Raw genomic sequence first — 144,179 nt, forward strand, 5'->3', positions numbered from 1 at the left:
TACTTCTAATTTGTAGTAAAGTAACAGACTAAAAATCTCTCACTTCAGTTGAAGAGCAGGTTCGGACCTTTCACTCTCCAATACGATTTGGACTATACGTAGGCACATGCAGATACATGCAGGTTTCCTCACGATGCTTACCGAGCTAGTGATGAATTATAAATACAAATTAATATTTATCAAACGCTAACTAACCGAGAGTTTACTGTACTTCGAATTCGCACTTTAAAAAGGTTATGAGATAAAGTAATGGACTTAAAATATAAAAATACTATATAAAAAAATATAATTATCGTTGCAAGTAAACACTGAATCGTTGGTAGAGATTGTAATATTTTCTTTTATTGGTCCATTGCGTGATTTATCTTTGAAACGACTGACACCGGATTGTGAATGATGAGTCAAATTTTGTACACTGGCAACACTAAATAAAATCCTTATATTGAAATAGAAAATATTTTTACACAATTGAGAAAAATTACTAGGCTTAAGATTAAAAATAAACCCGACTATGCATAATGTTTTAATTTAATTTAAAATAGCTAAATTATTTGCCATATTCTATAAACTACCATTGTTAATATTAGGTTTCGTTTATTTCTTTAGATAAAATTATGAACTTGACTCTGCTGTATTGAGCTTATATCATTTCGTGTTTTTGTTTTTGTAAGCAGTGTTCATATTTAAAAACGTGTTTAGTATATGTTTGTATGTAAAATTTAAACACGTATTTTTTTCCTTCGTAGTCTGGTTTAAACAAAACTTGACTCTCACACCCAATGTGCCCTAAATACGAGATGTTATAAGATATTATAAATAATTTTAAATTGCCTTTGGGCGTCTGATATACGTCCGTGGTACTTGATCCGTCAAAATTAGAACTAAACGAACCTTGTAACCATAGGTTTGAAGTACAAGTTCGTGTTTTGACGATGCAAGTAAATCGACCATAGAACAGGAATTATATAGAAGTGGTTGAAAATAATCTTTTTTTCTGAGCTCTTGGAATTTTTTTTTTTGTTTACTCCTATTGCCACGACGCAATTGTGAAGATCCTTGCCATGTCTATTTGTAATTTATTATTTCCTAAGTAACTTAATCTATTCGCTCAATTTAATCTGCGCGTATGAAAAATATGTTTTCAAAATTATCGTTACAAACTGGACCGATTCGTAAGAATCGATTCGTGTTTTGAAATGTAATATTTTGAAAAAAAAAAAAAAAACAAAAATTGACGGAATTCATTTTCTGAAGCCATTTCTGTTAATTTCTTTTCTGTGGTCGTCATAGTTGAAGTTAGTTAAGTGCTTGAGGCGTGGTTGTTTTTGTTTTATTTAATATTTTTCTGTAATATTTTTTTTTTTTTAATTTTATTTACTGTTGAACTTTAACGCGAGGTTTCCAGACGAAATTGTTAATTAATATTACTAATGTATAATTGTTTTAGCTGTTTTGCATATTACCGCTGAATTATAATGAATATTTTGAAATAATATTGAGTTTTTTTTACGTATTTAATTGTATGGTGTTGTATTTGCGGTGTACGAAATTAAGTCTTATTGTTTTTGTAATAAAATTCAATATTATATCAAGTCGGTAAGTCGGTAAAACAGTTTAGTCATATGAATGGAGACCTCAGAATATGTTTCATCCAAAAGGAATCTTACTTAGCCAAAGATATTATTGCTAAATTGTTAAAAATCGCTGTATTATTAATATTAATAAATTAATTTATTATTTTAATATAATTGTATTTTTAATATATGGAGCGGTTTGCGAGGCTCGTCCTCACTAACTATATATGTAAAGAACGTAACAGATTTATATTATAGAATATATATTTAAATGAGTAAATTATTATTAAAATATTGGTGTATTATTTATTTTTCTAAATAACAGGTTTTACGTTGAAACCATTATGGTATTACTAGCTCACAAACACAAATTAGGTTAGGTTATTTTCTCCTTGACATTACAGTTTAACTGCGTCTTAATAATAAGTACAATTGTGAGGGAGACAGGAAACAAAACTAGGTTGCCTGGGTCTCCTAGCTCCTCATCTAGGATATCAACTATTTATTTATTTAATTTTACAGTAAATAGGAGAAAGACCAAAAATAAGAAATACATTATCAATTATTAAATAACAAATAAAATAAAAATAAATTACCGATTTCTAAAATTTATCTTAGTAATAAGGCAGGCTTTCGTACTACATATATTTTTGTCGTTTTTCTTTGGTTTATTAATCTATTTTATGTAGTTTTGAATAGAGGGAAATATTTAAATAAGTTTGGTATTTTCCTTTAACTTTTCACTTTGGTAAGATCATATGTAAGTTGATATTATGAGTTAAATTTTCCCATGCAAAGATACTGACACTGCATTAAGCATATTGGTATTCGAATTAGTTGTGTTAGCTGGTTCATACCAACCAACCTAAAGTACTTTTTCTGAGTAGGAACAATATAAATCGTCCTTTATATTGTTTATTTTCTTAATAAACAAGAATATACCGTGAAGTTAGTAAAAGTTCAAAAAACACGTTTGTCTGGTAAATAAATACCACTTCCACTAACTTCATGATTGTTTTGACGATAACCTTGGCAAGGAAATGATCCCCTCCACGTTGCCTCATTGCCGACTTTTCTCATGTCTGAATACCTCCCATTCAGTGTTTAATTTTGATAATAATAACCAAAATATAATTTGAGATGTTTCGTGTATCTCTAAGTTTCGGAAAGCGCTCTGTTAGATAATTGGCTCTAATTAGCCTATTCCAATTGAAGTAGGAAAAAATATAAACAAACTTAAGATTTACGTATTTTATAAATAACTCAGCTATATTGTGCAATACTGAGAGTTTCATTAATAAATCTTTATTTATAATACAACACTATTTATTTATTTATTTATCCTTTATTGCACCTAAACTTAAAACTAAAAATTACATTATTGCTACACAAAGTTGCATGAGGTGCAACACTATTACACTTAACTACTTATTTCCACTTTAATTTTACTTCCGAAATTCCAATAACAGTTTCGTCGACGTTAAAAACGCAATTTTTTCGCAAATCCACAGTGAATTTTTTTTAGCATTAGCAGCCTGTAAATTTTCCCACTGCTGGGCTAAAGGCCTCCTCTCCCTTTGAGGAGAAGGTTTGGAGCATATTCCACCACGCTGCTCCAATGCGGGTTGGTGGAATACACATGTGGCAGAATTTCGTTGAAATTAGACACATGCAGGTTTCCTCACGATGTTTAACCTTCACCGCCGAGCACGAGATGAATTATAAACACAAATTAAGCACATGAAAATTCAGTGGTGCCTGCCTGGGTTTGAACCCGAAATCATCGGTTAAGATGCACGCGTTCTAACCACTGGGCCATCTCGGCACAGTGAATATCACAGATGAATCAAGCTCTCGACCAATAATATCTCGTCAATTTGCTGTCAAATGTTCTTTGTTTGGCTTTTCTCTTATTATTGTTGGAATAGAGTAAAGCTTATAATTGTGGGATGTCAACGGCGCACCAACGACCACAGCACCTTTTGTCTTCCCTACTCGGTCACTATGGTAATTGTAATCTGTCAGTGTCACCAATATCAATGTGATCGCATGTAGTCCATTTAAACAGATAAAATGACCGAGAAATGTACATGAACCGAGAAGGCCGATTTTTGGATATGTTGTAGGGAGGGCTTGAAAATGTCGACCTTGATTTTCTATATGCGTTTGCCACCATCTTGAATACAAGAATCATTATGATTATATACTTTTTTATTGCTTCATTTGCCTTCTACAATTTAGGTCCTACACATTTTTAGCCTACCGTTGATGGTTATCAAGATATCGAGCACGATATTGGAAAAGGAAGACATCGTAGCTGGTTTATTGCCTTTCTCGTAGTATTCATTGAAAAGCTGTTTGTTTTGATACCTACATTTTGAAGTGATTGAACTTCTTATGGCTGGATAAACCGCATCGTTACGTAACGCGTTACGTTGTGCAGCATGTTTAATGTATATCATTAAAAAAAGCGTAGGATTTTTTAATAAAACAACCAACATAACATTATGGAATCGGAATTGTTTATTAAAATATTATTTACAAGAATTTTTTAAACTTTGATAACGCGACACTAACTACTCATGGCATTCGTAACTACTATCGATACGGACAGACGACGGACAATCTCAGTCGTGTATAAAAATAACATTACGAAAAAAAATATATTGAAATCCAGAGGGAGACCGACCGTCGCCTTCCGTATCGAGACATTACAACATTTTGTAATTACTTGATTTTTAATTTAAAAAATGAATCTTTTATCAAATAACTATAAAACATTGTACAATTTCACTTAACTATATGTACAAACTTAAACTATATTAAAATCTATAATGGAATAGTACAATAAATCTTGGAATAAATAAAATCAATTGTTTTTTATCAACATAATATACAAATACATCTGAAACATCAGAGAAAATTATATACATTACATAAAGTCAATCTGTTTTGAACCGTATCAGGACTGATTTAGGTTCAGAATACAAGATCGATACAAGTTTGAGACAAACTCGAAAGTTAAAATGAATTTAACACACCAAACGAGATGGAACGAGGCGTTTTTAAGCGCAAAGGTATGGCCGCAGCTGTATAGTAACTACATTCCAATGGCATGACTAGTAAAGATAAACAACCTTAGATTTAAATATTCCATGCGGTTCGCTAATAGCTCAGCTATATTGTACACAACAAACAGTTCTTGATTGATACGTCCTTAAGACCTCGTCCAATAATATCGCGTCAATCCAAGGTCAAAGGTCATTTTTTTATTTAATACTCCTGCCATTGGAATTAGATATAGGTGTCGATCCTTAAACATTAAGTATAGAAGAGGAATGGAACTTCGAAATTGAATTAAATGCTCAATAAAATAAAGTTCATATTAAATCACGAGACATCGCACGCAATGGCGTTATGATATGGGTTAAATATTGTTACAGTATTTGTTATTTCGCCTTACAGTCCAAATTCTAAACTGGACCCCATTTATGGTACTATTTTTATCACATTTTTAACGTCACACGACAAAGTTACATCATAAACGGTCCTATCGTTTTCCTTTGTTATTAACCAACTTCAAAAAAGAAGGATAATGTGGACGCGTTTTTTTTTTTATTGGATTATTTTGTGGTCATACTTGCAAGGAAATACATTTCCTTTTAAGCTTATTATCAGTAATCCAAACGAGAAAAGAATTGGCAAATTCTATGAAATCGTGCATTTTTTAATTCACATATAGTGATATATTTCTTTGTATCATTTGTCGTAAAATCGTCACGAAAACAGCGTCTGTCTTAGCACCGAACCGAGGCTTAGCGACCACGAAAATATGACTACGATTCTTGTCAAAAAAATTACCTTTTCCGATGCGGAAAAATTTACCGAAAAATCCATCTATACTGTTAGACTTGTGATCAATTGCTGGCAAAGTTTCCCGTATTCCCGCTGATCGCCGGATATCCGCCTCATTTTCAAGCCCTTCTTTTCCTTCGCTTTATTTTCGCAAACGACTAGTTCTATCTGAATACCGCCAGAGTATTCCAAGTTCAGGAAACCCGTTAGTGCTTCAGAATCATCCGTTTTGTCTTTCTGGTCGCCTTTTTCGATGAAAATATTTTGGGGGGGCACCCTTGTGTTTATCGTTTCTTTTAGCAACTCTACTATCCTTTGTGAATCTAATTGGGAACATACCGTTGATAGCGCGACTTCGTAGTACTCTTGAACGCATGAAACCTTTTGCGGGCTCAACAGAATCGGTATTCTTTGGTCGTCGGGTCTACAAATCTCTGATAAACGCAAATCCATCGTCGACCGCTGCAGCTTCTCAATTTCACTAGCATGCGGACTTTCTTCTTCAAATTTATCTAACGTTTTATCTCTAGGCATGTAAACATCCTCGTAATATTCTTTAACTTCTCCGAGAACTCCTTGAGCGGAGAACGAAGATCTTGGAGTCTCCCCCTTTTCTGAAAAGCTGCTTCGACCAAAGTCGCTCTTTTCGGAGAACGAGGACCGTCCGAAATCGCCTCGTTCTGAGAAACTACCCCTGTCGGAAAACGAAAACGATTCTCTATGCTCCGAGAAGCTACCCCTATTTTCGCTAAAACCTGAACTAATTGAAACTATATTCGAATAAATGGACTGAACGTTTTGTTCGCAATTCGGCGACGCGTTCGCCGAATCGTTACTCAAGGAATCGTCGCTGAAACCCAAGCTCTTATCGCTGCCCCGCCTCGCGAGCTCCTCCGTTAAGTATTTACTCGTTTCGTCCACACTCTCTTTGGGCGATGGCATTTCCGTATCCTTATCTAAATTTTCTATGTCTTTGGGCAGTTCGATGGATTCAGTTTCCTGGCTAACTTTTCTACCTATACCTTTGGTTATCGACGGTCGGTCGTCCAAGTCCGACGGCTCTGATATGACGAACTGCGGTAATGGATATTTGGAATTTTCTAGGCTGTCCACGCTGTCCTCTGACGACGACGCTACGAGTGTGATTTCTGATCCTAAACAATCTGTCAAACTTATCTGCGGATGAGTCGAAGCGTAGTTCTGGAGTTGGAAGGTCCTTTCCGGGAATTTAGCTTCACCATTCTGACTACCATTGCCTATCTCCTCCTGGATCATGTCTAGGGGCGATCCGGGGTTGGAGATCGGAGAATTGTTAAGAGATCTGTGAGCCACTACGTGTATTTGAGGATGGACCATCGGATGGAGCTGAGGGAAGGTCGTATCCATTTCTACATTACTTCTTAAATCTAAGGGTGTTGCGTTGGGTTGCGGCGTTCCTCTGGTTATGGAACCGGTGTGTAAATAACTTAAGCCTTCTGTGATTTGGTGGAGGGGGGAGCCGGGGCTAGCGGGGGAGGTGTGTCCGGACAGCAGCCCGTAGCTCCCGTACGAGTGGATGGATTTGAATACTTCTTGCGAGAGTTGTGGCGAGTATAAGGTGTTCAAATTTATGCCTAATTTTAGTGACAGGTCCTGAAAAAAAAGAAATTATCATTAAGGAAAAATAATTAAATTGATTAAAATACGAAAAAGTAATGTTTATTAAAAAAACTTTTTATTATTTTGAAAAGTACAGTTTGCAAAAAAATATACATAAAATATAAATAACGATTTTTTTCTATATTTTAATTTTTTGCCTGATTAAGTTCTTTATTATGTAATTTTTATTTATTTTGCTAATAAATATTATTTTACAAAAATATGGTGTTTTGCTCACCGTAAATAGTATTTAATAATAACAGTTATGACATATCGACTCGTCTTTGCTTAAATGAATTGCAAGCATGTTTACTTGTATATTTACCTGTGCGGGGTCGGCGCTCAGCTCCAGCGTGGGAGCGGAGGCACCGGCATGAATGGGGGACCCTTGAATTTGAGAATAAAATATTGATTCTTATTGTTAATTGATAATATACTTTACTGTACACCATAAACAAAAATATAACCAATTATTTCATGTGTTTTACAATGGTCGGACTTATGGCTAATTAGCCATCTCTTCCAGACAACCCAATCTGAGATAGATTTTTTTAAAACCCGGGTATTGCCCTCGATATAAATAAAAAATATATTAAATCAAAAATTTTTAAATAATTAATTGTAGTGCGCAGCTTCGATCGCATTTTAAAAGTTGATCGTCCGAAGCTATGTATAAAAAGTAGCCTTCTCCTTCCTTGGGGTTCATGCTTGGTTCATACCGGGTTACATTACATTTGGGTCTTTAGTTGACCGTAAAAGTGTAAAAACACCACTTACGACCTACAGAGGTAAACGTAAGGACCAGCCCGCCCATTACAAATACATTCATTTGGACTTAACGATGTACAATATAGTATTTAATACATATGTAGACTCTAGTATATACCTGGTACAGAAGTGGCGGGTGTGTGCAGACGCTCCGCGGGGGGAGACGCGCCCCCCACTCCACCCACACCCGCGCTGGCCCCACCCGAACGACGTTCCAGGCCGCGCTGAGAATACACAATACGACATATAGATATGGATTTTATAGTGACATTAAGTTTAGCGCTGCCTACAGTAATTGATTTACATATTTTTTTTTCATAGCATTGTATTTCAAATAGGAAGGTGGACTGCACATACGGGCCACCTGGTGGCAAGTGGCACTACGGTCCATAAACAGTGGCACTGTTAGAAATATTAACCTTCCCTTACATCGATAAAGTGCGCCCCTCGTAACTGAGATGCTATGTCCCTCCTGCCTGTTATTAGACTATCTCGCTCATCCTTCAAGTACAACAATACTAAGTACTACTGCTTGGCGGAAGATTGTCTGGTGAGTGGGCGGGCCCTACTCAGAGAGAATTCGCACGGAGCCGTACGGCCGACTGAACTTCTATTATTGTTTCGGTTGGTTCAATAAACAATAAACGAATTTATCGTCATCACCCAACGGCGCAACGAGCAGCCCCACCCGCGGCGCCCTACCTGCAGCTGCTGGTACTCCAGGCGGGCGGAGGCCAGGTCGTGCGCGCCGCGCGGCGGAGACACCTCCGCGCGCCGCACGGGCGAGTAGCGCTCCGCGTGCTCGCGGGCTGGGGGGGGGAGGTCAAGTTTCAATTTCGAATTCCGAATTTGAATCTTTTCATCTTTGTGAGCAACGTAACACGTGAATCTTAGCTCGAACTTTAACTAACGATTGCGAGCTCCGGGAACCCGGCTAAGCATCACTGAGTTGTCATGAACTTGATGAGGAAACCTGTAAGTATTGTATTGCAGCCGTTACGGAATAACTATGTGCTATTACTGTGAATGTGGTTTTTACTAAATAATCTTTAAAATTACTAATTTGATTCTAATTTCTCATATAGTCCACTAAAAACTCCATTCCACGAATCGAGGTCCCAAAGGGTTGAGCGCTCATTGGTTAATGCGCGTGACCTTCAGTAGACAATCTTCGCATCGACCAATGAGGTGTCAGTATTTTGTTCCTTAAGATTTCGACTCGTGATGGACTATAAGTTTAACTGATTAACTTACCTTTAACTTATTAAATTATTAAATTGTCATTGAAACGCAACTATCTACAAACAAAACGAATAAAAGCTCAACAAAAACAACATCAATTCAACACAATAAAACGTGCAAACACACAACACACACACACACTAAATCATAATAATAAAAAAGTCCCTCGTAATATCACCTTTGAGCATATTAAAACCGTAATCCTTAATCCCTTAATAATGTTTAACAAATTACCCATTTCCTGTACAGTTGCCAACATTTGCAGTTTGACACGCTGGGGGCCAGAGTACTTCCGGTGGCGACTGTATTGATTCTGATTGAACCCACTGCCACTGACCGGAGTGCCAGCGGTTATAGACCCGCTGGGTATATTCGTTGGGGTCGGACCGAAGGTTTGGTTATAGCCGAAGTTACCAAAACCGGTGCCAAAGTTCTTACTGTCCATTGGTATGCCAGACACTATTGAACCCTGGGTTTGAACTGGTGTACCGGAAACTATAGAGCCCTGACTTTGAACTGGCGTACCGGAAACTATTGAACCTGGATTTTGCAACGTGTTACCAGGACTAAAATTTTGACTTTGGATTGGGGTACCAGTTAATATTGACCCCTGGTTTTGCATAGCTGTATTGAAGTTCTGGTTTTGTAGAGGACCTTGGTTTTGGATTGGTGTACCAGACATGATCGACCCCTGATTTTGTATCGGAGTACCAGTCATGATGGAGCCTTGGTTTGGCAACGAAGGAGTTATAATTTGTTGGTTCTGGACAGAACCGGTTTCCATAGAATTCTGGTTAGATAGGGGAGTACCAGACATAATAGAGCCATGGTTGGGAGTGTTGAAAGATTGACTTTGCATGGGGGTACCAGTAACGATTGATCCCTGATTGGATATGGGAGTACCACTTATTATCGACCCAGTTTGTGAAACAACAGCCCCGTGAGTTGGTGAAAATTGAGACATAGATGGGGTATACGGCGAGACAGCCTGATTCGAACCCATTATACTGCCCTGTGGAATGGTTTCTAAGACTGGTTTCATTGAATTCTTAGCGTAATTAGGTGTTCCTGCTGTTATTGAACCCTGGGGATTTTGGGTGTTTGCCGGTGGGGGGCTCTGGTAACCGGTCTGGTTTTGGTAACTATAGCCCCCTTGAATCGACGGGGGGAGGTAGTTTCGTTTCATTCGCTTCTCGACTTCCATTACGAGCTCTGGACTAATTACTAGAGGTTGGAGAAAAAAAAAATTAGCAAAAAAAAAAACAACATGCACTAGCGTTAAAATATGAAGACTCATTTTTACTCAATATATGAGAGTGTTGTTGCTGAACAGTATATGATATATATATATATATATGACGAATAATTTATATATTTCAGAAAGCGAAGTGAACGAGCACATATGCTAACAAATATGACCACTAATGCCAATTTTATATGTTCAGATCGATCTACAAAAAAAATCATCTCGGCTATAGTTTTTAAGTTATATTCAAACCAATACACCACGCCGAGTAAATCTTGATACTTTTAACGATTATTACAAAATAGGCTGATTCGGCACGAAAGCGTCAATCGTATCACTCGGAAATTCGATCAGAACATCATCCCCCTAACAAACTATAATAAGTCTTCATACTTTAAATAAATTAAAAAAATAGCAAATAATATTTATAAACAGGCTTTAACAGATACTTTTGCTGCAAGTTATTATCTGGGTAATAATTCATCTCGTGCTCGGCGGTGAAGGAAAACATCGTGAGGAAACCTGCACGTGTTGAATTACAATGATATCCTGACACACGTGTACCAATCGACCCGCATTGAATTATTATTATTTTTTTATTAAATTACATTAGCAGCCTGTAAATTTCCCACAGCTGGGCTAAGGTCTCCTCTCCCTTTGAGGAGAAGGTTTGGACCATATTCCACCACACTGAACTAATGCGGGTTGGTGTAATACACATGTGGCAGAATTTCGTTGAAATTAGACACATGTAGGTTTCCTCGCGATGTTTTCCTTCACCGCCGAGCACGAGATGGATTATAAACACAAATTAAGCACACGAAAATTCAGTGGTTTGAACCCGTATCATCGGTTAAGATACACGCGTTCTAACCACTGGGTCATCTCGGCTCAATAGCTATAAAACCTACTTTAATTAAAGAGGCCTTACACAGGCATTAGGAGGCCACAAACAAGCTGTCAATCAAAGTTTTAGTTTGTCTACTTCGATTCTTGTGTTGTTGTAAATTTATCCTAGTGAGATTCTGGATTACTAGACTAGTCAGGATAGTACTCCAGCCCGCATCGAGTCAGCTCTAGTATCGATCACCATTTAATTTATTAATTTAATAAGTATATCAATTAAAAATGTAAGCAACATTCACAAATTCTAACACGTAAACTAATTATATATATGATACTCATGATAATAGCGTGTTAAGGTCCAGAATCTCTTACGATAAAATCAAATCGAGGCCCGTAAAAGCACTTTTGAATCGTCATGTTAGTGTTGTCAGCTTTACGTTAAACCGTAAAAAATCAAGCAGCAAAAATATCTCTTAAGTACATTGGTTTCGAAAACTTTCCACAACAATAAAATATTACATTTAAATTTATTGAATTTTATATTTAAAATTAAAAAAAGAAAAAGTTTTCGTAACCAATATTTCGACAATTAAAAAAAAAATATATTTCATTGCAAAACAAAATGTTTAAACTATTAAAATATATATCCACACATCGAATACAGACATGAAACGGATGATTATTGCAAATAACAAATAAATCTTCAGCCTTCTTCGAGGCATTAGACCTTGATCTTGAATCTATGATATTCATCATGGATTCGTGTAAAAAAAAATAAAGAATTGTGCTCAGACAGAAAGTAAAATTAAAGTGGACTAAAGTTAAGCTCAATAGTCTTATACAATAAATAAATATACATCAATCAAGAACTATGCATATGTCGCGCACAAGATAGCGGCTGTTAGCCTTTTAATTTGAGTATATAATTATTGTTATATTATTTTGTATCTGCACAGATTAATGTTATCTGCAATAGCCCGCGGGCGGGGCGCACTGACCGGGCGGGCGCTCGGTGACGGTGAGCAGGCCGCTGCGGCGCACGCGCACGCTGGCCGCCGACGCCGCGCCGCCCGGCGCCGTCTGCAACGGGCGTCACGTCACGCGTTAGCACTTACGGCCTTCGGCGACCGTGTCTCGTCTGAACCCTTGTCGCCGCCCCATCGGATTGCGAGTGCGAGGGCACAGAGAGCGCACCCGTGTTGCGCACACATCTCTGTGTGTCCAAACATAATATGCCCCGCGTTGCCTGGTCTCCCTTGTTATGTTGGGACGCCATTACAACTTTGAAATATGCGCTCGTTTAAATTTTTAATTGATTTAAACTACACAGGACCGGAACAGTTCCAAAACAAACGACTCACGTAGGCAGTTGCAGATACATGCAGGTTTCCTCACGATGCTTACCGAGTTAGAGATGAATTATAAATACAAATTAATATTTATCAAACGCTAACTAACCGAGAGTTTACTGTACTTCGAATTCGCACTTTAAAAAGGTTATGAGATAAAGTAATGGACTTAAAATATAAAAATACTATAAAAAAATATATAATTATCGTTGCAAGTAAACACTGAATCGTTGGTAGAGATTGTAATATTTTCTTTTATTGGTCCATTGCGTGATTTATCTTTGAAACGACTGACACCGGATTGTGAATGATGAGTCAAATTTTGTACACTGGCAACACTAAATAAAATCCTTATATTGAAATAGAAAATATTTTTACACAATTGAGAAAAATTACTAGGCTTAAGATTAAAAATAAACCCGACTATGCATAATGTTTTAATTTAATTTAAAATAGCTAAATTATTTGCCATATTTTATAAACTACCATTGTTAATATTAGGTTTCGTTTATTTCTTTAGATAAAATTATGAACTTGACTCTGCTGTATTGAGCTTATATCATTTCGTGTTTTTGTTTTTGTAAGCAGTGTTCATATTTAAAAACGTGTATATGTTTGTATGTAAAATTTAAACACGTATTTTTTTCCTTCGTAGTCTGGTTTAAACAAAACTTGACTCTCACACCCAATGTGCCCTAAATACGAGATGTTATAAGATATTATAAATAATTTTAAATTGCCTTTGGGCGTCTGATATACGTCCGTGGTACTTGATCCGTCAAAATTAGAACTAAACGAACCTTGTAACCATAGGTTTGAAGTACAAGTTCGTGTTTTGTCGATGCAAGTAAATCGACCATAGAACAGGAATTATACAGAAGTGGTGGAAAATATTCTTTTTTTCTGAGCTCTTGGAATTTTTTTTTTGTTTACTCCTATTGCCACGACGCAATTGTGAAGATCCTTGCCATGTCTATTTGTAATTTATTATTTCCTAAGTAACTTAATCTATTCGCTCAATTTAATCTGCGCGTATGTAAAATATGTTTTCAAAATTATCGTTACAAACTGGACCGATTCATAAGAATCGATTCGTGTTTTGAAATGTAATATTTTGAAAAAAAAAAAAACAAAAATTGACGGAATTCATTTTCTGAAGCCATTTCTGTTGATTTCTTTTCTGTGGTCGTCATAGTTGAAGTTAGTTAAGTGCTTGAGGCGTGGTTGTTTTTGTTTTATTTAATATTTTTCTGTAATATTTTTTTTTTTAATTTTATTTACTGTTGAACTTTAACGCGAGGTTTCCAGACGAAATTGTTAATTAATATTACTAATGTATAATTGTTTTAGCTGTTTTGCATATTACCGCTGAATTATAATGAATATTTTGAAATAATATTGAGTTTTTTTTACGTATTTAATTGTATGGTGTTGTATTTGCGGTGTACGAAATTAAGTCTTATTGTTTTTGTAATAAAATTCAATATTATATCAAGTCGGTAAGTCGGTAAAACAGTTTAGTCATATGAATGGAGACCTCAGAATATTTTTCATCCAAAAGGAATCTTACTTAGCCAAAGATATTATTGCTAAATTGTTAAAAATCGCTGTATTATTAATATTAATAAATTAATTTATTATTTTAATATAATTGTATTTTTAATATATGGAGCGGTTTGCGAGGCTCGTCCTCACTAACTATATATGTAAAGAACGTAACAGATTTATATTATAGAATATATATTTAAATGAGTAAATTATTATTAAAATATTGGTGTATTATTTATTTTTCTAAATAACAGGTTTTACGTTGAAACCATTATGGTATTACTAGCTCACAAACACAAATTAGGTTAGGTTATTTTCTCCTTGACATTACAGTTTAACTGCGTCTTAATAATAAGTACAATTGTGAGGGAGACAGGAAACAAAACTAGGTTGCCTGGGTCTCCTAGCTCCTCATCTAGGATATCAACTATTTATTTATTTAATTTCACAGTAAATAGGAGAAAGACCAAAAATAAGAAATATATTATCAATTATTAAATAACAAATAAAATAAAAATAAATTACCGATTTCTGAAATAAATCTTAGTAATAAGGCAGGCTTACGTGCTGCATATATTTTTGTCGTTTTTCTTTGGTTTATTAATCTATGTTATGTAGTTTTGAATAGAGGGAAATATTTCAATATGTTTGGTATTTTCCTTTAACTTTTCACTTTGGTAAGATCATATGTAAGTTGATATTATGAGTTAAATTTTCCCATGCAAAGATACTGACACTGCATTAAGCATATTGGTATTCGAATTAGTTGTGTTAGCTGGTTCATACCAACCAACCTAAAGTACTTTTTCTGAGTAGGAACAATATAAATCGTCCTTTATATTGTTTATTTTCTTAATAAACAAGAATATACCGTGAAGTTAGTAAAAGTTCAAAAAACACGTTTGTCTGGTAAATAAATACCACTTCCACTAACTTCATGATTGTTTTGACGATAACCTTGGCAAGGAAATGATCCCCTCCACGTTGCCTCATTGCCGACTTTTCTCATGTCTGAATACCTCCCATTCAGTGTTTAATTTTGATAATAATAACCAAAATATAATTTGAGATGTTTCGTGTATCTCTAAGTTTCGGAAAGCGCTCTGTTAGATAATTGGCTCTAATTAGCCTATTCCAATTGAAGTAGGAAAAAATATAAACAAACTTAAGATTTACGTATTTTATAAATAACTCAGCTATATTGTGCAATACTGAGAGTTTCATTAATAAATCTTTATTTATAATACAACACTATTTATTTATCCTTTATTGCACCTAAACTTAAAACTAAAAATTACATTATTGCTACACAAAGTTGCATGAGGTGCAACACTATTACACTTAACTACTTATTTCCACTTTAATTTTACTTCCGAAATTCCAATAACAGTTTCGTCGACGTTAAAAACGCAATTTTTTCGCAAATCCACAGTGAATTTTTTTTTAGCATTAGCAGCCTGTAAATTTTCCCACTGCTGGGCTAAAGGCCTCCTCTCCCTTTGAGGAGAAGGTTTGGAGCATATTCCACCACGCTGCTCCAATGCGGGTTGGCGGAATACACATGTGGCAGAATTTCGTTGAAATTAGACACATGCAGGTTTCCTCACGATGTTTAACCTTCACCGCCGAGCACGAGATGAATTATAAACACAAATTAAGCACATGAAAATTCAGTGGTGCCTGCCTGGGTTTGAACCCGAAATCATCGGTTAAGATGCACGCGTTCTAACCACTGGGCCATCTCGGCACAGTGAATATCACAGATGAATCAAGCTCTCGACCAATAATATCTCGTCAATTTGCTGTCAAATGTTCTTTGTTTGGCTTTTCTCTTATTATTGTTGGAATAGAGTAAAGCTTATAATTGTGGGATGTCAACGGCGCACCAACGACCACAGCACCTTTTGTCTTCCCTACTCGGTCACTATGGTAATTGTAATCTGTCAGTGTCACCAATATCAATGTGATCGCATGTAGTCCATTTAAACAGATAAAATGACCGAGAAATGTACATGAACCGAGAAGGCCGATTTTTGGATATGTTGTAGGGAGGGCTTGAAAATGTCGACCTCGATTTTCTATGTGCGTTTGCCACCATCTTGAAAAAATTTAGTTTTTTTTTTTTTTGTAAAAACTCGGCTGCGTGTCGTGATACAAGAATCATTATGATTATATACTTTTTTATTGCTTCATTTGCCTTCTACAATTTAGGTCCTACACATTTTTAGCCTACCGTTGATGGTTATCAAGATATCGAGCGCGATATTGGAAAAGGAAGACATCGTAGCTGGTTTATTGCCTTTCTCGTAGTATTCATTGAACATCTGTTTGTTTTGATACCTACATTTTGAAGTGATTGAACTTCTTATGGCTGGATAAACCGCATCGTTACGTAACGCGTTACGTTGTGCAGCATGTTTAATGTATATCATTAAAAAAAGCGTAGGATTTTTTAATAAAACAACCAACATAACATTATGGAATCGGAATTGTTTATTAAAATATTATTTACAAGAATTTTTTAAACTTTGATAACGCGACACTAACTACTCATGGCATTCGTAACTACTATCGATACGGACAGACGACGGACAATCTCAGTCGTGTATAAAAATAACATTACGAAAAAAAATATATTGAAATCCAGAGGGAGACCGACCGTCGCCTTCCCTATCGAGATATTACAACATTTTGTAATTACTTGATTTTTAATTTAAAAAATGAATCTTTTATCAAATAACTATAAAACATTGTACAATTTCACTTAACTATATGTACAAACTTAAACTATATTAAAATCTATAATGGAATAGTACAATAAATCTTGGAATAAATAAAATCAATTGTTTTTTATCAACATAATATACAAATACATCTGAAACATCAGAGAAAATTATATACATTACATAAAGACAATCTGTTTTGAACCGTATCAGGACTGATTTAGGTTCAGAATACAAGATCGATACAAGTTTGAGACAAACTCGAAAGTTAAAATGAATTTAACACACCAAACGAGATGGAACGAGGCGTTTTTAAGCGCAAAGGTATGGCCGCAGCTGTATAGTAACATTCCAATGGCATGACTAGTAAAGATAAACAACCTTAGATTTAAATATTCCATGCGGTTTACTAATAGCTCAGCTATATTGTACACAACAAACAGTTCTTGATTGATACGTCCTTAAGACCTCGTCCAATAATATCGCGTCAATCCAAGGTCAAAGGTCATTTTTTTATTTAATACTCCTGCCATTGGAATTAGATATAGGTGTCGATCCTTAAACATTAAGTATAGAAGAGGAATGGAACTTCGAAATTGAATTAAATGCTCAATAAAATAAAGTTCATATTAAATCACGAGACATCGCACGCAATGGCTTTATGATATGGGTTAAATATTGTTACAGTATTTGTTATTTCGCCTTACAGTCCAAATTCTAAACTGGACCCCATTTATGGTACTATTTTTATCACATTTTTAACGTCACACGACAAAGTTACATCATAAACGGTCCTATCGTTTTCCTTTGTTATTAACCAACTTCAAAAAAGAAGGTTAATGTGGACGCGTTTTTTTTTTTATTGGATTATTTTGTGGTCATACTTGCAAGGAAATACATTTCCTTTTAAGCTTATTATCAGTAATCAAACGAGAAAAGAATTGGCAAATTCTATGATATCGTGCATTTTTTAATTCACATATAGTGATATATTTCTTTGTATCATTTGTCGTAAAATCGTCACGAAAACAGCGTCTGTCTTAGCACCGAACCGAGGCTTAGCGACCACGAAAATATGACTACGATTCTTGTCAAAAAAATTACCTTTTCCGATGCGGAAAAATTTACCGAAAACTCCATCTATACTGTTAGACTTGTGATCAATTGCTGGCAAAGTTTCCCGTATTCCCGCTGATCGCCGGATATCCGCCTCATTTTCAAGCCCTTCTTTTCCTTCGCTTTATTTTCGCAAACGACTAGTTCTATCTGAATACCGCCAGAGTATTCCAAGTTCAGGAAACCCGTTAGTGCTTCAGAATCATCCGTTTTGTCTTTCTGGTCGCCTTTTTCGATGAAAATATTTTGGGGGGGCACCCTTGTGTTTATCGTTTCTTTTAGCAACTCTACTATCCTTTGTGAATCTAATTGGGAACATACCGTTGATAGCGCGACTTCGTAGTACTCCTGAACGCATGAAACCTTTTGCGGGCTCAACAGAATCGGTATTCTTTGGTCGTCGGGTCTACAAATCTCTGATAAACGCAAATCCATCGTCGACCGCTGCAGCTTCTCAATTTCACTAGCATGCGGACTTTCTTCTTCAAATTTATCTAACGTTTTATCTCTAGGCATGTAAACATCCTCGTAATATTCTTTAACTTCTCCGAGAACACCTTGAGCGGAGAACGAAGATCTTGGAGTCTCCCCCTTTTCTGAAAAGCTGCTTCGACCAAAGTCGCTCTTTTCGGAGAACGAGGACCGTCCGAAATCGCCTCGTTCTGAGAAACTACCCCTGTCGGAAAACGAAAACGATTCTCTATGCTCCGAGAAGCTACCCCTATTTTCGCTAAAACCTGAACTAATTGAAACTATATTCGAATAAATGGACTGAACGTTTTGTTCGCAATTCGGCGACGCGTTCGCCGAATCGTTACTCAAGGAATCGTCGCTGAAACCCAAGCTCTTATCGCTGCCCCGCCTCGCGAGCTCCTCCGTTAAGTATTTACTCGTTTCGTCCACACTCTCTTTGGGCGATGGCATTTCCGTATCCTTATCTAAATTTTCTATGTCTTTGGGCAGTTCGATGGATTCAGTTTCCTGGCTAACTTTTCTACCTATACCTTTGGTTATCGACGGTCGGTCGTCCAAGTCCGACGGCTCTGATATGACGAACTGCGGTAATGGATATTTGGAATTTTCTAGGCTGTCCACGCTGTCCTCTGACGACGACGCTACGAGTGTGATTTCTGATCCTAAACAATCTGTCAAACTTATCTGCGGATGAGTCGAAGCGTAGTTCTGGAGTTGGAAGGTCCTTTCCGGGAATTTAGCTTCACCATTCTGACTACCATTGCCTATCTCCTCCTGGATCATGTCTAGGGGCGATCCGGGGTTGGAGATCGGAGAATTGTTAAGAGATCTGTGAGCCACTACGTGTATTTGAGGATGGACCATCGGATGGAGCTGAGGGAAGGTCGTATCCATTTCTACATTACTTCTTAAATCTAAGGGTGTTGCGTTGGGTTGCGGCGTTCCTCTGGTTATGGAACCGGTGTGTAAATAACTTAAGCCTTCTGTGATTTGGTGGAGGGGGGAGCCGGGGCTAGCGGGGGAGGTGTGTCCGGACAGCAGCCCGTAGCTCCCGTACGAGTGGATGGATTTGAATACTTCTTGCGAGAGTTGTGGCGAGTATAAGGTGTTCAAATTTATGCCTAATTTTAGTGACAGGTCCTGAAAAAAAAGAAATTATCATTAAGGAAAAATAATTAAATTGATTAAAATACGAAAAAGTAATGTTTATTAAAAAAACTTTTTATTATTTTGAAAAGTACAGTTTGCAAAAAAATATACATAAAATATAAATAACGATTTTTTTCTATATTTTAATTTTTTGCCTGATTAAGTTCTTTATTATGTAATTTTTATTTATTTTGCTAATAAATATTATTTTACAAAAATATGGTGTTTTGCTCACCGTAAATAGTATTTAATAATAACAGTTATGACATATCGACTCGTCTTTGCTTAAATGAATTGCAAGCATGTTTACTTGTATATTTACCTGTGCGGGGTCAGCGCTCAGCTCCAGCGTGGGAGCGGAGGCACCGGCATGAATGGGGGACCCTTGAATTTGAGAATAAAATATTGATTCTTATTGTTAATTGATAATATACTCTATTGTACACCATAAACAAAAATATAACCAATTATTTCATGTGTTTTACAAAGGGCGGACTTATGGCTAATTAGCCATCTCTTCCAGACAACCCAATCTGAGATAGATTTTTTAAAACCCGGGTATTGCCCTTGATATAAACAAAAAATATATTAAATCAAAAATTTTTAAATAATTAATTGTAGTGCGCAGCTTCGATCGCATTTTAAGGAGTTGGTCGTCCGATGCTACGTAAAAAAAGGTAGCCTATCTCCTTCCTTAGGGTTCATGCTTGGTTCATACCGGGTTACATTACATTTGGTTCTGTAGGTAGACCATAAAAGCGTAAAAACATCACTTACGACCTACAGAGGTAAACGTAAGGACCAGCCCGCCCATTACAAATACATTTATTTGTACTTAACGATGTACAATATAGTATTTAATACATATGTAGATTCTAATACATACCTGGTACAGAAGTGGCGGGTGTGTGCAGACGCTCCGCGGGGGGAGACGCGCCCCCCACTCCACCCACACCCGCGCTGGCCCCACCCGAACGACGTTCCAGGCCGCGCTGAGAATACACAATACGACATATAGATATGGATTTTATAGTGACATTTAAGTTTAGCGCTGTCTACAGTAACTGATTTACATATTTTTACATACTTTTATTTCATAGCATTGTATTTCAAATAGGAAGGTGGGCCTGGTGGCAAGTGGCACTACCGTCCATAGACAGTGGCACTGTTAGAAATATTAACCTTCCCTTACATCGATAAAGTGCGCCCCTCGTAACTGAGATGCTACGTCCCTCCTGCCTGTTATTAGACTATCTCGCTCATCCTTCAAGTACAACAAGACTAAGTACTACTGCTTGGCGGAAGATTGTCAGATGAGTGGGCGGACCCTACTCAGAGAGAATTCGCACGGAGCCGTACGGCCGACTGAACTTCTATTATTGTTTCGGTTGGTTCAATAAACAATGAACGAATTCATCGTCAACACCCATCGGCGCAACGAGCAGCCCCACCCGCGGCGGCCTACCTGCAGCTGCTGGTACTCCAGGCGGGCGGAGGCCAGGTCGTGCGCGCCGCGCGGCGGAGACACCTCCGCGCGCCGCACGGGCGAGTAGCGCTCCGCGTGCTCGCGGGCTGGGGGGGGGGGGGAGGTCGAGTTTCAATTTGAATCTTTTCATCTTTGACATATACAACATAACACGTGAATCTTAGCTCGAACTTTAACTAACGATTGCGAGCTCCGGGAACCCGGCTAAGCATCACTGAGTTGTCATGAACTTGATGAGGAAACCTGTAAGTATTGTATTGCAGCCGTTACGGAATAACTATGTGCTATTACTGTGAATGTGGTTTTTTACTAAATAATCTTTAAAATTACTAATTTGATTCTAATTTCTCATATAGTCCACTAAAAACTCCATTTCACGAATCGAGGTCCCAAAGAGTTGAGCGCTCATTGGTTAATGCGTGTGACCTTCAGTAGATAATCTTCGCATCGACCAATGAGGTGTCAGTATTTTGTTCCTTAAGATTTCGACTCGTGATGGACTATAAGTTTAACTGATTAACTTACCTTGACTAACTTAACTTTAATTAACTTATTAAATTGTCATTGAAACGCAACTATCTACAAACAAAACGAATAAAAGCTCAACAAAAACAACATCAATTCAACACAATAAAACGTGCAAACACACAACACACACACACTAAATCATAATAATAAAAAAGTCCCTCGTAATATCACCTTTGAGCATATTAAAACCGTAATCCTTAATCCCTTATTAATGTTTAACAAATTACCCATTTCCTGTACAGTTGCCAACATTTGCAGTTTGACACGCTGAGGGCCAGAGTACTTCCGGTGGCGACTGTACTGATTCTGATTGAACCCACTGCCACTGACCGGAGTGCCAGCGGTTATAGACCCGCTGGGTATATTCGTTGGGGTCGGACCGAAGGTTTGGTTATAGCCGAAGTTACCAAAACCGGTGCCAAAGTTCTTACTGTCCATTGGTATGCCAGACACTATTGAACCCTGGGTTTGAACTGGTGTACCGGAAACTATAGAGCCCTGACTTTGAACTGGCGTACCGGAAACTATTGAACCTGGATTTTGCAACGTGTTACCAGGACTAAAATTTTGACTTTGGATTGGGGTACCAGTTAATATTGACCCCTGGTTTTGCATAGCTGTATTGAAGTTCTGGTTTTGTAGAGGACCTTGGTTTTGGATTGGTGTGCCAGACATGATCGACCCCTGGTTTTGTATCGGAGTACCAGTCATGATGGAGCCTTGGTTTGGCAACGAAGGAGTTATAATTTGTTGGTTCTGGACAGAACCGGTTTCCATAGAATTCTGGTTAGATAGGGGAGTACCAGACATAATAGAGCCATGGTTGGGAGTGTTGAAAGATTGACTTTGCATGGGGGTACCAGTAACGATTGATCCCTGATTGGATATGGGAGTACCACTTATTATCGACCCAGTTTGTGAAACAACAGCCCCGTGAGTTGGTGAAAATTGAGACATAGATGGGGTATACGGCGAGACAGCCTGATTTGAACCCATTATACTGCCCTGTGGAATAGTTTCTAAGACTGGTTTCATTGAATTCTTAGCGTAATTAGGTGTTCCTGCTGTTATTGAACCCTGGGGATTTTGGGTGTTTGCCGGTGGGGGGCTCTGGTAACCGGTCTGGTTTTGGTAACTATAGCCCCCTTGAATCGACGGGGGAAGGTAGTTTCGTTTCATTCGCTTCTCAACTTCCATTACGAGCTCTGGACTAATTACTAGAGGTTGGAGAAAAAAAAAATTAGCAAAAAAAAAAACAACATGCACTAGCGTTAAAATATGAAGACTCATTTTTACTCAATATATGAGAGTGTTGTTGCTGAACAGTATATGATATATATATATCGGAGCGTGGTTACTTTAGTTGTTGATTTGGATAATTAATGAATCGAATAGTTGGCAATAATGTTTGATGGCTGATTTACTTATAAGAGCGGGTCACCCCGAATGGAGTTGTAAGCGTCATGGCAACGCGAGTCGTGATGTTTGGACAAGCTTCTCGAATGCGATGGTTGCTTGCAAACCCATTTGCTCTTAATCGAGATGAATTATTGTAATCCTTTGATATTATTGCGGTGTACGATTATTGTATCAATTAATACAGTGATTAGACGATATTAAATACGTTTTATTTAATGAATATCTCCATTGCACGCCCACATAGTCTTACAAATGTCGGATCAATCCCCGAACCCAACTGTTCGGCATCTTGTTTCTCCGACATATATATGACGAATAATTTATATATTTCAGAAAGCTAATGCCAATTTTATATGTTCAGATCAATCTAGAAAAAAAATCATCTCGGCTATAGTTTTTAAGTTATATTCAAACCAATACACCACGCCGAGTAAATCTTGATACTTTTAACGATTATTACAAAATAGGCTGATTCGGCACGAAAGCGTCAATCGTATCACTCGGAAATTCGATTAGTACCTCATCCCCCTAACAAACTATAATAAGTCTTCATACTTTAAATAAATTAAAAAAATAGCAAATAATATTTATAAACAGGCTTTAACAGATAATTTTGCTGCAAGTTATTATCTGGGTATTAATTCATCTCATGCTCGGCGGTGAAGGAAAACACCGTGAGGAAACCTGCACGTGTTGAATTATTATTATTTTTTTATTAAATTACATTAACAGCCTGTAAATTACCCACTGCTGTGCTAAGGCCTCCTCTCCCTTTGAGGAGAAGGTTTGGACCATATTCCACCACGCTGAAACAATGCGGGTTGGTGGAATACACATGTGGCAGAATTTCGTTGAAATTAGACACATGCAGGTTTCCTCACGATGTTTTCCTTCACCGCCAAGCACGAGATGAATTATAAACACAAATCAAGCACATGAAAATTCAGTGGTTTGAACCCGTATCATCGGTTAAGATACACGCGTTACAACCATCATCTCGGGCCATCTCGGCTCAATAGCTATAAAACCTACTTTAATTAAAGAGGCCTTACACAGGCATTAGGAGGCCACAAACAAGCTGTCAATCAAAGTTTTAGTTTGTCTACTTCGATTCTTGTGTTGTTGTAAATTTATCCTAGTGAGATTCTGGAATACTAGACTAGTCAGGATAGTACTCCAGCCCGCATCGAGTCAGCTCTAGTATCGATCACCGTTTAATTTATTAATTTAATAAGTATATCAATTAAAAATGAACGCAACATTCACAAATTCTAACACGTAAACTAATGAACAACACGTAAATATATATGACACTCATGATAATAGCGTTTTAAGGTCCAGAATCTCTTACGATAAAATCAAATCGAGGCCCGTAGAAGCACTTTTGAATCGTCATGTTAGTGTTGTCAGCTTTACGTTAAACCGTAAAAAAATCAAGCAGCAAAAATATCTCTTAAGTACATTGGTTTCGAAAACTTTCCACAACAATAAAATATTACATTTAAATTTATTGAATTTTATATTTAAAATTAAAAAAAGAAAAAGTTTTCGTAACCAATATTTCGACAATTAAAAAATATATATATATTTCATTGCAAAACAAAATGTTTAAATTATTAAAATATATATCCACACATCGAATACAGACATGAAACGGATGATTATTGCAAATAACAAATAAATCTTCAGCCTTCTTCGAGGCATTAGACCTTGATCTTGAATCTATGATATTCATCATGGATTCGCGTAAAAAAAATAAAGAATCGTGCTCAGACTGTCGGAGATGTTTTTGAAAGTAAAATTAAAGGGGACTAAAGTTAAGCTCAATAGTCTTATACAATAAATAAATATACATCAATCAAGAACTATGCATATGTCGCGCACAATATAGCAGCTGTTAGCCTTTTAATTTTGAGTATATCATTATTGTTATATTTGTATGTCCACAGACTATCTATCGTATTTTTTTTTTTTTATTATTTGGTTGTGTTCGTGCACATCTTTGGGATTGAAGAGACCGATCGTTAATGTTATCTGCAATAGCCCGCGGGCGGGGCGCACTGACCGGGCGGGCGCTCGGTGACGGTGAGCAGGCCGCTGCGGCGCACGCGCACGCTGGCCGCCGACGCCGCGCCGCCCGGCGCCGTCTGCAACGGGCGTCACGTCACGCGTTAGCACTTACGGCCTTCGGCGACCGTGTCTCGTCTGAACCCTTGTCGCCGCCCCATCGGATTGCGAGTGCGAGGGCACAGAGAGCGCACCCGTGTTGCGCACACACCTGTGTGTGTCCAAACGTAATATGCCCCGCGTTGCCTGGTCTCCCTTGTTAGGTTGGGACGCCATTACTACTTTGAAATATGCGCTCGTTTAAATTTGTAATTGATTTAAACTACACAGGACCGGAACAGTTCCAGAACAAACGACTAACCATGGTGGGGGCCGCGCACGCAGAGCTGGCGGCGTCCTCCGGGGTGGCCATGGTGTGCCGCTTGCTGCTGCCGCGGTTCAGCATGTACCTGGAACCACACACAATTATATTATTATTATTTTTTAAATAATAGCAAGTCTTTGCCCTGTTTGATCGTACCCCTAGTATATATCAAAGTCAAAGTCAAAGTCAAAAATCTTTATTCAATATAGAAGTGTTTACACTTGCTTATTGATTGTCAAAAATCTACCACCGGTTCGGAATTTAGCACCTCGGACCTGAGAAGAATCGGCGAAAGAAACTCAGCGGAATATATTTTTTTTCATTTTATTTAACCATTTTCCATGTAGGTACAATGATAAGTATATTTTAGTTGTTTGAAACAGCCTGGAGGCGATCATTTCATTCCCAAGGTGTGCAGTCAACTAAAAAGTCATTAGTGTTGTAATATCCTTTAGCACACAAACGCTCTTTAACGACTCTTTTGAATTTTATAATTGAATAATTTTGAACGTTTTCTGGGATCCTGTTGTAAAAACGTATACATTGCCCCAAAAAAGACTATACTATACTAACCCTGTGTAATCGGGTACTTGGAGTAACAAGTTTATTCTTGTTCCTATAGTCTTTGGTTCTTATTTAGTTTATTTTTTTTATGTCGTGTAGGTAGGAGGACAGGCAAATGAGCCACCTGATGGTAAGTGGTCACCAATAGACAATGATACTTCCAGAAATATTAATAGTTTCTCAATGAGTCACATAAGACGTTATATCTCTTGTTCCTGTTACACTGGCTCACTAACCCTTCAAACCGGTAGAATATATATATGAGTGAGCAGTACCTACTCAGTCGAGCTTTAATTTTTTTCAGATATCACAATCTAGCTTTAAATATTACTAATCACTTTAATAAAATTGAAATTGAACTGTAATGAATATGTTGATATCACATTCATTGAATTTATGCTAAAATAGTCAGCTTACATCACACCAGAACCCGAGCACCTGGGTTCAAACCCGAGACAAAACAAAAAGTCAAATGATTAAGTCCAAATAAGGAAGTTAACAGATGCCTTAAAATAAGTCGTCAATCCTGCATATGAGTTTCTAAAACGTTTAAAAATATATGTACCTGCATAAATTATTGTTATACGTAGAATCACTGGCTTGTTCTTCCGTCTGTTCAGCATCTGATGGCCTCGTGGGTGTCCCGCTGTCTGAAACCTGAGATAAATATTGAATATATAACAAAACCGATTTTTTTTAATATAAACTTTTGAAGTGATAACTTCGTTACGTAACGCGTTACGGTGTCAGTCTGTCTATCTCCTATCCTCCTATACCTAAGCTTTTCTCGAGTGTAACAATTTCAATATTAAATAGTTCAACTTAGATTATATTAAGTTATCACGTATTTTTTTTATTAAAGCAAGTGACGAGTATTTTGAACGACTTAATCATTACATAAATATATATATAGAATAATCTTATTATCTAGTGTTTACGTGTACACGTGTGTGTGTGTGTGTGTGTGTGTGTGCGGGTACGTACGTGGTGCTTGGGCGCGGCGCACGCGTCGCTGGCGCGCACGTGCGCGCCGCCGTCCGACGCGCGCCGCCCGAACGACGACGCTGGGGGGGACATGTTAAGTACAGTATGTGGAAATAAGCATTATATACGGTGAGCACACATACATATAATCACAGGTCCAGTATCACAAAAATATGGTAGATAAATATAGTTTTAAAAGACTTCGAAGACCGACCGACTGAGAATTTTAAAACATTAAAATGTTTATAACATGTTAATATCTACCGCCAACTAGCGGCGAATAACAAAAGAATGGATAGATATAAAAATATCAAAAAATAATTTAAAAAATTAAAAAAACCGACCTTAATATCGACTTCTTTGTGGCCAGTGTGACTCGATTTCAAATATTGAAAAGTAACGACGGTTGAAATTCGCATACAACATTTCACTGCCTTTTTCGTGTAAAGCACTCATAGGTACCTCCACAGCGATGGTCTGTCCGTCCGGTACCCACCTTGCGTCTGCATGGCGACGGGCGGCTTGAGCAGGTGGTGGTCCTTGACGCTGCAGTAGCGCGGCGGGTGGTGCTGCACGGCGGGCAGCTTGGCCGCCAGGTTGGTGTTGGGCAGCAGCGACACCTCGGCCTGCGCCAGCGCCGCGGGCGCCGCCCCGCACTGCGGACACGCCACTCGTCAGCACTCACACATAGTGAAAATTTCGAGTGATTTTCGAATATCATTTGTTGTAGTTTTATTAAAAAATAGTTATTAATCTATTATTATAGATTATCCGTGTCTCCAGTTTCGAAGTACGACGTTCAGAAAATCAAGTAATCAAGGATGTTATGGATATATAATTTCGGATCTGGATATGTGAATATTTTACAAATTTCAGATAATGTTAGGGATACGAAAACACTTCGGATCGTCCGATTGTTATTTAGTATTAGGTATAAGCTCAGAAAAAAAAAACCAAATAGGTACTATCTTTGTTATACTTTTTAAAGCACTATGGAATTACAAAATTTTTTTTTAGTCACGGAAATTCATAACATCCGTGGTATATTTATTGGTTGTTTACAAACAGACAAATGCTAGTAATTTTCCCACAATTCCACACGGTCATGATTTGTACGGTAACTATTTTTAATTTTTATTATTGCATAATTAGGGCTATAATGATAATAGTTGATAAATAAATACGTGCTGTCACATTAAATTAAATAAATTTTAACATAAAAATAAGGAAACAGTTGAGTATTTCATTAAAATTTTAATGGATTATTGTTGCTTGAGCAGTTGCGATAGAGTTACTCATAGTTAGTAGATATAGTATATGCCAATCACAAGAGGACAAAAGTCAAACAAACAACAGCAAATTGACGCGATATCATTGGTCGAGAGCTTGATTAATCTATGATATTCACTATGGATTTGGAAAAAATGTCGTTTTTGAATGTCGACGAAGCTGGTATCAAAATCATGAATTATTTTTAGTGTACAAAACAGCTGAGTTATTAGCAAATCGCACGGAATACGTTAACCTAAAATTATATATCTGTGAATAAAAAAATGAATATTGAAAAAAAAATACAAGCTGAATTAATTTTCGAATAAAAGAAAACATAAAATATGGAAAAAAAATTGTAAAAAATAAAAATACAAAAACGTACTTCCCGTACCGGGAATCGAACCCGAGCCTCCTGGGTGAAAGCCAGGTATCCTAGCCACTAGACCATACGGGATACAACAGATTTGTTGAAAAACACGTTCCATTTTCAAAATAGATTATAATTTACTTAATAAATATATATTTTTAATTATATTCGCTGAGATGATATAAACCGGGGAAACATTTTAGGTATTTGTAGATAATATATAATCCCATTATTTGTGCAATTATGTCTATAAATAAAAATAAATAAATGTTCACATACACTAAAGTGTGCTGAGGCACAGTGCGGCACATTACGTCCGGATAATTCGCCTGCCTGAAATCACATAAAAAAAAAATTAAACCTTTTTTTTTAAATAAAAAATATTAAACAAAATAGTAGTAATCAAATATTAAAATAAAAAAAATTATATTCCCGTACCGGGAATCGAACCCGAGCCTCCTGGGTGAAAGCCAGGTATCCTAGCCACTAGACCATACGGGAGATACGAATAAAGTTAAAATAGTTGATCTATCTCAAAAACAGATTATCTTTTAATGATGCCATACTTAACGTGGCGTTTTAGAACTGTTTTCAATATATTTTTTTGGGTAGATATATCTACTTATGGAGATTTCATATAATTATATATTTTTGTATTATTGTTGTTTACTTTTTAGGGTTTTTAATATTAATTTTGGAATAAATATAAATTTTTTATTATTATTATTTTATAGTTTAAAGGAACGTACACTAGACAAAATAATTCAGTAATTTAATAAATTCTGTAGACGATAAGCGACCTAGCAAGGGTTGAACAGAACTCATTTTAGCTAAAAAGTAACATTAAATTAAATATTTATAAAATATGTCAATATTATAATAAGACCCAGATAGGAGAACGGGACTCCAGCTCTGAGGCGTCCACAATATATTTTTGTAGATGTGACATAAAAACAAATGAATATACTTCGTAAACGAAGTACTTTTCTTTTACGTCGACTAGCCCGCCCGGCTGGGTATCACACCTATCATGAGTTCTACCGCGAAGCAGCGACGATCAAAGCTACAGGGATACGTGCCTGGCGGCAGTCGCCGGGCCCCACGGTGTGGCGGCGCGCGGCGGGCGCGTCGTGTGCGCGCGCGCAGGCCGGCGGCGCCGCCTCGCACGCGCCCGGCGAGCCCGAGCCGAACTGCGGACAACATTTACTATGGATTCGCTTCTTGCCGGTTCGTCTCGGTAGAATCTACATTCCGAGCCGGTGGTAGCTTCACTTTAAACGGTTTGTTAAATGACTATTCAAAAGTGCTCGTAAAAGCCTCCTTGAATGAAGTATGTTTTGATTTTGAACTTGAGGTGAAATTGAAGTTCATATGAGAAGTTAACTGGAGGTGTTATGTAATATCTAGAGATATATAGACGATGAAATGTTTGTAGTTCATAGTATAGCCGAGCTGTAAGCAAATCGCATAGGATATGTCAATCTAAGGTTTGTTTAGGTATAATTCTTTGTCGATTCGAATAGTGTATAATTTATTTTTCTTATAAATTATATTCTTCCATCAATTTAACTTTAATTCAAATCTTTATTAATGTAAAAATTGATCTAGTTCTCGACCTGCAAACTAGGATAGGGTTAGCAAAAACATAATTTTTAATTAAAATTATACAAAAAATTGTTGATCAGCGGGACTCTACTGTATTCAAATCAAACCTAAAGCAATGTTTATGCAAACTCTACAGAGAAGCATCTTCAAGAAATTTTATCAAAGTATAAAAATCAAAGAATTAAACATAGTTTCTATATTTAATGTCTAAACTTACCTTCTCGAAGCTGTCTCCCTGTCCAGCAGTGAGGTACCCAGGAGCCTGCAAGCTTTCCGAACCCGAACTGATGTCCTCAGCCTCCATTTGTTCCTCTTCACCACTCTGAAATTATATAAATAATACTATTAATAAACGAATATAATTTCAATGTCAAAAATGTACTTTGGTCTTTTTAGCAGCGAGCCACAAAATTACATATGATTAACTATTTATCGCATGCGTCTTCGCTCGTGTTTTGATGTTCAAACTTCCTTCATACCAAATTTCATAAAATTCATTACAAGGGTTTGACCTTGTAAGATCAAAAAACACACAAACATTTAGATTAAATTTATAGTATTATAGTCAATAAAGATACAATTTTTAAATGACAGAACTAATTTTGGATAGTCAGTAAAAAAATATATTGCTAGTGACAGAATAAATTAATTTTAGACGGTCGGCAGAAAAATATATTTGCTACCTTCAATAGATAATAAGGATGTACTACGGGACAATTCCCGTAGTACATCCTGATAATTATACTTTCATTATATTTAAGTATGTATGTTCGTTTACCTTACAACTAGTGAGATCTAAGGGCCGACCTGTCGTGGAGTCGAGTGAATCTGAAATACAGTAAAACGATATCATATACAAAGGCGAATTTATTTCACAGCTCGTTGACAGTCGAATGTACCACCATACCACCACGTTTTTATATGAAATGTGGTCCTAATGGTAAGTGTTCACCATCGCTCGTGAAGAAACCTGCATGTGTCTATTTTCAACGATATTCTGCCACAAATGTATTCCACCAACTCGCATTGGAGCAGCGTGGTGGAATATGCTCCAAACCTCCTCAAAGGGAGAGTATGCCTAAGCCCAGCAGTGGGAAATTTACAGGCTGTTAATGTAATGTATGTAATAAATCTTAATGTCTTGAATACCTCTGTCCATGTCTGTAGCGCCGTCTTTCTGTTGCAACTTGTCCATAAGTAAATGATATATCGCTGATATGTGATCGAAACGTTCCTCTTGTACCGACTGAAATCATATTAACATAAACGTTAATACATTTAATACATACTCTATTCCAACCATTAGGAGAAAGGCCGAACAAACAACATTTGACAGCAAATTGACGCGATATCATTGGTCGAGAGCTTGTTTAATCTGTGACATTCACTGTGGATTTGCGAAACTTTTATCGGAACTTTGGAAGTAAAATCAAAGTGGATATAAGTAGTTAAGTGTAATAGTGTTGTATTATAAATAAAGATATATTCATGATAAACTCTTAGTAGTGCACAATGTAGTCGAGTTATTAGCAAATCGCATGAGATACGTGTGTCTATGGTTTGTTTATCCTTATTCCTACTTCGATCGGAATAGGTTATATATTCAGTTTGAATTGTATTAATAGACTATACTTTTATAATTGTCAAAAGTTGGACTTTCAGTGTATAATCTGGACCACATAATTAAACATTCTTATTATAAAGACCAATACTAAAAAAAATATATAAATTTACCAGTAAGTCTTAAACTATAAAATAACTCCTAAACTTATTTTTAAGCTGTGTACATAAGGTCGTCATTGTCACGTTGGTAACAAAACAGCCTTAGATCTTTTAGTCCTTCATAAACCCTAAAAAATAGTTCCAATCTACCTCTTCAGCGAACGTAAGCTAGTACAAAATACACCTCAATATTTTATGTATAGTTTTGCTGACCCTACTGGTTAATCGGTACGGGACGCTATCGTCTGTCGGGGCCTGTCTGACTACCGAGAGTCTCGTCAACGTTCAGAGTGTCTCCAGCGAGCGAGTTCCCAAGCTTAAGTACCGGAATGGAGGGGAATTGTCTCGTCTGGCGTAGGGGACGGCTCACCTGCTGCACGTGCTGCAGCGCGAGGCCGGGCAGCGCCAGCATGCGCGCCAGCACGGCGTCGTGCAGCGCGGCGTCGCCCGGCGGGCGCGGCCCGTGGCACGCGCACGCGCCGCCCGACGCGTCTGCGGGCAGCGGGGGCTCACATCGACTGCACCGGTTGGTACCAGTTTCGACTACTGGACCAGTTGAAACCAGTTTTGTCCAACCGATGAGTATAGTATTTTTTTTAATTTGTTAGTTAAAGGGGAAATTTAATGTGTTCATGTGTGTAAGTTTATTACTGCAACTTTTAAATGTGAGAACAGTTTTGGATGAGTGTGTGTTAGCATCCTTATCATCATCTCATATGTTATGACAAAAAATAATATTTTTGACATTTTCTTTAATTTTTTGGTTAAAGATTATCTTTTTGAATCATCATAGCCGCCATGACTGCTTTGATAGTATAACATTTTGTAAGTAGTAACATTTTTAAGTTCATGGCTGTTGTTAAAATATTTGTTGTAAAACAGGTATCGCTCCGAGCACCATGACTCCGTGACGGAACCGGTCGTACCGTAGCTGCCGGGCCCGGGCCCCGGCTGGTGCGCCTGCAGCCAGCGGTGGCGCGCCACCCCTCGCAGCGACAGCCGCCGCTCAGGCTCCACCACCAGCATGTGTCGAATCAGCTGCTCGCACTCTGAGGACACAAGACTCTCCAATAAAAATTTACACAAAATTAAAACTACCGCCGATTCATTTGGCAAATTTAGTAGGCCAGGAGGTGATCGTCACATTCGTGAAGTATTCTATAATCCGCTCACTGGTATATGTACGTACATGTCACCGTAAGATTACAAAAATCGTTAGATTACAAATCAGCGCGCGGGATGCATTCCGTTCTACGCCAGTTCACAATTTGCCCGCTTCTCATCGATAGATTACAATATAGCGAAAAATAATGCGTTAAATTGAAATCATATTTCACGGTTAACAATATTTCGACAGTTTACAATCAGACGAGATAGATTGTAATCTAACGATTATTGTAATCTTACGGTGACATATATAATCCAAATTGACAATATAGGGCTAGTGGCCACACAAAAATATTAATTTACATTTTTTAATTGAACCTTAGACCATTTTGATCATTCGGGTTATGATATCATCTTTATTCGGAAATGGGGTGAATAGGAATTTATTTCTCAAGAACAAATACTAGCTGTCGCCTGCTACTTCAGACGTTAGGAATAAAAATGCGTATGTCCTTCCTTGGGGTCCAAGCAAGCTTTTATCAAATTCGCTTTAGTGGTTTACCCGTGAAAACGTAACAGACAGACGGATAGACAGACATACATTCCCGTTTATAATATAAGTTTAGATGACATTTGATAATTATTCATTATTATTCATACTATACAAACATACCGCAATTAACTAAATATAATTTATACCAATAATATTACGAAGAGGTAAAATTTGTTTGTTTGTATGTTGGGGTTAATCTCCGGAACTAGTCTATTCTTATAATATTTTTCACCTTTAAAAAGCTCATCAAATCATTATGTATTTTTATGTTTATATATCATCAAACATACCTTGTGACATAAAGTACGGTATCCTAAACTTGCCGCTGAGCACCACACTCCTCAGCTCGCTGAGAGTGCTGCCGTCGAAGGGCAGAGCGCCGCAGACCAGCACGTAAAGAACAACACCGAGGGACTGGAAATCAAAAGCAATTGCTGTTTACTAAAAATTAAAAATAAATGAATAATACTGAGCTGATCTGATCCTTTTGCCATGAAATATAAGTAATGATTACTTGTATTTGGTAATGAGCCGAGATGGTCCAGTGGTTAGAACGCGTGCATCTTAACCGATTATTTCAGGTTCAAACCCAGGCAAGCACCACTTAATTATCATGTGCTTAATTTGGGCTTGCTGCTTGTGTCTAATTTCAAAGAAATTCTGTCACATGTGTATTCCACCAATCCGCATTGGAGCAGCGTGGTGGAATCTGTTCCAAACCTTCTCCTCAAAGAGAGAGGAGGCCTTCAGCCGGCCTGGTTCTTCAGGAGGCCAACGTCTTAACTCCCATTGGTGTGATGTAAGGAATGGTTAATATTTCTTAGGGTATAAGACTATATGGTGGTGACCACATACCATCAGGTGACCCAGTTACTCGTACTAACCTATTATATGAAGTAGTAATAATTTTTTACCCATATATCAGCCTTCGGTCCATCATAGTGTCGCCCCTCGAACAACTCCGGAGCGGCGTAGGGCGGACTCCCGCACCACGTGGACAGCGCAGCGCCGGCTGTGTATTCATTACTAAAACCGAAATCTGCTAACTGAAAAATATTAACACAAAAACATATAAATATCTTTAACTGTAACCTCTGCCAGAGATGATATATTACGCATATTTGCCCAACAGTGGGCGGGCGTTAACGGGCTGAGCATTTTTTGATTTAACTATAGCTGTAGACTGTGTTACTTGTAAATTATTGCTAGTTTCTGCGTGTGAGGATAGGTGGGGGGGGGATTGTTGTTATTTAATCTCAGGAGCTACTAGTCCGATTCGAAAAAATATTTCAGTGTTAGATAGACCATTTATCGAAAGGCTATCTATCTATTATATCTAAGACCTTAGAAATAAAAGGCTATATACCATCAGGCTACGACAAATAGAACTACGACGACTTTCAATGAAAAGTGTCGCAAGAAGGGGGGAAAATTATTCCTTTTGCGTGCGCTGCGTAAACCGAGTAACGCAAAAGTGTATGTATGACAGAATTGTCTCCCTTTAAAAGTTCTAAAGTTGGCTCACGAATTTTATTACTTGGTAGTAGTTATCTCATAATAAGATTAAGAACCAGTACTTTTAATTAACATTCTAAAATCTTACCGAGCGTCACGTACCTAAAACAAGCCCTTAGTGTACTTAGACTTACAAATATTTTCAACTTCTACGCGAACGTGGTCGCGGACGACAGCTATTTTAAAATACAATGGAGGAAAATACTCATGATTTGTAACCAAAAGAACTGTCGTATTAATTATGGATACGTTTAGAATGGAAGGAATAGAATTTGAAGTAAAATAAAAGTGGACATAAGTAGCTAAGTGTAATAGTGTTGTATTATAAAATATGTCCCGTTTAAGTTTATTAGTTCGCTCATGTGTCATATGGCTAATACAAGTACCACTTACCATCAGGTGGTACATTTGGAAGTTAATCTCTATGAAATATTAAAGAAAATAGCGAGGGTGAGAGCTGACCTTAATGTTCATATCTTTGTCCAGCAACAAATTCTCCGCTTTCAAGTCTCTGTGCACGACACCATTGGCGTGGCAGTAGCCGACAGCTGCCACCATCTGAGCGAACGCCCTCGCTGCCTCCGATTCCGGCATACGACCTTTCGAAACTAAGTGATCTGTCGACAAGTGGAACGTATTTTAACACAATAAAGCTCCATACGCTCTAGGATACAGAAGTCATAACTCGCACTTATCAATATGCTTTGTACAACAACAACCTTTATAGCTAAGATACTACGCCCTTTGTGCTGTAGATAATTTAGCTCATTAATTTCAAGCCGGAACACAACAGTAAGTATGGTAGTTAGACCGTTGAATATCTGATGAGAGTCTGGTAAACCTATCCAGGCTCTAATCAATTTTTAGATTGTTTTTGGCTTTAATTCTTTCAAGGACAGTAGACGGTACACTAGAAATAATTGCTATGTAATTATCTTATTAGGCGGACTGGCAACTAATCCAACAAAGCTTGGGAACTAAGATGTTAACTCTCTTGAGTCTGTAGTTACACTGGCACAATCACCATTCAAACTAGAACACAACAATTAGTATTGCTTTTTTGGCTGTATATCATGAGTGGGTAATGTACACCATGGTCTTGCACAAAGCTATACAACCTAGTGAATTCGTTAAACAATGCTGTCTTACTCTTTCTAATATAAAATCAATGATGTCAGAAAGAGATCAATCTATTGGAGTGTTAATATAAGTAAGGCTGCTGTTTTTCTAAGGGCACTTACCAAAAATTTCACCGTTAGGCGCATACTCCGTGACTAGGTATAGCGTGTGACTGCTCTCCATAACCTGAAAACCAGTTTATTTAATTATTATTAGATGATTTTGCGAAACTACTCCATAATTTATCGTTAATTTTTCTTTATATTTACAAAATGCCAATGCATATTAAATTTTTTTTTTATCAAAATCACATTATTCAAGCAGGCTTTTACAAGCACTTTTGAATCGTCATTTAACAAACTATATTAAGTGAAGCTACCACCGGATCGGAATGTATAATCTACCGAGAAGAACCGGCAGGAAACTCAGCAGTTACTCTTTTTCAACATCTAAAAATACAGTCATGTTAGTTAAGAGGACAATTGGGAGGTGACGAGACGTTAGTAAAACTTAAATTATCTTTGCAAGGAAACCTTTTATCTAAAAATAGATATGGCATTTAACATGCTCGTGTAAACACTTGTGCGCAAATGGTCAACCTAGGTAAGTAGACTCTCCTCTCCAATTCAGTTATCTTTCAATCACAATCGCAAAAAAATCGACCACAATTGCGTTTCATAGAAATGGAGCCTTAAATAAACGAAGGCATAGGCTTAAAGGTACAAGGAATTTTAGTAATTCGTAAAACGAATAGTATTTTTTGTTGCCAACGGTACAGAGTATTTTTTTTTATCTCGAACAAGGCTACCAAAGGCTACCAAGGAGGGTCGTTGCCTGCGAGCGCTCGGCTGAACACGAGACATTAAAAAATGCTAGACATCAATCATTTTAATTTATGCGAATCTTTTTAACGTTTTTAAGTCTGAAGCTTTTTTATTATTATTCTTACCATCCCTGATTTCAGTAGAATATATATTTTGAACAGGAGGTAGATTCATAATTGTTTTATGTTATATACGTAGGACTGGCAAAAAGACCATCGGATGGTCACCACTGAAGATATTAGCACTTCAATATTTATCTGCCAATTAATATGTGACCATTATTGGAAATTAAGATATTGTGTCTCTTTCTCATAGTTACGCTGACTCACTCATCCTTATAACCGGAACACAACAATACTAAGTAAAGCTGCGAAGCGGTAGAATACATGATGAGTGGGGGCTATCTACCCCTTGACTGACCTACCAACAAGTAACCCTAGCAGTGATTAAAATACCAAATCAGACCATCACCAAATGATGAATTTAATTATCATTAGTCTGTAAAAATTGATTATATAAAATCAAATATATAATTTATGTAAATAGGAGTCTACGAGCACTTTTGAATAAATGCGCCACCTTGTCTTGGGAGCTATGTTATGTCCCTTGTGTCTGTACTGACTGACTCACTCACCCTCCAAACTGGACCACAAAATACTAAGTACTGCTGTTTTGCGGTAGAATATCAAGTGATTGAGTGGCCTTCAAATATAATGAATAAAAAGTAAAACTACGACCGGTTCGGCATGTAGATTCTACAGAGAACAACCGGCAAGAAACTTTTTCAACATTTAAAATATAAAGTTGTGTTAGTTAAATACAATTATATACTTAAATATATCCTGCTTGAAAGTCAACAAGAATTCGCTCTACGCTTTTTTATCATCTGTATAAAAAAAAAAATCTTTTTTTTACAAATTATTTAAATTCTTCAATCGGCAATGTTAAAAATATCTGCGGAATTTCATTATTGAAACCAGGGCGCCGCTTTCGCTTTCATGCCATACCTGATAAAGTCTGACAATGTGCGGATGCTGTAATCTCTTCATGATGGCTATCTCCCGGAACGTCTTCTTCAAATTGTCTTCGTCCAATCGCGATTTGTCTATTATTTTGATTGCTACCTGAAATAAATAATAAATTATATTAAAATTCATAAGCGTCAATTGCGTCAAAGGCTCTGAACCTATAACAAGATGTACAGAGTCGCAGACGATTTTGACCCCTTGGATTATTGTCGTCCCCACTTCAAGCTTAATTGGAGGCTGAATTATTAGTAATTTCTCATAATAGGGCATTGCTGCTACACTTTTTGTTAAAAAAAATGTCATTTTAATTTATAAATTAATCACATGTTAATTGAACACGTTATTACAGTATGAATAAAAACAGTTTTGTTAATCGAATTTCCGGAACCACACAGTGACCTATCTCAAAAAATTTCAGGAACGGCGGTTTTTCTCAAAGGATTAGCCAAATATGCACAATATATTATCGTTGCAAGCACAAGAGCACTCTCTGAAAGTCGTGTTGGATTGGAGTCGCATCGTGTTATGAGTTAGGAAATGCGTGTACCTGTGTTCAGCGATCCGTTCCACACGAGCCGAATTTCCGCGAATTGTTCCGCGAACATCCACTAATTACGAAATTAAAAGCAGATGGATTATAGTCGGGGAGCTACTACTTGGTGGTAGGGCTTTGTGTAAGCCCGTCTGGGTATGTATCTACGCTCATCAGATATTCTGCCGTCAATACCAATACTTGGTATTGTTGTGTTCCGGTTTGAAGGGTGAGTGAGTATTACTACAGGCACAAGGCACATAACATCTTAGTTCCCAAGGTTGGTGGCGCATTGGCGAAGTAAGAGGTGGTAATATGTATTTCTACCAGCGCCAATGTCTATGGGCGGTGGTGACCAAAAAAAAAAGCTAGAGAGCTATTTCATGTTAAGATCATGGACGGGATGTTTACATCAACACAAATTGATAAGATCACTCTCCTCATGTGTTAGAACAGAAGCAAAACCGTCGGCAGACATTTTCAACCATGTCTTAGTAATACAAGTATAACAATACAATAGTATAACAAGTCCTTCTCGAATTGCACTGAATATTCTGGTATAAGTCTTACGGATACTGGTTTAACTTTTACAGTTTGGAATTTCCAAAAAAAAAACGCTCATCAATCATAAGTATATATTACAACAATTAATATTTTGTCTTGTAATTTTTAATCTAGCAATTATTTCTAAAATACAGCACTGAATTTACATATGATTTTTTTTTTTGTTATAAACATTATGCTCGGCGATGAAGGAACACGTCGTAGGGAAACCTAATTGTACCGGATGAAACTCTACCACAAGTAAATCCAACATGTATCATGGTGGTGAAAGCTTCCAAACCTCCTCAAAAGAAGAAGATATCAAAGCCCAGACATTTAGTTCTTATTCATATAGAGATAATAAAACAGTCCATAAGACCAGCTCAACACCCGTTAGTAAAATGCAGACGCTGACCCCGTGACCTCGCTAGAAGGCTACTTCTGAAGGACTCGACCTCGAGTCCGAGGTTACATTCGCCTCGACCCGATTCAACGAGAAAGAAGAAATTATTTACTACACTATTGTTACTTGAATTATTGTCTATTGTATACTTTTGTCTATTTGTTAGATATGAATAGTTTACTTATTGAATCTGATTTAAGAAATTTAGCTTGGACGGTAATTAATTTATTTAATTTAAAAAAAAAGGTTTTACTTAATCATTAAAAAAAGAAAATAAATAATATATAACGCGAAATTTAATTAATAAAATATCCACACTTTCGTAGTTATTGTGAGTATTTTTTTCAATTAAAAATAATTCATACTGGAGGGTCAAAGTTTAGCTCCTCTATTCGAATCGAAGGAATAAAGATAAACAAAAGTTCAGCTTTACATATTAAGTGCGATTTTTTTTTATGATATCGATAGGCGGACGAGCAAATGGGCCACCTGATGGTAAGTGGTCACCACCGCCCATAGACAATGGCCCTGTAAGAAATATTAACCATTCCTTACATCACCAATGCGCCACCAACCTTGGGAACTAAGATGTTACGTCCCTTGTGCCTGTAGTTTCACTGGAATACTAAGTACTGCTGTCTGACAGTAGAGATCTGATGATTAACCTTCCCGAGACACACGCCCTGCACAAAGCCCAATACTACCAAATAAAAAATCGAAACAGCATCCAATGGAGAAATTCTGCTAGCATTTTGCCGGCACAGAGCGATCACCATTCCTTATTTTATATTTAATATATATACTTATTTCATTGTAAATGTAAAATAATCATTTTAAATATTTACGCACAAGTTGTATTCACTGTAAACCAGGAAATAACAAAGAATCCTACTTCATATATTACCTTGAACTTCGAGACGGTTAAAGAAAAGTTTTCGCGCCAATTCCAGCGCCATTTTGTTTTGTTTAAAAAAAAAAGCAATTGAATTAATGAATCGTATTAAATATTAAATTTAATAAACATTTACAGGAGACAATTAAACGAAATGGCGTAATACATTTTGTTGCTGCGGTTTTCCGTTAAACTTAAAAAATAATTTTATCTGCGAACCGGTAAATGTCTTCAATAATAAAAACGCCCGCTTGATTCTGGATTAATATTAACAATTAATATTAATATTTTATATACGAGGTAGTTTTAAAATGGATAATACCTTTGGGGGTTCACGGGAGTTCTATATGTACCTATGTACCCTACTACCATTTTCTCTGGAGAACCTACTATCATTATATAATCTACCGACAAACTGTAAACAGTGTACCTACAGGCACAATGACTGGTGGTGGTGGTCCCACGGAATAACTAATATTTCTTATAGTGCAAGGGAATACATACCTCTGAACAGTGGTGACCATCCGATGGCATATTAGCCAGCTCTTCCTAAATAAATTTCCATTTTACAAGCTTACAATAAATTCAAAACCACTTACGATTCAGAATATATATCTTCCATCGTCAGGGAGTGTAAGAAAAAAAAAATCCGACGTTTAAACGTCAAAAAAAAAATCGTTTAAATTAAAGTGATCGAAATCTAGCATTTTTTAACGTGTCGTGTTCAGCCGAGCGCTCGCAGGCAACGACCCTCCTTGGACCAGCCTTGTCCGTAAAAAAAATACTCTGTACCGGTAGCAACAAAAAGTACTACTTATTTTTTTTTAATTATTTACTTAACTGTATTAAAACCTTTAAGCCTATGCCATTGTTTATTTCTATGAAACGAAATTGTGTTCAACTTGATAGCGAACGAGACTGAAAGATTACTCAAAGTTTTTTATTTAAGTCATTACCGGTTACGACCGCCTTTCTTAACGGAGACAGAAAATGATATACATACGATCAATGGCGTATTTACCAAAAGTACACGAATTCGGAGCGGCACGGCAAGTCTGGTCAGCCTAAGCTAGGTATTATTTATTTAAATACTTTATTGACCACCACAAAGTTAATAGGACAAAAGGAGGACTTAATGCCTGAAGGCATTCTCTGCCAGTCAACCTTTAGGTCAAACAGAAAACAATGATGGCGGTAATTAATAATTAATTAACAATATATGCACATACTTATATAAAACTACATATACATACATATATCTATATAGTATCTACAAAATTAATATTGATATATGCTGTCTATCGTAAAATCATATATATAATATAACAATAGTTAATTTAATAGTGCATAACAGAAGTCATAAGGGCTAGGGGCTTTCTGACAATATGCTCACGTAGACGAGTTAGTTTTAGTTGCTTACCTGCCCTTAATTAACTACGTCATACGTTTTAATATAAAGGGGGTATATTGAGACTCAAGCACAAATTCTTATAAGATTTTCGCAAATTTTAATAATAGAATTGTTATACTCCTCATAATGTCACCAAAGGTCAGTAATGGTCAACTGTATTGAAAGATCCCTCACCTAAGCGGTGTGAAGTAAATGTTTACGTGTGTCGTACGATATGATGAAGCGCGTCGGTGTTGTACGATCGAAAAACATTAGTCGCCTTAGTTCGGCATCTATTTTTATTTATTGTACACTTTTTAGATCGGAATCGAGATAGTTTGAATACCGTTGCAATGATACTAACGTGCGAAAAAACTCACAAATTAAGTTTTTTTTTAGAATATACCAATTTAGTATCGGTCAATAATCTATACTAATATTATAGAGTTAAAGTTTGTTTGTTTGAACGCGTTAATCTCAGGAACTAATGATCCAATTGGCAAAAAAAAAATCTTAGTGTTAGATAGCCCCTTCATTGAATAAGGCTATAATATACCATCACGCTACGAACAATAGGAGCGGAGTATCAATGAAAAATTGTAATCTTGTATTCCGTTGAAGTTTCGCAACAAACATGTGTGACAGAATAAGTATTATAGCCGAGCAGAGTCGGTACGAGCAGACAGACAGACAGGCAGAGTTATTAATAAGTAACTATTATAAAAGACTTGTACTGTATAACTATATTTATTGTTCTTTAAAGTTTGATATTTGACAAGAATTAAGACTTCTTTTTGTATTTGGACTAATTTTGGATTTTCCAATTATTTTTTTTAAATTTTTGTTACAGCACCACCCACCTCATATTCTATGAGCTATCCTAACCTACACATGGTTAACCTGGAAGAGATCGCTATGCGGTGGTGATGGTGGTCGCCAAAATTATACGCCTCTTATTTTGGCTTTGGATACATGTTATATTTATATATTTTCTCCGTGTGGTGTACAATAAAGATGTACATTATGATGACACCGCAATTTTTTTTGACTATTTAATTTGACTATTTTTTTTTAAGTCAACATTTTCGAAAGAGAATTCATGTGCCGAAATGTGCCCGGGATGTGCAATTACGTGCAGATTGAAAAATAAAATTCAAAAAAAATAATATCATATATAAAAAAAGTCAAAAATATTAAGTATATTTCGTAAAATAGTATGTTCGATAAAGTAAAGTAGCGGAGCCAACCGGACATAAAAAAGGACCTCATAAAAATAACATTTTTGAGTAAATTTTTTTTCAAGCGGCACATCATAGCCCATACTGTGCACATTTCAGCAGATTTTTTTTTAATAGAAATTCAAAAATGGCTGTGTCATCATAACGGACATACAATAAAGTATAAATTAAAGTATTTTGAAGACATCAACAATTGTTACATTGAATCAGATATAATCTTAATGATTTAGTTCGCAATTTTATTAAACCCATTATTTTTCTGACGCTACTCTTATATATTACCATACATATTCAATTAAAGTTTTGCTTATTTAAACACATATGCAACTAGTTGGCGCGAGCGGTTTCGGTCGCGTTTTAGTCTTTGATCGATGTTGGGTATAAAAGCCCTACTCCCCTGGGGTTCAAGTTTACGTCATACTAAATGTTATGAAATTCAGTTAAATTCATTTATAATATTAGTATAGATTAATTGATAAATCTTTGAGGTATAAATTTAAAGAAATTAAGATATTGACTGTTGCTTCTCAATATATATTCTGTAATGTTTTGTATGTACGGAAAAATATTAATGTTTTTATGAGAAAATGTGATTCTCATAACGTTGGTACAAGGAACAAACACAATCTTGTTACTCCTGTTACTCGACTGCATAGAGTCAGTAACTCTTTTGTGGGGCAATGTATACGCTTCTACAACAGGATCCCAGAAAGCGTTCAAAATGCTTCTGTTGCGAAATTTAAAAAAATTGTTAAGGAACGCTTGTATGCGAAAGGTTACTATACAATTAGTGAGTTTATGTTTGATAGCACACCTTGGGAATGAAACGATCGCCTCCTGGCTGTTTCTACTCATATATAATTATGTATATAATTAATTTGACGTAAAAAAAAAAAAAAGTCCCGCTGAGTTTCTTTCGCCGGTTCTTCTCAGGTCAGGGTGTTTTCTTTTCCGAACCGGTGGTAGTGTTTAACTTGACAATCAATAAGAAAGTGTAATACTTCTATATTGAATAAAGGAATTTGAGTTGAGTTGAGTTTGATAAAAATTTGACAATCGAAATCACCTTAACACTGTCAATAGACTTTTTTTATTATGGCAACATTGCTCTTATACATGGTGTTATCTTTTGAATTTGAACTTTCTATTTTAATTCTAACAGAGTAAATTTTAATTATTCTTAAGAATATTGTAATCATGTCGTAATGTGCTATAATTAGAAGTGCAATCTACTTTTTTTTTGGTTTTAAATGAACAAGATAACAATTGTTACGTGTGTTGGATTTGTTCTGAATAAATAAATACATAATAATGTTATTTTTACATACATAACCGTATGTTTATATGATTTTAAATACGTGAATATAAATGGTAAGTAACTATACATATAAACTTAATTTATATATTTAGGCGGAAGAGAAAATGGGCCACCTGATGGTAAGTGGTCACCACCGTGAATAGACAATGGCGCTTTTAGAAATATGAACCATTTCTTACATCGCCACTGCGAAACCACCCTTGGGAACTATATTGTTATGACCCCTGCTTACCCTTCAAACCGGAAAATACTGTGTACTGCTATTTGGAGATAGAATATATGATGGATGGTATCTACCCCAACGGGCTTGCACAAAACCCTACCACTAATTTAAAAAAAAAAATTAGGTACCTATGAAAAAAGGTCGAGGTATTTCGAGATCTATCAATACACCTTACGACCTTAACTATAACTATACTTGACCTTAAAGGGTAATCGTAAGGAAGGGTAGGTCGATACGGTATGTTTTCCGCTCCAGACGTAAAAAAAAAGTCTTTACATAGGAATTCTAAAACTAAGTCGCTTCCCGCCGTGTACGCTTTGATCTTTAAAATTTTCATCAATAAACAGATTGAGTTTAAAGGAAGTTTATATAAACTATGTGTATTATAATAAAGAAAAGTCGAGCATTTCAAATGACATAGACGAAACAAAACTAAAAAATATTACCATTTGTTTTTTAACGAGCAGGAGCCTCACCTGATGGAAAGTGATTACCACCGCCCATGGACATCTGCAATACCAGGGGGGTTACAGGTGCGTTGCCGGCCTTTAAGAAATAAGTACGCTCTTTTCTTGAAGGTTCCCAAGTCGTATCGGTTCGGAAAAACCGCCGGCGAAAGCTGGTTCCACAGAGTGGTTGTGCGAGGCAGAAAATGTCTTAATATGTTTATCTTATGTTTGGTTTTCAAACTAAAAGTGTGAACCCGGGACCCTTACACTGCTTATAATTTAACGTACTATTTTTCGTTAACTTATAATCTATCAAAGTGAATTTCAGTTGAACTGTAAAAACTCTAACCTAACAAAAAGATTATTAACCATCGAAATTTTATGTTTTATTGTAAGTCGAGTCACCTTTACAGTTGGACTGTCTACAATCTCGCTAGACAGATCATTATCAAACGGTATTTACCATTTTTAGGTGATATAGATGTTACTGTAAAAGCTCGACTTAAGGTAAATCTTAAGATTTTCCAGTAAAACCTAAGATTTACCGACATGAGGTAAATGTAATGTTTATTATAAAGGGACGAATTTTTCGGACTTTTACCATTCCAACCTAACCTAACCTACATGTAAATACTTACTTATAAAGATTTACCAAGTGAATGATGTTAAAAGTTCGAATCCCAAAGTTTTATGGACATTATATCAAAAGTTATTTTTAACTTGGTCTATTAAAAAATTTAAAGCTCAAAAAACATTTATAAATAAAGAATATTACTCGATACAAGATTATATTAAGGATAAAAAAGCGTGGAGTAATTAGTATTTGTTGATTTCTTGGCAATTGAATTGTACTTTATTGACATACTACACAATTAAAATGGTTGTAAAGAGTAACTTCTGAGCCGGTTCTTTCCGGTAGAATCTACTCTCCGAAACGATGGTAGCTATACATTCTCATCTTCGTACTTTTAGGAGCCAACTTGATAAAGAAAATAATTTTTAAAAAAATAAATTGAATCCTTAATGTCAAAAGTTTGTTGTGTTGTTTAATAAAATCTCTTTTTTACTTTAATATTTTGAATATATTAAATAACACCACAGATAATAAACGAATTTTCGTGTAGACATGCCGTGACATGACAAGACCTGTAGTAGAGTAGACGTTTATAAAAAAAAAAAACGTGTACGCCATTTAAAATCAAATATTTTTACAAATGGAATTGAACCATAAACAATATTGTATTTTTCTTATATTTGCAATAAACCTTTTTTTGTTTTCATGGTTAATTAAATGGCCGATATGGCTCAATGGTAAGAAAGAACTCAATATGTGAATACAAATCCAAGCACGACCTGATTGTCTTATACTTAACTAACGACCTGCCCCGGCTTCGCACGGATGCAATGCTGTTACTAAATATACTACAGAATGTCTTTATATACAACGTTCACAACTTTTTTGTCATTAAACAACACAAACCGCTATGTCGCTGCATTTTAAATCTGTAATATCTTCGAAAATATTCATTTAAATTACATTTTGTAAAGGGCCATATTGATCTATATTAAATGCACAATGTATTTAAGGTATTTAATTGGATAAGGATTAATACTTTATTGCTTAAATAAGCCATTATTTCTCGTACAAAGTAAAGGATAAAAAATGGTTATTGTGGGTTATCCCTAGGAGATAGACATATACCACCGCGAACTTTTTTGAAGACTTTTTTATTTTATTTCGTAGGGTTCAGCCAGCGTTTGCAATGTAAGCGCAAAAAAATGTGTTATATATATAAACTATATTGTACATGTATTATACATAAAAACCTTCCTCTTGAATCAATCTATCTATCATAAAAACCGCATAAAAATCCGTTGTGTAATTTTAAAGATCTAAGCATACACACAGACAGACAGCGGTAAGCGACTTCGTTTTATACTATGTAATGTTTTGTGTTTATAATTCATTTCGTGTTTGACGGTGGAGGAAAACATCGCGAGGTAGCCAGCACGTGTCGGTTGAACATGTGCTTCACGTGTATCTACCAACTCGCGTGGTATAGAGCACGCCTCCTCAAAAGTAATGGGAGCGTTGGCCCAGCAGTGGGATATTTACTGTGTTAGTAAGTCACTACAGGACGATCTTGATGAGATAGTGTATTCTAATATAATTATACAAGATATTTATAATTATATTAGACCTCAGAATTTATCGGAGTGCTGTGTATAATAATCAAGAATCTTATATATTAAAAGCGTAAGCCGATTTTTGTCCCAGTGACTATGGGACGATAGCTGCCCATAAAAAATCGGTTATGGCCAGATTTTGAAGAGCTCCAGCCGTAGAAAAATAAAGAGGATTCTTGAATGCAATTTACTAAATTGCTACGATTTGACAAATAATTAATTTAAGAGAACAGGAAACTTTCTGGCCGGTTATAGAGCGGTACTATGGCTGTTTTAAAAAAAAAACAAATGAAAACTTCAACTATTTGACATTAAAAAATCATTTAAAAAAGTTTTCATCATTTTGGCGCCGAATGTAGATGAGTGACTTGCAGTTTACAATGAAATGCAATCAAAACAAAACCTGGGTCATAGCATTCGTGATCCTAAATCTTTTGAATAAACGCGTAGGTTCGCGGGAAACCCACTAGTCTTGATTATATATATATGTACACAGATAGAGTGCACTTTACGCGCTGTACAATCTTGAGTATTCAAAGGAACAGTTCCTTCTAAAGATTTTTCTTTTTGATATTAAAATAGGTAATTAATTAACATAAGAATTGATAACATTAAGTGTTTAAATATATACAAACATGAATTAAAAATAGTTACTGTATAAATCACGACCGCGTGGAATGGTGGAAAGAATGCTAGCAGCATTTCCCCGTTGAATCGCAATTCCGATCCTCTGGGCTAAAAACGAACCAGCCCTCCTGTCACCAGTGGAGGCAATAAGGCGAGGTGTTATACTTTTGATGAAGCTTTTTGCACCACTACTCCAAGGGTCAAGTGTATAGACAGCTAATGGGACAAAAAAGTAATTTGACATAAGACACGAATATTTAGATCTATTTTTTTCTTTCTTTTTTCTTTCTTTTTCTAATGAATTGATCTTAAAGTTAACAAAAAGTTATTACATCAAACATCTATCTTTCATAGATAACAACTAAGATATAATTAAATCAAAAAAAAATAATAGTAACTTTATTTTACTTATAAAATAAATTGATTTGAATCGTTTTCTGAATATAAATATTGACATTTAAATTTGGAACAGTGACATTACGAGTTCTTAAAAATTAAGAAATGCTTATAAAAACCTCATCGGTTACTTACTTTATATATGTTCTTGTGTGGCCAACTGTTGGCAACTAAGTACGCGCACACTAGTAAAGGTTTGACGTTTGGTGTAGAGCGTATCTGTCACCCACACCAATATAACAAAGAGGATTCTCTTTAATTATTTTGTAGTGCGACACGCTAACTAGATACATAAAAATCACTTCGTCTTATTTATTTCAAAAGGCAGGCAGACTAGCCTAAATTTGAAATCACTAACAGACACTTTGATTTTATTTATCTGTAGTGACTTGGTGGTAGGGCTTTGTGCAAGCACCGTCCGCTAATCAGATATTCTGCCGCCAAACAGCAGTACTCAGTATTGTTGTGTTTCAGTTTGAAGGGTGAGTGAGCCAGTGTAACTACAGGCACAAGGGACATAAAATCTTAGTTCCCAAGGTTGTTGGCGCATTAGCGATGTAAGGAATGCTTACCATCGTGACCAATATGCACGTCCGCCAACATTTGCATTACACGTATAATACTACTTGTCGCCTCGCTTCGCTCGCGTTTCGGGGTCCGGTATGAAAAGCCTATATCCTTCCTTGGAAATCCAGATCGCTTTATACCGAATTTCATCAAATTCGGTTCAGTGAACTTAACCGAACGCGGGCAACTTAACCGATGATTTCGGGTTCAAACCCAGCCATGCACCACTGAATTTTCACGTGCTTAATTTGTGTTGTAATCCATCTCCTGCATGTGTCTAATTTCCAAGAGAATCCAATCCGCATTGTAGCAGCGTGTTGGAATATGCTCCAAACCTTCTCCTCAAAAGGAAGAAGCCTTAGCCTAGCAGTTGGAAAATTTAAAAGCTGTACATAATGTACGAATTTTTTTTAAACCAAAAAAAAATACTTTCTTGCCGAATCGTCAGGATCTACAAGCCGAACTTGTACCTTTGAGTTCAATTAAACATTTACTATAGTATATTTTTACGTTATATTTATAGCACATGTATTGAAAATTCCGGTTCTTTGGGTGAAATCCACATTCCGGCCCGGTAAGAGTTACACTGACCCGATAGATTTGTAAATTGACGTTTTAAAACTACTTGAGTTATAATTAATTTACGTTTCAATGCGATCGAAATCCATACATCGCGTTTCATAAATTCAAGCCATCTGTAAAGACTACATTGGTTAAGAAGGCATATTATTCGATACAAGATTATATTGATGATAAAAAAGCGTAGAGCTAATACTTGTTGACTTCCAGGCAGGATATATTACATACATATATCATTGTATTTAACTAACATGACTGTACTTTTAAATGTTGACAAAGAGTAACTACTGAGTTTCTTGCCGGTTCTTCTCCGTTGAATCTGCATTCCGACCCGATGGTAGCTTCACTTAATACAGTTTGTTAAATTACGATTCAAAAGTGAAAGCCTACTCGAATAAAGTATATTTTGTAAAACTGGAGTATTTTTCGTCATTAAGTAATTTTGACTGCCTCATCAGAGTAGAACGCGTGCCTCTTAATCAATGATTTCGGGTTCAAGCCAAGGTAAGCACCACTGAATTTTCATGTACTTAAGTTGTGTTTATAATTCATCTCATGTTCAGCGGTGAAGGAAAACATCGTGAGGAAACCTGCATGTGTCTAATTTCAACGAAATTCAGCCACATGTGTATTGCACCAACCCGCATTGGAGCAACGTGGTGAAATAGGCTCCAAACCTTCTCCTCAAAGAGATAGGAGGTCTTCCAGCAGTGGGAAATTTACAGGCTGTTAATGTAATTTTAATGACTGCCTCATTGCCAAATGTTGGTGCCGCATTGGCTTAAGAATGGTTAATATTTCTTACAGTACCAATGTCTGGGCACTGGACTTACCATCGGATGGTCATTTTACCTACCTATATGTAATATACGACTTTAACTTTGCAAATAGACTGAACGTTAAAGTTTTATTTATAACAATTGATCGTAATAACTCAACAAACATATTCAATACAACAAATGTTTGACAAATCATATTAAACGAAATGATACACCGTCGGTAAAAATACGTAAAATTATTTATTTATAGAACAGTTTGTTTGTATTGAGCTGAAATGTGATTCATAATATCGCCGAAAGCTTAAGTTACATTTCTTTAAGCGCATTTAAAGGCAAATTTTACGGCAAAAAGAAATTATGTCAAATAAAATATTGTTTATTTATATATAACTAATTGTCGCCCGCAGCTTCGCTCGTTAGGGGGTTGGTCGTCATGTGTTAGGCAAAAAAAAGGCTATGTCCTTTCTTGGAGTTCAAGTTTGCTTCGTACCGAATTTCATCGAATTCGGTTGAGATGTTTGGTAGTGTAAGAGCGACAAACAGACAGACAGAATTAATTTCACATGTATAATATTATATTACAGAAGTAAAGATTAAAAAACACGCCTTGAACCAATAGGTTAATTAATTTATACCGAGTGTCAGTCGGGACGATGCAAGGATTCTAACTATACCCCACAAAAGACGTAATACTATCGAACCACAGATCCAAATCTGTTCAGATATTTAAAAGTTATTATGGAACAAATAAACTTACATACATTCCAACCATAACAGGAAAAAAGCCAAATAAACAACATTTGACAGCAAATTGACGCGATATCTTTGGTCGAGAGCTTGATTAATCGCTATGGATTTGCGAAAAAATGGCGTTTTGAAGATCGACGAATGTGTTATCGGAATTATGGAAATAAAATTAAAGTGTATACGAGTAGTTAAGTGTAATAGTGTTGTATTATAAATAAAGATATTAACATTAACATTACATTACATTAACTGATTTTAATATGCTATATATGAACCCTGAAAACATTACACTTCGTTTTCTGTGAAGTCTAGTAAATACGTCACTAGGAAGTTTCGAAAGAGAGCTATATATAGTAGTAGTAGAAGTAGCGTAGTCTATGATATAAAAAACACAATTTTTTTTTTTAAATATATATTGGACAACATCACATACATTACTCTGATCCCAATGTAAGTAGCTAAAGCACTTGTGTTACGGATATCAGAAGTAACGACGGTACCACAAACATCCAGACCCAAGACAACATAGAAAGCTAATGAACTTTTTCTACATCGACTCGGCCGGGAATCGAACCCGGGACCTCGGAGTAGGCGTACCCATGAAAACCGGTGTACACACTGTACTCGACCACGGAGATCACACACAAGCTTTCGATTTCCTTTCATCGGTGGCAAGTTGATACCACTACCCAGACATTGGCAATGTAAGCAATAGTATATAGTACCCAACTTACCATTTACGAAATTTAAAAAGTTTATTAAGACTAAATTAATAAATAAGTCTTACTATTCATTAAAAGAGTAAAAAAAACGCCTGGATTTAAGCTCGGGTTCCTTCACAGGACACTAATTATTGTGAAAAACAGCATTGTAAATCTGTTTATTTGAAAAGAGCAACTATGCGAGTTTCGTGCCGTTTCGTCTCGCTGGAGGCTGCTTTCCGAAACGGTGGTCGTATTTTAATATCGACGATTCAAAAACGCTTCGTTGTGAAATTTACTTAAATAAAATTGATTTGATTTTAATATTAACCATTCCTTACCGAGCCGTATCAAGCTATGCTGCCATTCAGCATGGGCACCCATGAATTTGGGGCCCTTTTGGTAGATACTTACTACCATGTACAAATAATTTGCATATAGCCAGCCCTTAAGTATAGTTTCAAATAAACGGTGCGATAATTTTCGTGAATTCGTAGGAATCAAAGTCAAAGTCAAAAATCTTTATTCAATATAGAAGTGTTTGCACTTGCTTATTGATTGTCAAAAATCTACCAACGGTTCGGAATTTAGCACCTCGGACCTGAGAAGAACCGGCGAAAGAAACTCAGCGGGATATATATATTATTTTTTTCTGATTGGTTCAATCTTATGGCTATTTCATAGTATATCTATTTCTATAATGATGAGTATGTACTTCTACTTTTTATATCGACTATCGTCAATAGCCTTATTTGATAAGTTAGTTATATCATACAAATATATCACTTTCGAAAATATACATAGAAGTCAACGTGAGCATATGTTGGTTCTTCGGGGCCCTCTCAGGATGGGGGCACTGTGTAAAGACGGTAATGATTCCTTAACCAAAACGCCACCAACCTTGGGAACTACGTTGTTATATCCCTTGTGCCTGTAGTTCCACTGGCTGAATCAACCTTGAAACCGAAACACAATATAAGTATTGGTGTTTGGCGGTACAATTATTGATGAGAGGGTGGTACCCACACAGACGGGTTTGCACAGAGCCTTACTACCAATCCAATAGAAGTATCGAAGAAGTTATAACTTAATTCGCATATATAACGACGTTTACCTTATTTTTGATCAAGTGATATTTTAAATAGTAAATAATCAGTTTTGAACACAACTAGCAGTCTGTTCTGGCTTCGTCCGTGTAGAGTTGGGATTATTTCCTGTTTTTAGGGGTTCGAAAGTAAAAAAGGAACCTCTATAGGATCACTTCGTTATCTGTCTGTCTGTCAAGATCCCATTTCATCTGGAACTCATAGCGGTATAACATTGAAATGAATACCAAATACCGAACTCTGTGGTTCCTTATGGATGTGAAAAATCAAACCTCTGAGTCTACGCAGTCAAAAGACATGGCCGTTTATGTCGCACACCCCGTACATTCGCAAAGGGAATCAAAACCCTTTGACCTAGAAACATGAAACTTGCTAAATCTTGCAGGACAAGTATTGGAAACAATTCGAAAACCGTAAATTTGTTTTAACATCAGTTTGTTTCTCGGTATACAAATTAAATTTGTTTTAACATCAGTTTGTATATCGGTAAATAGCCCTCAGTGCGCGAATTCGATTCACTTGCCCGGTTTTTTTTAAGCATTTTTTCTACAACATTTTTATAGAACGAAACATTTTTTTGAATACCGGTGTACACACTACACGACCTCCGTGGTCGAGTAGTGTGTACACCGGTTTTCATGGGTACGCCACTCCGAGGTTTCGGGTTCGGGTTCATTAGTTTTCTATGTTGTTTTAAGTCTGGGTGTATGTTGTACCGTCGTTACTTCTGATTTCCATAACACAAGTGCTTTAGTTACTTACATTGGGATCAGAGTAATGTATACGATGTTGTCCAATATTTATTTATATATGATCTCTTATCGTGCTTCAACGATCGTTCGTATTCGCCAGCCTGATTTTCGTGGCGGGTTACAAACAGCCTATGTCCATTATTAAAGATTAATTTTGGAAATTGGTTAGCAGTTTGTGAGAAGAAAATATAGATAATCACTCGATTGATGACGTAGATGATTTAAAAGAAAATATTTTATTTATAAATACGGGGATAATCCCATCGAATCAGGACACATCCTGCTTATTAATCTGTGAAGTATTGCCAACATAAATAATATATCATCGTTGCCAGCACAAATATTAGTCAGTTTCGTTTTCATATGGTTAAAATAACTTTTTCGCTTCGCATTTAAATATATTCAAGACTGGTTTTCGTATCTAAATTTAAAACACAATTTCAATATTAATGTGGCATTTTTTTTTCATACTACTTTTTAAGAACAAGTTTTATTATTTTTAAATATTTAAAAATAAATAACCCACTCATTCTTTATACATAAAACATTGGTAAGAATGAGTTCGCTGTTCATCTCGTCACACATGTCGATTATGATAATTTTTTTTTTTTTTATTATTACTTGGACCGCGATTGCATTTCTACTTACTTAAAAATATGCCTACATTTTTTATGTCCATATTCTAATTCTTTTTTTTAAATATATTCGATGTTTAAATAATTTTTTAATTTAAATAAACAACACACATATTTTTTTATGATGTAGATGGCAAACGGAAAGTGACTACCATCCAGAGGCGTCTGCAACACCGGGGGCTTGTAGGTGCGTTGACGGCCTTTAAGAAATGTGTACAATTTTTTCTTGAAGGACGGCAAGTTGTGTCAGAAACTACCTTAAAAATCGCGCTGTTATAGATTTTCTGATCCAGGTGGCGCGGATAAGAAAACATAATATATATTTTTAATTCAATATATTTAAATAAAAGCGTGGAAAAATACACGAGGCGTGTTTTATGATTTCTTGGCATAACTCGGGCGAATGTTTACATGTATATCACTATATAAAAAAATATATATTACAATAATAGATAGATGCATATATAACCTGAACGACGGAGTCTATTATAAAATCCATAAATTTTTTATATATCTTACATTTTAAGGAAAAAATCATTATACTTTATGCGGATTTATGCTAAACTACTAATCCGATTCGAATGTAATTTCCATATTATGATAGTTTATAGTTTTAAGACCGAAATTTCCATCGAAAATAAAGGAGCATATATTTTATGGATATTTAGATGAACGATGTCTCGATGGAAATTCTGTAACGTGTTTCCTAGAGCACGTATTTAAGCAGCATTCTGGATAACCTCCAAATCTTTCTTCTTAATTAGCGAGGGCTTCGCCGAACAGCGGGGCGTTACTTTTATTTAAGACTAGCGACCCGCCCTGGCTTCGCACAGGTGCAATGCTGATGCTAAATATTTCACAGAATGTCCAATTTGATATGTATTAAACGCACAATGTGTTTAAGGTACTTAGTTGGATAAGGATTAATGCTGCATCGCACAATCAAAAACAAAAAATCGCATTAAAATCATTTGCGTAGTTTTAAAGATCTAAGCGTACATTGGGACAGACATACAGCGGTAAGCGACGTTGTTCAATACTATGTAGTGATAAAGAATGGAAATCTTGGTGGTAGCGCTTAGTGCAAGCCCGTCTTGTAGGTACCACCCACTGACCAAGATATTTTACGGTGTAACAGCAATCTTAGTATTACTGTGTTGCGGTTATAAGGGTGGGTGAACCAGTGTAACTACAGGGACAAGGGTCATAGCATCTTGGTCGACAAGGCTGGTGGTCCATTAGCTATGTAATGAATAGGGGCCATTCATTTATTACGCAAGACGATTTAGGGGAGAGGAGGGTCAACCATGTCTTATGTTTTCTTACAAGGGGATGGGAAGGAGTTTCGATTGTTCTTACGTAAGATCAAAAAATAAAACTATTTGAAAAAAACGTGGGAAAACGCGCGATAGCTGAGGTTCGCTCGGATCGACCCTTGGAACCTTTTTTAATTACAAATAAATACATTTCAATAATTTGTTACATTGAAAAATAAACCAAACTTGTATTCATTTTCTCTTTTAAATTCTTACGTGATAAATTTTAAACAGGGAGGGAGGGGCTCAAAAACTAGCGAAAACAGTCTTACGTAATAAATGAATGGTCCCATAGTTATCTGTTACAAGACCCAGTGTCTATGGGCAGTGACCACATAACAATACGTGGTCAGTTTGATGATCCGATTATATAGATTAACATAAATCATACAGCCTGTAAATTTCCCACAGCTGGGCTGCTGAGTGGGAAATTCCCTTTGAAGAAAAGGTTTGGAGCATATTCCACCACGCTGCTCCAACACGGGTTGGTGGACATACTTCGAGCCCCATTGGTTAATTTAATATTAACAACATTTTATTTCCCTTTTGACTTATATTCGTAACCTATATATATTTACTAATATTACAAATGCGTAACTCTGTCTGTCTGTTGCTCTTGAACAACCAAACTACTGAACCGAATTAGATGAAATTTTGGTATGAAGCAAGTTTGAACACCAAGAAAGGACATAGTTATGCCTGCCACCTGACGACCGTCAACAAACGTGAAAGCCGCGTGAAACTAATTTATATATATATATATATATATATATAATCTTCTGTACGTGTGTATGTAACTCCTAAAAGATTGGTCCGATTTCAATTTTCGATTTTTTTAGGTGTGTGTGTTTTGGTGTGTTTTTGGGTCCCTGGATAATTTAGATTAGACCTTCTAGGTTGCGGTGCGATCGGAAAATATTATTTTTGTCGCCCGGACGATATACGCCCCATTATATATGTATATGTATGTTATTTTTTAGACTATTCCAATAGCAGGACGGTTAAGGGTAAATAAATAACTTAGGTATCGAATTGACTAGGCATTGGTCGAGTTCTAGAATAATCAATGATATTCAAAATGGGTTCCTGAAAAAATAGCGTTTTCGGCGGCAAAGTCATTATCGCAACTTCGGATGTACTATTTAACACGATGCATGTAGTTGAGAGGAATAGCGTTGTATTATAAAACGATATATTAACCGAGAACTGTTTGTAGTGTACAATAGAGCTGAATTTTTAGCAAGACGCTTGGAATACGTAAATCTAAGGTTCGTTTATCTTTACTCCGTGGATTTCTGGCATCTGTACACGGACAAATGGGCCACCTGATGGTAAGTCACTAATGATTACATATAATAGGGCCGTATGAAATTTTTACGTTGTCTACCACCACCAACCTTGGGAAGTGAGATTTTACGTCCCTTGTACCCATAGTCAAACTGGTTCACTGAACCTTTTAACCAGAACACAACAATATTAAGCATTACTTCTTAGCGGTAGAATACATGATGAGGGGGAGTTACCTATCCAGACTTGGGGCAAGTAAGAATAGATATGATCATTATCACCTGTAACCAATTTCGGTCAAGGCCCATTCTTAACGGATACTACATCACAGAAGAAATTATTGTGCACAAGTATATACACAGCACAGGTATAGAAGTGTACCTGTGCGTTCTTTCATTCTCATAATCTGATGGGGCATCAATATCGTTACGGAAGAATTCGAGCTCAGGACAAAGGGCTGTGATCACGTTCAATTTTTAGACCCTAGAGTCTACCAAATCCAGAAGACTGAGAAGTCTAAATCTATATATTTGACGACCCCCGTGGTCGAGTAGTGTGTACACCGGTTTTCATGGGTGCGCCGCTCCGAGGTCCCGGGTTCGGTGTAGAAAAAGGTTCATGTTTTCTATGTTGTCTTGGGTCTGGGTGTATGTGGTACCGTCGTTACTTCTGATTTTCCATAACACAAGTGCTTTAGCTACTTACATTGGGATCAGAGTAATGTATGTGATGTTGTCCAATATTTACATTATATTTATTTATATATATAAAAGCGAAATACCATACTGATTAATCACAAAATCTCAGAAACTAAAACACTTACAAACTTGAAATTTGACAAGTAGGTTCCTTATAGGGTGTAGACATCCGATAAGAAAGGATTTAACGAAACTACCCCTAATGGGATAAAATTTCGCGCGGGTAAAGCGACAGGATAAGCTTGTATTATAAGGCTAATTAATATACAGACGATTATGTGATGATCTAATGATTTGTTAATCTTCACATATTAAGTAGAAACTACTCGTTCCGATTTCGCACGGCTGTCATTTATGCAACGACGTATAAAATTTTACAATACAAAGAGTAACTATTGAGTTTCTTCTTGTATCATCTCGGTATAATCTACGTTCCAAATAGTTGGTAACTTAGGTTTCAGTTTCTGATTCCACAGCCTCATTATTACTGACTCTGACTTCATTACATAGTATAAAACAAAGTCGCTTACCGCTGTCTGTCCCTATGTACGCTTAAATCTTTAAAATTGTAAATTACACAAAGGATTTTGATGCGGTAATTTTTAATAGACAGCTTTATTCAAGAGGAAGTTGATGTATAATACATGCACAATATAGTAGTGAAACACTGATAATTTTTGAAGTTTCTAAAGTGATGTCGTATTTTGAGTATTTTAAGCTTACATTTAAAATACAAACGCTGGCTGAATCCTACGAGATAGATCAAAATAATGTTGTGCAGTATTGTACACCTTAAAAAGGACTTCAAAAACAGTCCGCGATGGTATATGTCTATCTCTTAGGGATACCCATGTAATTTAAATGAATATATTCGAAGATATTACAGATTTAAAACTCAGAGACATAGCGGTTTGTATTGTCTGACGACAAAATAGCTGTCAACGTTGTAAGATATTCTGTAGTATATTTAGTATCAGCTATGCACCCGTGCGAAGCCGGGGCGAGTCGCTAGTTTTATAAAAAAATGCTGCAGATATTTTTAAATTTGCCGATGCATAAATCCAAATCGTTTGTGTAAAACATTAATACAAAGGCATATTATTCAACACAAGATTATTTAGATGATAAATAAGCGTTGAGCTAATACTTGTTGACTGTCAGGCAGGATATATTATTTAAATTTAACTGTATATAACTGACATATCTTTGTATTCCAAACGTTAAAGAGTAACTATACTCTATTCCGACCAGAAGAGGAGAAAAGCCAAATAAACAACATTTGACAGCAAATCGACGCGATATCATTGGTCGAGTGCTTGATTAATCTGTGATATATATTAGCTATGGATTTGCAAAAAAATGGCGCGTAACTGTTATTTTTAAGTAAAATTAAAGTGGATATAAGTAGTTAGGTATAATAGTGTTGTATTATAAATAAAGATATATTAATCATAAACTCTTATAGTTAAATCTAAGGTTTATTTTATTTTTATTCCTACTTCGATTGGAATAGGATATACTATATTAATTTGAACTGCTAAAGCATTATTAAATGAGGCACTACGTACTTTAACACTTTTTGGCAATTAAATTAAACTAAAGTTTTTGTTATTATTTTCCCAGAATTTTAACCACAAAAATAGTTACTAATTTAATGTAATAGATTGGCGGCCGGGCAAATGGGCTACCTGATGGTAAGTGGTCACCACTGCTCATAGACATTTGCGCCGTTTGAAATTTAAACCATTCCTTTCATAGCCAATCCAACTATAGACTAAAATGGTATGTCCCTTGTACCTGTATTTATACTGTGTCAATTGCCTTACCAACCGGAACACAACGATACTAAGTGTTACTGCTTGGCGTTACCCAGACGTGCAGAAAGCCCTACCACCAATTACAGTAATAAACACAAATAAAAAGACTGAATTATCTATAAAATATATGATGTCGTTGATTTCTCAGTAGACATTTTGGAGACATACAAATCTCTTCAAACAAGACTTTTGTACCCTTAGTGAAACTAAATATCATAGATGGGTTTTAAAAGTTGAAAAAGAGTAACTACCGGGTTGTTCTCGGTAGAATCCTCATTCAGAACCGGTGGTAGCTTTACTTTAAATAGTTTGTTAAATGACGATTTAAAAGTGCTTGTAAAAGCCTACTTGAATAGAGTATATTTTGATTTTGTCAGGGGTACAGAAAAGATCTCAGGGTACCTACAACTTGTCACCCATTTACCTAAAACGTGCGCTGAAACTACTCTTATAGTTTTGGCAGCGTTAGCTTCAAAACCGAGTACCTTGACCGACAATATTCTCTCCAAATTCATTACGCTATATCTCAAAATATATGAAACATAATAACATACTAGATGGCCTATGTCTTTTCTAAAACGATATACTAAAATAATGTTAAAGTTCCATATCATTCGGATTAGCAGTTTTTGCGTGAAACAAACAGACAAACAAAAATAATCTCTTAATAATATTGTTATGAGATAATTTTAGTATTTTTGTTGCCACCTTCTACATAAACAAATTAAGGACTTATGAATTAAAGCCTTGGTCTATAAATACTTTAATTTTTATAAAGCTGTATTGAATATCTTATATTTGAAGTTTTGACAGTAAATGTATAGATTATTCTAGAATATTCATCTATATTTATGTTCGAACCTTGTTATATACATGACCAAAGACAAGAAACACTGAGTTACTCTTAACATAGATTGTACTTATTCACAATTTTTTTTTCATTAAAATCAAAGATGACTAATACATAATTCTAAGCATTTTTATTGTAGTTACACATTTGGCTGTATTTCATTTCACCACTGACAGTTTTTTAAGAAAATATTTCTCCATTGTTGAGCACAATATGAATTAATATATTATTTTATCTTGATAGGCGGACAAACAATACTAAATACTACTGCTTGGCAGTAGAATATATGATGGGAGACTAGAGTGAGTACACACCCATCTGGGTAGGTAGCTCAGATGCTCTTGCACAAAATCTTACCACCGAGTAAAATGATAAAAAAAAAAGAAATATTCTCTATTCAAATAATCTCATAAAAGCACTTTACATAATGTTATGGTCACAATACAGAATTGAATTTAATCCAAATTGGTTTGGAATGTAGATTAAATGGTTAACATTTTCAATCCTTTTAATTACAGACATCAATATTTAAATACAATTCTATACATATATGTTTTGCCTTATTGATGCCTACTCTGGATTGATTCCTAGTCTTGCCAGCCACTGTTCAGTACCGGTGGTATCTGGTACAAAAACCACTGTAACTATCTATGCCTATGAATCAATATATACATATATACATACATATATAGTTTAATTGCAAAGATATTTCTTGTATATTGCGGACACATAATTCTTGAAAAAAAAAACTTTGTAAGAGTTTCCTCTTAATGTGTTTTTCATTTCCATTTCGTTGCAATAATTGATGTCATTTCAATTATTGAACTCAGGTTAAAGTTTTTATTTAAAGGTTTTAATTTGGTTTTACGTAAAAAACTTAATTGTTCGCAAAAGAAAAGTTGACCATTACAATTTGCTCGATAGCGGGGATTTATGTAATCTGAGTAGGTAAAATCCACTCATCACTCAATAAGACATATTTTACTCTCTGAGAGACCATCAACCAGCAATTCCCATTGTTGAGTTCAGTTTGAATGTTGAGTGAGCCAGTGTTCAGCCATTGAACTTCAGGCACACTTTACATTCCTTATAGTCCTAATGTCTATGGAGGTCACCACTTACCATCAGGTGACCAATTTGTCTACCTTCTTTAAACAAAAAAACATTTAATTTTAATCCACATAGATGTTAACATATATCCACAGTACATAATTTAACCACGAATACAATCTAAAAAAATTAACTGCCTATATTTTTGACTCTGTTACACTTTGTCCTGAGACAGTAAGAGCTTAATGTATTTATGTTATATAGGAGGCAATTTGTTAAACAATGCTGTCTTCTTCGTTCTAAAATCAAATCAATGTTGCCAGAAAAAGAGAAAACAATGTTTAATTTTACTCCTGCTAACCAATGTTTGTATGTAATGCCGTTTAATATAAAACCTATAGTATTTAGAGTTAAATAAATTGTACAATTTTATAAGAAAAGTACACTGTGATTTTTTTCTTATATTCAATTAATTTGGAACCAATGTATTATTTTTCTCTGCCATTATTTTTTATTTATGTTAATTGTTATTCATAAATTCAAATCATTTGTTAAAAAAACACAATAATGATTAAAGCATATTATTCAACACAAGATTATGTTGATGATAAAAAAGCATGGAGCTAATACTCGTTGACTTGTTGTCTCGTTGTTTGTTGAATAAAAGTTAATCTTTACCAACAAAGCTTTGCTTAATACAGTTCTGTAAAATGATGATTCAAATATGCTTATAAAGGTCTACTTGAATATAGTATATCTTGATTTTTGATTCAGTTACATACTTATTCAAAAAGGTACATACCCTTTCCATGTTATTATATAGAAGGTAAAGAATATCTTAAGCGAGTTAACAAATTTGATCTACATTCCGAACTGATGGTAACTTTATATAATATGATATAATCTTGTGAAAAGATCTAAAAGTGCTTGTAAGAGCTTATTTAAATAAAGTATATTTTAATTTTGACTAATTATTCATTTTTTGATCACCTCCAAACATAGAGTAATTAATTTTTACATGTTACCGAGATCATGTATTGTCAGTTTCCTCTAGCATATATTCCTACATTATTCTTCTTGTAATATAATGAAAATTCTTCTATTCTATCTCTTTATTATGTGTATGTTAGAAATAATGACATATCTTATGATATATTTCAAATTACATTACATTTTTTGTGAGTAGTTTTACTTTTAATATATATTATCAAGTATCTTGTAAATAATTATGGTGATAGTATGTAATATATGTTCCAAATATTATGTTAATAATCTTTGTATATAACTACGTATTTTTGTCAAAACATGAAATCAAAAACATAGTTTTTTTTTTGTTGCGCCCATTTGTATGCGCGGTTTTAGTACTCGTAGGTTATATTTCAACCATAAAGTTTTATCAACTTTTTAAAAATCGTTTAGTTCTTAATAAAGTTATTGAAAAGTTTAAAAACTTTCTCTAACAAAGAGAAATCTTAAAACAATAAGATTCTTATAAGAAATGAGACGTTCTCACGTATTGTGTACATGTTATTATGTTATATTGTGGAGAATTGAAGCGACTTTAATAAAGACTCGACACCATAATTGAACGAAGAACATCCAATAAACTACCCAATTGAAAATAATTGTCGTAAAAACATTTTGAAGGTCAATCGCTGCCTTTCTCGCAAAAAACTAACAAATGAATGTTGAATAAGGTAAAAAAATATTTAAAAGAAAAGTTTGCGAACAAAATTTCGCTAAAGAAAATTTCAAAGTTCGATTATTATACGACCGAGTTAAAAAGTGCATACAATATACGGTCACGTATAGTAAACAATGCACCGTGAAACAGGTCGGGTTCCAACTTTATTTTTTTACACAAAACACGTTCTGTCGTTCTCGCCCCCATCAGTCAGCCAGATACGTCTTGAGGAACGAGTTCTCGATACTACATTGCAAACCTGAGCTCTGCTTAATACACCCGTGACTCGACTACAATGGAAAAAACCGATCACAGATCACAAACACGCACTAAACACTGTGTTGACAACTCAATCCGGTAGGAACTGGTAAGGCACATAAGTAAAGACGCAAATCCATATCATAGGGAACACAAAAATCACTGAAATACGCGTCGAAACGAGATAGGTACCCACCTTACTCTTAGTTATAGAATGTGTGGCGAGTTTTACGATGGCGAAGTTGCCCGTGCCAATAGTTTTTTCCAACTCGTAGTTGCCGACGCATACTAGCTGGTCAATCGGGAAGTGTTTGGTCTTGTGCATCGGCTTAATATTACTAGCCATTGTAGAGGACGAGCGCGGTACATCCAGCTAGACCCGCGTACTTCCCGACGGATTTCTCGTTACTGAAGTTAGTTCGCTTTTTTGCCGCGGAGGCGCTCCGTGCTCACGTCATTCGATAGGGAGGTGCAACACCGCCCCGCGACATTTCATTAACAAAAACAAACGCTCAGATATCGAAATGCGAATAACAAGGCCGTATAACGCATAAAACTATAATAATGTTATCTAGCGATGTATTTCAAAAGCAACAACATTGTCGAAATGATAGCACGAGATAAAGTAATCAGTGATTTGTTATCTATCCGTAAGGTTCAAGTTGAACAACGCTAGCTAATAAAAAAAGTACTCAATTCACAAGCTTACGTTACCTGCTCTCTCTCATTCATGCCGCTTTGTCATTAATTAGTTTGAGCGAGATGCAGCTATTCTTTGGGGCCGAGTGACGTCAGAGGTGAGTTTACGTCACAGGCGGCAATTTCAAACAAGTGATAGTGTACGTCAGACGAATATATCGATTTTTCGTACTAAACCAAAAATTTAAAGCAATACAAAGTTCAAAACGAATGTATTTAGATTTAATTGTATTACAGTATTCGTATTTAATCGTTTTCAAACTAGTTAATGTACAAATATACTTTTGTGTTATAATTTTCGTAATACAATATTTTTTAAGATTTCTTTTTTTTTATTCTTTGATATGCATTGTTGTTATAATATTATAACTATAGATGTATTCAATCACGAAGGCGTGCCGTTCCACGTGAAAATAATAATTTTTGAATAAGATAAACTTACAGATATAATCTTTTTTATATTTTTTTGCTGTCTTTACTATGAGTCGTCTCACGCACACTAAGACAATGTAAGTACGTCACACACACAGCACGTTTATAAGAATTTCACGTGGAGGGGCGCGCCTTCGCGAGTTAATACAAAAACTATTATATGTAGACTAGTGCCCGACTATTGGAATTTCATACAAACTTCCAAACTCAATAAAATCCGTTCTTAGGGGATGTCTACACCATACAATGTATGTAATGTAATGTATAAGGAACCTACCTGCCAAATTTCAAGTTTTTAGTGTTATAGTTTTTAAGATTCCGTGATTGATCAGTGGGTGGTTCCGCTTTTATGTATATAAATGCTTGAGTTAAGGTACAAATATTTTTTTTTGTGTAATAATTTTCATAAGATTTTATACTTACTGTATTTTATACTAAAACTTTATAAAATTGTATATTTATATATATATATATAGCTGATATTACTCGGTATTATATGAATTGTATAGCATATAAATTGATTGGAACTCAGGTGGCCCAGTGGACAAAACACGTGAGTCAACTGAAGGTCACGCGTTGTAATCCAGACAAGCACTCAGGCTACGCTACGATTCGTCTCGTTATCGATATTCTAGATTTTTCTGGATGGATTTAAATTAAACCACACACATATTATTATTAGCGCCATTGTCTATGGGCGGTGGTGACCGCTTACCATCAGGTGGACCATGTGCTCGTCCACCGATATAATATAAAAATACACCCTGACCCGAAAAAAAGAAACGGCGAAAGAAACTCAAATGATTGTTAACATATTACAATAATGCTATTACTATGATATACAGACATCATAGTGGATCTTTACTTATAAAATCGTCTGTTTGACAATTGACAAACAATTAACGCACTGAAAAAAACTACCAAGTCTAGAAATCTGAAATTCGGGACGCATGGTTATTTTTAACCGACTTCAAAAAGATTTTTTTTTTAAGTTTGTTACCTCATAACTTGCGACTGGGTGAATCGATATTGATGATTTTTTTTTTTATTTGAAAACTAGTGCTGCCCGTGTGGTCATTTTAATTTGGTCCAGTTCTGATGATGGCATCTATAAGAAATCCATATAAGTCTTAAATTTGCATTAAGTATGCGCGTTAACCAATTTTGATGATTCGTTTTTTAGTGGAAAGGATATACTTCAAGAATAGTTTGGTTACGTTCTGATTATGGAATCCATGACAAATTAACAGAACTGTTTTATTTGTAGTCTGTTTTTTTTTTTAATTTATATAATGTAAGCGCTAAGACAAGACTTTTAAAAATCTGAACTTTGAAAATCGGCAAAGTACTATCTGTAAGAATTTAACTCGTACTTAGTTTAGAGGATTAATTGGTGATTAAATAGAAAATTAATATTCTAAAACCAAGCTTTGTTGCGATAAGTTACCTCACGATGTTTTCCTTCACGTGAGTACGATACTTTGTATAAACGAAACTTAACACTTCCAAATGTTGCCAGTGCTAATTCGTACTATTATTATTAAATAACTAAAAATATACCAATATATTTATAGATCAATAGCATGCTAAATAGTCAAAGTCACGAAAGTAGTATTAAATAAAAGAATTGTTATAAAATATTTTTTTGGTAATGGTGTTTAGTGTTGATTCGTTGAGATCCTTCGTCTTGAATCCATCCTGGATGAAGAATCTGGTATGTTATAAACATGAAACTATTTTCACACAATGGTAACGTTTACGAAAGTACCTGGGGCATAAGGGGCTAAGCTATATGGGATTCTTATCTAAATTCTTATGTAATAGCCGTTTTCGGCAGGGATCGAAATTGTATGGTTATCCGCGTTCCGTGCTGCGCTCCGCTTGACACTCGGCGTAGCTGTCCTCAGACGTAAATTATAATTACGATATAATAAACTATTTAAATTGAATGCTGTTCATTGTGAATTTTTCGAAAGTTCTCAATCTTACTAGAATCATTCTAACTAACCACGCTTCTTAACTATCTATAATTTATATCTTTATTGTACAATCAACACAAACATTATTGCGTTAACTCACTTGTACAGTATGACCATTGATCTGGCCTGTCTTTTGTTAAATTTTGCTCGTGAATTTTTAACTCCACAGTCAAAACTTACTAGCAAACGAAATACCTCTCTGCGACGGAAAATATAATTATGACAAAGTTTTTTTTTTTTTTGTTATTGCTAACAAACGTGCAAGTGAGACACCATAAGTGATAAGTCACATGAAGTGAGTCTCGCGGACTGCCGAAACAAGCAAACTGTCAAAGTTATTGGCTTTTGAGTTATATTATTATCGAACATTTAATTTGCTTTTAAATTAAGAATAGTAAAACATTTCACCTGGTGATAATCCTTTAAACTGTCAAAGGACCACGAAACCTCGGATAGCGAGACCAACCTGAATCTGACGCTAAGTATTGTTAGGCGAAAGGATATTTGATGAGTCGGTTATATCTACCCAGACGGAATACATAGCCTCGTCTAAGAATAGTAAGAGGAACTGCTAAGTTGAAATGTTGGATTAATTCAGGTGAAGATATGTAGTATTTACTTTTATAAAAATACTCTATAAATCTGAGTAACGTAGGTACGAAGGTCATTGACATATGTAATTATTAATTACGTTGTGTATTTATTATTAGAGAGCCATCCTACACATACATTGCCTTCCGGCGTATTGACAAACATTATTGATATCAATTAATCAAAGACAACGAGATCAAGTCATAGACAAATTTATTTATATTTTACTAATTAAATTAAGGTAGTGGTAACCTTTTACGTCGTTTTATGTGACATATCACGATTCAGTAGATAAAACATGAAAGCGTAAAATATAAACAAACTCATATTAGCATTAATAACTAACATTATAAAGGCATTCGGTATAAAAACTGCTTAGATATTGCCTCCACTGGTGACAGGAGGGCTGTTCACATTTGGCCCAGAGGACCGGAATTGTAATTCAACGGGGAAATGCTGCTAACATTCTTGCCACCATTCCACGCGGTTGTGATGTATACAGCAACTATTTTTTAATTTATTTTTGTATATATTTAAGGACTTAATGTTAATAATTCTTATGTAGCGACTTTATACTTAAAGTTACTCATTGTTTATAAAAAATGGAAATATTCCTTACAGAATTAGAGACACAAACTTTTAACCCAAATTCAATCATGATATAGAATCTAGTCGCTGTTTTTCTCACAGAGAAACAAAATTAATTAACATTAATACAAAATTTAAAATATTGTTTATTTAAGTAGTTTAGTATTGAATTAAAAGTAATGTTTAAAATAATTGTATATTACATAGCAACAATTTATAAGTTGTCCGATGTTGAATTTAAAAAAATGGTTACTCTACAAGCGTGACGAAGCATTCATCTGAATTATTCAAATAGATTTACGCGTCTCAGCGCGTGCGACTGTGACATACAATTGATAATATACTGACTTCCTGATAAAGATATCATAAGTGATAAGGAAAACGTTATCAATATTAATCTAGACTTAAGTTTTATCAGAATTTATTTCGTTTGCCAATTTAACTTAACTTATTTAAAATATATATATATTACTTATAACTTATTCCAATGGAAGTAGGAAAAAAGATAAAAAACCTTAAATTTACGTATTCCAAGCGATTTGCTAATAACTCGCCTATATTGTGCACTACTAAGAGTTTGTGATTAATATATCTTTATTTATAATACAACACTATTACACTTAACTACTTATTTCCACTTTAATTCTACTTTAACTAAAGAACTTTTTCTAGATCGACTTGGCCGGGAATCGAACCCGGGACCTCGAAGTAGCGTACCCATGAAAACACTACTCGACCACGGAGGTAGAGTAGTGTGTAATAATATAATATTATATACGAGTAAATTAATTATCATATCGTTCCACTTCATTTTAACGTACTACTTTATCATGTTCCATTGAATTGGTTGTAGGGCTTTGTGCAAGCCCGTCAGGGTACCGCCACCTCATCAGATATTCTACCACCAAACAGCAATAGTTAATATTGTTGTTTTCCGGTTCGATGTGAGTGAGTCTGTGTGTGTGTTGGTGGTTGTAAGTAGCGCGATGGGGCGACGGTCAGTGCGCCAAATTTGGGGGGGCGCCGAGATCGAGATAGAGTCTCCTGCCCTTCTACATACCCTCAATACCATACGCATATTGTTAGAGTCGGTCCTCGATCACACTGCAATAACGTTCGCTACGTAAGAGAAAAAAGAAAGGTCGTCCTATATTTTCGAAGGGCCGCCTTTGACCTTGTCAGTCCGACTATGGTCATATAAAAGTCCCCGAATATATGTCCAGCCAAGGTCACCAAGATGGTTAAGCTCGGTCCAGGCTGTAAGATTTCTTAAAGTATCAAAGTCCGAGTTCTACCGAATTTTCCACGGGGAGTGTTCCGAGGAATTGTTTGGATTAATCCCGGCAGCTGAATTCCATCTTCGGACATCTCGACAAAATTCTAAATTTCACCAACACCACTTAGATGTCCGTAAATCCACAACAGCGCGATTATTAAGGCATTTTCTGCCTCGCACAACCACTCTGTGGAACCAGCTTTTGCCGGCGGTGTTTCCGAACCGATACGACTTGGGAACCTTCAAGAAAAGAGCGCACCTGTAAACCCCCTGGTGTTGCAGATGTCCATGGGCGGTGGTAGTCGCTTTCCATCAGGTGAGCCTCCTGCTCGTTTGCCCCCTATGCCATAAAAAAAAAAAAAAGTCCATGAGCAGCAGTGACATCTTATCAACAGGTGGCCCACTTGTCAGTCCGAATACCTATATAATCCCAAAAATATATGGGAATGTTTTATTATCTGCTTATAGATAGTCTAAGTGAACGTGCTCTTAATATTGATGTCATGAGATGTATTGAGTATAAGAGAAATAAAGTTATTTAAACCTAAGTAAGTAAGTTATAAACTGTAGTAGTTTATAAACGTAGAGTAGATTTGGAAACGAACATACCCTGATTTGAGAAAAACGTGCGAAAGATGTATCAAGCAACAGGCAAGACAGGCAGGCACCACTGATTTCTCATGTGCTTAATTTGTGTTTATAATTCATCTCGTGCTGGGCGGTGAAGGAAATCATCGTGAGGAAGCATGTGTCTAATTTCAACGAAATTCTGCTACATGTGCAAGCCGCATTGGAGCAGCGTGATGCTCCAAACCTTTTGCTCAAAGGGAGAGAAGGCTTTAGCCCATGTGTTAATTGTTAATTCAGTGTCTGGATGTTTTTATTACCAGGTAGCATCATAATTTAAGTTTGGCCAATTGGAAGTAAACCATTGAAATCTTTTTATGGGGAGTTGTAATAGACGCTGCTGACTAACATTGTATTCTGGTCAAACAAACTCCAGAATAAATTGTCGTAGAACTCAATTAATAGAACAATTAGTATATTTAAAGGAATAAACATAGAATTTAATTTTAGAATCAGATCGAGGATTAAATATGAAATTCGTTTCTATTGGAATAGAATCTAACGGACTTTGAGAAGCATTAAAAACACTTAAACACAATTGTGCGATAAGAAAAAATCCAGACGAAACCAGTGAATACTAGTTTGAAATGACGCTAGCGAAATATGACTGACTAATGACTAGTTACTGTATTCAAGAGACGCTACGTTTTGGTTACAGATAGAAATATGATTTAAGAGGCGTAATTTGCTGGATTGTCATTTATTTGGTGTATTTGACTGCAACGAATAACGGATAGTAGGAACAATTTATATATTATTATAGATAAACGTCCAATAGATTCGCTTTTGCCTTTTTGAATAAAAAAAAACTTATTGCTTAGGATAACACTTAGTTTCTTGAGTTTTGAGAACATGCTGATGTCGAAACTGTTCGTGAAAGGGTTATCATTCTTCTTCCATGAATCGTTCAAACACTCGTCGTGATTTACCAGCATGTAAACAATATTTTTATTAGGTTTTTAGCTACTGAGGCTGTTACTAGTTAAAAATGTTTATGGGATCATCTCCTCGTCTTTGATTAAATATTATTTACAGAAAAGATAGTTTTCGTCCGCGACTTCGCTTGCTTTAAGGGTTGAACAATGCTGACCAAACCCTTAAAACTCCATAGGGCATAGAAAAACCCTTTTTAACTTTGTGTTCACGTTTTTAATCAATTGAAATTGACAATTGGGAGAGATTAGACAGGAAAAAAATAATATACACTATAATATTTTAGAATAATTGTAAATCCATCAATAGGGAAACTCGTAAAGAGGCCACTACTGACAAACACTAAAGATATTCTCCATTACAATCTCAAAATGGCGACCAGATTCGGGAAAAGCTGGCTAAAGACGATCCAGACCAGTTGACAAATCCAAAATCACACGAAAGAAACTCCGAGTCAATGAAGAAATCGTCGTCGTAGAGTTTAACGCAAACTTTTGCAAACACATCAATTTACAGTACAAAAATTGAGATTATGATGCATAGCAATAAAATACGGGTACATTAAAATGACATAATAAGCGTAAATCATTTTATATAACGGCACGGACAGACGTGGATAATTTACAATACAAAAAAAAAAAACGCATAAATTCCCTCACTAATTCCTCCACAGCTTATAAATAGCTATGCGACTCGCCGAAGTTCAAATTAACGGTCATAAAAAAAGCATTCAAATAAATATTTTGGAGTTAACTCAAAAACTAATCCGTTACGCAGATTTGTATCTTTGTTAATTAACGGCTTAACGAATTAATGCATAATATGAATGAAGTTGTTATCTAATTAAAGATTTTCTATTTTCGTATTTAATTATTTATGTCACTAATAATTACTTAATTAGTTCTTTTTTCGTTCTAGAAATCTTTTTTTTCGACTGTCATTAATCTTTATACTTTTTAATTTGTACCATTTAAAACATTTAAAACGCATAGACCAAGGCGAAACGCGCAAAGCGAGATAAATTATTTAGAAGCATCGCTCATGGCTGCGAGCGTTCGATCATTGCCGTCTAAAACGGGAAAAAAGCATTACAATATTAATAATATATTTACAACTGCTTGTAGTAAATCATCTTTGATTCAAAATTACATTTTATGAATGCCAGCCTTTAAATGAATGAGAATCCCGATTGTGTCCCATTCATCCAGATATTCTTGGGGGTCAATTCTACTAATAAATTCTCAATTTGTCAATAAAATCGAAACCTTGTCGTAGCCGCGGTCGTTCTCCTATTTTTACTTAGAATACAATCCAGTTTAGGTTCGGTCGAAGTTGGATCGGAATCGTATCGTAACTGTTACAATAGTAGGATTGGTCCCCTTTATTGTGTTACAGCAGACATCTATGTAGTACAGCGATATTGTCTGTATGAATAAATTTGAGAATGTAGTTCAATAAAATTGCAAAAGATGGCGTTGATTGCTATATTTTTTTAACTTTAAACCCGTGACCAACTATTAAAATGATAATCATCTGAAAACTTTATTTCCTATGGTTACATGAGTGAATTATGCACTTTTTTGTTCCTATTTTTCACGACTGAGATGTATAAGGAAAAGGAAGGAGATTGAAAGTTTTAAACTTCATTCAATTTAAAAATAATGAGCGTGGAAATTATTTTAACTATTCAATAAATAATTACGTAAATGTTTGAATCACAGAGCGAATAAAATACATGCTCGAGCGTGAATTTTGACCACATAAAAGTTTGTATATATTTACCATAGCACACAATATTTATAACCTGTGGAAGGAGGCGACTTGTCACAAAAGGCGGGAAAATAAAACAGCATTTCTAAAACATAGATTTTATTCGCTTATAATTACAGCTGTAAGGCATTTTAAAGGCTGGATTTTGTACTATAATAATATATTATATTATGTAATATATTACCTCGTGACGCAATCTTGCGTTGCTTGGAATGATTGAAGAAAGGATTGCGAAATGCGATCACACGATTCGATTTTAGTTGACCGACCACTATTGCTCAAAAAATAATTAAAATTTTCGAAAGACGATTTATATCGCTTTGGCTTAAACAATAATATCGAATCATGTAAACGGAGCTTAATTATAAACAAGAGAAAATTAAAATACATAACAAAAAATTTTACATGTATTTGTTGTACATTTTTCTTTAATATAAACATTTGACATATCATAAAATAACCATGAACGTAACATAAATATGTTCTTGGAACCTTCTGGAGCACACAAGGGGTCCCAGTTAACTTTAGATCGAATCTTACATCAGGCTTTTGTATTCTAGAAGCATTGCCAATTTAAAAAGATCATTTCTTCTCTATGAATATGAAAACAGACGTCATCTCCTTTATCAAGCTATGTCTATGATAAAAAAAAATAGCCAAAAATTTACAGTGTCTTAATAGAACAGTGATTATTTCGCCACGCCTTTCCTCAATCACCGAAGCACATACTAACACTATATATAATCTCAAAAAAACATTTAAATACGTGGAAAGCCGTGGTTTTATGTGATATGTTATTTATTGTTTTATGTGCATACAACTACGTTATAACAATTACACTTATACGATAAACTTTATAAGAGATTATCACAAAAATAAAATTCATTACAAAGCGATTTTATTATCTAAACATTTCAAAACATTCAATCTTGCGTCTTGTGATGTTGCCAATTGAAAAAAATTATATTAAGTACATAATATTTGAAATAGTATAACCATTGTTTCAAATTAATATTTAGTTTTATATGGCAAGGAAATTTATACAATAAAAATAACTATACATTAGTGCCGATTATTTTGTCGACAGTCTATGATTTGACAGTACTTAATGTTTTGCTAACGCTACCTCTTACTAAGAGAGTGTATACATTAAAATAATTACAATAGTAAAATTAATTCCCTTATATTATTTTTGGACCGTTCATTATCTACGTTACTTTATTCTGTTTAGCGTTGGAAGGGTGTGTTTCACCCTTACGCTTCTGATAACCTTGACCTCCCCTCTCCTCAATTGGTATTGAATCATACTTTATAGGTATAGTTTAATTAGAAAACCCAATTTAGAAAGATGTTAGGCACATTTCCGAGGCACAGGAGTGCGAAACAGACAACTTAAATATTTAAATTTTATTGTACTTTACTGACATACTCTGTAATTGTAATTCATATGATAACAAAGGGTAACTACTGAGTTTCTTGCCGGTTCTTCTCGGTAGAAACTACTTTACCTGTAGCTTTATATTTAATTTAACACTGTAAGATAACGATTCAATAGTTCTTTTACGAGCCTACTTGAATACAAAATATTTTGATTTTGATTTCTTAACAGAAAACCACAATACCTATTTTGTCGACCCTACCCTAGAATTAAACATAGATGGTCAACGAAACATCTTTATTTAGCATAATTTTCTACCCAAAACCATACCATATCCTTGGGAGTTACATAGTTAACAACTTCGATCTTTACTACCCCTAAATCTCCTACCCAGGGTCATTGTACTGTTATAAAAACTACGTAACGATATCGGAAACAGATTATACCATCAGATTTTTTGTAATACATTGAATTCGCAAAACTTGTACTGAAATTCAATGATTTTTTTTAAATTGACTATTTCAAAATAAGTCAATATTATATTTAGCCCTTCAAAGAAAAAAAAAAAAGACTTACAACTAAATTTTAATTAAACTAAACGATACTAAGTCGATTATTTACAATTATCTAAGTACTTATTCTAATACATATTTCTTCTATATACATATAGATATATAATATTATATACTATGTATTTTTCATTGGGTCATTTTGTTTATCGAATTAACATATGCAACAGATAAAAAATAATGATCACGAACTGACATTTTTCTTTCAAAGGCGTCAATGATTTATTTTATTGACGTATATATTATATATTTTCATTGTAAAGTGTTACAAAAATATTATTAAAGCGATTTATATTATGAATAAAGTTAATGGCAGTTTGAATCAATCGCTATTGGCAATGGAAATAAGAATCACACCCGACTATGGAGAAGTATGACCAAACATCTTTTGACAGAATTTACCTTTTGGTCAAAAGTCACCGAACTTTAACAAGATAAATCGTTCACCTCAACAATTTAAGTTACGTCAGGCATTCTTAAGGGAGACCACAGCGTAGATCAAGTGTAATTGCAAACACAAGTGCGAACGGAAAGAGTTCAGGAGTCGTGACTTTTTATGCGTATCGTAGTAGAAGACCAAACGAAAACTCCAATAATATCATAGAGCTAGCCTAAGGCGTATCCTATTGAATTTTATTTCTTATTATATTCGAAGAGGGGTTACTTGGCGTTTGTATCGTACAATCATAGTTTTTATACCATAGTCGGGTAATGATTATTAATATTGAGTATTTTAAATCGACTAGAAATAACGATAAAAAAGCGTCGTGTTTAAGCAGAAACTGAGTCTTATATATTTTTTAATTTGGATGGTAGTTGGTCACCAATGTCCAATGACATTGGTGCCGTGTGAAATTACATAACCAATACGCCACCAACAATGGGAGCTGAGATTATATGTCTGTGTGTGACTTTGCCACAACGATACTAAGTATTGCTGTTTTGCGGTAGAATACATGATTTGTTGGTGATACCCAACCAGATGGGCTTGGACGAAGCCCTACCACCAATATATAGGTATAACTCAAATAAGAAGTATCTTCATCGTCTACAGGAACCGTATGAATACAATTTTATTTTTTCATACATCATCATCACCAGCAATGACATGAAAACATTTCTGAGCGGTGATTGGTGATTGGACAATGAAGACGATGTGATTCGATAATCGGCTTTGAGTATCAGAACGAAAGCGATTGTGACTAAGCATATTTAAAAGTATCTTTTAAATTACTAGTGTTCGTGTACTAGTCGAAATATAGTAGAAAATTTTAGGTAAACATCAACGCTTTTTCTAATCACATTTTTTTTTGTATTGATAACACTAAAGCTCATCTATCAAACAAAACTGTTTATAAACTGATGCCAAAAATTTGAAAACCAATTCGACTCCATAAAGGTTACGATAGGTTTCCGATTCTATTTCGATCTAACTTCGATCGAACGAACTTGTTAGTAGAATTAACCCCTTGTTTTGTCTTTGCCTATAAAGTTATATATTACAGATTGCGAAACAAAATGACCCAAATCAACAAGAATCATTAAATATATTTTATTTACTGAATATTTGTTTTTTTTTTTTATTTTATTTATATTGTAAAGCATTTTTGGTCGGTCTCGTTTCATTTATTGTTTTCCAATGGAGGTAGGATATTAATTTACGAATCACAGTGACGTAGCGATGATTAATTATTATTTATAGCTTTATATGTGTACCGTCAACATAACACTTATTTTTTTAATATACCTTCCACCCTTACAACATTGTTAAGAGAAAAGTTTGTATTAATTAAAATGATTCATAGAAGTACGGTTGGCATACTCTGATTTTTTTTAGCTTACATTTAAAGTAAATTCCAATGGCAGGAGTGACAACAAATAAACCTTTGACCTTCAATCGACATGACATATTTGGTTTATCTAAATTATAAGTGCGATGGTGAGAAAGGGAAGCGTTGAAAAGGAGTAACTACTGAGTTGCTTGGCAGTTCTTCTTGGTAGAATCTACTTGCCGAAATGGTGGTAGCTTCACTTGATATAGTTTTTTAAAAGGCGATTCAAAATTGCCTGGAAAAGCCTACTTAAATAAAGTATATTTTGATTTGAATGCCAGTAAATTTGCTATGTAAGCTGTGGAGTTAAATTTAAAGTGGATATAAGTAGTTTGGAAAAGATTGTTATATTTTAAATAAGGATATATTAATCGGGGACTGTTTCTAGTATATATTATGCAGTTTAAAAAATTTGCAGGACTATTAGGAATATGAAAAACAAAGTATGTTTATCTCTACTGCTCCTGCCATTGGATAGAACGCGTAGATGACAAATCACAATATTTATCTCAAATATATTAATCAAGGTAATGAGTGTATTTACCCTGTTCGTTTTATTTTTGTAACCACTTAAGACTGAACGTGTCATCCGACTTCGAGTTATGAAATATCGTGAGATTCAATGAGTATCTATTTTGAAGTAAATGACGTCACTAGATCTAATACAGTGGCGTAGATATTGTAGGGTCAGGTAGTGCAGTGCACCGGGACCCCGGAGCTCAGGGGGCCCTCTAACCTAAGCTTTGAAAAGTGCGGGTCAGCCATCTCTCCAGCTCTTGAAGCTAGAAAACTTCGACCCTGCTCACAAGATATTTTTTCCAATCTTAAATTTTAAAGGGCAATATACGTTTAAGAGGAAGTGAGGGCCCGATTCTTTTCCTATACACCTTTGCTTACCTACGCCACTGATCGAATATGGCTGAAACGGTTGCCCTACTATCATCTAGACCGTGTTTATTTTGTTATCAATTAACAATAACAATATTTGAACATAGATAAGCGTATCCGCTACGCCACTAATATGAATTGTCTATTAAATTCAAACAAAACGTATTAATAACTTTAACAATAATACGTCAACACTTTCAGCCGTGATTATCGACCACGAGTTGAATTCCTAGAGCACAAATATTTGCACCGCATTGGTCGATGCGCGTGTATACAGACAAACGAAGACGAATTTGGTTAATGAAGGTCACGCGCATGAACCAATGACCGTTCAGGAATAACTTCCTTTGGTCGCTCGTTTCGTGGTATGGACATGCAGACATTTTGAAAATAAATATTCGATAGTGTGCATACAATAAGAGCGACCAGCAAGTACGCTTTTAGTATGAATTCTAGTTACACTTGTATTCGCGTCTTGGCGTTACCGATACACAGACTATGCGAAAAGTTTTCATATCAAAATCACCAGATTTTACGCTAATGATCAAATAATTTACTAGGTAAAACGTTTCAATTGAAAATAACATTACAAAAAAAAAAAAAAAACTAAGTGTATGTCTACGAAACTTTTTTGACCCGATCCCGCAGGAATTACGTCAGGTCCAAAAAAATAACTCCTCTCGCCGTTGGAATAGACATTTCAGTAAGTTGTAATATGTCTTAGTCATAATTATTCTGTCTTGTCTTTCTATACCAAAATTTTTTAATTAACGTTTTATTAAACGTTACGTTTATGTAACGTTTTATTAATCCGGTAAGAAAATCAGTAGTCTAAATATTATATATAGACGGATACTCTTATTTGTAATGTTGAAGAGGTACTACTTAGTTTCTTACCGGTTCTCTTCGATAGAATCTACAACGGAACCGATGGTAGTTTTTGATTATCTTGTAAAATGATTCATATATCTGATTTTGATTTTATTTTTATATATTTATCATAATATACTGAGATAAAAATCACTGTTGTATGTCTTTAGTTAATTTTTGTATTATTATTTATTGTCTAACATATATATATGTTACTGCAAAAGCTCGAAATACCTTAAATCTTAAGATTTTCCAGTAAAACCTAAGATTTACCGATTACGAATGGTAAATGTCCATAAAACTTTGTGATTCGAACTTTTACCATCGTTCACTTGGTAAATATTAGGATTTACATGTGAGGTTAGGTTGGAATGGTAAAAGTCCGAAAAAGTCGTCTCTTTATAATAAATACTTACATTCACCAATTTATGTCGGTAAATCTTAGGTTTTACTGGAAAATCTTAACATTTACCTTAGTTCGAGCTTTTACAGTAACATATATACAGCTATGATTATATATAATATTTTATAAAAGGAATTTACTAACTGGATATTATAGATTAAAGCTGCAATAGAATCTGACTAGTTTATTCATTGTTCAAGGCATTGTATTATTAGTATTATAAAAAAAAGTCCATTGATCCCACTGCTGGGCACAGACCATTCATATTGAAAACGATTCTGTGAAACACAGACAGATAATTTTATTTAACTATAGCGAATGATTCACTAAGCGATATTTGAAATTGAACCCTTTATCTCCAAATCGACACATTTTATTGACTGAGCTGTATCGAATATAATTGAGATGAAACTGCTTTATATAGATTTAGTTAAATAACTAAGAAAAAGACTAAACCAATATACATAAAACTTATACCAGTAGATGTTAGCTACATCAGTTTTGGAGGTTTTAGTATATATGTAAAATTATTATATGCGTCGCAATGTCCTCCGTTTTAAATTGAAACTACTGAGGTCACAAGCGTGAATTTCATGGTCTTTTTTCTTTAAACATACAAGCATATACGATTAATATAATATATCCAAAAACTTCACATATATAGACATATTAAAATACCAAAATGTATATTTTTATACTATGTCTTACTTGTAATGATTATGTCGGTATTGCCAATTAATAAATTTAAATCTTACTTTAAAAAAAAAACATTAATTATTAATTATATGAAAAATTAGTTTCTTGTCGGTTCTGTTCCGACCGGTTGGTTTACAAATAATCTATACTAATATTATAAATGCGAAGGTAACTCTGTCTGTTACCTCTTCACGCTTAAACCGCTGAAACGATTTAGATGAAATTTGTTATGGAGATAGTTCGAGTTCCGGGAAAGACATTGCTCTTTAATACACCCTCGATGGGGTAAAATTGGGGATGATGATTTGTGTGCTATCGATAAAGTTTTACAAAGCCGCAGATTCAACTAGTATAATATAACTTAGAAAAAATCTTGAATATTCAATAGTATATAAAAAAAATTAAGAAACTATAATTCGATTTATGCCGGTTCTGAACGAACGTACCGATAAATTAATCTCGCTCATTGGTCGGTCAATACGTCATCAGTTGCCATCGACCAATAACAATTCATTTGAATTGAATCAGTTAAGCAACGGTACACTAGAATGTCTCGAGACAAATGCCGCGGAACATTTTATAGAAAAGACGCCCGTGGCGATTAAAGGGTACATTTGTATTGGTATTTCGGAATAAAACGTGCTAATGATGAACTATTATATCTATCTATTTATTCGCTCACTCTGATACTCCGATAAGAGTTCAGGCGCAGGACCAACGGCTTTACATGCACACCGAGGCAAGGGACTGAAAATCTTTTGATAGAAAACCCTATAACTTTTTACCAGCCCGACTCATATTTTGAACCCACCCTTTCAATCTGCGACTTCATATCCAGTCAATAGACCAACGAGGCAGTCAGCCTTCAAGATAAATATTTAGAGGCAAGTTGCGTACAAAACTACACTCGGTGACGAATGAGGCGACAATGTGAGAGCATGCAACATGTATCGTGTAACTTAAAATGTTGCTGTAGCGCAGTTTGGGTGTTGCGCGCCGTGTTGCGGGACTAAACGTTCCCTAGTGCATTCGTCGCTTTAATCTAACTTTGATCAGCGGAAACTAGTTTAAACCTGTTATATGCGGACACATATATCGCGGGTATTAATATAATATATAGTTGATTACAATAGTAGGAGTAAAGATAAATAAACGCTTTCGACCTTGAATTGTGACGTCATTTGTCGAGATCTAAATAATTACATACTTAGTGGTAGGTCGTTATGTAAACTCCTCTGGGTAGTTTCATAAGTATTGTTACGTTTCGATTTGAAGGGTGAGTGAGCCAGTGTACAGAAATAAGAGACAAAACATCTTAGTTCCCGAGTTTGTTGGCGCATTGGTTATGTAAGAAATGGTTAATATTATTTACAGCACCAATGTCTATTATATATATATATATATATGATTAGAGATAAAGATACACTTTGGATGTTGACAGAGTTATTTGAACTTCGTCAGTAAAATTGAAGTTGATATAAGTATTTAAGTCAAATATTGTTGTATTATAAATAAAGATACATTAATCAAGAACTGATAGTAGTGTACAATACAGCAGAGCGATTAGCAAACCACGTGGAATATGTAAATCTAAGGTTCGTTTATCTTTACTCCTCCGACCATTGAAATGTACAATTGAAATTATTAAACATTGCTAAACTTTAAACTGAACTGGGATTTTAAACTGCACTTGAATTGAATACTAGGAATGATTAACAAAAAATTGAAATAAAACTAGTTTTTAACGGATTTAATCGCGTATATTAATTATTTTAACATCCCGACGTTTCGAGCACTTTGCAGTGTTCGTGGTCACGGGCAGACCAGATACGCGATTAAATCCGTTAAAAACTAGTTTTATTTCAATGTGTAATAATCGCGAAAATCTAAGATAACAAAAAATTGTTAGCAATTATCCGAAACGACTAAAGCGCCATCTATCGTACGTTTATGTAACTATCACAAACAAGCTATATAAATATGTCTTATATATAATAAATAAGACATTTTTATGAAACCGTGATTGACAAATTATTATAATATATATATATAATAACATATAACAAATAATATATAACACTTAAAAAATAAAATCACTTAAGCGACGTTACGCAATGCCGTTGTAACTGTCGTTCGCGTTCACGTCACTATCTATAGCTGGCAAGTTATCGATAACGGAACTTATCGTCTCAGGAACCGAACTATCGTTGATTAAATTAGACGAGTTAACCGGATTAACAGAATTAACCGTTTCAACAAACATATTATTATCGTTGTCCGAATTAAAATTATTGTCAACGTTCGTATTATCAACTATATCAACGGAGGTTATATTATTATTCGAATTATCCGAAATATCGATAACGTCAACCGTCAAGTTATCGATATTCGCATTAGAGTCGATACCGGATGCGAGGTCCTCGTAGCAGGGAGGCATTTCGACGTTGCTCCTCGCTTCGTTCTCTGTGCAGTCACTTTGACCTTGTCCGTTAATCCCCTCCCTGCTCAAATACTCGGGGGGAGGGCCGTACTTGTATCGCATCGCTTCATTGTACGGGGGGGGCCGCGAACTGTCCATGACTGGATAGTTCTCGAAGTTAGCCCCGAGCAACCTTATCGTTCTACCGTTTAGAGTGTACGTTTCGCGCGAGTGTAGTCTAACGAACTCCAGGTCGTCTATGTTTATTTCGGCCACGTTCGGCGTGTCGGGTCTAGGCTCCTCGGCCCGTCTCCCGAACCTGGGTATGCTGAGTTGGAACCTACCTAGCTGCAAGGTCAGGGGTCGCTGAACGGACAGCTGGTCCATGACCCTGTCGATCGTGTTCCGTCTGAACGTCCGTCGCCTGAGGAATTCTATCGGAGTTGCCATGTAGTTCAACTCCCGCGCCGTCAGGTCCGGATTGGTGAAGTACATGTCGGTGTCGCAGTAGGTCGGGGAGCGGTAGTCGAGGGTGCGGGTTCGGTTCGTGGGCGAGTTGGTCAGCGAGGCTGATCTGACGTTTGTCATTTCAACGTCGCAGCATTGGGTGGGTACCTGTAACACGAGACCGCTTTTGTTTAATAAGACTGGAGGGGTTCAGGTATAATGATGATGTGAGAAAATAATTACATATACGATTGATAATATTAAAACTTTGTTACAGGTAAGTTAGTCAGTAAGTTTGTTAAAATGAAGTTATTTTTGGATTGTCAGCAAGTTCATTACAAGTGAAGCTACCAAAGGTACGCAATTGGAAGTATGTATTTTCTTTTAATTCTTGTATTTAACAAGAACGTTGGGGTTTGTCACGTGCCCGCATTTTCGACGCGTGACTTCTAATTAACAAGATTGTAAATTTCGCGATCAATGTTAAACTATTAACAACAGACTATTTGACTGGATTATTATAAAATGAAAGGAGCCGAGATGGCGCAGTGGTTAGAACGCGTGCATCTTAACCGATGATTTCGGGTTCAAACCCAGGCAGGCACCACTGAATTTTCATGTGCTTAATTTGTGTTTATAATTGATCTCGTATATAATAAATTAATATGTATATATAACATTCCTGTGTATGTGTGAATGTTTATTAAACTCCGAAACAACAGGACCGATTTTGATGTTTTTTGTTTGTGTGTGTGTTCGAGTGGATCCTTGGATGGTTTAGCTTGGACCCGGCAGGTGGTGCTGCAATCGGCAGACAGGTTTTCAACAAATTCTTATATAATTTAACAGGATTACTATCAATAAAACAACTTTTCTATAGAATACGGTCTAATTATTGTACAGCTGACATTGATACTTGCCTATTGAACCAGTCACGCTGTTCATATTCAATTTTATACATTTAACACGACTCACGATCTTACCTGTCTGTACCTAGAGCAGAATATTGCAGAGAGCCGAGCGAGTCCGAAGCCCCCATTGCACGCTGGGTCATCGGTGGCCTCGATCGGTGACTGTGGTGAAGTTGGACTGCCTGCTTCCTGGAATAGAGAGAAAAAAAAACCTTGTTAAATTAACACATAGTCTAAATCTCATTCAGCTATCAGGTCTAGTGGTTAAATATTACTGATTACGAGGAACTGGGTTCCGGCCTGGGCCGATAGTGTTACTGGGTTTTCCTGTCGAAAAATTCTCAGTAACAGTAATCGTAACTTTGGAAGTGAAATTAAAGTGGATTTAGAAATAAATGTATGGATGTATTATAAATAAATATATACTTTATTCCAACCACAAGAGTACAAAAGCCAAACAAACAACATTTGACAGCAAATTGACGCGATATCATTGGTCGAGAGCTTGATTGATCTGTGATATTAGCTATGGATTTGCGGAGAAATGGCGTTTTGAATGTCGACGAAACTGTTATCGGAATTTTGGAAGTAAAATTAAAGTAGATATAATCAGTTAAGTGCAATAGTGTTGTATTATAAATAAATATATATTAATCATAAACTCTTAGTAGTGCACGATATAGCTGAGTTATTAGCGAATCGCATGAAATACATAAATCTAAGGTTTGTTTACCTTTTTTCCTACTTGCATTGGAATAGGCTAAGGCAGTACAATATAGCAGAACTCTTAGAAAAATGCATTGAATGTCTAAATGTAACGTTAAATAGTATTTTTTGGTGTCGAGAATCCATCAGACTATACAAGTATACTCACGGACGTGACTTGCGGACTCCGGACAGGGCTGGCTGAAGCCCCGGGCTCGAGCAATCTAGCTGTGGCTGCTTCGTACCGGGGAGGGTAGCGGGCCTATAAAAAAAAGTTACTACTAAAAAAAAAAGTTTTGGCTCTGTAATGTTACTAAAATATCAATGAAAACATCCAAATACAGTACCAGAAGGTATTTCATACTTACAAGAAAGCATTTAATCAGGGTTTTTTAGATTTGCAAATCTATACATATAATAAAATTGGAGTGTCTGCTTGTAATATTTAAATAACCTGCTTTTACTTAATGCATATGTATGTATACACGGTACATATACCGAAACAACATTTATTTCAATTTTTGTCTGCCCGTCTGTTCGTTCCGGCTAATCTCAGGAACGGCTGGACCGATTTTGACGGGACCTTCCCCGGCGGCTGATGTGATAGGGCCTGACTTAGGCTACGTTTATATTACTCCACTCACGGCGTAGTGGTGCGCGGTGTCGCGGTGCGCGGCGGCGTACCCGCGCAGCGCGGCGCGCTTCATGTGCATCTTGCAGAGCGCCGACACCAGCAGCACCACCGCGATCATGAAGATCAGCGCGCACGCTGCCCGCACGCACACACACACGGATATACATAAACAATCTCGCAACTACAGCCCATTCCGATCGAAGCGGGAAAAAAGGCAAACAAACCGTAGACTTGCGTATTTCATGCGATCCGCTTATAGCTCCTCTATATCGAGCACTACTGAGAGTTCATGATTAATATATCTATATTTATTATACCACACTGTATGTCATGGATTAGACAAGCTCTCGACCAATGATATCGCGTCAGTTTGTTGTCAGATGTTGTTTGTTTGACTTTTTTCCTCTTATGGTTGGAATAGAGTGTAAGTAAGCGATCAACACATTATCATAACCCAACATGTTCAGAGAGACATGGATGTCTATTTTCCAACCAATTTTTATTCAAGACTAAAAATAATGCTATCTAAAAATTCAAATATGTAACTTACCCGCAATTTATATAAAAAATATCAAAAAAAAAAAACATAAAATTACGTAAAACTAATAAAATATATCGTTCCTTATCATTCATTACCCATTCATTCAATAATTTTCTCCTCACTAGTGTAAGTCAAATGTTATGTCGATTCAAGGTCATAGTTGTTTATTTAAATTCTCTCCTATTCCCATCGGAATAAAGTATACATCAATAACTAACCGGTGACCGTGTATATAGTCGACTGAATGAACCCGTAATCGTCCGGTGCGTGTCTGTCTTCGAACAGCGGCGGAAACTCGACTTCCACGTAACCTGGAGATAAACAAAAAGTACATTAAAAAAAAAAAACAAAATATACTTCATTCAAGTAGACTTTTTTACAAACACATTTAAACTATATCAAGTAAAGCTACCACCGGTTCGGAATGTAGATTCTACTAATAAGAACCGACAAGAAACTCTTTAAATATACAAGTATAAAAAGTTTGTATAATTAATAATGTCTGACTTTGCTATGAAATGTTATACATTAATAAGGACAAAATAATATTTGTCCCAGTGATTATGGAACAATAGCTGCACATAGAAAACCGGTCATGGTCAAATTTTGAAGAGCTCCAGCCAAACCGGCCGGTTAGACGACAGTGCAACGGCTGTATAAGATTAAAAACGTAAACATAATTACAAACTAAATCGATATCGACAAACTCCAATTCTAACTTCACTAATGTATACTAATTGACATTAAAAATTTAATTTAAATAAATGTTGCATCATTTTTTTTTGTCAAACGTAGATGAGGAACTTGCGGTTTACAATGAAACGAAATCAAAACAAAACCTGTCGTAGATTTTTACATTCCTAACAAATCTTTTGAATAAACGCGAAGTTTAGTATTATTATACACCCAGTTACCGAGATGGCCCAGTGGTTAGAACGCGCGCATCTTAACCGATGATTTCGGGTCCAAACCCAGGCAGGCACCACTGAATTTTCATGTGCTTAATTTGTGTTTATAATCCATCTCGTGCTCGGCGGTGAAGGAAAACATCGCGAGGAAACCTGCATGTGTCTAATTTCAAACGAAATTCTGCTACATGTGTATTCCACCAACCCGCATTGGAGGAGCGTGGTGGAATATGCTCCAAACCTTCTCCTTCAAAGGGAGAGGAGGCCTTAGCCCAGCAGTGAGAAATTTACAGGCTGCTTATGTATGTATACACCCATACAGTCAATGAAGAAGTTGTCAGAGTTGGATGTAAACGACAATAATTCTAATTGTTATACTGCCTGTTAATAAAACGCAGACACATTGAAATTACATGATTTGATATAACAACGGCATAGACAGAACATCTATGTAGAAATAACAATACATAAAAAAAAAAATATATATATATAAGCAAAGATCCAAATCATTCATACAGATAAAAGTATGTAAAAAAAAGGCGCTAAGAATATTTTTTTCTTCGTATAAAATTGTAATATAAATTACTTGGATAAATTAACAAAGATTTTTAATATAAAGAAACTACTGGATACTCAAACAGATAACACTTGAATGTCTGCCAAGTCTGTTTTTCATCAACTCTATGGTCAAAATTTTGTCAATCAAATATAATATGATTTATATTAAAAGTAAAATTTAAATTAAAAACTATTAAATCATTATAATATAGATATAATTCACGAGAAACACGGAATAACAGAATAAAGATATGGATGAAGAAAAAGGAGAGATGGGGGGGGGGTATATATCTTAGCAAAGTGATGTTTACCCGCCAGCGTGGAGTAGCGATGCTCGGCGCAGCACGCGGGCTCGCGGCACAGCGCGGAGCCCGCCCGGCAACACGCCGACTCCGAGATGCAGCGACCCGACGAACAGTTCAGCTTGTCGTTCCCTGAGTCACGGGCCACGATAACAAATAAGCAAGATTGTTTCTTAAAAAATAACTTCGAGCGTCGTAAAAGTATGACTATCAATATATATAATAGCATTAAAATCGTCATCCTTTTGATTGTAAATTCATTATTAATTTAAGTAAATTATTATTTTAATTAGCACAAAAATCAATAAATAAGAAAAAAAAAGGCTATTTTAATTTGTAAAAACTCCTATTTATGTAAAAAACCTTTTTTTTTGTAAAACTGTACACCATATCATAATCAAAGCAATATTTTATGAATGTAATCGAATAGAGCAGTAAGTATACTCACGGCTGCAGGGCTGCGGCGGACAGAAGGGCGGCGCCTCGTCCTCGGCCTGCGGGCAGTCGCGCCAGCCGTCGCACACGTAGGCCGGCAGCACGCAGCGCGGCCCGCACCAGAAGGCGCCGCGCGCGCAGTACGCCGGCCCTGCACGCCCGCACGCACGTGTACTCGCGCCGTGTTAGTGCTCCACGTGGCACCGAGGCACAAGTGTACTGTAGTGTACACTCCCAGCACCCGACTCGGTTCGACCTGGGATTTGAACCCAAAACCGCGATCTGTGACCTCATATCAAGCCCCGGGGCAGTTAACGACAGCCATGTAAAGTAATACGACTCATATTCACCTCTAGGCTGTACCAAGATGTACAGGGTGATGCTGAATGGGGGCGCAGAGCACATGTAGTGACCGCTGTCCGATAGCTGGAGATTGGTTCGTTCTAGCTTACTGCTCACCGACGCGCCCCCAGCTGGCTCTATGCTGAAAGGTCTGTAAAAAAAGATATATTTAATTTTTAATAACTTAACCCTTAGTCGGAACATAGGGAACTATTTTCCCACCTACCTGAGCTAGCTAAATTCCCAAATATTTTTGAAATGGCAACTTTTTAAGTTGTATTTTTTACACAAAAATACATTACATTATTTTCAGTTTCAGTAATTTATAAATTATTTTATATATCCTGATATCGAACATGACCCAAGAATATATTCGCAAACCATGAAAAACATTTTTATTATACATAATATATATATATATAAAGGGTTAATTCAAATAGACTAGCAATTCAATATAAGAACAGCGTAAGACACAACACTTCCAGTGGCAATTTGTCGTTACAGTTTAAATAATGGCAAAAATAATTATGCTCCCTGATCCTCACCTGCCTCTATCCGTTCCATTGTCATTCACATAGTTCCACACGTAGACCCTCGGCGTGGTGTCCCCCCGCACCTCGCATACCAGAGTCAAATTATCATGTTCCTGCCGTACAATAATATCTATATACTCTGTGTCCCCGGGGCTGTAGAGGGCTAAGAATGGTGGCTGTGGATCGCTTGAGCCTGGGAATCAAAGAATAAATTATGAGATTTACTTTAGTTTGCATAGAAGAGTAAAGAGTATAAGAACTTTCCATATACAATGGAACTTTGTAGCCCAGTTATATACTATATGCTGCCCTTGATTAATATATCTATCTATACATATTATAAAATTGGAGTGTCTGTTTGTAATAATAATACATGGTACATATACCAAAATAACAATATTTTTCAATTTTTGTCTGTTTGTTTTGGCTAATCTCTGGAGCGGCTGGACTGATTTTGGTGGGACTTTCACTGGCAGATAGCTGATGTAATAAGGAGTATCGTAGGCTACTTTTATTTTAGAATTATATATAAAATAATAATAAAGTCACGCTTTATTCGTTTAATACATTTTTTATTTGCAATACAACTATTCATTCTTGTGTGAAAGACGATATGGTTAGAAAGAATGTTACTTGTGAGATGACGTCTGACAGAGAAGTATGGAAGAAGAAGACATGCTGCGCCGACCCCAAGTAAAATTGGGATAAGGGCAGGAGGATGATGATGACAACTATTCATTCTGACTAAAAGAACTGTCCAGTTCGTTTTTAATCATGTCTTCATAGTTTATTTTATACTTTAATATTATAAATGCAAAAGTAAGTACTGTCTGTCTGTTACTCTTTCAATAAAAACCATTGAACTGAATTTGATTAAATTTGGTATGAAGCACCTGAAGACCATACCCAAATGCGAGTAGAGCTCATTCAACAAATAGTATTATGGATATGGCTTTAAGTACATACAAGTACATACAGTTATTTTTTTTATTGGTGAGGCTAAGACTTGACCATTCAGAATCTGTTACATTACATTAATATTTTTAATTGTTTAACATATTTATAATTCAGAGATCATAACCTCATACTTCATTTAAACAAATATGTGTTGTTTATACTACAAATATGTAAATATGACACGATGCCACATTTTTTTTAGTAGAAATGCCTCATTTTTAGGAATTGCTTGAAAAGGTTTTGCTAGGAGTGAGGATCACAATAGCCCAAAGGGCCAGGAAGAAATCTATGACTATTTATATTGTTAGGTGGCCCATAAACCATCGCACCATAATGCTTCGAGCTACCTATAATATAAAAAAAAAAACTCTGCAAAACACTCTGCAGCTACTGGTGTATGTTTTAGGTATATTGGTTGTTGTTTTGTCAGTTTGGCATTACAAGCATAGCAACTCCTCATATATTAGTGTATATTATACACAATATGTTGAGTAAACATAGAAATAAATTTATAATACATATATATGTACATTCCGTTGACAGTTTTCATGTTTAACAGACCTTCAGGAAATTTTATCTGACCTTTATTATCTGGTGTTTAAAATTGAATGAGAAGGTTAAACTTTGTATAAGTTTTAAGTTGTGAATATTTAAATATATTTTTTTTTTCGAGTTATTGGTTGTATAAAGTACAATTAAAACTACTTTGTCGCAATTTTTTTTTTTAAATTTCTTTGTTACCATAATTTATTGATGTATATGCTTATCAAATACAATATTTTTTCAGATTGATTTTTACACATATTAATATATAATGTATGTTTATATTTCGACTTTATTTGAGTAATGATTAAAAAATATAACTGTTAGATTTAAATATTAGGCTTAAAGAGAAAGGAATGCTGTTTGTAACGAAAAAAATACCGTTAATTCGTTAGAGACCATTGCGTTAGAATTTTTTTTCACAATAAAATGTCATGAAACCTTTGCAAATTATTATAATTGAGGAAAAACCTTTAACAAAACTGTACATTAAACAAACTGTTATGAACAATTATAGAACCAAGGCCCTTTAAAGATGAAAAATAATAATTTTTTCAAACCTATATACATAATATTCGATACAAACATAATTTCGAATGGTATGAATAAAATTTTTATACTCACATGTTTCTATGATAAGGAGAAGAATAGTAAGGCATATAAAAACACTTTTTACGAGTCTAAACATTTTTATTTATTTTACATTTTCACAACACTGACATTCAACAAACTACGCCATTTTTGTTTGAGAAAAATGCGTTTCGTTTTACGGTTTACGCTATCAAAAATAATTACATATTTTATCAAAGTATTTAATTTAGAAAATATACAATGATAATTTTTTCTTAAACAATAAGCATACAAGTAAAAAAAATCACCTAAAGAAAGTTTCAATTATATTATAGATACAATTAGATATTATTCGTGACTATTATTACAGATGTAAAAGTAGGTCTGTTTCTTTGTTACTGAACTATTTGAAATTGTGCATATACGCCTGGGTTATAGGGTATCTGACACCCTCTTCGCTCCTTTCCATCCCGGATAAAACTTGTTGCTACATATAAGTATGCTACATATAAGTATATACTTTTATTATTGCTTTTAATGATATCATTTTTTTTAAATATAAATTGCAAGCACCAGCTTTGTGAGCCGATATGAAATAGTGTATAAATGTATTGAACATTGCACATCCACATAGGCTTGCATTCTTGGGACACGCATAGGACGCTATTATACTTGTTTTCAGAGACAGGACTGCAACACAGCTCATTTTTAGGGTTAGAATTATAAAGACCCTCGGCCAATAAAGTAGTAAAGGTCCTTACAATTTCTGTCAGAAGGGTTTTTAATAATTAGTTTACAATTTTTTTTTGGTTTGTAACTTTTAAAATAGTATTATGTCAAAAATATCGCATACCGTACTTGTATTTTACTAAAAAAGTTGAGTCGTTGGATTTATATTGTATTGATAATTATCTAATTCCATTCAGTAAAAAAGAAAGATCTAAAAATAAATATAATTTAATAAAACAAAAAAACAAAAAAAATAACATGTGAGGTATAGTTTATTACCCGATATTTTACCCAGGTGTGAAAGAAAATACAGGACACGGCTGTTTGGAAATATACTTTTGCCATTTCCCAAAAACTAAAAATATCGAATTGTGACTTTTGTGACAACGACATTTATAACCTTTACTTTTTGAAGCTAAGCTGCTGAAAATAAACAGCTGACTTACAAATATTGATGAAAGTAACAATAAAAAGTATATTCAGGTAGTTTTTTCTTTCTACCGCTGTTTAGATTAAGTATCATGCGGGTAAGCGAAGTTTACTACGATTGAAGTTTTTCAACTACTAACTTTTAATACTTATCTTTTATTACCGTTTAAAATGATAACAATGTTTATCTTATTACGCGGTCATTGTAATGAAGTCTAATCTCAATTTATTACTGTTTATATATTAATGTTTATATTATATACATACAGTAAACATTTTGAGTAAATGCTTATTAAATATGGTACAATTTAATGTATGTTAAATACAGTTGATAGACAGGTTCATACTCCGGCGCGACGTAGCATTGAGAACAGTCGGAGTCCCACCTCAGATTTTATGTTTATGTAAATAAGTTACGATTTGAACAAAAGAAAAAAGTTACTTTACGCATTAGTGCCCGAAAACCCCATAGAAAGTTAAAGAAAACGTAAATGACATATTTTTTATATATTTCATCACTACGGGCTCTCCTCACCTAACAGGGTTTAATGAGCTGCACCATTTTGTCCTTTTATAGCTTCTAGGAAAACAATTTAATGCAATTTTTATTGTAGTGTTGGACGATATCAGTACTTAAGCGAATATCAAGGATCCAAGTGAAGCGACAATTAAACACAATGAGCAGTAAAAAAATAGCAGTATGTCAAATGACATCCGTAGCTGACAAAGTAGCGAATTTAAATGTTGTTAGTCAATTGGTAAGGGACGCTGTTAAAGAAAATGTTGAGGTAAGTGGCATTATTGTGATAACAAATGGTACTAACAGGTTGTTGTTTTGATGGTGCCAGTGATAATATTGCAATTGTAACATATATTGAGCAGTTTTTAAATTGACAATTTGCTGAAGACCATGAACTAATTGTACTGGAGGAGGCAGCTAGGGACTGGTCAGGCAGGCTGTATGGGGTTAAATCTTCAGGGAGGTTTTTTATTCTACATAATAGTAACACAGTTATTATTGGGAGGAGCAACATTAGAATTCAGCCAGTAGTATAAAGCACAAATACTTATTAAATCTGAGCTTGGATTTTTTTTTTATTGTGTACAATCTTTGTCTATTCATGTGTAGTGGTCAATTTTTTTATAATATAACTCAGGACAGTCAAGTGGGTCAGCTGTTAGTCGATTGTCACTACCAACTATAAACATTGGTACTGTAAAAAATATCAATCAATCTTTATAGTACCAATGAACCACCTACCTCGGGAACTATTATGTCATGTCCCTTGTGTAATTACACTGTCTTACAATACAACAATACCAAGCATTGATTTTTGGCAGAAGAATATCTTATAAGTGGGTCAAGTGGGTGGTATCTACCCATAAGGGTTGACACAAACTGCGATTAACAGTGTATTTTTTGTTACCAGTAAGAAAAATTAGAGAAGCTTATTTTGTTTTTTTTTTCAGGTGATATTTTTTCCAGAAGCATGTGATTTTATCTGTGATAACAAGCAAGACACAATAAATTCAGCCGAATCAATATTAACTGGTAATACTGTTAAGAAGTATAGGGAGTTGGCGGCTCAGCATAATGTCTGGCTGTCTATGGGCGGAGTGCATGAAAAGGTATGACCAAACTTTCACATTGTGCCATGAAACTAAGTAAAAAAGTAATATTGAATAAAAAAACCTGTGAAATATTTCTATTTAATAATTGTATGCAATTATAAATATATATATAATTTTATTATTGATACTTATCATTTAGTATCTTCATCATGTAATTGTCAATTCCTCTTGTGCTTCATGAAAAATCACCCTCTTAAATGTCTCGTAACGCGCCTAAAGACTTATAACTTCAATAAAATAAGTAACTGCAGCAAGTAAATCTGTGGTTAAAAAAAAACAAATGAAAGAAAAAATTAAACAAGTGATTTCGTTGTAATCGCACCTTTAAATCTAATAGTTAAAGGCAAATACAATGTAAGGGCAGTTTTTCTAATGAAGGTTTTTTTGTATTTCTTTCTCTTTCAGGATGAAAATAATCCCAAGAAACTCTTCAATACACATATAATAATAAACAACAACGGTGATATAGTTCAGACATATAGAAAGATACACTTATTTGACGTAGAAATACCGGAGAGGAATATACGGTTGAAGGAAAGTGACTTTTGCACCCCAGGCAAGCAGATTGTGGCACCCGTTGACTCGCCTATCGGCAGGATTGGTAGGTACGAAGAAACCTAAAGGCCTATTTCTATTGGTCGGTAGGAAATGTTGACAATGTTGTTTATAAACACAAATTAGGCACATGAAAATTTAGTGGTGCTTGCCTGGGTTTGAACCCGAAATCATCGGTTAAGAGGCACCACTGGGTCATCTCGGCAGAAGGTTGCTCAAAGTTAATCTCAGTTTAAGTATGAGCTTTAGCTTGCTTTATTGAACTCAAAATATATCCTTTGTAATTCTCTTATAATTAAAAAGTTTTTTTCCCCGTTCAGGTCTATCTATCTGCTACGACATGCGTTTCCCAGAACTGAGCACGGCTTTAAGTATAATGGGTGCTGAGATTCTAACTTACCCATCAGCTTTCACTTATGCTACTGGGTCAGCCCATTGGCACGTTTTGTTGAGGTAAGTTGTAAATTGGTTTATTTTTACTTTATCTTATGTGTGTCTTATAGGTAAGGGTTTATGTGTGGTAGGAATGCGTAGTCACCAAAGCGTCGTGGTGGCACCGGTATTCACTCTTTTCTCACCAAGTACCAACCAAATATTTTGGTCCTTCGAGCCGGATCAAACAATAATGGACAGTTACAATTTATTCATCTATTCTTCGGAGTTATATTTTATAAACGAGAATATAATTTCACTGCTCCGTGCCACGCGTTCTGTAACATGTACACTTTTTAGAATGTAATTATAGGTTGATAAGTTGTCATGCTCTCAAAAATATAAAATATATGCTCAATTTGTCGCTGTTACTGTTTTTGAATGAAAATAGCGGTATTCTTAAGTCATTTTCTACATTGTGCAATTACTCTGAGCAATCAAATTTCGCTGGAGTTTGTTTCGAACCGATACGACTTGGCAAAAGAGCCTACTCATTTCTTAAGGGCTGGCAACGCACCTGCAAGCATTGTAGTCTTGGAGATGTTCATAAGCTTGGCAGTCACGGATCACTAGAGGAGTCTCCTGTTAGATTACCGACTATGCCATCAAAAATGTTATAAGATTAGCCTCACACATATATAATAGGTGATATTAAAATATTGTAAAATGCTTATGTATATCGAACGTTTCCAATTCACCAGATCGAGAGCGATAGAAAATCAATGCTACGTGATAGCGGCCGCACAGACCGGTAACCATAATGCGAAGCGTCGGTCCTATGGGCACGGCTTGTGCGTTGATCCCTGGGGCGAAGTCCTAGCTGATTGCGGGGACTCCAGTCCTAATTATGCGATCGCGGAAATATCGGACAAAATAGTGAATGTCAGACGGAACATGCCAGTGTTTCAACATAGACGGTAAGATTTTTTACTTCTTTTCGACTTTACTTGGCGCTACCGCCAAGTGATCAATGCTCTCCAGCATTGTGCAAGTTCCGAGCCTCATTGTAAGTCGAGGCCTTTGCTGATATTCTGGTTGGTTGAATACATGATCTCAGGATTTGTAGCCGTATATAGCCTAAAATAGACCAATCCAGTCTATATCATGTAAGTAATAGTTCCCTGACTGATATCTCTCCGGTTATATCGAATTTTTATTGGATTATAAGAATGAGAAAATAGAGAGTGTTTTTGTATGTGCAAACACGCTTGCACAATTATAATAATCTGTGCAGTTGGCTAATTCTTGATAGTGGCCGCAGTAGACTTTGTTCAGGAACACCTCCTATGATTTTTGACAGAGCCTTAATCTAATTTCAGACCGGATGTATATTCCCTCTACACGTTAAGTTTACGCAACACACTCCCCGAAGAGCATTCGGAACAGATTACCCCGACCGCGACTCAAACCCAACACACAACATCTGGGCCGGTTAATATATTCGGACACGTGAAAGTTCCCGAATCGTGTGTCTTCTATAAATCGGGTTTGACGTACGCATTCGTTAATCTGAGGTAAGATATGATCTTAGATTATTTATGTATCGCAGTACAAAAGAACTAAAACGAACAAAACGAGCCAATTTTATTATCTTGGTGTGCGTGATACTACGTTTGTCGTTTTTGTTTTGTTGGGACCGGGACAGGTATGTGGGACCAAACGGCACCATGAGGGCCTCGTGCCAGGGCCTAATACCCTGTCTACCCACTAAACCATCCTCGGGTTTCCACTATGCCGCCCAGTGGTGAGGCCACGGGATCGCCCATGCAATGCATGATCGGCATGCAACCACGGCCTCACCAGTGGCATACATGTGCGCACCTTCCTCCCTTGAAAGCCCAAGTCCAAGCCACGCCAAGCCCAAGTTGTCCAAGAACCGTTTCGCGAGGAAACCATGTTCTTATTTCATCATATAAAATCCTATTGTTGATGGTTACTTTTATACCAATGTCTATTAGCAAAGATGACCACCAGTACCAGCTTGTAAGTGTCCCACAACTGGGCAAATGCCTCTTACCGAGAAGCAAAGGAATTTGTGGTTACAGACGTGACATTTCTCTTCAGGCTTTTACAAGAACCTTTGAATCGTCATTTTACAAACTATATTAAGTGATGCTACCACCGGTTCGAAATGTAGAAGAACCGACAAGAAACTCAGTAGTTACACTTTCTCAACATTTGAATTTATGTTAGTTAAGTACAATCATATATAATATGCCTTTTTATCATCAAGCTCCACGCTTTTTTATCATCTATATAACCTTGTGTTGAGTAATATGCATTTTTTATTAAAGTTTTTTTTTTATCCAGCATATACAAGTTTCTTGACGACGTTTTCCTTCACCACCAACCATGAAATCATATGTCAATCACTGGACTATCTCTACAAAGTATCTTCCAGAATATTCCATTCCTAACAATTGCCCAACTTGCAGGTGTGTCATCCCAGGCCACGTGCTGGTGGCTCCGATACGTGTCGTGGAACGCAATAAGGACTTGACTGATGATGAAGCCGATGACTTCTATAGAACTGTTAGATTGGTCCAAAATGTGAGTTCATACTGTTATCTTGTTCCCTAAACTGCTCTTATCATTAGGTGCCTATCTATGGTATATTCGACGCATAAGGAAAAAAGCCAAAACATTTGACATCGAATTGCCGCCATTGTTCGAGAGCCTGAATAATATATGATGTTCATTACGAATTCACGACGAAATAGCGTTTTGAACGTGGACGAAGCTATTATCGGAAGTTTGGAAGTAAAATTAAAGTTGATATAAGTAGTTTAGTGGATTCGTATTAATAAGGAACTGTTTGTAGTGCACGGTATAGCTGAGCTATTAGAAAATCATGTTGTATAGGTAAATCTAAGGTTTGTTTAACTTTATTCCTTCTTCTATTATAATATAGTAGAGCAGTAATCATATACTAAAGCAAAAAGTATATATGATAACAATTTTGGAGCCACGAATTTAGCCAGCAAAGAAAAAAAGCAAGATAATTCTAAATTAAATGATTAAAATAACAGATTAAAAATACATTACATACATACATTAACAGCCTGTAAAATTCCCACTGCTGGGCTAAGGCCTCCTCTCCCTTTGAGGAGAAGGTATGGAGCATATTCCTCCACGCTGCTCCAATGCGGGTTGGTGAATACACATGTGGCAGAATTTCGTTGTGATTAGACACATGCAGGTTTCCTCACGATGTTTTCCTTCACCGCCGAGCGCGAGATGAATTATAAACACAAATTAAGCACATTAAAATTCAATGATTTGAACCCGAAATCATCGGATAATATGCACGCGTTCTAACCACTGGGCTATATCAGCTCAAAAATAAAACGTATTAATTATTTTACAATTGTTTAAAGTTTATTTTTTTTTAATTTTTACAGCTTATGGAGAAGGTTCATGAGACGCAATCTTGTACCGTCACTATACAGGATGGTCCAGACGCGGGGCAGACAGTCAAGGTATGTACATACATATAACAGCAGTTTTTAAAACGAATGTTACTTAGTTTGTCATACTATGATGCCTTAATAGTAAAATTGAAATCAATATAAGCATTACATCGACTTCATGTAATGAAACGGTTCTATATTTTAACCTACTTCGAAGGTTTCACAAACAATTCGGTTGATGTTTGTTGCCTCAGAACTCCGTCTATTCTCTGCCCGTGTCTCAATCTATTTGGGGGCCCAGCATGTCTTTTCTTTTTATTTTACTCTATTATTCGTTCGTTCGTTCTCCCTTGCTTATCTATAGTCAAAAATCTACCACCACCATTTATACATCAGTTATAGTTAATAGTTCGTTAATGTGTGCGTGTGTCACACACGAACAGTTTATTTGCAGTTCATTCAACTACGCTCCAATGCAGGTTGACTAACTGCGTTTTATTTAATTGGTCCTTCGAGCAGGATATAGTTTCTTGTCCATATAATTTACTTGTATGTCAAATATTTTACCAATGTATTGTATATTAGTATAGATTTTTGATTTAAGTATATTTAAATTTAATTAAAATGTATTCATTTTTAGCACCTACATTGTCATATAATGCCGAGGAAGAAAGGAGATTTTATTGAAAACGATTTAATATATTTGGAATTAGCTAAGCATGATCAGTGAGTATTTTGCATAGTATTGTTTAAAACTTAAGTGATCACTACGGCCCATGTAGACGCTGGTGCTGTAATATTAACCATTCCTTGCATCACTTACCATGAACTGAGATTTTTTTTATTGGTCGAGCCTGTAGGTCACCTGACGATAATAGGTCACTATTGCCTATAGGCATTTCGGCCGTAAAAATATTTTAACCAGGTGTGGTATGCATCGCTAAAGCGCTACCAGCTTTGGGAGCTAAGATATTATGTCTCTCGTGCCTTTGGTTATACTGACTCACTCTGAGTACTAAGTTGTTTCGTGAATTTGTAATGAGTGGGTGGTACCCACCCAGGCGTGCTAGCACAAAGCTCTACCACCAATAAAGTTATGTCCCTTGTGTCGTGACCTTGAAATAATTGTTTAAGTTATTTTTTGGTTGCGTTAATTTTATTTCAGTTAAAATTAATCGTAATTGTATTGACGTTAATCTCGCTTAGTAATGTGACGCAATTATACAATTTCCATTTGTTTATTTTGTCGATGACAGTTCTAATTTGATAGTTGTAGTGTTGTGACCAAATAAGTAATGATATCGATCGTATATTTGATGATAAAAAAGCGTGGAGTTAATGCTGGTTGACTTCCAGGCAGGAGAGATAACTGTAGACTGTATTTTTAGATGTTGAAAAAGAGTAACTACTGAGTTTCTTGTCGGTTCTTCTCGGTAGAATCTACATTCCGAACCGGTGGTAGCTTTGCTTTAAATATTCTATTAAATGACGATTCAAAAGTGCTTGTAAAAGCCTACTAAAATAAAGTATATTTTGATTTGATATAATTATTATTTCATCAATCATCAATCACGGTCTAATAGCTGGTCGGATTTTAATAATAAATAAATAAATATTGGACAACATCACATACATTACTCTGATCCCAATGTAAGTAGCTAAAGCACTTGTGTTATGGAAAATCAGAAGTAACGACGGTACCACAAACACCAAGACCCAAGACAACATAGAAAACTAATGAACTCTTTCTACATCGTCTCGGCCGGGAATCGAACCCGGGACCTCGGAGTGGCGTACCCATGAAAACCGGTGTACACACTACTCGACATATATTTATTATATTATAAACAAACACAAATACAACAGAAACATTAAAATATATAATTTTTTTGATTACCTGCCGTTATTATTGTTTCGTTACATTGTCGAGTATCTAACCTAACCTATACCTACTTATTACACAACAGATTCGAAGAATTTTAAAGAAGTTGGCATTATTAATCAAGAATTAATAAGTGTAAAATCTTGTAATTAAATATAATATTAGTTAATAAATTTGTACAAAACTATCCGGCAGTAGTTTAGTTTCTTATATTTCGTAAAAAAATATCGGTTCTGTTTATCGATATAGCTCGTCCCTATCAGTTTCTCCGTCTCTGGTGTAACCTTGTACGTGTGTAAACGTCATATTTTTATAAAATAATACATAAATAATGTAAACAAAACGCTCGTTAAAGTTTGAAATGGAAAAAGTATCATTGGGTGTTTTTGATTCAATTTCGTTTTTGTTTAAATTAAAAGTTGATTCAACTAAATCATACCACCGTGTTTGAATACTTGATCTCTAGTTTTCAATGTTTGTGTTTCTAGAATTAGACCCGGTCATCCAGCAAAACCTGCTAGAAGTTTAGAGGATATGGAACAAGAAGCGGCGATGTTGAGAGAAGAATTGAAGAAGATGACAAATGACAGATAATTGTTAAACGATATAGAATTTTATTGTTATGTAAATAAAGGTTACAATCGTGTACATTTTGATAGGATTATAAAATTTTTATGAAAAATTGTTTTTTTTGCCGAGATGGCCCAGTGGGTAGAAAGCGTACATCAAGACCAGGAAGGCATCACTGAATTTCCATGTGCTTAATTTTTGTTTATAATTCATCTCGTGCTCGGCGGTGAAGGAAAACATCGTGAGGAAACCTAAATGTGTCTAATTTTAACGAAATTCTACCACATGTGTATTCCACCAACCCGCATTGGAGCAGCGTGGTGGAATATGCTCCAAACCTTCTCAAAGGGAGAGGAGGCCTTAGCCCAGCAGTGGGAAATTTACAGGCCGCTAATGTAATAAAGTAATACTGTTTTTTTTTGCTTTTATGCATCGTTGCTCCTAAACGGATGTACCGATTTCGATTCTCATTTTTATGTTTGATAGTTGAATTGATAGACTTTGTGCCTGGGTAGGTACAACCCATCAAATATTGTACCGAAGACAACAATACTCACTATGGTTGGGTTTCGGTCTGAACCATGAATGAGCCAGTGTAACTACAGGCACAAGGGAACTTATCCCCAAAAGTTGGTGACGCATTCGCGATGTAAAGAGATGTTTGTAGGGGTACTGGTCCCTAGCTTACTTGTTGTTACTATTTCTTGAGTAAAAGAACACTTTCTTGCTGGTCGGATCGGAATGATTTTATTTCAAAACTGTGTCGATATATATACAAAAACTAAGAATAATATTATCCAATGAAATAATTTCAGTGCATATTTACAAATTCTTTCGTCCAAAGAAAACGCTTACTTTTCTACCAATAGAAAGTTACAAAATTTACAATGATAAAAATTATGATTTAGCCAATTAAAAGTTTAACATTACAATTGAAAATATTTTGGAAATTAAACTACGAATTAAATGTTCGATTTTTCGACCAATGACGACGCCGCAATTTCGTATGTTCATTTCGTGTGTTGACACGAAAGTCCGATAGAGCGCGGTGGGTAAGCGCCGTGTGCGCTTGCCGATTTTCGCGTAGTATAAATAGCTCCCGAATTTGGTTTTTAATTTAGTCGGAGCGCGTCTCTGGACGTCGACGCATGTATGAATAATAATGTAGAATGCAATTCCTACATGTTAATATTTCTAACAGCCTCTATGTCGATGAGCGCTGGTGATCCAATTACTAGTCTACTTACCTACACTAAAGAAGTCAGTCAGATCAAAAATCTTTATTCAATTATAGAAGTGTTACACTTGTTTATTGATAGTCAACAAATCTACGGTTCGGAAATTAACACCTCGGTCCTGAGAAGTACCGAAGAAAGAAACTCATGGCATTTTTTATAACTATTGTTTTCATACAAACATAAAAAAAGTGTTAGTTTTCCTAGCTATAATTGTAGGCAGTCTGTTAAGCTGTTTGAAGAGTAGAGATGTGGGTTACTTCTTCGGGCCTGATCAATATGCCGATGTTACAGAATCACCTGGAATCATCAGGATACCCAACTTACCAAGCTACAGCTGAGGTGTCGTATTTGAGGTCGGAATGTGCTCAATGATACATATAATTTTTAGAGGTATATTTGACGAATCTATAAATTTTGAACTTATGCTTCCTGATGAGTTGACTCTTGACATCGTGATCGCGATCCCCGCAAATTTTTATCGAAAGCGATTGTCCGATACGAATCGTATTAAAATATCGCGTTCGTAAAGAAGTAGATTCCGATATATTCCTAGAAAATCCTCTAAAATCCGTATTGTCTTTATTCTTCATTTTTGTTATTGCATTGTTTTCTGGTATTCTTCAAAATGACGCTGATGCTATAACTGCCCGCTGTCTGAACGGTTGCCAGAATTTAGACTTGAATAAATGCATGTATCATATACAGTTGCCTCTCTTCTCTAAAGATATTTAGTTAGGATAACATTTAGTGTTAGTTACTTTTAAGTTTTTAACACTTTCTGAGACAGTTTTTTTTTAATGATTTAGTTGTCAAACAAGCAAAGGAAATCGTCTCGTCTAATGGAAAGTGACTACCACCGTCCATGTCCATTTCAGATGTCCAATCCTAAAATATAAATTGTGATGCTGCTTGGCAACAAAAACACGCAGCCATATCCAAACAAACACAATTTAAAGATAAGATATACCATAGAAAGAGACAAAATATTAATGTAGATATATATGTGACAATAAACAATAAAGTGTTCTGGTGATCTGCCCTCCCCCCAAAAAAACGGTCCAATGGTTCATGACAATCATCAAGCGGGCATGCTTGGAAGTTTAAGTAAATAGTGTACACCTATAAATTATTTTATATAAAATATTTATAAATAATCATTAAAGGTTGTATAGCTTCTTACTATTGAGTTATATTCAAACACAGAATTATATTATTGGAATAAATACTTTTTGGTTTGACATTTTTATAAAAAAAAAAAAAAATGATTTGGACATAAGATTTGTTAATCTGGGTTGAAAAAGGAAGACAATGGATGATTGTAACAAAAACTGGAATAATAAATATTGTAAAGTGTATTAGATATTGTTAATTATTTGACGTTCCTGATTACTTGAAGCTGGGTCTTCAATGGCTAAACTTTAAATATACTTTTCTCCAAATGGTACCAAAGCGTTTAATCAGTTTCTAAGTTGGCAGACTTGTAAAATATTCACGACATTTCTTCGTAACCATTCTAAAAGTAATATAAATTACGCAAACGTCAAACGATCCATAAATTTATGTTAATGATTAAAATGAAATCACGTAAAACTGACAGAAGTTATATCTTTTTGCGTCGAAATCGTTCCACTGAAATTCGACTTAAAGTTTAACTTGAACTAAAGAGGTTCGACTCAAATATCTTAATTTTAATATTTCTTAAGAAATAACAAATGATTGTTTGTTTGTTTTTGTCATCTAAAAGTTTCTAAAGCAATCCTATTGAAATGAGACTAAGCATTTTGAAAAAGATATTTTTATGCGTCTGTTTGTCGTTTCATGTAAACATTTTTAGAGAAAACCTTAATACTAACCGTGCAGAGCTAGCGCAGGTAGCTGGTGATACATAAAACGCAAATTCCAAACAGGTCAGTCCTCTCACTATATTTTACATATAAAAAATGATATAAGCAACAGGACGGAAATATCCAAGAAAATATCCAAGAATACCAATCAAATCGCTAACGACCAAGGCGGTCAACGGTTGAATGGTAACTCGCCAATCCCAAGAATAAGTCAAGTTTACAATAAGATCCATGTACCTGTACTTGCTGAATTCCGAAAGTTTATCCTCGTAGTTTTAACTGGAGGTTAGAGTAAAATTGTCGTTTGTTATATTTAAGTTTAACGTAGGTATATTTTTATTATATATTATATAGATTAAAATTGTCATAGATATATATAAGAGTTACAAGCTGTTGAAGAAAAAAAAAATCTTTTGGTCCAGATGATTGGAATTCCGGGGGTATTCAACGGGGGTAATGATGCTAGCATTCTCGCCACCGTTCCACGCAGTCATGATATTTTGAACAGTAATTAAGCCTTTAATGTATATAAAGAAAATTATTACTATATATATATATATATATATATATATATAAGGTTAGCTAACTTTACTATTGTACATAATACTTATTATAACGCGTTTCGGAAAACTTTTTAGTATTTATTAGCGACCCGCCCCGGCTTCGCACGGGTGCAATTCTGATACTAAATGTACTACAGAATGTCTTACAACGTTCACAGTTTTTCAGTCATTAGACAATACAAACCGCTATGTCCCTGCGTTTTAAATCTATAATATCTTCGAAATCATTCATTTAAATTACATGCTGTAGAGGGGCATATTGATCTAGATTAAATGCACAATGTATTTACGGTATTTAATTGGATAAGGATTAATACTTTATTGCTTAAAATTGCTTCAAAAATAAGCCATTATTTCTCGTAAAAAATGGTTTTTGTGGGTTACCTCTAAGAGATAGACACATACCATAGCGGACGTTTTTGAAGACATGTTGTACATTATTTTCATCTATCTCGTAGGGTTCAGGCGTTTACAATGTAAGCGTAAAAACGACATCGCGTCAGAAACCTCTAAAATTATCAGTGTTTCTCTACTATATTGTGCATGTATAATTGTATATGTATTATACAAATAAACCTTCCTCTTGAATCAATCCATCTATTAGAAAAAAACCGTTGTGTTATTTTAAATCTAACCATACATAAGGACAGACAGCGGCGTGACGACAACTGCGTGACGTTAACGTTACGCAGTTTAACTCGTTTTTTGAGACGATTGAAGTGAAAACTTTGAATTTAATGTTTTAACGTCGGTGAAACCGCGGAGATTCACTAGTATATCTTTGTAATCTATTAAAAGTTTCGCATTTCAAAGTGGGAAAAAAACGCAAAAATTCAGTATCGAATGGAAAATCTATTTCAATGCGAAGTATGTCCGACTCTAGTGTAAATTGCATTTGAACACTTGACCTTTTTTCTAGCTTCCCTTTGTTCGGACTTTTATAAGGCCTTATGTCTATTGTTTTGCTATGCGATACTATATTATAATATTAAAAATAAACGATGCATATACAAGTCGTCTATGAATAATGTCACTGGCACTGTAGCTGAGCATTTTGTCTATGGTTTTTATTTAGAAGAAATCGAAATGTCACTAGCGACTCCTATCAGCATCAATTATTTATTATTTGTTTATAATTTAATATGTTTGTCTTTGATTATTTGTATGTTTAGATAGTGTCTCATAGTTGAGAGCGATTTGTAAAAAAAAATGTACAGAGTGTCGCACCAAAAAATAACTAAAGTTTTTTTTTTTTATTCTGGCTTATAACTAAAGTAAACGAGTCAACTTTATTATTGTGGTGTGCGTGACAACAACGCTTGACAGTCACCAAACGTCATACTACTTTACCGCTCTAATAAATGTAGACATATAAATATAATCGAAGGCTTATCCGCTTATGTCCTGTCCTGAAAAAAAGGCTAATTTATAAAAATACATTTTTTTAAACAATCGTTGTCTTCAGATTTACTCGTATGTGAATAGGTGATAAGATTAAGAGTGTTTTTCTTTTTTTGAACGCGCCAATCTCTGACACTACGAGTCGTCAATTTTAGAGGAAGGTTATAGGCTATTTAAAAGCTACGTGTATCTTTTCTATGGGGGTTTTCAGTACTCCGGGAAAGCCCACCGTGAAGGCTGACCGTTAGCGTGGGCGTCACGGTAGCATGCGAAAGCGATCCCGTGGCACTCGCCGAAGAGACGGAGAGAGTACCCCTGGTTTTTTATTTGGTATTCCGGTGTACTGGGCGCATTTGACGTACTGGGCACCGGCGAGTCCCACATAACCCCTCAACTTCCACGTGGAAGAAACACGTAACGCGTTTTTCCGGCGATTAAAAAAAAGGCTATTTAATATTACGATACGAGTTGGCCAACGAGGATGCATGAACGCTTTATCGCGGGTAAAACCGCGCTGAGCATCTAGTTTGTTATAATTTATTATTACTATTTATAAACAGAACATGACATCTTGGTAAGGTCTATTCATACATTAAAAAAAAATCTTCGCTTATTATACGACTCAACCCTTACCGTAAAACGTTTCTTATTAAGTTACTGGGATAATCCGATTCCACGGGACGTATTCTTCAGCTTATAAAATTATCTACACGTTAAGCTAGCTGATGGTTACTGACATTAAAAGGTTTATAGTTCAGATCTAATGCTGAGGCAAAAAAACCCTTCCGGATTCCAGTAAACATTTGTTACCTTAACATGTTTTTTTTTTAATAGTTTGTCAGACTGGCAAATGGCTTACCTATTCTTTATTTAAATTGTCGAGACCCATATATGTTGCGGTGAAACAAACGTTAGCGCGATTCAGAATTTTTTGTGTCCTACAACATTTTAGTACAGTTTATATCATTTTTAAGGCTGAATGGATCGGTGATCGAGATTACGGAAAGTAATCATTATCGTCGTTAAAATTATTATTGGGGCTGGTCATAGTGAGAGTTCTTCATGGAAATGATTTGACATCTGTCATCGGTTGCCTTCAGACACTATTTCACTAGTTTTACTATTTTGCGGCGGTTTTTCCATACACACACACACATCAGCCCGCATTCGTCCACTGCTGGACATAGGCCTCTCCAAATGCACGCCACTGTAGTCTTTCTTCGGCAACTCGCATCCAGCTCCTGCCAGCCGTCTTGCGCAAATCGTCACTCCACCGTACCTGAGGACGTCCTACACTACGTCCTAGGTTTTCCATAATCCGGGTCAGTTATGGATTTCCATTTTGAGATTGTAATCCAGAATATATTTACATATATACTTATTTTACATATAGTGTAGTTTTTTTTTTAATTAGTAATATAAATTAAAGTTTTAATTTAAGAAATATTTATCTTTGACAAAATTAATTTACTGTTGATTAATTATCTGTAAAATTACAATTATTGAATATTATGATTTTGAGGTTAAATGATTTAAATTGTAAGATTGTCATTTTTTTTTGGTTGTTTCATATAAATTAATAAGTACTGCTGTGGTTTACGTTAATCTCTAGATGTAGGATGCTGATGATATCCAGACGGGTTTGCAGTGAATGAACACAATATATAAACAAAGTTGGTTAAGCTTTGTCCCAAAAGCCGGGATGCCTTGGATTGGACAGATGGACATCCGACTTTGCGGTTTCAAATCCTTCTTACGAGTACTACAGAACTTTTTCATTTAAATCCACCTCTGTGATGAGTATGATATACATACTATTAATACAAGAAATAAGAATAAACTTGTAACCCCTACTTTCCGTTTGCATACGGTACAGAGAACGTTTTTGGGCAATGGTATATATAATAAGATACCGAAATGTAACCAATTTACCATTTACGAAATTTAAAAAGTTTATTAAGACTAAATTAATAAATAAGTCTTATTATTCATTAAAATAGTACTTTTTAGAAAAAAACGCCAGGATTTAGGCTCGGGTTCCATCATAGGACACTAATTGGTGAAAAAAGTAACTCTCGCTAGAGGCTGCTTTCCGAAACGGTAGTATTTTGATATCGATGATTCAAAAAAGCTTCATTGTGAAGTTTACTTAATTTTTTTTTATGGCATTGGTTGCGGACGAGCATATAGGCCACCTGATGGTAAGTGGACACCACCGCCCATAGATAAAGGAGCTGTAAGAAATATTAATCATTCCTTACATCACCTATGCGCCACAAACCTTGGGAACTAAGATGTTATGTCCCTTGTGCCTGTGATTACACTGGCTCACCCTTCCAACCGGAACACAACAATACAGAGTACTGTTATTTGGCGCGCACACAATACACGCACCTTTTTTTTTTTAAATATTTCTCTAATTAATTTATTAATAGCTCAAGTTAAAAATGACTGCAGAATCATATTACATATACGTCATAGCGGAATCTGCGGCTTTCCCATTTTACGTCCTTAGGATTCGAGTTTCGTAAAATCTTAGTAGATGTCTACACCCTATAAGGAACCTAACTAGCCAATTGTCAAGTTTGTATGTGTTATAGTTTCTGAGATATCGTGATTAATCAGTGGGCGGTATTTCGCTTCTATATATATAGATTTAATTGTGGTACACAGTCTTTACAAATATAATAAATAAAGTATACTATTACGTATTCAAATTTGACATGGGGCGAGCGCCTTCGTGAGTGAGTAGATTTATAGTGTATATAAAGAAAATAATTCTGTGGGCTGGTGCTAAAAGGACCTATATTACTAAGTTTTATATTTCGTAATCAGCTTAGAAGTTATGAACATGCGATTGAGTCATTCAACATGTGTCTTTTTGGGTAATATTACTGGTATCAGTGATGTTAACATTATGATGTGTTAGTACATACAATATTTTTAAATTATTTGGAATATAATAGTTTACTTGGTCGTAGGGCTTTGCGCAATCACCTCAAACTTAAATTCCTTTATTCAATATAGAAGCATTACGCTTACTTATTGATAGTGAAATTAAACACTACCACCGGTTCGGAAAAGGACCTACCCTGAGACCTGAACCTGAGAAGAACCGGCGAAAGAAACTCAGCGGGTCTATTTTTTTTTGCCAATCTAATTATCTTTAATTTAGTTACTTCATTTAATCTAATTCGATGCTATCCACTGCATCAAATTTTATATCCTCGGTGACTTTAATTACGTTCATCCCTCATTCTTTAAAATTGGGACACCGTTACACAATGTAAGTCCGTTTCGCAATAAAATTATTGGTAACTAGTTGTCGACCGCGGCTATGCTCGCGTTTCTATTAATATTGCAAAGAGAAGCTTGTATATACAATGATGATGAGTTTACAGAATAAGTATGACAATAATCGAATATTACTAAGTACTATATTTACATGTGGTTTGGCATACAACAAGTGTAACTTATTATCCTTTATATATTATTAATGTTACTGTAAAAGCTCGAACTACGGTAAATCTTAAGATTTTCCAGTAAAACCTAAGATTTACCGATTATGAATGGTGAATGTCCATAAAATTTTGGGATTCGAACTTTTACCATCGTTCACTTGGTAAATCTTAGGATTTACATGTTAGGTTAGGTTGGAATGGTAAAAGTCCGAAAAAGTCGTCCCTTTATAATAAATACTTACATTTACCAAATCATGTCGGTTAATCTTAGGTTTTACTGGAATATCTTAAGATTTACCTTAAGTCGAGCTTTTACAGTAACATTTACATAACATGTGTTAAAGATAATTAGCCCATGCCCCAATGGAAAATTATAAGTAACATTAAATACATACATAGCAGATTCACTTAAAGTAGTAAAAACAAATTAAATATAAAAAAAAACAACAATAGAACGTAATTTTGTATGCGCGAAAATGCAAAAAAGCGCTGCGGATGATAGCATAAATGTGTTTGTAAGTGTGTATGTGTTTGGTTGATGAAAAAAATGCATTTGTACTTCTTTGGGGTTCAAGCTTTGCTTTATCATCGAATTTCATCAAATTCGGTTCAGTGTCTTGGCCTTGAAAGAACAACAGACGGAAAAAGTTACTTCGGCATTTATAATACTAGTATAGATATTCGGGTACCTACAAAGCCTTTGATTTTATTTGATTTGACAGGCGCTTAAAGCTTTGCCAAAATCGCCTAGAATATTTTAGCCTTCTGTTGTGTTAAGAGCTGAGATGGCCCAGTGGTTAGAACGCGTGCATCTTAATCGATGATTTCGGGTTCAAACCCAGGCGAGCGCTACTGAATTTCATGTGCTTAATTTGTGTTTATAATTCATCTCGTGCTCGGCGGTGAAGGAAAACATCGTGAGGAAACCTGCATGTGTCTAATTTCAACGATATTCTGCCTAATGTGTATTCTACCAACCCGCATTCGAGTAGCGTGGTGGAATATGCTCCAAACCTCTCAAAGAGAGAGATGGCCTTTGCCCAGCAGAGGAAATTTATAGGTTGCTAATGTAAAAAAATATATAACGTTGTGTTACGGTTTGAAGTGTGAATTCAGTGTAACTTCAGGCAGGATTGGTTGCGCGTTGGCGATGTAAGGAATAGTCAATCTTTCTTACAACTCCATTGTCTATGGGCGGTGGTCACTTACCATAACCTGACACATTTGCGCGTCGTTCTACATTTTTATCGAAAGCGATTGTCCGATACGAATCGTATTAAAATATCGCGTTCGTAAAGAAGTAGATTCCGATATTTTCCTAGAAAATCCTATAAAATCCGTATTCTCTTTATTCTTAATTTTTGTTATTGCATTGTTTTCCGGTATTCTTCAACATGACGCTGATGCTATAACTGGCCGCTGTCTGAACGGTTGCCAGTATTTGGAATTAAATAAATGCATGTATCATATACAGTTGCCTCTCTTTCTAAACATAAATTATAATTAATCTCTAAAGATATTCAGTTAGGATATCATTTAGTGTTAGTTACTTTTAAGTTTTTAACACTTTCTGAGACAGTTTTTTTTTAATGATTTAGTTGTCAAACAAGCAAAGGAAATCGTCTCGTCTAATGGAAAGTGATTACCACCGTTCATGCCCATTTCAGATGTCCAATCCTAAAATATAAATTGTGATGCTACTTGGCAACAAAAACACGCAGCCATATTCAAACAAACACAAATTAAAGATTATTAGATTACCATAGAAAGAGACAAAATATTAATGTAGATATATATGTGACAATAAACAATAAAGTGCTCTGGTGATCTGCCCTCCCCCCCAAAAAAAACGGTCCAATGGTTCATGACAATCATCAAGCGGGCCTGCCTGGTAGTTTAAGTAAATAGTGTAAACCTATAAATTATTTTTAAATAATCATTAAAGGTTGTATAGCTTCTTACTATTGAGTTATATTCAAACACAGAATTATATTATTGGAATAAATACTTTTTGGTTTGACATTTTTATAAAAAAAAAATAGAAAAAAAAAAATTGATTTGGACATAAGATTTGTTAATCTGGGTTGAAAAAGGAAGACAATGGATGATTGTAACAAAAACTGGAATAATAAATATTGTAAAGTGTATTAGATATTGTTAATTATTTGACGTTCCTGATTACTTGAAGCTGGGTCTTCAATGGCTAAACTTTAAATATACTTTTCTCCAAATGGTACCAAAGCGTTTAATCAGTTTCTAAGTTGGCAGACTTGTAAAATATTCACGACATTTCTTCGTAACCATTCTAAAAGTAATATAAATTACGCAAACGTCAAACGATCCATAAATTTATGTTAATGATTAAAATGAAATCACGTAAAACTGACAGAAGTTATATCTTTTTGCGTCGAAATCGTTCCCCTGAATTTCGACTTAAAGTTTAACTTGAACTAAAGAGGTTCGACTCAAATATCTTAATTTTAATATTTCTTAAGAAATAACAAATGATTGTTTGTTTGTTTTTGTCATCTAAAAGTTTCTAAAGCAATCCTATTGAAATGAGACTAAGCATTTTGAAAAAGATATTTTTATGCGTCTGTTTGTCGTTTCATGTAAACATTTTTAGAGAAAACCTTAATACTAACCGTGCAGAGCTAGCGCAGGTAGCTGGTGATACATAAAACGCAAATTCCAAACAGGTCAGTCCTCTCACTATATTTTACATATAAAAAATGATATAAGCAACAGGACGGAAATATCCAAGAAAATATCCAAGAATACCAATCAAATCGCTAACGACCAAGGCGGTCAACGGTTGAATGGTAACTCGCCAATCCCAAGAATAAGTCAAGTTTACAATAAGATCCATGTACCTGTACTTGCTGAATTCCGAAAGTTTATCCTCGTAGTTTTAACTGGAGGTTAGAGTAAAATTGTCGTTTGTTATATTTAAGTTTAACGTAGGTATATTTTTATTATATATTATATAGATTAAAATTGTCATAGATATATATAAGAGTTACAAGCTGTTGAAGAAAAAAAAAATCTTTTGGTCCAGATGATTGGAATTCCGGGGGTATTCAACGGGGGTAATGATGCTAGCATTCTCGCCACCGTTCCACGCAGTCATGATATTTTGAACAGTAATTAAGCCTTTAATGTATATAAAGAAAATTATTACTATATATATATATATATATATATATATAAGGTTAGCTAACTTTACTATTGTACATAATACTTATTATAACGCGTTTCGGAAAACTTTTTAGTATTTATTAGCGACCCGCCCCGGCTTCGCACGGGTGCAATTCTGATACTAAATGTACTACAGAATGTCTTACAACGTTCACAGTTTTTCAGTCATTAGACAATACAAACCGCTATGTCCCTGCGTTTTAAATCTATAATATCTTCGAAATCATTCATTTAAATTACATGCTGTAGAGGGGCATATTGATCTAGATTAAATGCACAATGTATTTACGGTATTTAATTGGATAAGGATTAATACTTTATTGCTTAAAATTGCTTCAAAAATAAGCCATTATTTCTCGTAAAAAATGGTTTTTGTGGGTTACCTCTAAGAGATAGACACATACCATAGCGGACGTTTTTGAAGACATGTTGTACATTATTTTCATCTATCTCGTAGGGTTCAGGCGTTTACAATGTAAGCGTAAAAACGACATCGCGTCAGAAACCTCTAAAATTATCAGTGTTTCTCTACTATATTGTGCATGTATAATTGTATATGTATTATACAAATAAACCTTCCTCTTGAATCAATCCATCTATTAGAAAAAAACCGTTGTGTTATTTTAAATCTAACCATACATAAGGACAGACAGCGGCGTGACGACAACTGCGTGACGTTAACGTTACGCAGTTTAACTCGTTTTTTGAGACGATTGAAGTGAAAACTTTGAATTTAATGTTTTAACGTCGGTGAAACCGCGGAGATTCACTAGTATATCTTTGTAATCTATTAAAAGTTTCGCATTTCAAAGTGGGAAAAAAACGCAAAAATTCAGTATCGAATGGAAAATCTATTTCAATGCGAAGTATGTCCGACTCTAGTGTAAATTGCATTTGAACACTTGACCTTTTTTCTAGCTTCCCTTTGTTCGGACTTTTATAAGGCCTTATGTCTATTGTTTTGCTATGCGATACTATATTATAATATTAAAAATAAACGATGCATATACAAGTCGTCTATGAATAATGTCACTGGCACTGTAGCTGAGCATTTTGTCTATGGTTTTTATTTAGAAGAAATCGAAATGTCACTAGCGACTCCTATCAGCATCAATTATTTATTATTTGTTTATAATTTAATATGTTTGTCTTTGATTATTTGTATGTTTAGATAGTGTCTCATAGTTGAGAGCGATTTGTAAAAAAAAATGTACAGAGTGTCGCACCAAAAAATAACTAAAGTTTTTTTTTTTTATTCTGGCTTATAACTAAAGTAAACGAGTCAACTTTATTATTGTGGTGTGCGTGACAACAACGCTTGACAGTCACCAAACGTCATACTACTTTACCGCTCTAATAAATGTAGACATATAAATATAATCGAAGGCTTATCCGCTTATGTCCTGTCCTGAAAAAAAGGCTAATTTATAAAAATACATTTTTTTAAACAATCGTTGTCTTCAGATTTACTCGTATGTGAATAGGTGATAAGATTAAGAGTGTTTTTCTTTTTTTGAACGCGCCAATCTCTGACACTACGAGTCGTCAATTTTAGAGGAAGGTTATAGGCTATTTAAAAGCTACGTGTATCTTTTCTATGGGGGTTTTCAGTACTCCGGGAAAGCCCACCGTGAAGGCTGACCGTTAGCGTGGGCGTCACGGTAGCATGCGAAAGCGATCCCGTGGCACTCGCCGAAGAGACGGAGAGAGTACCCCTGGTTTTTTATTTGGTATTCCGGTGTACTGGGCGCATTTGACGTACTGGGCACCGGCGAGTCCCACATAACCCCTCAACTTCCACGTGGAAGAAACACGTAACGCGTTTTTCCGGCGATTAAAAAAAAGGCTATTTAATATTACGATACGAGTTGGCCAACGAGGATGCATGAACGCTTTATCGCGGGTAAAACCGCGCTGAGCATCTAGTTTGTTATAATTTATTATTACTATTTATAAACAGAACATGACATCTTGGTAAGGTCTATTCATACATTAAAAAAAAATCTTCGCTTATTATACGACTCAACCCTTACCGTAAAACGTTTCTTATTAAGTTACTGGGATAATCCGATTCCACGGGACGTATTCTTCAGCTTATAAAATTATCTACACGTTAAGCTAGCTGATGGTTACTGACATTAAAAGGTTTATAGTTCAGATCTAATGCTGAGGCAAAAAAACCCTTCCGGATTCCAGTAAACATTTGTTACCTTAACATGTTTTTTTTTTAATAGTTTGTCAGACTGGCAAATGGCTTACCTATTCTTTATTTAAATTGTCGAGACCCATATATGTTGCGGTGAAACAAACGTTAGCGCGATTCAGAATTTTTTGTGTCCTACAACATTTTAGTACAGTTTATATCATTTTTAAGGCTGAATGGATCGGTGATCGAGATTACGGAAAGTAATCATTATCGTCGTTAAAATTATTATTGGGGCTGGTCATAGTGAGAGTTCTTCATGGAAATGATTTGACATCTGTCATCGGTTGCCTTCAGACACTATTTCACTAGTTTTACTATTTTGCGGCGGTTTTTCCATACACACACACACATCAGCCCGCATTCGTCCACTGCTGGACATAGGCCTCTCCAAATGCACGCCACTGTAGTCTTTCTTCGGCAACTCGCATCCAGCTCCTGCCAGCCGTCTTGCGCAAATCGTCACTCCACCGTACCTGAGGACGTCCTACACTACGTCCTAGGTTTTCCATAATCCGGGTCAGTTATGGATTTCCATTTTGAGATTGTAATCCAGAATATATTTACATATATACTTATTTTACATATAGTGTAGTTTTTTTTTTAATTAGTAATATAAATTAAAGTTTTAATTTAAGAAATATTTATCTTTGACAAAATTAATTTACTGTTGATTAATTATCTGTAAAATTACAATTATTGAATATTATGATTTTGAGGTTAAATGATTTAAATTGTAAGATTGTCATTTTTTTTTGGTTGTTTCATATAAATTAATAAGTACTGCTGTGGTTTACGTTAATCTCTAGATGTAGGATGCTGATGATATCCAGAAGAGCTTGCAGTGAATGAACACAATATATAAACAAAGTTGGTTAAGCTTTGTCCCAAAAGCCGGGATGCCTTGGATTGGACAGATGGACATCCGACTTTGCGGTTTCAAATCCTTCTTACGAGTACTACAGAACTTTTTCATTTAAATCCACCTCTGTGATGAGTATGATATACATACTATTAATACAAGAAATAAGAATAAACTTGTAACCCCTACTTTCCGTTTGCATACGGTACAGAGAAGGTTTTTGGGCAATGGTATATACTCGTATAATAAGATACCGAAATGTAACCAATTTACCATTTACGAAATTTAAAAAGTTTATTAAGACTAAATTAATAAATAAGTCTTATTATTCATTAAAATAGTACTTTTTAGAAAAAAACGCCTGGATTTAGGCTCGGGTTCCATCATAGGACACTAATTGGTGAAAAAAGTAACTCTCGCTGGAGGCTGCTTTCCAAAAAGGTGGTAGTATTATGATATCGACGATTCAAAAAAGCTTCATTGTGAAGTTTACTTAATTTTTTTTTTATGGCATTGTTTGCGGACGAGCATATGGGCCATCTGATGGTAAGTGGACACCACCGCCCATAGATAAAGGAGCTGTAAGAAATATTAACCATTCCATACATCACCTATGCGCCATAAACCTTGGCACCTAAGATCTTATGTCCCTTGTGCCTGTGATTACACTGGCTCACCCTTCCAACCGGAACACAACAATACAGAGTACTGTTATTTGGCGCGCACACAATACACGCACCTTTTTTTTTTTAAATATTTCTCTAATTAATTTATTAATAGCTCAAGTTAAAAATGACTGCAGAATCATATTACATATACGTAATAGCGGAATCTGCGGCTTTCCCATTTTACGTCCTTAGGATTCGAGTTTCGTAAAATCTTAGTAGATGTCTACACCCTATAAGGAACCTACTTAATTGTCAAGTTTGTATGTGTTATAGTTTCTGAGATATCGTGATTAATCAGTGGGCGGTATTTCGCTTCTATATATATAGATTTAATTGTGGTACACAGTCTTTACAAATATAATAAATAAAGTATACTATTACGTATTCAAATTTGACATGGGGCGAGCGCCTTCGTGAGTGAGTAGATTTATAGTGTATATAAAGAAAATAATTCTGTGGGCTGGTGCTAAAAGGACCTATATTACTAAGTTTTATATTTCGTAATGAGCTTAGAAGTTATGAACATGCGGTTGATTCATTCAACATGTGTCTTTTTGGGTAATATTACTGGTATTAGTGATGTTAACATTATGATGTGTTAGTACATACAATATTTTTTAATTATTTAGAATATAATAGTTTACTTGGTCGTAGGGCTTTGCGCAATCACCTCAAACTTAAATTCCTTTATTCAATATAGAAGCATTACACTTACTTATTGATAGTGAAATTAAACACTACCACCGGTTCGGAAAAGGACCTACCCTGAGACCTGAACCTGAGAAGAACCGGCGAAAGAAACTCAGCGGGTCTATTTTTTTTTGCCAATCTAATTATCTTTAATTTAGTTACTTCATTTTACTTAATCTAATTCGATGCTATCCACTGCATCAAATTTTATATCCTCGGTGACTTTAATTACGTTCATCCCTCATTCTTTAAAATTGGGACACCGTTACACAATGTAAGTCCGTTTCGCAATAAAATTATTGGTAACTAGTTGTCGACCGCGGCTTCGCTCGCGTTTTTATTAATGATGATGATGAGTTTACAGAATAAGTATGACAATAATCGAATATTACTAAGTACTATATTTACATGTGGTTTGGCATACAACAAGTGTAACTTATTACCCTTTATATGTTATTTATGTTAATGTAAAAGCTCGAACTACGGTAAATCTTAAGATTTTCCAGTAAAACCTAAGATTTACCGATTATGAATGGTAAATGTCCATAAAACTTTGGGATTCGAACTTTTACCATCGTTCACTTGGTAAATCTTAGGATTTACATGTTAGGTTAGGTTAGAATGGTAAAAGTCCGAAAAAGTCGTCCCTTTATAATAAATACTTACATTTACCAAATCATGTCGGTTAATCTTAGGTTTTACTGGAATATCTTAAGATTTACCTTAAGTCGAGCTTTTACAGTAACATTTACATAACATGTGTTAAGGATAATTAGCCCATCCCCCAATGGAAAATTATAAGTAACATTAAATACATACATAGCAGATTCACTTAAAGTAGTAAAAACAAATTAAATATAAAAAAAAACAACAATAGAACGTAATTTTGTATGCGCGAAAATGGAAAAACGCGCTGCGGATGATAGCATGAATATGTTTGTAAGTGTGTATGTGTTTGGTTGATGAAAAAAATGTATTTGTACTTCTTTGGGGTTCAAGCTTTGCTTTATCATCGAATTTCATCAAATTCGGTTCAGTGTCTTGGCCTTGAAAGAACAACAGACGGAAAAAGTTACTTCGGCATTTATAATACTAGTATAGATATTCGGGTACCTACAAAGCCTTTGATTTTATTTGATTTGACAGGCGCTTAAAGTTTTGCCAAAATCGCCTAGAATATTTTAGCCTTCTGTTGTGTTAAGAGCTGAGATGGCCCAGTGGTTAGAACGCGTGCATCTTAATCGATGATTTCGGGTTCAAACCCAGGCGAGCGCTACTGAATTTCATGTGCTTAATTTGTGTTTATAATTCATCTCGTGCTCGGCGGTGAAGGAAAACATCGTGAGGAAACCTGCATGTGTCTAATTTCAACGATATTCTGCCTAATGTGTATTCTACCAACCCGCATTCGAGTAGCGTGGTGGAATATGCTCCAAACCTCTCAAAGGGAGAGAAGGCCTTGGCCCAGCAGAGGAAATTTATAGGTTGCTAATGTAAAAAAATATATAACGTTGTGTTACGGTTTGAAGTGTGCATTCAGTGTAACTTCAGGCACAAGGGACATAAAATCAGCTCCCACGATTGGTTTCGCATTGGCGATATAGGGAATAGTCAATCTTTCTTACAACTCCATTGTCTATGGTTATGTCTCCATAACCTGACACATTTGCGCGTCGTTCTACATTTTTTTTTTAAATATGTTTTCAACATCGATGTTACACGAATTAGATGGCTATTAATATCTACATAGTATCATAAAAAAACTGTCGGTACGCTTCGATATTTTAAACTACGCAACGGATTTTAATGCGGTTTTCATCAATAAAGAGGAATGACTGAAGGGGGAAGGTTTGAATGTGTAATATATAGAAAAAGCCGATAATGTCAACATTGCTAGCCGGAAAAAAACAATGAGGTTAGTTTTGTGTGATTTGGTTTGAAGCAAGCTTGATCCGCAAGTTAGGACAGAGACTTTTTATACATAAAACCTTTAAAAGACACCCTAACAAGACTACTATTATATAAATCCAAAAAATTACCAAGTCTAGACCTATTTAGTGATTCATTTCATGCATTTAAACAAAAAATTATTGACAATTTTTTTTTTTTTCTAAGTTAAAGTTTTCCTAAGTTTATATAGTAATATTTTTTATTTTTATTTTGTGATTTTTACGTAATATTTTTATTTTATCTTTAAATTAATATGTAAACTTTTTAATTGTGCACTGTTTATAGTTAGTAAATGTTATGTACACTTGTCATTGACGTACATATCTGATGTTTTAATATAGTCACTTTAACTGTAAATGTTCAATATGTATGTTGTAAGTGTGCTTGTTATAAATGAATAAATAAACAAATCCATTACTTTTTTTAATGGCAATAACTCACTCACTCGCTTGATTTTCATTATTTTTTTAAACGGAAATAACTTCATTATAATAAAATATCTAAGCAGACATACTCTATTTTAAAATATCTGTAGAAAATATATTCAAATGATTATTATTCAAGTAGAATTTCGCAAGAGCTCTAAATTGTCAAGCACTACGCTTCGAAATGCCGATTCCATTTAACTGGAAAAAAAACTTTATTTCATTTGAAAACCAATGTTCGTTAGTGGTCGAGATTCGACCGTAATCATTATTGAAAACAATTTTGAGAAAACATTGTAATAGGTTTTACTCTTATATCCAAATTTGTTTTACAATCAAAATAAACTTTATTCAAGTAGGCTTTTACAAGCACTTTTGAATCGTCTTTTTACAAACTATATTAAGTGAAGCTATCACCGGTTCGGAATGTAGATTATATCGAGAAGAACCGGCAATAAACTCAGTTGTTACTCTTTTTCAATATTTAAAATACAAAGTTTTGTTAGCCAAATACAATAACATATGTATAAAATATATTCTGCCTGGAAGTGAATATATTTATATGAAGTGTTATCTCTACTATCTATCCTGTATTGAATAATAAGCTTTTTTTAATACTGTATTTTTTTTTTAAATTATTTATATTAAGAAAAACATTTAAGCTCGTCCAAAGCTTCCAAAAATATAACAAGAATTTAATAACAAAGGAGGAAAAGGTTACTTTGACCGTGCTGTTTAGAAAACAAAATCCAGCGGTCCTTTTTTTAAGAGATCGGACAAATGGATCACCCGATGGTAAGTGGTTACCCCCGCCCATTGACGTTAGCACTTTACGACATATTAATTCCTTATACCACCAACGGCAATGTGGCGTGAATGCATTCTGCGTTTCCCCTTGAATCACAATTCTGAGCCTCTGGACAAAAAATAAACTAGCTCTATTAATAGATATTTTATGTTAAATAAGAGTTTTTCAACTATTATTCCGAAGTCCAATTGTTCCAACTGTAACATGATTTATGCACGAGGGCCGTTATAGAAAGACACAAATTATGGATGATGAAATTACATCCTTCCTGGGGCACGATATTTGTTTCTATAATCTTCGACGACCTTCGTGGTCGAGTAGCGTGTACACCGGTTTTCATGGTTACGCAACTCCGAGGTCCCGGGTTCGATTCCCGGCCGAGTCGATGTAGAAAAAGTTCATTAGTTTTCTATGTTGTCTTGGGTCTGGGTGTTTGTGGTACCGTCGTTACTTCTTATTTTCCATAACACAAGTGTTTTAGCTACTTACATTGGGATCAGAGTAATGTATGTGATGTTGTCCAATATTTATTTATTTATAATAAATTAATAATTTATTTAAAATTACTTGGCCTATTAAAATTTTAAAGCTTATGTCAAAAGAACATTAATAAATAAGACATAGTACTTAATACAAGACTATATTAAAGATAAAAAAGCTTGGACCGTCTGAATTTACTTAGTAGTAGGGTTCGGTGCAAACCCGTCTGGGTAGGTACCACCCACTCATCAGATATTCTACCGCCAAACAGCAGTACGCAGTATTGTTGTGTTCCGGTTTGAAGGGTGAGTGAGTTCCCAAGGTTAGTGGCGCATTGGTGATGTAAGGAATGGTTAATATTTCTTACAACGCTATTGTCTATGGACGGTGGTGACCACTTACCATCAGGTGACCCATTTGCTCTTCCGCCTACCGATATCATAAAAAAAAGTATTCATTGAATTCTTGGCAGGATATATATAAATTTAAGTGTACTTTGTTGATATACCAATTTAAATGGTGGAAAAATACCTACTGAGATTTTTGCCGATTCTTATCAGTAAAATTTACTTCCCAAGGACGATTAAAAAGTGCTTTTAATGAGCCTACTTGAATAAGTAATGTTTTGATGTTAATGATATGTGAAGTATTTATGTTTTATATAAAAACTCTAGGGCTCTACGAGAGCTCTATTTCGGATACTAAAACCATAATTATTTATATATTACACGAAAGTCTCCTTAAATTGTCGTTTAATATGAATTTAATTACATCTTTTAAAATGTTTATTTAAAATAATATAAATATCAAGTGTTACGTTAATATTTTAATATCACACAATTCGATAAAATATTAGAACAAATTATTAATTCTGAAACTATTATATCAAAAGTATTTTCGAATGAAAAGCGAAAAAAAAAAAATATTTAATTATGAATATAATTTTGCAAAATATATATATTAAATTTTTTTTATATTTTAGTTTCCAGCTCGCGCTTTTTAATATATCCTTATAGCCTCTACGGCCAGCATTAGTTTCCTGTCGGGCGCCGTAGCGGACGGTCGGGTTGCTACGAATAAACATAAAAGTTTATCAACTGCCGTGCTGTGTCTGTGTCGTGCTGTGTTTCTGTGCTTTTAAGTAATCGTGTTTGTGTCCCGTGAGCAGATAATGGTTTAACTGCCGTCAAACTAAGGTAATTTTTTTTTAAATTATATATTTTTTATCGTTTAATAAATTCTTTTTTTATATCACTTTTTTATTTGTGTAATATTTTAAAACAAATGATAAAGAAGATTACGTCAGAACATATATTTATATGGTAGAAGTTTTGATAAAAAGCATTTTGTCTAGATTTTATATATACCCTTGTAAAGAAGTTTAGTTACAAGTACGTGGCTAACCGGCGCACCCGTATTGGGTGTGACTTCGAAACCGTCGCATTGAATTTAAAATTAACAAACTGTGTCCTAGAAATGTTCTTTAAAATAAACTGTATGTATTATATATGTATAAAAAAATAAGTTTTTGAGTCAGGACAAAAAAAATATCAAATATCTATAAAGAAAATATTTGACGCATTAAAAAAAAACCGAAGGTTTTATTTAATACTAGCTGCTTATCCCGACTTTGCTCGGCTATATATAATAATTTTGCCATGTATGATATTGTTCCTATTATTGGTAGAGTGATGGTATATCTTCCTCTATAAATAGGCTAACTAACACTGTATACTTTTTTTTTAAAATCGGAACCAGTCTTGAGATTAGTGCTTTCAACCAAACAAACAAACTCTTTAGATTTACAATATTATTATAGATTTTAATTTATATATATGAAAGTGTAAGAACTCTACTCTAAAATACCATCAACATTTGCCAGTCATTCTTCACGTTGCTAAATGAACGAATGAAGGATTTGAACGAATGAAAAATATAACTGTATTAGAAAAATGATGGGTATTATGTCATGTTTTTTAAATATACAAAGAGTGAACGAACAAAGAAGGCAACAATGCGTTGTATTTTTGTATTCACGTGAATGGAACGAGTGAGTCAGGGTAATTATGGGAATGAAACGCGCAATACAAGGTCAAAGGTGATCAACGTTCTGGAATGAGATCGTTTTTGTTTTGAATACATTATAGGAAGGCCTCGCTGGTCCAGTGCTTAATATAAGGCTACTAATTGATGTCCTGGGTTTAAATTGGTAACGTGATTTTTCAGGTGAAAAAAACTCATTGGCATCCCAGGGTCGGGAATTTGAAAGTGTATATAATCCCGTGCTTCGGAATGTAGAGCTGTTGGTTCTGCGCCTGAACTCTTTCCGCTCGTATTTGCCTTCCCTTCAAATTATAACAGTGAGGGTATAGAATGTGCACCTGTGTTAGCGCACACACTCGTGGACTATAGTATATCCTGTGTAGGCTGGCCGCGGTGTCCGAAACGGCGAGGGCGACATTGGGAAGGCAGTATGAATGAAATTGATAATTAATAGTTGATATATATTAAGGTTACTGTTACAAAACTTATAGCATACTAATTAGCAATTAGTTTATCTTTGTCAAGAGTCGAGATGGCCCAGTGGTTAGAACGTGGTCGTAAATTATGATTACGGGTTCAAACTCAGGCAAGCATCACTGAATTTTCATATGCTTAATTTGTGTTTATAATTCAGTTTGGTGGTGAAGGAAAATATCGAGAGGAATCTAGCTTGTATTTCATTTCAATGAAATTCTCCCAAATGTGTGCCCCATTGGAGCAGCGTGGAATATACTTCAAACATTCTTCGAAGGGAGGGGATGTCTTCGTACATCATATTAATAAAAAGATTTTATGTCGGGTTTCACCAATGAACGAAGCTATTTATAAGAAAGGTTTAAAGTAGGTTGTAAGTAGGAGGTTTTGTGTATTTCCAAAAAAAGGCTCTAATTGAGCCTTTGATGAGTGTTAAAAATCATGTCGATCGGTACTTTACTTTGCGCCGCTAAAACATTATATTTATTAATAGGTTTATTCCCGTGCGTAGTTAGAACGGGTCACTAGTTTAATTAAAGATAAAAATATATAAACGATAATTCTATAAAAAAGAAAGGGATTAATTTATTTAATGGCGGCGTTTATCTCCTCTTATTATATCAAATTTCATACTCCATTTTACTGACTAACGACGACTATATGATTAGAAGGGAATAGTTTGCACTATTCCTTTGTAATCATATTTTTTTTTTACAATATAATAAAAAATTGAACACGAGAAAAAAGTATATAAAAAGTAAATCTTATAAAATATATTAGTTACTTGAGTCTTAATTACTTTTTTTTTTTTCATATAGCCGAGATGGCCCAGTGGTTAGAACGCGTGCATCTTAACCGATGATTTCGGGTTCAAACCCAGACAGGCACCACTGAATTTCATGAGCTTAATTTGTGTTTATAATTCATCTCGTGCTCGGCGGTGAAGGAAAACATCGTGAGGAAACCTGCATGTGTCTAATTTCAACGAAATTCTGCCACATGTGTATTCCGCCAACCCGCATTGGAGCAGCGTGGTGGAATATGCTCCAAACCTTCTCCTCAAAGGGAGAGGAGGCCTTTATCCCAGCAGTGGGACATTTACGGGCTGCTAATGCTAAAAAATGCTTACTTATTGATAGTGCAAATATAACTACCATAGATAATAAAGAAATCCGATTGCAAAAACGGCAAACGAAAAAGCGATATTTTTTTAAATCTTTTGTCCCATGACGGTCACAGTTTCTTACAAGATATTTGAATATAGCAAAAAGTTAAAACGAAAAGGACATTTGATAAAATATTAACGGTAACAGTTCTGAATCTGAGCGAAGTATAGTATAATTAATTATTTATGTAATTAATTTATTCTCGGAGCCCGAACAAAGCGACCATCGGTGAGTGAACTCAGTAATATTTAATGAACAAAAGGCTTACGAAATCTTACTGACGGTAGGTAAAGGTACAGATTGAAACACTTACCCTGATAGGTTGGTACAACTTTTATTGATACAAAAATCCGACTCAGCATCAATAAATCCCTCTTCTGGATATCTATCCATTTCTATAAAAAAACTCGGCAGATATTTTTAACTTTGCCGATACATAGATTAGAATCATTTGTGAAAAATACATTTATTAAAAAAAATATATAATTCAATACTGGATTATAAAGATGACTATGATACTATTATATAATGACTTCCAGGCAGAATATATTATTTGGCTAAAATATTTTTGTATTTTAAATGTTGAAAAAGAATAACTACTGAGGGTCTTGTTGGTCTTCTCGGTATAATCTACATTCCGATTTCTGATTAGATTTAATTCTACCACCAAATATCTCATGCTTGTCGCAGTGTTAACGACCTCCGTGGTCGAGTAGTGTGTACACCGGTTTTCATGGGTACGCCACTCTGAGGTCCCGGGTTCGATTCCCGGCCGAGTCGATGTAGAAAAAAGTTCATTAGTTTTCTATGTTGTCTTGGGTTTGGGTGTTTGTGGTACCGTCGTTACTTCTGATTTCCATAACACAAGTGCTTTAGCTACTTACATTGGGATCAGAGTAATGTATGTGATGTTGTCCAATATTTATTTATTTATTTATTTATTCAGTGCTTCGGTTTGAAATTTGAGCGAGTCAGTGTAATTACAGATATAAGACGTATTATTCTGAATACCAGGTCGTCGCATGCATGAAAAATTAAAAAAAATATAAAGCCTATAAACATTTCCACGTATTTTTTTTCCACCGATGAGAAATAACACAAGTTAAACACATGCAATCTTAATGCTTATCTGGGCTTGAACCGGCAAACTTCAGCTTTGATTTATAGTTCTTAACTAAAAGATAATTTCGACTCTTGTGCCAAGACAAGTAAACGTGATCTAAGAAACGTTCAAAAATATTCAATTGTAAAATTTCAAAGCGTGTACAGAATATTACAGAACTAATGACTTCTTAGTTGATTCTTAAACTTGGGAAGGATAAGATCGCCTTCAGGCAGCTAAATAACGAAAATATATGTGAGAGAACGGGTGACAAAATAAATAGTAAAACCAATTTATAAGTAAACAATGTATATTTAAAACGATAACAATAAATTATACTTATTCTTAAACACTAATTAGAATGAATTCGATATAATATATAGAATAATTGAGTTTAATTACAGAATATGTAGAAAGATACGCTCACCTGGTTTAATCACCAACAAAACAGTTCAGAGCACCGATTGTGCCGTGTTCAACACTGAACCACTTCTGATCTGTTGACATCTGTCGAGCCTTTTTATAGCAACTTGTCCATTTGAGTCAATAGCACAACCGTATTATAAGATCGGAACTTGATTAAAAATTATTATCTCCCACATATATTATTTATTATTGTATCAAATTTCCGCCAACCCGCATTGGAGCAGCGTGGTGGAATATGCTCCAAACCTTCTCTCAAAGGGAGAGGAGGCCTTTATCCCAGCAGTGGGACATTTACGGGCTGCTAATGTAATGTAATGTATTGTATCAAAACAATTATTGTAAAGTATATTACTAAAAAATTGCGCTAAGATTATTAGGGCGACAATTTACTGTAAATAAGTTTTTTTTTTACAATAATTATATTTATTATTTTTATCTCAATATTTTCGTGTGCGAATATGTAATTACTTACCGTTATACTCACCCGGTTGGGAACTAAGTTGTTTTTGTTATATAATATTATATATTTAATAACAAAACAAATCAAATCCAACAAATATTATTCAATTAAAAATTCACAATGAAATAAAACGACAAAGTTTGAATATTATTAAATAAGAATGACAAATATTATTGAAAATTCCGTGTGAATTAAAACATTACATTAAATATACGAAATTACATAAAATAATTGTGTATAAAAGTGGTCGTCTGGAGGGGCATTAGGCTTGGATAATTAGTTCACTCGGTCCTAAGGAGCACAACACTAGTGCTAATGAATAAAACTAACATATGCCTGTCACTACCATCTTTATTATGTTATATGTCTTGGTGGTAAGGCTTTGTGCTAGCCCGTCTGGGTAGCTACTACCCACTCATGAGATATTCTACTTAACTGTTGTGTTCCGGTTTGAAGGGTGAGTGAGCCAGTGTAACTACAGGCACAAGGGACATAACATCTTAGTTCCCAAGGTTGGTGGCGCATTGGCGGGTTAAGGAATGGTTAATATTTCTTATAGCGCCATTGTCTATGGGCGGTGGTGACCACTTAACATCAAAAATGTCTACGATTTGACATAACGCCATATAGAATTCATAAGTAAAAATATATAAATTTAGGAATTTATGAGATTCCTTTATCCATATAACTGACTAGATAAAATCAAATAAAAAAAAAAAACAAAATCGCGCGAAACCGAATTAAACCGCCATTATTTTTTCTTTTTGGGCGCGTAAGGTCGTTATTGGCGCGACTTGTAATTTGTTAAAAGTGTTCGTTGTGTTTTATTCGGATCTGATAACTTCAATATGTATGATTTGGTGACTTATTAGAACTATTTTTGATGTGTTAGTGAATTGTTTAAAGTAATTTAAATTCTTTTCTTTTTTTTATATTTCACTTCTGTACGCTAAATATTTATTAATTCTGAGTACATCCAACACTTTTTTACTTACGTGACGAGATCTGTCATGCATCATACCTAAAACGTAAAAGAACATAGTTCCATAAATGAGATATGTTCCAAAGATGTAATATTACAGATAAAAAAAATCAGAGCTTTCAGAAGAATATCTAAAACGAAAAAGAATCAATTTATATTTAAAAAAAAAAACAACCGAATTGATAACATTCTTTTTTTGAAATTTAAAAAGAAAACAGCGCTTCAATGTCATAAAATATTCAAGTTGGATAAATCATTTCTGTATAATAAGTAACGTAGTAAAAACACGAACGGACATATTCAACGTCTTTAATTTTCTCGACATTAATAATTCTCTTAGTTATGAGCTTACTAGCCGCTCCACCCGGCTTTGCCCGCGTTAATCGCCTCTGGTCAGCGCCCGTGGGTGTAGCGTAATCCTTACTAATATAATATGCTTGTTTTTATGTTATGAGCTTAGTATTGTGTTTGGATTAATCCCGGCTGCTGAATTTCACCTTCGGACTTCAAAATTCCACGTACAACCCGTATTACCTAGGTGCTCGAATCACAACAGAGGGTTTTTGAAGTATTTTTTATGTCTCTCTCTACTACTCTGTGGAACCAGATTTCATCAGCAATTTTTTCGCACCGTTACGACTTGGGAACCTTCAAGAAAAGACCGTACACACTTCTAAAATGCTGACAACGCACCAGCAAGCCCCTCAGTGTTGCAGATGTCCATGGGGGCGATAGTTACTTTCCATGGGAGAGCCTCCTGCTCGTTTGCCATCTCATCATCATCGGGCTCTTATCCCAATTATATTTGGGGTCAGCGCAGCATGTCTTCTTCTTCCATGCTTCTCCATCTGACGTCATCTCCCAAGTAACATTATTTCCAGTCGGTATGTCTTTCACACAATCCATCCATCGTTTCTTTGGTCGTCCCTACCTCTATATTTATCCACGTCCATGCTCAAGACCTTCCTGACAACATGTTCCTCGGTTAACGGTGCCACTTTCAAGCTTCCTCGTTTGCCATCTATATCATAAAATAAAAAGTGTGAGCGGTACAGGAAAGAGCTTTGGATTATTATCACCTCGGACCTGAAGTATATGAGCTAACTATAAACTAAATATAATACACTCTATTGTACACTAAGACTACTTGGTGGTTTGTGTGCTGTTTGGGTGGGTAGAACCTCGATTACACATTCTTCCGCCAAACAGAAATTAGTATTGATGTGTTCTAGTTTGAAGAGTCACTAAAATTCTAAGTACAATGGATATAACATCTTAGTTCTCAAGGTTAAAGCATCGGTGATGTAAGGAATAGTTACATCACCAGGTTATTGAGGCATATAACTGAATACAAAATTATATTAAATATAAAAAAGCGTGATCTTTAGTTTTTTTTAGCATTAGCAGCCCGTAAATGTCCCACTGCTGGGATAAAGGCCTCCTCTCCCTTTGAGGAGAAGGTTTGGAGCATATTCCACCACGCTGCTCACATGTGGCAGAATTTCGTTGAAATTAGACACATGCAGGTTTCCTCACGATGTTTTCCTTCACCGCCGAGCACGAGATGAATTATAAACACAAATTAAGCACATGAAAATTCAGTGGTGCCTGCCTGGGTTTGAACCCGAAATCATCGGTTAAGATGCACGCGTTCTAACCACTGGGCCATCTCGGCTCGAGATCTTTACTGTTTGATGATTTTCCAGGCATACTGTATAATTGAACTAATGATTTTCTTGTCGGTTCTGCTTGGTAGAATTTACTTTCCGAATCGAATGACAATGACGTTTTTAAAATGTTTTTATGAGCCTACTTGAATGAAGATTTTGTTTTTGATTTTGTTAATATTTCTTACAGCTTGGTGCTGTCTATGGATGGTTGTGACTTACTATCATTCGCTCATTAATCCGCCTACCTAACGTCAAGAAAAGTCTCGTGCGTCTCTGTTAATATTTATTAATTACTCTCCACTGTATGACTTTTGAGATGAGTTTATATGTTGTTTTAAGACATAACGGTTCATTTCACGACCTTTCAGTGAAATATAATTTAAAAAGTAAAGTAAAGTACTCGTAGCACGGATCCGAAACCGCAAAGTCGTATGTCCATTTGACTTATCAGTGGGATCCTTATTTTCAGATCCTTTACCAATGTTGTTTTTGAAGTGCAAGCTAATGTATTTTTAGTTTTAATTATTGCAAACATTAAGTTTTTTATATGGAAGCTCAAGGCTCATGTGAATTATATTTACGTCGGTAGACGTATGATGAAGCTAAGATGGCTCGGTAATTAGAACGCGTGCATCTTAACCGAGGATTGCCGATTCAAACCCAGGCACTGTTCGTAATTCATTTCGGGTTCGTAAACCTATGTATATTTCAGTGAAACTCAACCAAAGCTTTTCCTCGAAGAGAAAGAAGGCATTAGCCCAGCAGTGGTACATTTAGAGGCTCTTATTACTTACTGTTTCATTCTATGGGCGAAAGAGATCACATACCATAGAGTAGTAAGACTGCCTTCATAAAAAAATAACAATGTTTAAATTTGTAACCTGATAATAACCTTCAGTATCGTAATTTGTGTATTTTTATCAGATAATTTTTGGCGAATACAATCAGCTAACATAAACGAACCTACATTAATTATTTTATATATATATATATATATATATATATATGTTGATTATTTTTATTTATATTGTAAACAAACACTTCGAATTTCAATATTATTTATCGAGTATCGATTGTTTTTATTATAATTTTTCTGTACTTTGACGGATGTATGTATTTCGAGTTGGTGCTGCCAGTGTGTAAAGACTCTAGAAGAAAAACGAATCAGCTGAATTTTACGAGTACGACGCAAGTTTGACAACTGTTGTTAGTACATGGCAGAATAAAAAAAAAATAGCGAAATTATTTACAAGCCATTAACTATATGTCCAGGCTTCTCATGGCTTAAATAATATACATATATATACATTAAACGATTATATATCAAAAATCTTAACAAATATCTTTATTGGTTTACACTATAATACAGTACACGCCCAATCGACATTACATACCTAACCCTTTCTCATGTATCACCGTTCGCTGTTGAAAACCATATGCAAATCTGCAAAGTTTTCATTTTATAGTGTTCAAACAGATCCTGTTCCACTAAAAAGGAGAGGCGGCTTTGGTATGTGTATATATTATATATATATATATTTAAATTATAAGCCTCTAGGATACCTGACAATGTAGGCAATTATGTTACATGTAAGTAATTCGATTAGATAATAATAAATCATTTAATTCAGACTATATATCTATTTTGTTGGTAATAATAACTTATCTTAGTGTTGGTACAATAAATAATAAATACTAAATAAGTAAGAGACAAATAAAAAAACAACTGTTAATAATCACTGCTGTGCCATTCAGTTAGAGGTTGCGTAATGAATGTGCTATGAAAAAGTCGAACGTCAGTGTAAGAACAATATTACTGGAATTAGATGTACTTTTGAAATAAGCTTCGTAGGCTCCCTGTAGACCGTTCATAGTACCCTCGTAGAACCTTCGTAGACCCTATTAATAAAACCGATGGACTTTTTATCGTTAGTCGATATCTCGACTACCGCAATTTGTAACCGAATGATCGCATTATTGGTTAATTTTGCGTTAATTAATTATACATTAACGAATTAACTTCAAGGTCATTACTTAAAGCAATTCATTGAAGTTTTTTTTTATCTGTCAAACTTGATGACGTTGTGTTTTACAAAAGCAAAGACGCAATTTCATCTTTGCGTTTATTTACTTTAATCTTAGAAACCCTGTTATTTATTCTATGAAAAAAAGACAAGAAAAACATTAAAAAACTTTTTACTTTACTACAAGGAAAGTTAGTTAGTCTTAGAACGCAGTTCTTAGTTTATAAATATTTTTTTGTGGTTTTATTTTTTGCATTTATTCGTTATTTAATACAAAATCTATTAATAAATTAAAGTTTTATATAAGTATATGTAGTATAGTATATAATAATATGTAATTTGTACCTTTTTTCCCAAAAGTGTATTTAATTTCAAATAAACTTCTCTTTGTTTTTATTTCTATTATTACTATTTTCATAGGTTTTCCAGTTCTTTAAATTGTATGTAAGCTATATATATACTAGCTAATCGACCCGGCTTTTCACGGGTAAAATAAGAGGGTCTACGTAAAAGACGTGCTATGCGTGACGTTATATCACATTACACTTGTCATGTTATTTTAATTACTTAAATTTTGCATTTAAAACGACTAAGTAATAATATACCTGCATCCCTATTGGTGGGCATAGTTTTATCCGACAACCCCAAAAATCAAAGACTTACTGTTACTACGGTACTTAAGCGCTACTTTAAGTTTTCTTTTCTGTAAAATCTTGCTTAACATTTTCTGTAAGAGTCTGTGGTGACAAGACTTGTTGTTGTGTAGAGATAAGTAAAAGACGAGATTTGCGGGAATAATGGATATCCGTTGTATATTTATAGTAATTATAAAAATGCGTCATTGCAGAATTTGCTAATGTAACGTAGGTCATCTTTTTTTTGATGCGTTTTATATTTATAGTAGTTACAAAAATTTACTGATGTAATGTAGGTTATCTTCAAGCATACCAGAATAAATATATATATAATTTTTATATTGAAAGATAAATGTAAAAATAATTGTCTACGATTGCATGAAAGGACGATATCATTTAAAGAAAAGTTTGTTGTTTATTGATAAAGGAGAGTATTTTTTTTAAACCAAATTTTTGTTTTTACATTTATAATTTTTTTTGTTCTTATTCTGTGTATGTGTGTGTTTACATATTTCTTTTCGGATTTCTAGTCGTACCGTTATTTTGCTTCCGTACTCCAGTTGTTTTCGTTTATTTATTCTGTTTGTAATATTTGTTTTCACGAGTAGTCGACCTCTCTAAGCTCTACTGCAGGAAAAAGGGTAACAAGAGCACTTATACCATATTTGTAAGCACTCAAATACAATCCTACCCTTGACCCGTTCCTCACCTTATTTTGGGTCAGATACTTTGTAATCCACGGTGTTAAAACTGTACAAATGGACTTTTAGGCAAGTATATCATAAGCTATGTTTCAGCTCCATCGTGAGATTCATGCTACTAATTGCTATATATTACTTTTTCATAATAATTAAGCAGCCTCTAGCGGCTTAATAAAAATCCTTGAACAGTCCTACTTTAAAGCTGAAAGCTCCATCATCAGGACCAGGCGTAATGTTCATTTAATCAAACTATCCCGACGTTTTCGAATTCGTCGAGCAAGTGACAATTCGTCAAATAATTCCATTGTTCACCTTTTGACGTTACAATGAAATGACCTTGACGCTTCTGTTCTTGGTCGGGAATACACTTATTTCCTTCTTTTAATTTTTTTTATACAGCTAAATTGATAATTTTGATCATAGTTGCCATTACCATGAAAGAGTAACTGTGCAAGATGTATTTTAGTGCCTAACCTTAGTGAAATCTCTATTCCTTTACTCTCACAATCCGCCCATTAAATCTGACATAATATTCCGTGACACAATATTACAGATTTGTCAATTATTTTATAACTAGTAATTTAATTTTACGAAACTATTTTTGACATATTCAACTTGCTACTTTTCGTAGAAGTCTACGTAGTGTCTACAAAAGGCTACGGCCCCATTCGTCGTAGACCCCATTAATATTAAGGGTGAATCTAGGGAGGTTTTATTGTTATTCCATATATTGATTAATGTTATGATATATATAGATAGTATATTTTTTAATAAGCTAATGTGTTACATTGATTTATCTTTATTCGGTTACGAATATAATATTTTTTTAGGTCAATCTTGTAACATTTGACTTTAAGAAATGATTCTATTTATAGTTGAGCTATGGTTGCAGCCTGAACTTTCTAGAAATATAAACTAATAAAATCCTCAATAGCTAATCATAGATTTCTATGTCACGGGTTCGATTTTCCATTTAATAATTGTTTATTAGCTTCTTCTCAACAGTTATTATTTTGTTTAATATGAATACTTTATCGTTCTTCCGGCTTGAATAGTGATCGAGACATATTGAGAGACAGAAAATCTTAAGTACCATGGGTGTCAAATACTATGGCAATTGGTCATCTATGGTACCTAAGATGAATGGCGTATTGGTCCGTTTGCCTACCTAAGCTAAAGAAATTAAGTAAGCAGCTACCTATATAAATGTTAATTCGTAAGTTATAGTCAATGCTTAAATGGGCCCCCTGATGGTAAGTGGTCACTACTGCCCATACATTGTCGCCGTAAGATATTTTAATCATCCTTTACATTGCCAATACGCCTTTAAACTTGGAAACAGAGATGTGCCTAGTACCTACCTATAATTACACTGGCTCACTTACCTTTACACCGGAATACAATAATACTAAGTAATGCTGCTTGGCGGTAAATATATTATGAGTAGTTCATACCTACAGATAGGCTTGCACAAAGCCCTTCCAAGTACAGAGAATTATAAAATTGAAATAATAACATTTTTTGAAATACATTCATTCACAAAAAGGCTAAGCCTAAAATTAAGGCTTTAGCTTTAGAACACGTAAATAAAAAACTCATTACGCATTTTAATTTATCCGTAATTGGATTATAACATAAGCGTCGTCACAATAATAATACGAGAGCCTTAATTCGAGAACATCGTCTGCCTTCAATTTGATTTAATTTTATTACCGTTACGACTTCTCAAAGGGAATCTTTAATTATTAACCTTAACTTTAAGCTCGTATTTTCTTTCGTCGATTCAAGCTTTAAATTAAAGGTGAAGTGTAACTTGAAACACTTGAAATTACTTTGCATTTATTTAAGTAACAGCATGTAAAATCCCATTGTCGAGCTAAAGCTTCCCCTTTCGAGGAGCTTGGAGCTTTTCTACCACGCTACTCCAATAACCTACACATCTAGGTTTCCTTACGATGTTTATCTTTCGCTGAGTACGACAAAAAATATACAAATTAAGCACATTGGTGGTACTTGCCCGGGTTTAAAGCCACAGGTCATCGGTTAAGATTCACGTGTTCCAGTCAATAAGTTATCTCGGCTTTTTCTCTTACTATGGCGTAAGCAATCGTTCATATGAGTACTGTGTCAGTCTGTGGGTGTAGACCACAAGCTAGTCAGCTTTCATAAAAATTACAGTATTTGTAAGCTGAACCACCTTCTGTATCGTAATTTGTATATTTTTTTTAAATAATTTTGGCAAATATAATCACCTAACATAAATACTTTAAATATTTTATATATATCTTTATTATTATTATTTATCTTGTAAATAAACATCACTTGAGCTATTGAATCAATGTCAATCCATTAGTCTAGTACGATTAAATAGTTAAAAAAATAATCAAGCATCAAATAGCATTATATATTTAATTAATTTATATAATAAAGTTATTACTAAGTTTAATTAATAATATTAAAAAAAAATCAAAATCAAAATATGGTTTGTTCAAGTATATCAAGTATATGAATGCACTTTTCAATCTTCATGATACATTGTTGATTTAAATTTTAAGCTAACATCAATATAATAACAAACTCACATTACATATATGATACGATACGACGGTGGTTGATAAGGTTTTATTGAATTAATAATATATAATTAATAACATTTCAGCATTTAAACAATAAAATAAGTTTACAGAAAAATTTTATCACGATGTAAAACGTCGTAACTAAAATTGTTTCGAATGAAATTCTGACGCTCACAATTAATCCACTCCATCCATTATGGAGCATAAATACGAATAAAGCCTTAAATCCATCTCCTCGACAGCATAAGGCTTTTACACAACACACAACGAGCTTTATTACGGAAACTATCGCGAGACTTAGCGAAACGAAGTTCCTGCAAGTGTCTGAGAGACGGAGTTTCAGACAAGATAATGTAGTGTGTACAGTTGTTTCTAATTGTCTTCATTATTATGATATTTTCATTGTTTTATTTCGTAATACACATGTAGTATCCATCTTCCTTACCACGAGGATCGTGGGCGGAGTTCACAGCTGTTTTATTTTGACACAAATGTGTATTATTTATTAAGAAAATTAAATTGTATTGTAGCCATTTAAATATATAGATATATAAGTATGTAATCGCTATTATAACTGTTGGTAGAGTTTTATGACTTAGTGGTAGGTCTGTGCAACGCCTGTGGGTAGGTATCACCCACTTAATTATATATTCAACCTCCAAAAAGAAACAATAACTTAGATCTTAAGGTTGTATGCACGTTGACGAAGTAAGAGATGATTTTAATGTCTTAACATCAGGTGGCAAATATGTCAGTATGTCTCACTAAAAACTCGGTCCTTTTTAAATATATTTCAAGAAAAATTATTTAATCAGAACTTCGGTATCATGTATTACAGTACTAGATGGGACGTTAACAAGAGTGTACATAGCCTTATAGCTAGGCCTTGTTCTCATGCGTCTGTACTTTACGATTTATCGCTCTTTGTAAGCTAGTTGGAATTTACTCGTTCGTTGATAGTGAAATACCATCTCCAGTATTGCCTTTCAATTCTCTCTGAGGTCCCTCTTCAGTGACGTGCCCCAGTGCAATCGAGACATACTCGGGTACTACGGCGTCTTATGACGTATATTTTTATTGTAGAGTTTAGATTATTTTTTTTCTAAATACTGTGGGACTTATTTTGTTTATACAAGCTTTCCGTTTACCTTGGTGGTAGGGCTTTGTGCAAGCCTGTCGGGGTAGGTACCACCTATTCATCATATTTTCTACCACCAAGCAGCAATACTCTGTCTTGGTGCGTTCCGGTAGGAAGAGTGAGTGAGCCAGTGTAACTAGAACCACAAGGGACATAATAACTTAGTTCCCAAGGTTGGTGGCGCATTGGAGATGTAAGGTATAATTAACAATTCCCCAATGTCTGGGGACGGTGGTGACCACTTATCATCAGGTGGCATGTTGTCATACGTCATTTGCTAAATAATAAATACATCAATTTATCATGTTAGTGACAATTTCTTACAATATTATTTTAGTAATTATCCCTTATACATAGACGAATTCAGATTTCAGTTTCACTATAAATATAATAAAATATTCTTCTAAGACCAGCTTATCGATGTAAAGTTTTCTTGAGTAGAAAATAATATTTCATTAAATATGTTTTTGCACTTTGACCTGGAAATAGTTCACAGCCTCAACGCAAGCTTTAAGAGGCTTATCTTGTTGTTGAAGTCAATCTGAACATAGCATGTTTTTGTGGTTTTACACAGAGTTAATATTGTCTTATTTATTAATTTATATATAACAAGGAGGAATGGCTATTTCAGTGTAATAAACCACTCTAGGGTATTTAAATAAAACCGACTTCGGAAGGTATATGGGTACACCAAACGGCAAGGATATTAAGATATTAATTCGAACAAAATAAAAACATCTGACATCTGACAAATAATAGATACAATGAAATAAAATTGTGATTATTATTATTATTATTATTATTATTTTTATTTATTTTTACTCATGTATAATAACATTTTTAAATATAAAATACAAATTTATAAAATATATTTAAAAATATAGAATACAGAGGCCAACCAGTGGCGGGAACAGGGTCCAAGCCACCGGTGGTCAGGGCTCCAGAGAGAGGAACTTCCTCACAATACGTGCCGTGCCGAGGAGTACTGCCTTCTGCATCAAGCCCTTGACCCAGCTGCCTAACGAGAGCCTCTTAAGGTGTTGGTCGAGGCTCTTGGCCATTAGGCCATTCGCTGAAACGACTATTGGCACAATAACTGCTGTATCCACATCCCACATGTCGACAACCTCGTGAGCTAAGTCGAGATATTTTATTTGCTTATCTTTCTCAGCCTTCACGAGATTCTCGTCATGAGGGATGGTGACGTCAACAATTATCGTGCGGCGCTCTGACCGATCTATCACCACTATATCAGGCTTGTTGGCGACAACAGCCCTGTCAGTGATTATAGATCGGTCCCAGTACAGTGTGATACGACCATTCTCGAGAACTGGGTCGGGCACATACCTGTAGTATGGTACCTCTGATACCACAAGATCGTATCGAAGTGCAAGTTGTTGATGGATAATCTTGGCCACTTGATTATGCCTGTGCAAATACTCTCCGTTAGCAAGACGAGAACAACCGGAAATAATATGTCTAAGGGATTCGCCCGGAGTGTGACACGCCCGACATATGTCCACCGTGCCATCCCTCACAATATACTTCCGGTAATTGTTCGTCATGATAACTTCGTCCATAATTGCACAGACAAAACCTTCGGTTTCACCGAATAGGTTACCGAACCGTAGCCAAGAAACGGACGCCATAAAGTCCACATCGGGTCCATGAAGGGCCCGATAGAAGCGTCCATGTAACTCCTTGCTCTTCCATACCCCCTTGCGATTCTCAGTACTTAGTACTACGGGTGTGCGCCAGTTCTCTTTGCCTAAGGAGAGCGGAGTTAGCCCCTTGTCCATTGTAACTACATCTCGGTGCATATCCAAGTCAGTGTGGAGAAAATACTCCCTGAGTTTGTATACTTCACGGTTATGTAGGGTCTTGGCATTTAAAAAGCCTCGGCCACCACATCTCCGTGGGATATACAATCTCATCACCGAAGACCGAGGATGATGCATCCGATATGCAGTCAGCAGGACACGGACTCTCCTATCCAAGGCGTCTAGTTCTTTTTGAGTCCACTTGAGTATGCCGAAAGAGTACATCAAGACCGGCATGACCCAACCATTGAAAGCGCGAACCTTATTGCCACCCGACAAAAGACTTTTGAGCACTTTTTTCAGGCGACCAAAGAAACGCTCCTGCAGTGATTGTTTCATGTCGGTCACATTGATGCCTAACGCTTCCGACACACCCAAGTATTTGTATGATTCGTTTGCGGACAGTGATCTAAAGTTTATGGAATCTGAAAGTTGTAATCCGTCAGATTCCATAATCTCTCCTCGCTCTACATGCATAACCGCGCACTTGTCAACTCCAAATTCCATTCTAATAGAATTACTAAAAGTTTCTGTTACCTTTAGTAACTCCATTAATTGTGAACCTGAAGGTGCAAAGAGCTTTAAGTCATCCATGTAAAGTAGGTGGGATATTACTTTACCTCCTCTCCGCAAACGATAGCCTAACCTTGAACCCTCCAACAGAGTACTTAGAGGGTTCAAGGCTAAACAAAACCACAATGGACTCAAACTATCGCCCTGAAATATTCCCCGCTCAATCCTTATCGGTTCGTCATTACCATGAATCGTTCGACATCCTGGATAGCGAAGGACTGTCCGCCATTGCCCCATACATGATTTCAAGAAACTGCATAGAGTTGTATCTAATTTATACAACTCCAGCACCCTCAAGAGCCATGTATGCGGCACGGAATCATAGGCCTTCTTGTAATCTATCCAGCATGTCGACAGACTCTTTCGAAAACGACGGACCTGTTGGCTAATGATCATATCAATGAGGAGTAGCTCCTTAGTGCCTTGTGATCCACCCCTACATCCATTCTGAGAGACAGACAAAATACTATTATTCTGTATGTGACTATTAATCTTATCTCTCAGAATGGAGGTAAGAAGTTTATAGACCGTCGGTAAACAAGTAATCGGTCTATAGTTTTTAGGATCCGTTGCACTACCTGACTTATGGAGCAGGTGGGTGACTCCAGTGGTAAGAAACTGTGGTAGCGACCCAGACTCTAGAGCTGACTGGAACTGAGATGCCAAGCATTCATGCGAGCTGCGCAGCCATTTTAGCCAAAAGCTATGCAGCCCGTCCGGTCCCGGAGACTTCCAGTTGGGAACGGACCGAACTGCAGCGGCTACATCTTCAGAAGCGATGGAAATTTCTCCCATCGCTTCCAAAGGCTCGCATGCTTGCCTGACCTCCCGCATCCAGTCACCTTCAATGTGGTCGACGGGCACCGACCAGATGTTGCGCCAAAATGTACTCGTGGCGTCATCATCTGGGCGACACCCATCGCTCACACCCTGGTCGAGTCGCTCCCACGTTCTGTACACCCACCTTTGATCGTTCTGGAACATGCGATTCAAGTAATAACGGTCCACTCGCCGCCTGTACCGACGGATGCGGCTCGCCCATGCATAAACTTTTTGTTTTAGGAAGTCAATACGCTCCACGACATGGGACGGATATTCTTGCGGAATGATACCAGTCCCCAAGAAGGCCCGCCCCACGTAACGCATTACACGTGGACGCGTATTCCCCTCCTTAAAACAATATAGTTTTCCAATGAGCACTCTGGTCTCATTAATACGCTTCTCAATCCTGCTCTGCCAGGCCGGTGCAGCAGCCTTTGGTCGTGTAGCTCGTTCGGTATCTTCAAATGTAACACCGGCTACACGACATGCTGCAACAGCCGCACAAAACAGAATTGAGTGCGTATCTTCGAGATTTTCACTGCTCTCAAAATAATCTGCGAGCAGTGAATCCAGAGTGCACACTAGGTCCCTATTCCGTTTAGTCATGGGCAAACGTGGCAACCGTGGCCTAAGCTCAGCGGAAGTGTTACGATACTCCCGAATCGCATCCCCCAGTGCGCTCCTCAGTTGATCACTGTACTTACTTGTTGTAATAGCCATATCACCCTCGCCTTCATCAACATGATCCGAGCCCTGTGGTGTTGCAGGAAGTGGTCCCTCAACCACAGGCTGTGACGGGGCGGAAGTGACATCGCTATTACTCACTTCTGAGCGAATCCGATCAAGCACGGTGTCACTCAGCCTGTTGTTACGCAGAATTACCCGCACCTGATCCGACAGTCGTTGAGCCGAGACGTTGATAGCCGGTTCAAGCGCCTGAAACAGAGAGAGCATCTTAACACGGTACGCCGTGAGGTTAGTTCCCCCCTCTGTAGCCCCATAGTATGCGCGCATGACATTTTCATTAATGGGTTGTGTCCATCGCATGCGCTGCACACCACCACCGAAAGCGGGGACTCCGTTCGAGGCCGGTTGGCCTCTGGCTCCCAAGCCCGTCGGTGGCCGGCGTCTCCCCGCTCGACGTACAGGTGTTGGCGACATCGGCGGGGAGAAGTACTCGTCGCTCGAGCTCGACGCAATTGCAGACACTAGATTAGTTCCTTGTGTGGGGTCCTGTGCCTGTGAGGCGGAGCTGAGCGGCGAGTCCGGAGATGGATTGTTGTGCGCTCGTTGTCTGGCTCTTGTCAACATGTTCTTCGATTTTAAACATTATTTTTGTTATGACACTGTCACTTTAATTTTTGTTAGAATCCACATTATTGTTGATATATATTCATTCATGTTTGTATATAGGTATGTATATTTTATTATGATTGGTCTTAAAATATCTGTTTTACACTTTTTCAGTTTTAAAAATTAGATTTAAACTATTTTAAATAAATTTCTTTAAATAATATTATGACAGCCCAAATTTTTACATGTTGACATATTGGTTGGTTGCCAGGATATATATATTATATATATATATTATTATTATTATTATTAACAATTTTTTTTTAATAAAACCTTATGTAATAGAAAGATACGGAGAGCAAGAGAAAGGGACGAAAGAAGATCGCGTGGATAAGAATAAGGCTTTTTCCTAACGCGAACTTCGTTCCAAAATGTATCTTCCAACTTGATTCACAAATGACCGAATATTAAAGTAAAAAAAAAAACACCTTCTTTTTTAAGTCGGTAAACAATACAATTCAATGATACTGCACTTGTAATAACAATACTATTGGAGTGACTCTACATTCAACTCAAGTTAATGAACGTTGAAGTAAAAACTAAAATAAAAAAAGTTATGTGGATTATGTTCGCGCGTGAAAAATTCTACTTCTTCGATGTAATTTAGTAACAATAAATCGTTTTTAATAACATCTGTTCTCTCTTCCTTCGAATCCATCTCTCAACAAGGCGAATTATCGAAATATCTTCGGTGCGACGGCTCTGAATAATGAATTAATTACTTGGAAATGATTAATTACAGTAAAATAAAAATAATCTAGGTAGATTTTTTGACAATCAATAAGTCAGTGATATACATATGTATTTTGAATAAAGATTTTGACTTTGACTTGACTTTGACAGCCGAACAGTAACAGCCGGTTAATTTCCCACTGCTGGGTTATGGCCTCCTTTCCCTTTCAGGAAAAGATTTGGAGCATATTCCACCACGCTGCTAAAACGGGTGGATACACATGTGGCAGAATTTCGTTGAAATTAGACACATGCAGGTTTTGCGATGTTTTCCTTCACCGCCGAGCACGAGATTAATTATAAACACAAATTAAGCACATGAAAATTCAGTGGTTTCCCTGGGTTTGAACCCGCAATCATCGGTTAAGATGCATGTTCTGGAGGCAATAAAACGGATTATGTTTTGTAAAAGTTTTTGCACCATTACACCAGGTATATCATTCGGAAATAAAGGATGTTTGTGTCGTTTATTCGCAGAAGTATTTTTTTCAGTAGCACTGGCTTTTGTCATTGTTTTCAGATATACGGGCCAATATATCAACATACAGCCACCCGTATCGGGCTCAGTTTCCTGGAAACAAATTTCACACCAAAACATACAAGCATTTACAAATTGCTGATATGTCCATACTTTACAATTAGTGAGTTTATGATTGAAAGCACACCTTGGGAATGAAACGATCGCCTCCTGACTATTTCTTTTCATATTGAATATACATACATATTATATTAGATTGACATAAAAAAGACCCGCTGAATTTCTTTCGCCGGTTCTTCTCAGGTCCGGGTGTTCCCTTTTCCGAACCGGTGGTAGTGTTAAATCTGACTATCAATAAGTAAGTATAATGCTTCTATATTGAATAAAGGAATTTGAGTTTGAGTTTGTCACAGTGGCTGGATTGCGTGAATCTTAACCGATAATTGCGGGTTCAAAGCCGGCAAGTATCGTTAACCAGAACCTACTTGTGTACTGACTAACCCTTACGTTTGAGCAGTGTACAATAATCCACACAAGCCTCAATGGAACCTCTTCCATTGCATAGCAGAGGGAATTAACAGGCTATTTCTTATTTACTTATTTAAAAACAAAATTGTCTGCCTCGTTAGTCTAGTGGCTATATAATGCCGGAAATCCCTAAACCTTTTTTTTTATGGTATTGGTTGGCGGACGAGCATATGGGCCACCTGATGGTAAATGTAAATACAATTCTTCATTAAAATTATTTTTAAATATTATCTGGAATTCTGTTGTAAAAATACATGTATTGCCCCACAAATGAGTTACTAAACCCTTTTTAATCCGTTAAGTGAAGTTACGAGTTCTTTGTTTTAACAGTTCGTCACAATTTCTAGAAAAATTTTAAATAGGAGTAGAAGTACACATTCTACACGATCCGGATTCACGTTGATAAATAATCGTTGATTAAGCATGATTATATCAAATAAATTTCTTAATACAAGCAAAATTAAAATCGGACCAAATTTGGGTGTAGCGTATTTAGGTGTATGTTACGTTGAGGCGTCAATGTTTTGTCTATGGAATGATTTGACGTATGACGTACTTCCTTTTTTCTCTTCCCTTCTGGTGTGAGCCGCGGTAACGTGTGTTTTTGTGAGTGCGCCGCGCTTTTAAAAATTAGCTTGTGTAACGGACTTATCCTTCTCCTATAATATCACCCATCCCTTTGGCTGTGATCTTCGAGTGTATGAAGACCAAGGGAGCGCTCCCAAGAAGAACGTGTCTTCACAATTCAGAGCCCAGAGTTTTGAGGTAACAACCCCTTTTATACCAAAAATACAGACCACTTTTCTCTCGCGCGTACATTGGGTCATTTTTATTACTTGTCTTAAATACTTAATTTAAATAGGTCTGGACAAGTACCAAATATCACACATTTATTAAAGATGACAGCTAGATAAGGAGCCAAATCGTCAGTTATGTTGTTTGTAATTTTAATAAGTGAAAAATGACACAATTCGCTGTTTATTTTCATAATTTAATGATTAATAGTTTTAACTGTTTCATCTGGAGCTGTATTTTTAAACTGTATCTCATTGAAATAAAACTAGTTTTTAACGGATTTAATTGCGTATATTAATTATTTTAACATCCCGACGTTTCGAGCACTTTGCAGTGTTCGTGGTCACGGGCCGACTAAGGTGACATTTGTCTGTTCGAATTACAAAAGAAATATTATTTACAACTACCGCCAACGATTTCTTAATTGATATCCATCTGTATCTCATTCTAAGGAGCGTACCGCTTAAGTATGTGTAAGGCGTTACTGGGTGACGCGTGAGATCCTTTAGTGGTATCATTATTAGTAAAATCATCTTCGAATTCATTCGCTCGTAAGTTGTAATATTACCTTTTATATTAAGAGTTAAGCAACTGCTTGCCCTTCATCATATTTCATTTGGCCTGTCTTCGAAATTAATTAGTTATAGATTTTGTAATTCTATTTTAAATATGCAAAGATCGATTTGTTTAATAAGAAAATTGACAAATTTAAGTTTATATACTATACTGTATATATCTTAATTTCATACAAATTATTTCTACTTTTATAAAGTAGTCAGTTCAAATACCGGCTCGGTCTCATGAAAATTATTGGTTTTTTTTTTGTCGCAGCAGCGACCCAAAGTCAGGCAGTATCTGGAATGCTTGTTTTTTTCATTATTAAATTATATAATTATACAGATAATTCATATAAAACTTAAAAGGCTGCCTGAGAACTTGGCACACTGAGAAGGCGCCAAAAATATAAGAACTATAATTATATATTTACATCTTTAATGGTTCTTTGGCGTGTGTTTAATATAATACGCGCTGGTTGGGGTTAAAAAACGTTTATTTAATTATTATATACAAAAAAATATACTCTATACAAGTAGGCACTTGCGACATTTTGAATTCTAAAGCTATCCTCTTTGGAACGTTTCAACCGAGAAGAACCGGCGAGATACTAAGGTGTTAATAGCTGTGCCCACGACTTAGTGCGCGTTATTTGAATATTACAAACAGACACTCCAATTTTATTATAATATATGTATAGATCTATAAGTACTGGCTCCACGCTTTTTTGTCATCTATGTAATCTTGCATTAAACATGTTTCACCACAGACATGTAGTCCGTGCCTTTAAACTATTAAGTATGTTATTTTTAGATGTTGAAAAAGAGTAACTACTGAGTTTCTTGCCGGTTCTTCTCCATTTAATCTCCATTACGAACCTATGGTAGCCTTACTTAATATAGTTTATTAAATGACGATTCAAAAGTGAGGTTATAAGCAGTTCACATGTACTTGCACACACACTAATGCATTGGTCTGTCCTGTGTATAGCTAGCCTCGTTTTAGGTTGGCGACGTGGCAGAAAGCGGCGAAGCTATCAGACCAGTGAGATTTTAGTGGGGTTTAAACGATTCCGAGCCGATAGAGCCGAGATGGCCCAGTGGTTAGAACACGTGCATCTCAACCGATGATTTCGGGTTCAAACCCAGGCACCACTGAATTTTCATGTGCTTAATTTGGGTTTTTATTCATCTCGTGCTAGGCGGTGAAGGAAAACATCACGAGGAAACCTGCAATTTCAACGAAATTCTGCCACATGTGTATGCGCCCGCTTTGGAGCAGCGTGGTGGAATATGCTCCAAACCTTCTCCTCAAAGGGAGAGGAGGCCTTAACCCAGCAGTGGGAAATTTACAGGCTGCTAATGTAAACGATTCTATGACGATTGGGGTTGAAATGTAACACCCATATGGATGTATGTAATTATACTCTTTCAATTTTCATACCGCCGTATATTTTCCTCGTACGTGGATGTTTTTTTAAGAATTATGACTACCAAAAATTTCCCTTTGAGAGTAATGTATACGTTTATTTTAAAAGTAATAATGTCTTATTTATAAGGAGTACTTTAATGATACGTTGGATTCAATAAAAATCGTCTCATGTCGTATTAAAATAATATCAATTTTATTGTTTGTTTTTCATATACGAATTAAATTCAATGGGTGTTAATATGTGTCTGAATTTTAGTCGGTTACTAGATAGTCGGAGTCGTAAGGGAAGATTTAAAGTTAAGGTCTATATAAAATATTTAAATCGTAATAATTATAACTCTATTATATATGTATATATCATTAAACAGTGACAATCTTGATTTAACTGAAGCTACGGCGTATAAGATACATTATATTAAATCAAATCAAATCAAATCAAATCAAATCAAATCAAATCAAATCAAATCAAATCAAATCAAATCAAATCAAATCAAATCAAATCAAATCAAATCAAATCAAATCAAATCAAATCAAATCAAATCAAATCAAATCAAATCAAATCAAATCAAATCAAATCAAATCAAATCAAATCAAATCAAATCAAATCAAATCAAATCAAACCAAACCAAACCAAACCAAACCAAACCAAACCAAACCAAACCAAACCAAACCAAACCAAACCAAACCAAACCAAACCAAATCAAATCAAATCAAATCAAATCAAAATATCGAAGTAGGCACATAAAAGCACTTTTGAATCGTTATGAATTGAATTCAATTTAAGCTACATAAACCGGTTAGGAAAGTAGATTCTACCGAGAAGAACTGGAAAGAAACTCAATAGTGTTGTTGT

General features: G+C 35.3%; 4 protein-coding genes and 2 non-coding genes across 10 annotated transcripts; 1 reads left to right on the forward strand and 5 right to left on the reverse strand.

Annotated features, from left to right (window-relative positions):
- Nucleotides 1-4,074: 4,074 nt before the first annotated feature.
- Nucleotides 4,075-12,242, reverse strand: LOC125074923. Its single transcript, XM_047686402.1, has 6 exons — nucleotides 12,168-12,242; nucleotides 9,312-10,301; nucleotides 8,538-8,644; nucleotides 7,954-8,059; nucleotides 7,393-7,454; nucleotides 4,075-7,061 (listed from the first exon to the last, which is right to left on the reverse strand). The coding sequence occupies exons 2-6, from the start codon at nucleotides 10,279-10,281 to the stop codon at nucleotides 5,472-5,474; spliced, it is 2,835 nt and encodes a 944-aa protein (XP_047542358.1). The 5' UTR covers nucleotides 10,282-10,301; nucleotides 12,168-12,242; the 3' UTR covers nucleotides 4,075-5,471.
- Nucleotides 12,243-17,754: 5,512 nt separating this feature from the next.
- Nucleotides 17,755-63,467, reverse strand: LOC125074922 (serine/threonine-protein kinase par-1). The gene is made up of 23 exons (XM_047686401.1): nucleotides 63,273-63,467; nucleotides 38,032-38,148; nucleotides 36,323-36,386; nucleotides 35,544-35,698; nucleotides 34,481-34,612; nucleotides 33,857-33,980; nucleotides 32,833-32,955; nucleotides 32,277-32,398; nucleotides 31,334-31,430; nucleotides 30,963-31,012; nucleotides 30,402-30,506; nucleotides 29,659-29,769; nucleotides 28,859-28,912; nucleotides 27,437-27,596; nucleotides 26,941-27,020; nucleotides 26,522-26,613; nucleotides 25,390-25,477; nucleotides 25,027-25,108; nucleotides 21,770-22,759; nucleotides 20,994-21,100; nucleotides 20,415-20,520; nucleotides 19,851-19,912; nucleotides 17,755-19,519 (listed from the first exon to the last, which is right to left on the reverse strand). The coding sequence occupies exons 1-23, from the start codon at nucleotides 63,420-63,422 to the stop codon at nucleotides 17,930-17,932; spliced, it is 4,761 nt and encodes a 1,586-aa protein (XP_047542357.1). The 5' UTR covers nucleotides 63,423-63,467; the 3' UTR covers nucleotides 17,755-17,929.
- Nucleotides 28,595-28,666, reverse strand: Trnae-uuc. Its single transcript has one exon. It is a non-coding gene; the product is annotated as a tRNA-Glu (tRNA).
- Trnae-uuc lies at nucleotides 29,009-29,080 on the reverse strand. Its single transcript has one exon. It is a non-coding gene; the product is annotated as a tRNA-Glu (tRNA).
- Nucleotides 63,468-80,468: 17,001 nt separating the features above from the next.
- Nucleotides 80,469-89,581, reverse strand: LOC125074992. The gene is made up of 10 exons (XM_047686514.1): nucleotides 89,467-89,581; nucleotides 87,355-87,535; nucleotides 86,818-86,960; nucleotides 86,481-86,618; nucleotides 86,042-86,164; nucleotides 84,483-84,575; nucleotides 83,734-83,858; nucleotides 83,259-83,351; nucleotides 82,457-82,573; nucleotides 80,469-81,641 (listed from the first exon to the last, which is right to left on the reverse strand). Exons 1-10 carry the CDS (start codon nucleotides 89,528-89,530, stop codon nucleotides 80,715-80,717), a joined length of 2,004 nt encoding a protein of 667 aa, XP_047542470.1. The 5' UTR covers nucleotides 89,531-89,581; the 3' UTR covers nucleotides 80,469-80,714.
- Nucleotides 89,582-90,555: 974 nt separating this feature from the next.
- Nucleotides 90,556-99,157, forward strand: LOC125074996 (nitrilase and fragile histidine triad fusion protein NitFhit). Of its 5 annotated transcripts, none has more exons than XM_047686519.1 (11): nucleotides 90,556-90,668; nucleotides 91,185-91,358; nucleotides 92,041-92,199; nucleotides 92,608-92,803; nucleotides 93,078-93,210; nucleotides 93,891-94,106; nucleotides 94,509-94,703; nucleotides 95,625-95,739; nucleotides 96,591-96,668; nucleotides 97,240-97,325; nucleotides 98,970-99,157. In XM_047686519.1, the coding sequence occupies exons 1-11, from the start codon at nucleotides 90,663-90,665 to the stop codon at nucleotides 99,073-99,075; spliced, it is 1,464 nt and encodes a 487-aa protein (XP_047542475.1). In that variant the 5' UTR covers nucleotides 90,556-90,662; the 3' UTR covers nucleotides 99,076-99,157. The 5 variants fall into 5 exon arrangements, with proteins under 5 accessions (XP_047542475.1, XP_047542478.1, XP_047542476.1 ...); XM_047686522.1 differs by having other exon boundaries at nucleotides 90,556-90,624; XM_047686520.1 differs by lacking the exon at nucleotides 90,556-90,668 and adding an exon at nucleotides 90,728-90,871.
- The last annotated feature ends 45,022 nt before the right edge of the window (nucleotides 99,158-144,179 follow it).

Source organism: Vanessa atalanta, chromosome 29 (genome assembly GCF_905147765.1).
Source record: "Vanessa atalanta chromosome 29, ilVanAtal1.2, whole genome shotgun sequence".
NCBI lineage: Eukaryota > Metazoa > Arthropoda > Insecta > Lepidoptera > Nymphalidae > Vanessa > Vanessa atalanta.

Excerpts from the sequence above, each read along its gene's own strand:
- LOC125074923 (XM_047686402.1), bottom strand. The coding sequence starts at position 10,281 with ATGGAAGTCGAGAAGCGAATGAAACGAAACTACCTCCCCCCGTCGATT. Across the intron at positions 8,645-9,311 it reads GGCAACTGTACAGGAAATGG|CCCGCGAGCACGCGGAGCGC; the intron begins GTAATTTGTTAA and ends TCCCCCCCCCAG. Across the intron at positions 8,060-8,537 it reads TGGAGTACCAGCAGCTGCAG|CGCGGCCTGGAACGTCGTTC; the intron begins GTAGGGCGCCGC and ends GTGTATTCTCAG.
- LOC125074922 (XM_047686401.1), bottom strand. The coding sequence starts at position 63,422 with ATGGCTAGTAATATTAAGCCGATGCACAAGACCAAACACTTCCCGATT. Across the intron at positions 36,387-38,031 it reads ACATTGTCAGACTTTATCAG|GTTATGGAGAGCAGTCACAC; the intron begins GTATGGCATGAA and ends ACTGGTTTTCAG. Across the intron at positions 32,956-33,856 it reads ACCGTACTTTATGTCACAAG|AGTGCGAGCAGCTGATTCGA; the intron begins GTATGTTTGATG and ends TTGTGTCCTCAG.
- LOC125074992 (XM_047686514.1), bottom strand. The coding sequence starts at position 89,530 with ATGTTTAGACTCGTAAAAAGTGTTTTTATATGCCTTACTATTCTTCTC. Across the intron at positions 86,961-87,354 it reads AATGGAACGGATAGAGGCAG|ACCTTTCAGCATAGAGCCAG; the intron begins GTGAGGATCAGG and ends CTTTTTTTACAG. Across the intron at positions 82,574-83,258 it reads GGAGTCCGCAAGTCACGTCC|GAAGCAGGCAGTCCAACTTC; the intron begins GTGAGTATACTT and ends TCTCTATTCCAG.
- LOC125074996 (XM_047686518.1), top strand. Across the intron at positions 91,359-92,040 it reads CTGTTAAAGAAAATGTTGAG|GTGATATTTTTTCCAGAAGC; the intron begins GTAAGTGGCATT and ends TTTTTTTTTCAG. Across the intron at positions 96,669-97,239 it reads ACGCGGGGCAGACAGTCAAG|CACCTACATTGTCATATAAT; the intron begins GTATGTACATAC and ends ATTCATTTTTAG.